This window comes from Salvelinus namaycush, chromosome 25 (assembly GCF_016432855.1).
Source record: "Salvelinus namaycush isolate Seneca chromosome 25, SaNama_1.0, whole genome shotgun sequence".
Lineage (NCBI taxonomy): Eukaryota > Metazoa > Chordata > Actinopteri > Salmoniformes > Salmonidae > Salvelinus > Salvelinus namaycush.
The window spans coordinates 34,593,623-34,737,801 of record NC_052331.1 but is presented as its reverse complement, the minus strand read 5'-3'; the positions used below and the strand labels follow the sequence as shown (position 1 = coordinate 34,737,801).

The 144,179-nt window shown below is 43.5% G+C and overlaps 4 protein-coding genes across 4 annotated transcripts; 3 read left to right on the top strand and 1 right to left on the bottom strand.

The window, feature by feature from the left end:
- Positions 1 to 14,504: 14,504 nt before the first annotated feature.
- On the top strand, positions 14,505 to 31,399 carry LOC120020633 (cAMP-specific 3',5'-cyclic phosphodiesterase 4B-like). The gene is made up of 10 exons (XM_038964342.1): positions 14,505 to 14,741; positions 21,986 to 22,079; positions 24,580 to 24,785; positions 25,098 to 25,196; positions 27,014 to 27,178; positions 27,697 to 27,796; positions 28,816 to 28,970; positions 29,193 to 29,315; positions 29,861 to 30,043; positions 30,357 to 31,399. The coding sequence occupies exons 1-10, from the start codon at positions 14,679 to 14,681 to the stop codon at positions 30,654 to 30,656; spliced, it is 1,488 nt and encodes a 495-aa protein (XP_038820270.1). The 5' UTR covers positions 14,505 to 14,678; the 3' UTR covers positions 30,657 to 31,399.
- A 27,308-nt stretch (positions 31,400 to 58,707) lies between these two features.
- Positions 58,708 to 133,088, top strand: LOC120019914 (SH3-containing GRB2-like protein 3-interacting protein 1). Its single transcript, XM_038963323.1, has 22 exons — positions 58,708 to 58,717; positions 79,907 to 79,970; positions 80,938 to 80,974; positions 82,426 to 82,482; positions 84,987 to 85,047; positions 88,261 to 88,427; positions 99,779 to 99,803; positions 100,052 to 100,115; positions 100,281 to 100,381; positions 109,622 to 109,685; positions 110,225 to 110,241; positions 113,615 to 114,355; positions 114,611 to 114,732; positions 125,835 to 125,976; positions 126,815 to 126,874; positions 127,268 to 127,379; positions 127,883 to 128,038; positions 128,543 to 128,675; positions 130,051 to 130,256; positions 130,396 to 130,460; positions 131,445 to 131,609; positions 131,862 to 133,088. Exons 1-22 carry the CDS (start codon positions 58,708 to 58,710, stop codon positions 131,882 to 131,884), a joined length of 2,592 nt encoding a protein of 863 aa, XP_038819251.1. The 3' UTR covers positions 131,885 to 133,088.
- A 2,642-nt stretch (positions 133,089 to 135,730) lies between these two features.
- dynlt5 (dynein light chain Tctex-type family member 5) lies at positions 135,731 to 138,699 on the top strand. The gene is made up of 4 exons (XM_038963914.1): positions 135,731 to 135,863; positions 136,201 to 136,292; positions 136,622 to 136,746; positions 137,457 to 138,699. The coding sequence occupies exons 1-4, from the start codon at positions 135,751 to 135,753 to the stop codon at positions 137,658 to 137,660; spliced, it is 534 nt and encodes a 177-aa protein (XP_038819842.1). The 5' UTR covers positions 135,731 to 135,750; the 3' UTR covers positions 137,661 to 138,699.
- Positions 138,700 to 138,794: 95 nt separating this feature from the next.
- LOC120020628 (relaxin-3-like) lies at positions 138,795 to 139,990 on the bottom strand. Its single transcript, XM_038964338.1, has 2 exons — positions 139,451 to 139,990; positions 138,795 to 139,123 (listed from the first exon to the last, which is right to left on the bottom strand). The coding sequence occupies exons 1-2, from the start codon at positions 139,626 to 139,628 to the stop codon at positions 138,984 to 138,986; spliced, it is 318 nt and encodes a 105-aa protein (XP_038820266.1). The 5' UTR covers positions 139,629 to 139,990; the 3' UTR covers positions 138,795 to 138,983.
- Between the last annotated feature and the right edge of the window lie 4,189 nt (positions 139,991 to 144,179).

The window sequence follows — 144,179 nt, the reverse complement described above, 5'->3', positions numbered from 1 at the left end:
TGGAGGCCACTCTCACTCTCTCTCTCACCCACACGCTCTCCCTCTCTCTCTCTCCCTCTCTCTCGCCCACACGCTCTCCCTCTCTCTCGCCCACACTCTCTCCCTCTCTCTCTCGCCCACACACTCTGTCTCTCTCCCTCTCTCTCTCTCTCACCCACACGCTCTCCCTCTCTCTCTCTCTCGCCCACATGCTCTCCCTCTCTCTCTCTCGCCCACACTCTCTCCCTCTCTCTCTCGCCCACACGCTCTCCCTCTCTCCCTCTCTCTCTCTCTCTCGCCCACACACTCTGTCTCTCTCCCTCTCTCTCTCTCTCTCACCCACACGCTCTCCCTCTCTCTCTCTCTCGCCCACATGCTCTCCCTCTCTCTCTCTCTCTCTCGCCCACACGCTCTCCCTCTCTCTCTCTCTCACCCACACGCTCTCCCTCTCTCTCTCTCTCGCCCACATGCTCTCCCTCTCTCTCTCTCTCGCCCACACTCTCTCCCTCTCTCTCTCGCCCACACGCTCTCCCTCTCTCTCTCTCTCTCGCCCACACACTCTGTCTCTCTCCCTCTCTCTCTCTCTCTCACCCACACGCTCTCCCTCTCTCTCTCTCTCGCCCACATGCTCTCCCTCTCTCTCCCTCTCTCTCTCTCTCACCCACACGCTCTCCCTCTCGCTCTCTCTCGCCCACATGCTCTCCCTCTCTCTCTCTCTCGCCCACACGCTCTCCCTCTCTCTCTCTCTCACCCACACGCTCTCCCTCTTTCCCTCTCTCCCTCTCGCTCACATGCTCTCCCTCTCTCTCTCGCCCACCCGCTCTCCCTCTCTCTCTCCCTCTCTCTCTCTCGCCCACACGCTCTCCCTCTCTCTCTCTCTCTCGCCCACATGCTCTCCCTCTCTCTCTCGCCCACCCGCTCTCCATCTCTCTCTCCCTCTCTCTCTCTCGCCCACACGCTCTCCCTCTCTCTCGCTCTCTCGCCCACATGCTCTCCCTCTCTCTCTCTCTCTCTCTCTCTCTCGCCCACATGCTCTGTCTCTCTCTCACCCACACGCTCTCGCTCTCTCTCTCGCTCTCAATTCAATTCAATTCGCTTTATTGGGATGACGTAACAATGTACATATTGCCAAAGCTTATTTTGGATATTTACAATATAAAAACAAATTTAAAAAATACATGAGAATCATAATTTTCAACGGGACAACACTAACAACAATAACCAAGGTTCAAAATAACCATACATTCAACAATAACAATAAACATACAGTAGAGGACATGTGCAGGTTGATTGGTCTGTCAGACACTGTCCCTCAGCTTATGGCAGGCAGCAATGTAGTGCGCTGCCAACCCACAGCTCTCTGCGTCCTCCCCCAACAGGACGGGTAGCCTACTCCCATCAGAGAGGTCTTTGAAACCTTGAATAAGGGTTTCAAATTTGGGAAAATGACACTCTCTAATTGTTTTATATTTTTGACATTTTGTCAGGAAATGCAGCTCCGTCTCAGGTTCTGCTGTTGTGCAGTGGTTGCACAGCCTTTCCTCTACAGGGAGCCAGGTTTTCCTGTGTCTACCCTTCTCAATGGCAAGGCTGTGCTCACTGAGCCTGTACTTTGTCAAGGTTTTTCTAAGGTTTTGATCAGTAACCATGGTCAAATATTTAGCCATGGTGTACTGTCGATTTAGGGCCAGATAGCACGGTGTGATCGTCTGCTGCAATAGTCCATCCGTGACAAGGACCGACGAGTTGTGCGTTCTGAGATATCGTTCTGCACACCACTGTTGTACTGAGCCGTTATTTGCCTGTTTGTGGCCCGCCTGTTAGCTTGCACGATTCTTGCCGTTCTTCCACCGCTCATCAACAAGCTGTTTTCACCCACAGGACTGCCGCTGACTGGATGTTTTTTGTTTGTTTCACCATTCTCTGTGAACCCTAGACACCGTTGTGCTTGAAAAGCCCAGGAGGCCGATCGTTTCAGCCAATTCTAACGTTCAATCTAACAGTAACTGAATGCCTGTCTGCCTGCTTTATACAGCGAGTCACGGCCACGTGACTCACTGTCTGTAAGAGCGAACCATTTGGATCGCTTTTACAGACAGTAAGTAATTGTCCGTGACTTGCTGTATAAAGCAGGCAGACAGGCATTCAGCATTCAGGAAAAAACATTACCTGCAACATGACAGCGAGTTCAGTTTACTTGAGTGGCCTGGTCAGTCCCCAGACCTCAACCAAATAGAACATCTTTGGGATGAGATGGAACAGGCTGTTTGCAGCATGAATGTACCGCCGTACAATCAGCAGCAACTGCAGGATGCCATCGCGTCAGCATGGACCTACATCCATGTGGAACGTTTCCGACACCTTGTAGAATTCTCTGAAGAATTCAGGTTGTTCTGGAGACAAAGGGGGGTCCAACCCGGTACTAGATGGGTGTACCTAATAAACTGTTCGGTGAGTGTATACATTAATAATTGATTGCTTAGCCGCCCTATACATTGGCAATAGATTTAAACTCCAAGACACTCCAGTTCATATTTATTAGCTTTTACTATAAGCTCTTCTTTCTCAGAACACTTGTTAATGTGATATAGTCACTCAGGGCTCAGAGTTCTTTCATGACCACATGACCTGAACAGGAAAAACTCCCAGCCCCATGTTATAGTACATTTACTAAGTTTTGGTGCATGGCTACTGCACTATCCTGTAAATGAACTGGTACATAGCGTGGCCCATATCATTTAACTTGGCAAGTCAGTTAAGAACAAATTCTTATTTACAATGACGGCCTACACCGGCCAAACCCGGACGACGCTGGGCCAATTGTGCGCCGCCCTATGGGACTCCCAATCACGGCTGGTTGTGATACAGCCTGGATTCCAGGGTGTCTGTAGTGACGCCTCTAGCACAGAGATGCAGTGCCTTAGACCCCTGCGCCACTCGGGAGCCCGTTAATTACATAGAACTGATTTATAAGATCACAATGGTCAGCCCTCCAGTTAGCTTCCTTCACTCAGTTTAGTCTAATGTATAGGTTTGACCAGTTATGTCATGTCTTCATTGAGGCATGAAGGTAGGGGTGGAGAGGGGGGTTTAAGGCGAGAGAAAGGGGCAGTGTGAGGTGGCTGGTGGACGGAGGTGGGCTATGGGGGCAGGCCTGCCCTAGTTTTTTATTTATTTTAATGTGTCTCTCAGGTTCACTGTTATTTTATATTATTTTTACTGTTTTAATTTGTTTAATTTAGGAGACGTATTGTGTGTTATGTCTCACCTTTTATTATTTGATTTGTTAAGGACTTTGAAATTAATCCTGTGTAAGAAATGTGCTCTATAAATAAAGTTAGACTTGATTTAGTGGGTGCTACTGATGGGTCTCTGACAGAGGCTGGTTTGTGGGCCGGAGAGAGGGAACGAGAGAGAGAGATGGAGAGGAGAGAGGACAGCGGGCTGAGTCCACACTGAGGCCTGTTGTCCTCCCAGGCTCCCAGCATATGGCCGAAGCATTAAGACCGACTGTGTCTGGCTGCGAATAAAAGAAAACCTCAGTCTGCCTGAAAAAAAGGCCTGTCATCTGGAAAAGTATGTTGCGATCTGTCTCTCTGAGTTCATTTTCAGAACCCAGAAATGCGTCATCCACGCCACCGTTGACATGGTGAAATATCTCCTGACCCATATAGCTGTGCATTTAGTTGACCGTTGACATGGTGAAATATCTCCTGACCCATATAGCTGTGCATTTAAAATCAAGTAGTATTGGGGTCCTTTCTGTTCTCGGTTCAGGTCAAACACTACAACTCCATATTACAAGAAGTTAAACATTTTGTGTCAAAACCTCATCGCATATCTTGTCACAATGACTCATAACACTATATTGTGCAGCACATTTTGAAAACACAAAACAAGTCTTTGGCCAACTGCTCAGTTCTGCTTTCATCCCAATTTACCTTTCCTGTAAATGATGCTTTTCCTGACCACATGACCTGACTGGGAAATACTCTGGGCCCTAAGTAATTCACCTACCAGAGTTTGTGGTGGTTAGCTGACTGTCGTGAACTCCTCCCTAATAACTCGTGTATGTGCACAGAAGGAACCAACCGACCGCCACTTATTTATCCTATGAAGGGAATCACATTACAGGCAGTTTAGATGATTTCAGTCAGTGGTCTTTGATGTTGGTGGACCAACTGCACAATGAAACCCTCTAATATCTCTTTATACATCCTCCATAGAGGGAAAAGGCAGGATGTGGTTGCATCTTGGCACGTCTCTCCGACCCCGAGCGCTCGGGCCAGACAGCTGCTTTGTGGTGCTTGTCGGGTTTCAGCTACACACCCCCCTTATGAAGGCTCCCCTTTGATGAAGCTGTCGCACGTTTCAAGCTCAGCTTGGGGATCAAAAGTCTTCAGATCTTAGTCAAGGTTGCACATCACCTTTTGATGAAGCTGTGGCACATTTCACTCTGGTCCGCCGCTGCAACACCTGTGTAAGACCGACCAGGATTCAAACCCGGGTCTCCTTCATGCCATAAGACTCTTAGGTGCTAACACAAGTCTTCAAGTCTTAGACGAGGATACTCATCAAGCATACAGTAGTTGGCCTAACCACCCCTGTTATACATGGGTGTAGTCCAGTCTCCATGAAAGAGGTAGCGCGAACATAGCTGCCTCTGCAGGAACTCACCTTGTTTTTTTTTTAGGGGGATTTCCGATTTCATGGCTGCGCTTTTTGACATTACACCAGTTTATAGGTGACATTTCTAAGTGACCCCAAACTTTTGAAGGGTAGTGTACATTTAAAAACATTAACATGTAGTGTGTGTGAATCTATCAGTTATAGTTTTGATGTCTTCACTATTATTCTGCAATGTAGAAAATAGTAAAAATATAGAAAAACCCTTGAATGAGTAGGTGTGTCCAAACTTTTGACTGGTACTGTGCATGTCAGTACATACACACAACAAGTAGGTCAGGATAGTTTGTACAGTTGAAGTCAGAAGTTTACATACACCTTAGCCAAATACATTTAAACTCAGTTTTTCACAATTCCTGACATGTAATCCTAGTAAAAATTCCCTGTCTTAGGTCAGTTAGGATCACCACTTTATTGTAAGAATGTGAAATGTCAGAATAATAGTAGAGAGAATGATTTATTTCAGATTTTATTTCTTTCATCACATTCCCAGTGGGTCAGAAGTTTACATACACTCAATTAGTATTTGGTAGCATTGCTTTTAAATTGTTTAACTTGGGTCAAATGTTTCGGGTAGCCTTCCACAAGCTTCCCACAATAAGTTGGGTGAATTTTGGCCCATTCCTCCTGACAGTGCTGGTGTAACTGAGTCAGTTTGTAGGCCTCCTTGCTCGCACATGCTTTTTCAGTTCTGCCACACAGATGTTCTATAGGGTTGAGGTCAGGGCTTTGTGATGGCCACTCCAATACCTTGACTTTGTTGTCCTTAAGCCATTTTGACACAACTTTGGAAGTAAGCTTGGGGTCATTATCCATTTGGAAGACCCATTTGCAACCAAGCTTTAACTTCCTGACTGATGTCTTGAGATGTTGCTTCAATATATCCACATAATTTCCCTTCTCATGATGCCATCTATTTTGTGAGGTGCACCAGTCCCTCTTGCAGCAAAGCACCCACACAACATGATGCTGCCACCCCCGTGCTTCACGGTTGGGATGGTGTTCTTTGGCTTGCAAGCATCCCCCTTTTCCCTCCAAACATAATGATGGTCATTATGGCCAAACAGTTCTATTTTTGTTTCATCAGACCAGAGGACAATTCTCCAAAAAGTCCCCATGTGCAGTTGCAAACCGTAGTCTGGCTTTTTTATGGTGGTTTTGGAGCAGTGGCTTCATCCTTGCTGAGCGGCCTTTCAGGTTATGTCGATATAGGACTCGTTTTACTGTGGATATAGATACTTTTTTACCTGTTTCCTCCAGCATCTTCACAGGGTCCTTTGCTGTTGTTCTGGGATTGATTTGCACTTTTCGCACCAAAGTACGTTCATCTCTAGGAGACAGAACGAGTCTCCTTCCTGAGCGGTATGGCAGCTGTGTGGTCCCATGGTGTTCATACTTGCGTACTATTGTTTGTACAGATGAACGTTGTACCTTCAGGCGTTTGGAAATTGCTCCCAATGATGAACCAGACTTGTGGAGGTCTACAGGTCTTGGCTGATTTCTTTTGATTTTCCCATGATGTCAAGCAAAGAGGCACTGAGTTTGAAGGCAGGCCTTGAAATACATCCACAGGTACACCTCCAATTGACTCAAATGATATCAATTGGCCTGTCAGAAGCTTCTAAAGCCATGACATCATTTTCTGGAATTTTCCAAGCTGTTTAAAGGCACAGTCAACTTAGTGTATGTTAACTTTTGACCCACTGGAATTGTGATACAGTGAATTATAAGTGAAATAATCTGTCTGTAAACAATTGTTGAAAATGACTTGTGTCATGCTCAAAGTAGATGTCCTAATCAACTTGCCAAAATTATAGTTTGTTAACAAGAAATTTGTGGAGTGGTTGAAAAACTAGTTTTAATGACTCCAATCTAAGTGTATGTAAACTTCCGACTTCAACTGTAGTTGATGTGGACACCAAGGAACTTGAAATTCTCGACCCGCTCCACTACAGCCCGTCAATGAGAATGGGGGCGTGCTCTGCCCTCCTTTTCCTGTAGTCCACAATCATCTCCTTTGTCTTGCTCACATTGAGAGAGAGGTTGTTGTTCTGGCACCACACTGCCAGGTCTCTGGCCTCCTCCCTATAGGCTGTCTCATCGTTGTCGGTGAATTAGGCCTACCGCCATTGTGTCGTCGGCTTAATGATGGTGTTGGAGTCTGGCTCGGCCACGCAGCCGTGGGTGAACAGGGAGTACAGGAGGGGACTAAGCACGCATTCCTGAGGGGCCCCCGTGTTGAGGATCAGCGTGGTAGATGTGTTGTTACCTTTTCTTACCACCTGGGGACAGCCCGCCAGGAAGTCCAGGATCCAATTGCAGAGGTAGGTGTTTAGTCCTAGGAACCCTTTATTCCCAGGAACCCTAGGACTAAACACCTCCCTCTGCAACTGGATCCTGGAGATGAACTTTGAGGTCACTATGGTGTTGAACGCTGAGCTGTAATCAATGAACAACATTCTCACGCAGGTGTTATTTTTGTCCAGGTGGTAAAGGGCAGTGTGGAGTGCAATAGAGATGGCATCATCTGTGGATCTGTTGGGGCGGTATGCAAATTGGAGTGGGTCTAGGGTTTCTGGGATAATGGTGAAGATGTGAGCCATGACCAGCCTTTCAAAGCACTTCATGGCTACAGACGTGAGTGATACGAGTCGGTGGTCATTTAAGCAGGTTACCTTGGCGTTCTTGGGCACAGGGACTATGGTGGTCTGCTTGAAACATGCAGGTATTACAGACTGTCAAGGAGAGGTTGAAAATATCATTGAAGACTGACCGTGAAATCTGAGTTCCCCCTCAAAAAAACTATATATTTATCTTTCCATAATCATTCTCTCTTTCTCTTTTTCTCTGTTTTTGTATCCTAATTTCTATGGTTTCCCCTATCTTCCCCTATCAAGCAACATTATGGACAAAATGTTCAAATCCTGTTGCTGCAGAATTATATTGCTGCGACAATACTGGTCAAATTAAGATGCTTCAGTACATCCGTATGTCTCCCTATTTCACCCGTCTCTTTCTATGACTCTCCCCTCTATCCGGGAGCAACAGTGTAGTTTTCCCAGGTGAAGCCTCCTAGACATACAGCATGTACAGCAGTTAACACGTGTGTGAGTATTAAGGACCGGGGCCATCCTCAAACTAACCCCACTATTCCTTAAGGCTAAACAGTATATGCTACAGTGTAGCCCTGGTGTTCAAGTTGTATTAGTCGTATGTACGGGACACGCATGGTATACATCGTCCAATGAAATGCTTACATGCAGGTTACTGCTCGACAATGCAACAACAATAAGAACTAATGTAAATGGCTCAGTAGAATAATACATTTTAGCATAAAGTACAGTACAGGAAGGAACAATTTATAGTTCAATATTTACACATGTATTGGGGAACGTGGGCAGTATATAAACTGTGGTGTGTGTGTGTGTGTGTGTGTGTGTGTGTGTGTGTGTGTGTGTGTGTGGTGCAGTGAAGCATCTCATGCGAGGAGGGTGAGTATGTTGGCAGCGCTCCACCCCCCTCCCCCAAACGCCCCTCAGGCAGGAGAACACAAGGGGAGCAGAGTAGGGAGGGAGGGAGGGAGGGAGGGAGCAGAGTAGCGAGGGAGGGAGGGAGGGAGGGGACAGAGTAGCGAGGCAGGGAGGCAGGGAGGCAGGGAGGCAGGGAGAGAGGGAGAGAGGGAGGGAGGGAGGGAGGGGACACATTGCCCCAGAGAGACAGAAACACTATTGCGACTCTTAGCTGCTCTCCTTGCCTGTGAGTTAACCAGACCACCACGTACTATGAAAGAGCACTGCTCACCTCTTCACGCCTCCCCACCCGGACATCCTGGGACCCCCATACGGCATGGCCACCCTGCCCTGGGACCCCCACCATGCTCCGTGTCGGACATGGAGCCGCTGGGTCCTGAGTTTGTTTCTGCTGTGTGTCTGTTGACAGACGAGTCGTACCAGAAGCTGGCCATGGAGACGATGGAGGAGCTGGACTGGTGTCTGGACCAGCTGGAGACCATCCAGACGTACCGCTCCGTCAGCGACATGGCCTCCAACAAGGTAAGACTGAGCTGGAACGTTGTTATTATGACCATAACACAAACACAAAATAACTCTTAACGAAACCACAACACAACCATTATGCAACCACTACACAACTTGGCCGTATGGCAACCACAACGTGATCGTAACGCGTCCACAACACAACCATTATGCAACCACTACACAACAGGACCGTAAGTCAACCACAACATGATCGTAACGCGTCCACAACACAACCATTATGCAACCACTACACAACTTGGCCGTATGGCAACCACAACGTGATCGTAACGCGTCCACAACACAACTATTATGCAACCACTACACAACATGACCGTAAGTCAACCATAACATGAACGTGACGAAACCACAACACAACCACCACACACCCCCCCCCCCCCCAAAATAACACGTTGAGTTGCAGTTGTGTTGACCGCAACATAATTGCAGCTCAACATGACCCTAATGCAACCACAAACGTACTCCTTACAACACAAAAACTTACCACAACACAATGTGAAACGAACCATCGAAGTGTGTTAAAGACTATGGCTGAGATGATATTGTGTGATGTGGTCAGTAGCTCGTCAGTACACAGAAACTAGATGTGACTTGGCTGAGATAATATTGGACTAATGTTACTTCTGCTTGGTGACAGCACAACAGGTCTTTGTTAGTCTTCACTGTGCAATGTGTGCAATATGAAGACTGCTTTGATTAACATTGACGTAGTTGCAAAGCGACTAGCATCCTGTGGTTGTGTGTGTCAACGGCTACTGGCGTTTCATGGCTCTGCTGTAAAATGCGTAAGCAGTGGCTAGTTTGCATAGAGGTCCATAGACTACTGTTCTCGTTGAGTAAGACGCCTATCTGAATACCAATATGTCTATTTGTTGGCTTTTCTGCGTAAGACTGTCATTCACGCATTATACATACAACGCTGCATAAAATAATGAAGAATAGAGTCCCTATTGTGCGTGACATTCTGTGTGTGTCTTTCTATAATGCCGACGTCACTAGGCCATTGGTGTTTTTAGTCTGAAGACGTCCTCGCGTCTGGGATAGCTCATATTAGCCAGACATTAGTCAACGGCTAAAACCTTTGTCGGAATTCATGACCAAAACCTGACCTTTCTTGGTATAACTCTGGTATTTCTAACTGGTTTTAGATTGAACTATCATGATGTCAGTCTGGTTTGACAGTAGGGTACTAGGCTCGCTGTTACAGTTGATTGCCGTGTTGGTAAGCCATATAGCAATGGAATAGTGAGTAGCCACCCTTTGCCTTGATGACAGCTTCGCAGACTCTTGGCATTCTTTTATTTATTGATTTTTTTTACTTCAGTTTATTTTAGTAAATACTTTCTTAACACTTATTTTTCTTAACTGCATTGTTGGTTAAGGGCTTGTAAGTAAGCATTTCACTGTAAGGTCTACCTACACCCGTTGTATTCGGCGCATGTGACAAATACGATTTGACAAATACGATTTGATTAGATATGATTTAGCATTCGATTGCCTGGAGTGCCAGATGTGCAGGGTGTTCACATTGGGGACTATTCCATTGGTTGATCCTAACCCTGGTCCACTGGGTGTGGAGACTTTTGTTCCAGACCGGCATAAGGAACAATGTGCAGGCCTACATCCCCAATGAAAGAGTGACCCTATCTAATCCAATGATTTCAGGGTGGAACTAATTACCATATGAATGGTGTTTCTGGGGGGGGGGGTCCAAGGACACAGGTGTATCCTAGGCTTGGCCCACACAGTCCTATAGCTGCTGTTCTACTGTCATGAAGTTCCCCACACGTCCATACTGACGTTAGCTCTGGTCAACACTGGGCCTTAGACAAACACAGCCATCTGAATCACGTTAGCGAGAGTGGCTTTGAAGGCTAGTGTAGCATCCAAGTGCCGGTAGGAAACTCGAACTCACGCGCCGCGGTCTTTAGACCTGAATGACGGAATTATTGACACAGATGTGCAAGTTTTTGAGTCAGTGTCTTGAGGGAGGGTAAAGGTTGTTAAGATGACAGTTTGATAATGATAGTGATCGACTAGTATCCATACTAATGAGACTCCTTTATCTATAGTTGTAGACCCTTTAACTTTAACTGCACAGAAATTGTCTTTGTATCTACAAACTGCTTCTCGGACCATCAAGATGTATCCAAAACAACATACTTTATTCGATTTTCTTACCAGACAATTTCCCACATGCCCTGTGCAGGAAACAGGCTTTGTTAGAGGCTTTATTAGAGGCTTTGTCAGCTTGGGTCAGTATTTTTGTTAACCTTTATTTAACTAGGCAAGTCAGTTAAGAACAAATTCTTATTTACAATGACGGCCTACCACGGCCTCCCTTAACCCAAATGATGCTAGGCCAATTGTGCGCCACCCTACGGGACTCCCGATCACAGCCGGTTGTGATACAGCCTGGGATCGAACAAGGGTCTGTAGTGACGCCTCTAGCACTGAGATGCAGTACCTTAGACCGCTGCGCCACTCAGGAGTAGTGCTAACATTGCAATCTGTTGTATCTCTTTGCTTTAAATCAACCAACCCTCAAATCCAGTTTCACTGTGAGATGAGAATGAGGCCAGGACATCTTATATTGCAAATAGAGAGAGGGAAAGATACAATACATGACTAAAAGTATGTGGACACCTGCCCGTCGAACATCTCATTCCCCCAAAAAATGTACTTACCTCCCTAATAGTCTACAATACAGTGCATCAGTATGACTGTCAGGTATTCTGTAATGAGAGACTTCACCTACATTACAGATCTAGGTCTATGTGTTGAGTCTAGGTAGTTGTGGTGTGTTTAGTCTAGGTGGGTGTGGTGTTTTTAGTCTAGGTAGGTGTGGTGAGTCTAGGTAGGTGTGGTGTGTTAAGTCTAGGTAGGTGTGTTTAGTCTAGGTAGGTGTGGTGTGTTTAGTCTAGGTCGGTGTGTTTAGTCTAGGTAGATGTGTTTAGTCTAGGTAGATGAGGTGTGTTGAGTCTAGGTAGATGTATTTAGTCTAGGTAGGTGTGTTTAGTCTAGGTAGGTAGGTGTGTTTAGTCTAGGTAGGTGTGGTGTGTTTAGTCTAGGTAGATGTGGTGTGTTTAGTCTAGGTAGGTGTGGTGTGTTTAGTCTAGGTAGATGAGGTGTGTTGAGTCTAGGTAGATGTGTTTAGTCTAGGTAGATGTGGTGTGTTTAGTCTAGGTAGGTGTGGTGTGTTTAGTCTAGGTAGGTGTGGTGTGTTTAGTCTAGGTAGGTGTGTTGAGTCTAGGTAGGTGTGGTGTGTTTAGTCTAGGTAGGTGTGGTGTGTTTAGTCTAGGTAGTTGTGGTGTGTTTAGTCTAGGTAGATGTGGTGTATTTAGTCTAGGTAGGTGTGTTTAGTCTAGGTAGGTGTGGTGTGTTTAGTCTAGGTAGGTGTGGTGTGTTTAGTCTAGGTAGTTGTGGTGTGTTTAGTCTAGGTAGGTGTGGTGTGTTTAGTCTAGGTAGGTGTGGTGTGTTTAGTCTAGGTAGGTGTGGTGTGTTTAGTCTAGGTAGGTGTGTTGAGTCTAGGTAGGTGTGGTGTGTTTAGTCTAGGTAGGTGTGGTGTGTTTAGTCTAGGTAGGTGTGGTGTGTTTAGTCTAGGTAGGTGTGGTGTGTTTAGTCTAGGTAGGTGTGGTGTGTTTAGTCTAGGTAGGTGTGGTGTGTTGAGTCTAGGTAGGTGTGGTGTGTTTAGTCTAGGTAGGTGTGTTTAGTCTAGGTAGGTGTGTTTAGTCTAGGTAGGTGTGTGGTGTGTTTAGTCTAGGTAGGTGTGTGGTGTGTTGAGTCTAGGTAGGTGTGGTGTGTTTAGTCTAGGTAGGTGTGTTTAGTCTAGGTAGGTGTGTTTAGTCTAGGTAGGTGTGTGGTGTGTTTAGTCTAGGTAGGTGTGTGGTGTGTTTAGTCTAGGTAGATGTGTTTAGTCTAGGTAGGTGTGGTGTGTTTAGTCTAGGTAGGTGTGGTGTGTTTAGTCTAGGTAGGTGTGGTGTGTTTAGTCTAGGTAGGTGTGGTGTGTTGAGTCTAGGTAGGTGTGGTGTGGTTAGTCTAGGTAGGTGTGGTGTGTTTAGTCTAGGTCGGTGTGTTTAGTCTAGGTAGATGTGTTTAGTCTAGGTAGATGAGGTGTGTTGAGTCTAGGTAGATGTATTTAGTCTAGGTAGGTGTGTTTAGTCTAGGTAGGTAGGTGTGTTTAGTCTAGGTAGGTGTGGTGTGTTTAGTCTAGGTAGATGTGGTGTGTTTAGTCTAGGTAGGTGTGGTGTGTTTAGTCTAGGTAGATGAGGTGTGTTGAGTCTAGGTAGATGTGTTTAGTCTAGGTAGATGTGGTGTGTTTAGTCTAGGTAGGTGTGGTGTGTTTAGTCTAGGTAGGTGTGGTGTGTTGAGTCTAGGTAGGTGTGGTGTGTTTAGTCTAGGTAGGTGTGGTGTGTTGAGTCTAGGTAGGTGTGGTGTGTTTAGTCTAGGTAGGTGTGTTTAGTCTAGGTAGGTGTGGTGTGTTTAGTCTAGGTAGGTGTGGTGTGTTTAGTCTAGGTATGTGTGGTGTGTTTAGTCTAGGTAGGTGTGTTGAGTCTAGGTAGGTGTGGTGTGTTTAGTCTAGGTAGGTGTGGTGTGTTTAGTCTAGGTAGGTGTGGTGTGTTTAGTCTAGGTAGGTGTGGTGTGTTGAGTCTAGGTAGGTGTGGTGTGTTTAGTCTAGGTAGGTGTGTTTAGTCTAGGTAGGTGTGTTCAGTCTAGGTAGGTGTGTGGTGTGTTTAGTCTAGGTAGGTGTGGTGTGTTTAGTCTAGGTAGGTGTGGTGTGTTGAGTCTAGGTAGGTGTGGTGTGTTTAGTCTAGGTAGGTGTGTTTAGTCTAGGTCGGTGTGTTTAGTCTAGGTAGGTGTGTGGTGTGTTTAGTCTAGGTAGGTGTGTGGTGTGCTTAGTCTAGGTAGATGTGTTTAGTCTAGGTAGGTGTGGTGTGTTTAGTCTAGGTAGGTGTGGTGTGTTTAGTCTAGGTAGGTGTGGTGTGTTTAGTCTAGGTAGGTGTGGTGTGTTGAGTCTAGGTAGTTGTGGTGTGTTTAGTCTAGGTAGGTGTGGTGTATTTAGTCTAGGTAGGTGTGTTGAGTCTAGGTAGGTGTGGTGTGTTTAGTCTAGGTAGGTGTGGTGTGTTTAGTCTAGGTAGGTGTGTTTAGTCTAGGTAGGTGTGGTGTGTTTAGTCTAGGTAGATGTGGTGTGTTTAGTCTAGGTAGATGTGGTGTGTTTAGTCTAGGTAGATGTGGTGTGTTTAGTCTAGGTAGGTGTGGTGTGTTTAGTCTAGGTAGGTGTGTTTAGTCTAGGTAGGTGTGGTGTGTTTAGTCTAGGTAGGTGTGTTTAGTCTAGGTAGGTGTGTTTAGTCTAGGTAGGTGTGGTGTGTTTAGTCTAGGTAGGTGTGGTGTGTTTAGTCTAGGTACGTGTGGTGTGTTTAGTCTAGGTAGGTGTGTTTGGTCTAGGTGTATGTGGTGTGTTTAGTCTAGGTAGTTGTGGTGTGTTTAGTCTAGGTAGGTGTGGTGTGTTTAGTCTAGGTAGGTGTGGTGTGTTTAGTCTAGGTAGGTGTGTTTAGTCTAGGTAGGTGTGGTGTGTTTAGTCTAGGTAGGTGTGGTGTGTTTAGTCTAGGTAGGTGTGCTGATTCTGTGGACCAGTGCCAGAGGTATTGTCAGCAGGCTGGGATCTTACCAGTGAATTATCACCAAAGGAGGAAGTGGGAGGGAGGGAGGGGTTGGCAACAGGCATGGGGCTACATTATGATTGAGTGAGGAGTTGTTTAGCTTAGTCTCTGTGTGGGCCAGCCAGACAGTCAGGTTTTATCACTTTATGTTTCCCGACTGTCGCCAGAAGAGAATAGACTTGAATACAGAGAGGAAGCAGACACAGAAAGATAAACAGAGACACGCTCACGTATTTCAGAGAAGTTTTGTGAAGTTTCAAGTTTTGTGAAGTTTATATTGTACATTGCCTTTGCAAGAATGGGGCTATGCTGCTCTGAGACCAAGGAGAAATCGTTTGGGATGCTTACGCACTGGAAACAGGTGAGTTTGTGCACAACTAGTTTTGCTAGAGAGTCTCTGCTCTCATTCCAGTTAAATTATGAAATGGCTTTACTTAAAACAACTTGTCCAAAAGTAGGGACTTGTGCATAGTCAGATTGTATGAATGGATGTGGGTCATACACTTGTGCTGCCATTATAATTCATTTACAAAAAACGTTCACTTCACTTTAAACGTTGGTCTTTTGAAGTCCATTCAAGTTCAATTGTTTGTCTGTTGGCTTGGATTTTTATATTCATAGATCATATTGTAATCAATTGCATAATAACAGATTATATCTTCTATTAAATACCAAAGAACTTCTCAGTGGGTTGGGATTAGGCTTCGTCCAAAGATGTAGATTCTGCGTTTTCGATTTTGTGTCTTTCTTCTAGATAGGGCCAGTCGGAACATAATCTAATATTGTGTTTCAAACTTGGAAAAACTTGTTCACCAGTTTATAATAATAGTACTTGATCATGTCAGTCTTTTGCAGACGCTCAATATGTATGAACTTTCCAATTTGTAAGTCGCTCTGGATAAGAGCGTCTGCTAAATGACTAAAACGTAAATGTAAATGTAAATGCACACAACATAATGTACTGTGTGGGATGGATAGGGGTTATCTGAAAAGAATACATTGACATTATTGCAACAATGAGCCTGTTGAAAGCTCTGAGGTTTTTCCATAGCCTGCAGTGGCACACACCTTATCACTGCCTACTTTGAATAATGCACTTGTGGACTATTCAGTGTGTTATGACATACAGTATGTTCACTTAACACTGTGTTACTATTCAGAAGTCATTCACCGCACAAATGCACACTCAATTTCTGTAAGCTCCAAACAACAACGTATTGTTTCGAGTGTGTGTCACAAGTGTGTCACAAGAGTGTGTTCCCCCAGTCCAACAAAACAGGATGTGTGAGTGATGGCGCACGTTGAGTAGTGTGTCCTACCGAACACACTCATGTTCCTGTCATCCTGTGCCAACATATAGTACATACGGATGTCAGTATGACTACCGTACGTCTATATGACCACCGTACGTCTATATGAGTACCGTACGTCTATATGACTACCGTACGTCTATATGAGTACCGTACGTCTATATGACTACCGTACGTCTATATGACTACCGTACGTCTATATGAGTACCGTACGTCTATATGACCACCGTACGTCTATATGACCACCGTACGTCAGTATGACCACCGTACGTCTATATGACTACCGTACGTCTATATGAGTACCGTACGTCTATATGAGTACCGTACGTCTATATGACCACCGTACGTCTATATGACCACCGTACGTCTATATGACCACCGTACGTCTATATGACCACCGTACGTCTATATGACCACCGTACGTCTATATGAGTACCGTACGTCTATATGACCACCGTACGTCTATATGACTACCGTACGTCTATATGACCACCGTACGTCTATATGAGTACCGTACGTCTATATGACCACCGTACGTCTATATGAGTACCGTACGTCTATATGACCACCGTACGTCTATATGACCACCGTACGTCTATATGAGTACCGTACGTCTATATGAGTACCGTACGTCTATATGACCACCGTACGTCTATATGACCACCGTACGTCTATATGACCACCGTACGTATATATGACTACCGTACGTCTATATGACCACCGTACGTCTATATGACCACCGTACGTCTATATGACCACCGTACGTCTATATGAGTACCGTACGTCTATATGACCACCGTACGTCTATATGACTACCGTACGTCTATATGACCACCGTACGTCTATATGAGTACCGTACGTCTATATGACCACCGTACGTCTATATGAGTACCGTACGTCTATATGAGTACCGTACGTCTATATGACCACCGTACGTCTATATGAGTACCGTACGTCTATATGAGTACCGTACGTCTATATGAGTACCGTACGTCTATATGAGTACCGTACGTCTATATGACTACCGTACGTCTATATGACTACCGTACGTCTATATGACCACCGTACGTCTATATGACCACCGTACGTCTATATGAGTACCGTACGTCTATATGACCACCGTACGTCTATATGAGTACCGTACGTCTATATGACTACCGTACGTCTATATGACTACCGTACGTCTATATGACCACCGTACGTCTATATGAGTACCGTACGTCTATATGACTACCGTACGTCTATATGACCACCGTACGTCTATATGACTACAGTACGTCTATATGTCCACCGTACGTCTATATGTCCACCGTACGTCTATATGACTACCGTACGTCTATATGACGACCGTACGTCTATATGACCACCGTACGTCTATATGACCACCGTACGTCTATATGACCACCGTACGTCTATATGACTACCGTACGTCTATATGACCACCGTACGTCTATATGAGTACCGTACGTCTATATGACCACCGTACGTCTATATGACCACCGTACGTCTATATGAGTACCGTACGTCTATATGAGTACCGTACGTCTATATGAGTACCGTACGTCTATACGAGTAACCGTCCTCCTCCTCCATGGAACCCCCGTCCTCCTCCTCCATCCCTCCTTCAAGCCACCGCTGGAACCCCCATCCACCTCCTCCATCCCTCCTTCAAGCCACCGCTGGAACCCCCGTCCTCCTCCTCCATCCCTCCTTCAAGCCACCGCTGGAACCCCCATCCTCCTCCTCCATCCCTCCTTCAAGCCACCGCTGGAACCCCCGTCCTCCTCCTCCATCCCTCCTTCAAGCCACCGCTGGAACCCCCGTCCTCCTCCTCCATCCCTCCAAGCCACCGCTGGAACCCCCGTCCTCCTCCTCCATCCCTCCTTCAAGCCACCGCTGGAACCCCCGTCCTCCTCCTCCATCCCTCCTTCAAGCCACCGCTGGAACCCCCGTCCTCCTCCTTCATCCCTCCTTCAACCCATTAAGCATACTTGCCTCATCTCAGTCTCACAGAGGATGGATGGATGGATTATATCACTGGGATCTCCTCTGCCACCCACTACCATTGGCCCTCTGGGATGGATAGGGATGTCATAGAAATACAGGACTGGGATCTCCTCTTTGACTGCCATTTGTCTTCCATTTGCTTCCACTTCATCTGCCTGTATAGAGATATCTTGGTTAAGAGATCCACTTACTGTACCTCTACCTACATTGCTGCAAGCTTCTTACCTATTGACGTACCGCCATACTGCTGTTCAGGAGAAGACCGTCTATCACTAATGGAAATACAGTCACTATCAAACTGGCCATTGTGACTGAGGAGATTCCAGAAATGATGAAGAGCGATCGGGAGGGGGTCTTAGGTGCTCGCTCTCGGAGGGGATTATCATTGATCTGTCATCTGTGACTTGATACGAAGAGAGAGAGACGAAATGAAGGCAGGGCTGTTGGTTGTTGAGTAAAGACCACCTTGGTTTTGTCTTCAGAAAGGAGCATCATACACAAGGGTTCTGCTGAGGACAGCTAGGAGCGACAGCCAAGTACAGAACCATGCCTGAAGCCAACACCATGCTCTGTCGCTCCTGGGGGTACATCAAGGTGTGTTGGGGACTGGGATACATCAAGGTGTGTTGGGGACTAGGGTACATCAAGGTGTGTTGTAGACTGGGATACATCAAGGTGTGTTGTAGACTGAGGTACATCAAGGTGTGTTGTAGACTGGGATACATCAAGGTGTGTTGTAGACTGGGATACATCAAGGTGTGTTGTAGACTGGGGTACATCAAGGTGTGTTGTAGACTGGGGTACATCAAGGTGTGTTGTAGACTGGGGTACATCAAGGTGTGTTGTAGACTGGGGTACATCAAGGTGTGTTGTAGACTGGGGTACATCAAGGTGTGTAGGGGACTGGGGTACATCAAGGTGTGTTGGGGACTGGGGTACATCAAGGTGTGTTGGGGACTAGGGTACATCAAGGTGTGTTGGGGACTAGGGTACATCAAGGTGTGTTGGGGACTAGGGTACATCAAGGTGTGTTGTAGACTGGGGTACATCAAGGTGTGTTGTAGACTGGGATACATCAAGGTGTGTAGGGGACTGGGGTACATCAAGGTGTGTTGGGGACTGGGGTACATCAAGGTGTGTTGGGGACTGGGGTACATCAAGGTGTGTTGTAGACTGGGATACATCAAGGTGTGTTGTAGACTGGGGTACATCAAGGTGTGTTGGGGACTGGGGTACATCAAGGTGTGTTGGGGACTGGGGTACATCAAGGTGTGTTGGGGACTGGGGTACATCAAGGTGTGTTGGGGACTGGGGTACATCAAGGTGTGTTGGGGACTGGGGTACATCAAGGTGTGTTGTAGACTGGGGTACATCAAGGTGTGTTGGGGACTGGGGTACATCAAGGTGTGTTGTAGACTGGGGTACATCAAGGTGTGTTGTAGACTGGGATACATCAAGGTGTGTAGGGGACTGGGGTACATCAAGGTGTGTTGTAGACTGGGGTACATCAAGGTGTGTTGTAGACTGGGGTACATCAAGGTGTGTTGGGGACTGGGGTACATCAAGGTGTGTAGGGGACTGGGGTACATCAAGGTGTGTTGGGGACTGGGGTACATCAAGGTGTGTTGGGGACTAGGGTACATCAAGGTGTGTTGGGGACTGGGGTACATCAAGGTGTGTAGGGGACTGGGGTACATCAAGGTGTGTTGGGGACTGGGGTACATCAAGGTGTGTTGGGGACTGGGGTACATCAAGGTGTGTTGGGGACTGGGGTACATCAAGGTGTGTAGGGGACTGGGGTACATCAAGGTGTGTTGGGGACTGGGGTACATCAAGGTGTGTTGGGGACTGGGGTACATCAAGGTGTGTTGGGGACTGGGGTACATCAAGGTGTGTTGTAGACTGGGATACATCAAGGTGTGTTGGGGACTGGGGTACATCAAGGTGTGTTGGGGACTGGGGTACATCAAGGTGTGTTGGGGACTGGGGTACATCAAGGTGTGTTGGGGACTAGGGTACATCAAGGTGTGTTGTAGACTGGGGTACATCAAGGTGTGTTGTAGACTGGGGTACATCAAGGTGTGTTGTAGACTGGGGTACATCAAGGTGTGTTGTAGACTGGGGTACATCAAGGTGTGTTGTAGACTGGGATACATCAAGGTGTGTTGGGGACTGGGGTACATCAAGGTGTGTTGTAGACTGGGGTACATCAAGGTGTGTTGGGGACTGGGGTACATCAAGGTGTGTTGGGGACTGGGATACATCAAGGTGTGTTGGGGACTGGGGTACATCAAGGTGTGTTGGGGACTAGGGTACATCAAGGTGTGTTGGGGACTGGGGTACATCAAGGTGTGTTGTAGACTGGGATACATCAAGGTGTGTTGGGGACTGGGGTACATCAAGGTGTGTTGGGGACTGGGGTACATCAAGGTGTGTTGGGGACTGGGGTACATCAAGGTGTGTTGGGGACTAGGGTACATCAAGGTGTGTTGTAGACTGGGGTACATCAAGGTGTGTTGTAGACTGGGGTACATCAAGGTGTGTTGTAGACTGGGGTACATCAAGGTGTGTTGTAGACTGGGATACATCAAGGTGTGTTGGGGACTGGGGTACATCAAGGTGTGTTGTAGACTGGGGTACATCAAGGTGTGTTGGGGACTGGGGTACATCAAGGTGTGTTGGGGACTGGGATACATCAAGGTGTGTTGGGGACTGGGGTACATCAAGGTGTGTTGGGGACTGGGGTACATCAAGGTGTGTTGGGGACTGGGGTACATCAAGGTGTGTTGGGGACTGGGGTACATCAAGGTGTGTTGGGGACTGGGGTACATCAAGGTGTGTTGGGGACTGGGATACATCAAGGTGTGTTGGGGACTGGGGTACATCAAGGTGTGTTGGGGACTGGGGTACATCAAGGTGTGTTGGGGACTGGGGTACATCAAGGTGTGTTGGGGACTGGGGTATATCAAGGTGTGTTGGGGACTGGGGTACATCAAGGTGTGTTGGGGACTGGGATACTTTTCAATTTGGTTGAAAACCTACTGCAGTAATTTGGTTGAAAACCTACTGCAGTAGTATGGTTGAATACCTACTGCAGTAGTTTGGTTGAATACCTACTGCAGTAGTTTGGTTTAATACCTACTGAACTAGTATGGTTGAATACCTACTGCAGTAATTTGGTTGAATCTGACCCTATGCTGTACAGATTTATCTAGAAATGGTTGATTTGTTTACCAAATATCTCAAAACAGGTCTGTCATAAAGCCTATACCCAATAAGAAGACATCATCCTTATATGGTATCAAACAAACAAGCCTATTCCCTTGGGGTCCGATACTCCCATGTCAACGGAAAGTTCCAGGAAACTATTTATGCTGCCCCCGGGACAGCCATATCCTGCTGGTCTCCATTGAGTATACCTAATACGGTGTCGTGTAATTTTCTGTTTCCCCTGTTAGATATCTTGCTGGTCTATAACCATTATATCTACAGTTAAATGGTGTCCTGTCATGTTACTTAGTTCATTGTCTTGTTGGTCTATATACATTATATCTACAGTTAAATGGTGTCCTGTCATGTTACTCAGTTCATTGTCTTGCTGGTCTATATGCATTATATCTACAGTTAAATGGTGTCCTGTCATGTTACTCAGTTCATTGTCTTGCTGGTCTATATGCATTATATCTACAGTTAAATGGTGTCCTGTCATGTTACTTAGTTCATTGTCTTGCTGGTCTATATGCATTATATCTACAGTTAAATGGTGTCCTGTCATGTTACTTAGTTCATTGTCTTGTTGGTCTACACCAGCATTTCCCAAACTTGGTCCTGGGGACCCCAGAGAGGTGCACGTTTTGGATTTTGCCCTAACACAGCAATTATCAAAGCTTGATGATGAGTTGATGATTTAAATCAGCTGTGCACCCCTTGGGATTCCGAGGACTGAGTTTGGGAAACGCTGGTGTACGTGTCGTGTATCTAACCTAGTGTTGTCCTCCTTTTCTGTTACTCCAATTCAAGAGGACACAGTTGATGCCACTACCAGGGGAAGCCATTTCCTATTGGTTTTCACACAGTCTATATAATAATATAACAACAATATATGCCATTTAAGCAAACGCTTTTATCCAAAGTGACTTAGTCATGCGTGCATACATTTTATATACGAGTAGGGCCGGGAATCGAACCCACTTTCCTGGAATTGCAAGCTCCATGCTCTACCAACTGAGATGCAGAGTCTATCTAATGGCTATCTAACATGGTGTTGTGTCATTTTGTGTCTCCCCAGTTCAAGAGGATGTTGAACCGGGAGCTGACGCAACTGTCGGAGATGAGTCGCTCCGGCAACCAGGTGTCAGAGTTCATCTCCAACACCTTCCTTGGTAAGTCAACACACGCACTATTACATACAGTACAAGTACACTTGAAACTAAATAACCCATGTTATTTATTCCACTGCTGTGCTGATGGACACTACATGTTCCTCCTCGGCCTGAATGGGGATGTTTTGGCTATTATTGGCTTTTACACCGAGAGAATGAGAAAGAAGGAATACCTGATTAAGAAGGAGAAGGGAAAAGGCTGGAGGGACAGAGAGAGAGAGAAAGAGATGTTGCTGAGTGGGGTATCAGTGTGGAGTTGCTCTGCACTAGTTTCAAACCAGTCTGATCTGGTCTGCTGGAGTGTTCCCTCTCTCACTGCAGAGAGAGGGAGACCTTTTACCCTTCCCAGGGCCTTTGGAGTGTTCCCTCTCTCACTGCAGAGAGAGGGAGACCTTTTACCCTTCCCAGGGCCTTTGGAGTGTTCCCTCTCTCACTGCAGAGAGAGGGAGACCTTCTACCCTTCCCAGGGACTCTGGAGTGTTCCCTCTCTCACCGCAGAGAGAGGGAGACCTTCTACCCTTCCCAGGGACTCTGTCGTTCTATAGAGAGAACGTGAAAGAGAACGAGAGAGAGAGGGCGTGTTTGTTCTGCGTCTGGTCTCGCCTCATCTCTAAAAACCCAGTGACACATTCCATAACTCCCAGCCGATAAGCAAGCGCTATCTCACACCACCTCTTCTCCACAGCACAGAGAAAACTGCGCAGTGCCCCCACTTGTAAACAAGCCTCCATCTTTCTGACAGATGAAAAAGCAGATGGAGAGAGAGGGAGATGGTGGGAGGAAAGGAGGAAGAGAAGGAAAGACATTGATAAGATATGAAGAGACATTGACGATAAGATATGAAGAGACATTGACAATAGATAGAATATTTGTATTTTATTTAACTAGGCAAATCATTTAAGAACAAATTCTTATTTACAATGATGGCCTACCAAAAGGCAAAAGGCCTCCTGCAGGAACGGGGTCTGGGTTTAAAAATTTAAAATAAAATAAATACATAGGACAAAACACACATCACACCTGTATCTATGTAATGTTGTTGCATGTTAGGGACCACAATGGAAATAAGTCACTGACTATCCCTGTCACTTTTTAAAAATGTATGTACTGTGTGTGTATGGAATTTTTAAACTGGCAAATATAATCAATCAAATGAGGGAGAACGTGAGAGAGAAAATAATGGATAGTGATTTGAGGCAAAATTGTTTTGTGTTCTGCATTGCTGCTTGCACCTGTCAGGTTGAGGCAAACCATCTCTATGCCTCAGAGAGAATAGAGTAGTGTGTGAAACAACACACACACACACACACACACACACACCACGTGTTACTCACATGTAGCGCCTCAAGAGAGGTCACTTCACCGCCACCACAACAAGCCACCTGCATACAGCCCAGCCCCTCCTCCAAACTATTCTGCTTAATATGACAAATTTCTACGGATTGTTATGGTTTGGAAAAAAAGGCTTTTATTTATCCACAACAGTATTCAATCACTTTTCTTGTATTTATCCATAACAGTATTCATTCACTTTTATTTATCCACAACAGTATTCATTCACTACTCTACTTGGAATTGATGCCTCATTAAATATCATGGGAAGTTCCAGGAATCTCTCAATAGCTGATTTGCAACAGGTCATTTCTTCGTCATAAGTCATTAATAAAGTATTTGCTACTTGTTGGCTATTTGCTTCTGGATGTTTCCTGGAGAAGAACAGATAAAGGAAAAGGAGAGTGACAGAGATGCGTGAGAGCTAGTAAAAGGGATTGATTTTGTGTGTGTGTGTGTGTGTGTGTGTGTGTGTGTGTGTGTGTGTGTGTGTGTGTGTGTGTGTGTGTGTGTGTGTGTGTGTGTGTGTGTGTGTGTGTGTGTGTTGTGTGTGTGTGTGTGTGTGTGTGTGTGTGTAACTGAATTATTACCATGCTAATTGAATGACTATCAGTAGATTGGAAGGAAGGTCTGGTCAGGGGTGTGACAAATGAAATGCGTCTCTGCAAGGACACTAATACAGACCACTGATACATAGTCATATACAGATGTTGGATCTTAATTTGATCACCCTGCTGTTGAAGGAGATTTTCTACACAGCAGAAAATGCAAACTTGGAGTGTATTCAAGGTTTTAAAGGCTTCTGAAGTGTATAATATCCACTTAAAAATGTATCAGCCCATACAAAAATGTAAATTAATTATAAGCCACACAATAATTCATAATGTCCTGTTAAAGGATTATTTTCCTGCTGTGAGAAACCAGTCAAATTAAGATCCTACATCTATAGCATCCCTCTCACGTTTGTTGTTGGTATTTAAATAATAAATGAATGTGCCATATCGAGGTAGATGTCCATATGCACATACATTGTGCTTTATAAATGTACATATCAATATAAATGTTATGCTTTGCGATCATGACTTCACCATTGTTGTTTGCAAGTCTGTATTTTCATTTTACGGTGCAGTAGTTTAACCTTCCTCCCTCCATCCCTCCCTCCCTGCAGACAAGCAGAATGAGTTGGAGTTACCGTGCCCCATGGCCAAGACCAGAGAGTGGAAGAAGAGGCCCCACCACCAGACCCAGCTGGAGGGTCAGGGGACCTTGACCCAGATCAGCGGGGTCCGGAAGCTCAGCCATTCCACTGGGCTCCAAGGCAGCAGCATCAGCCGCTTTGGGGTCAAGACAGATCAGGAGGACCTGCTGTCTAAGGTACTGGGGAAGTCTGAATGAATAAACACTATGGGCCTGTACAGGAGGATACACTGTTACACAATACATAGAAATGTATTGTCTAGCACTGGTATGACTGTCTTTCATATAGAATAGGGAATCATGTAATCTCTATTCATTCCATTTCTTTCTGCAACATTCAGAATGTTTCACCTCCTTTAATTCACCCCAGAGGAGGTTTATTCTATTTAAATTCAATTTAGGAAATTAAGGGAACTTCAGATTCAAGACTCATTAAAAATAAATGGCACTTTTTGATTGGTGAATTGAAAATATGAATCTCTCTCTCAGGACCTTGAGAACATCAACAAGTGGGGTTTGAACATCTTCAGGGTGGCTGAGCACTCCCACAACCGCCCGCTGACATGCACCATGTACACCATCTTCCAGGTCAGTGTTCTTCCTCCTCTTCCGTTACTGTCAGAATGCAGTGTTTCCCCTGCAGGCGCGCACACACACACACACACACACACACACACACACACACACACACACACACACACACACACACACACACACACACACACACACACACACACACACACACACACACACACACACCAGGGGTGATTCGCTAGCACACAGCCTATAGTAGTGTATATCAGTTGTCTGTGTTTACTTAATGTATCCTCATCTTCTGGGTGAGTATCTGAATGATCACTACTGTAGTATGAACATCTAGTCATGAGGATGAATGGACCGTCACAATGAATTACTCAGACAGCCAAGTCAAGCAATTCATACTCCTTTACAATCTTGGCATTGACAATGTAATTGCCTTTTTTTATTATTTTGCCTACATCTTGCTATAACGATGCCATTGCAATTTAAACAGACAAAGTCCAAGTAAAACCAAAGTCGGTCATTTTAAGTTGCAGCAAATTGAAATGTGTTTTACTCAGGTTGATGTTTTACTCAGGTTGATAGGTTGATGTTTTACTCAGGTTGATAGATTGATGTTTTACTCAGGTTGATGTTTTACTCAGGTTGATGTTTTACTCAGGTTGATGTTTTACTCAGGTTGATAGGTTGATGTTTTACTCAGGTTGATGTTTTACTCAGGTTGATAGGTTGATGTTTTACTCAGGTTGATAGGTTGATGTTTTACTCAGGTTGATGTTTTACTCAGGTTGATGTTTTACTCAGGTTGATAGGTTGATGTTTTACTCAGGTTGATGTTTTACTCAGGTTGATGTTTTACTCAGGTTGATGTTTTACTCAGGTTGATATTTTACTCAGGTTGATAGGTTGATGTTTTACTCAGATTGATGTTTTACTCAGGTTGATAGGTTGATGTTTTACTCAGGTTGATAGATTGATGTTTTACTCAGGTTGATAGGTTGATGTTTTACTCAGGTTGATAGATTGATGTTTTACTCAGGTTGATAGATTGATGTTTTACTCAGGTTGATGTTTTACTCAGGTTGATAGGTTGATGTTTTACTCAGGTTGATGTTTTACTCAGGTTGATGTTTTTACTCAGGTTGATGTTTTACTCAGGTTGATAGATTGATGTTTTACTCAGGTTGATGTTTTACTCAGGTTGATAGGTTGATGTTTTACTCAGGTTGATGTTTTACTCAGGTTGATAGATTGATGTTTTACTCAGGTTGATGTTTTACTCAGGTTGATAGATTGATGTTTTACTCAGATTGATAGGTTGATGTTTTACTCAGGTTGATGTTTTACTCAGGTTGATAGATTGATGTTTAACTCAGGTTGATAGGTTGATGTTTTACTCAGGTTGATAGATTGATGTTTTACTCAGGTTGATAGGTTGATGTTTTACTCAGGTTGAGGTTTTACTCAGGTTGATAGATTGATGTTTAACTCAGGTTGATGTTTTACTCAGGTTGATAGATTGATGTTTTACTCAGGTTGATGTTTTACTCAGGTTGATAGGTTGATGTTTTACTCAGGTTGATGTTTTACTCAGGTTGATAGATTGATGTTTTACTCAGGTTGATAGGTTGATGTTTTACTCAGGTTGATGTTTTACTCAGGTTGATAGATTTATGTTTAACTCAGGTTGATGTTTTACTCAGGTTGATAGGTTGATGTTTTACTCAGGTTGATGTTTTACTCAGGTTGATAGGTTGATGTTTTACTCAGGTTGATGTTTTACTCAGGTTGATAGGTCGATGTTTTACTCAGGTTGATGTTTTACTCAGGTTGTGGGTTACATGTCACATGTGTGTCCCGTGCAGGAGCGAGACCTGATGAATACGTTTAAAATCCCTGCGGACACCTTCGTGACCTTCATGATGACCCTGGAGGCCCACTACCACTCAGACGTAGAATACCACAACAGCCTCCACGCTGCAGACGTGGCCCAGTCCACACACATCCTGCTCTCTACACCTGCTCTGGATGTAAGTCACCTGACCTAGCTCTACTTATTTTACTGCTGTTTTCTCTTCTCCCTCTATTCCTCCAGTTATTGTCAGAGACCTAGCTCACATCAGCCCAAATGATAAAGCCCACAGCCACAGCTTGACTGCTCAGTGTTGTTGCTATTTTCATCTGTTGTTTATCCAGTCAGATCTTGAATTACGATTCTGTTGTCTAGCAACCTGTCTTCTTCATTTGTTTTGAATATGCCGACTAAAGGGAGTGACTAACACCATCTCACATAACAGACCTTAAAGTCATAATAAATCATGTATACGAGCAAGTGACACCACTCAACCGAATTATGTCATCGCTGCTCAACCTAGATAGGTCACACAATAATGAGTTACTACCAGATGAATGTGTTACTCTATCTTGCCAAGCAGATTTTCTTACTGCAATGTGAAGCCTTTTACTATCAATGTGGAAAACTCATCAATTCTCTCCGGGTTTTCTTTCCTTTTGCTCTGCCCCCGTCTCTCGTCCTGTCCAATCATAGGCCGTCTTCACGGATCTGGAGATCTTGGCGGCCGTCTTTGCGGCAGCCATCCATGACGTGGATCACCCTGGGGTCTCCAACCAGTTCCTCATCAACACCAGTAAGTACTTTCTTCTTCAAAAGCTAACAACAGTGAGTACTTTCTCTCTCAAAGGCTAACAGTGCGTACTTTATCCCTCAAAAGCTAACAACATTGAGTACCTTCTCCCTCAAAAACTAGCAACAATGAGTACTTTATCCCTCAAAAGCTAACAGCAGTGAGTACTTTCTCCCTCAAAAGCTAGCAACAGTGAGTTCGTTATACCTCAAAAAATAGCAACAGTGAGTACTTTATACCTCAAAGGCTAACAGTGCATACTTTCTCCCTCAAAAGCTAGCAACAGTGAGTACTTTCTCCCTCAAAAGCTAGCAACAGTGAGTACTTTATACCTCAAAAGATAGCAACAGTGAGTACTTTATACCTCAAAGCTAACAACAGTGAGTACTTTATACCTCAAAGCTAACAACAGTGAGTACTTTATACCTCAAAAGCTAGCAACAGTGAGTACTTTATCCCTCAAAAGCTAGCAACAGTGAGTACTTTATACCTCAAAAGCTAGCAACAGTGAGTACTTTATACCTCAAAAGCTAGCAACAGTGAGTACGTTATCCCTCAAAAGCTAGCAACAGTGAGTACTTTATACCTCAAAAGCTAGCAACAGTGAGTACTTTATACCTCAAAAGCTAACAACAGTGAGTACTTTATCCCTCAAAAGCTAACAACAGTGAGTACTTTATCCCTCAAAAGCTAGCAACAGTGAGTACTTTATACCTCAAAAGCTAGCAACAGTGAGTACTTTATACCTCAAAAGCGAACAACAGTGAGTACTTTATCCCTCAAAAGCGAACAACAGTGAGTACTTTCTCCCTCAAAAGCAAACAACAGTGTGTACTTTATCCCTCAAAAGATAGCAACAGTGAGTACTTTATACCTCAAAAGCTAACAACAGTGCTGAATGAATAAGTTCTGCTCCTTTAGTACTACTTTATGTTATCCTTTACTATATCTTTGACTATATTTTATCCCCTCAAATCTTCCCCATTGCTTCTAATAGTCCATCTCTCTCTCTCTGTGTCCAGACTCAGAGCTGGCCCTGATGTACAACGATGAGTCTGTCCTGGAGAACCACCACCTGGCTGTGGGCTTCAAGCTGCTGCAGGAAGACAACTGTGACATCTTCCAGAACCTGACCAAGAAAGAACGCCAATCCCTCCGCAGGATGGTCATAGACATGGTGAGAGAACGTCCAAGTTCTGACCAAACATATTTCATTCTGATGTCCCATTCAAATGAGTCTTCGACCGTGGGTCGGTCAGTCCATTGGTCGGTTCAGTTTTTCTATCTCTGTCTCAATTAAATGAGATATATTAGGTTTCTTGGCATCAAAGATCACAAATCATATATTACTGCAGCAGAAACATGTAGAAATCACTAACAACAATCTCTCTCTCTCCAGGTACTGGCCACTGACATGTCTAAACACATGAGCCTGCTGGCTGACCTGAAGACCATGGTGGAGACCAAGAAGGTGACCAGCTCTGGAGTGCTGCTGCTGGACAACTACACAGACAAAATACAGGTAGGAGATCACACTCCTGCATAGGAACGCATGTGTGCCTCACACACACACACACACACACACACACACACACACACACACACACACACACACCACACACACACCACACACACACCACACACACACCACACACACACACACACCACACACACACACACACACACACACACACACCACACACACACACACACACCACACACACCACACACACACACACACACACCACACACACCACACACACACACACACACACACCACACACACACACACCACACACACACCACACACACACACCACACACACACACACACACACACACACACCACACACGCCACACACCACACACGCCACACACCACACACGCCACACACACACACACCACACACACACACACACACCACACACACACAAACACCACACACACACACACCACACACACACACCACACACCACACACATACACACACCACACACCACACACCACACACACACACACACCACACACACACACACACACCAATCCTCTCTCCTCCCCTCTGTTGCAGGTGATGCGTAACATGGTTCATTGTGCTGACCTCAGTAACCCCACTAAGTCTCTGGACCTGTACCGTCAGTGGACCGACCGCATCATGAACGAGTTCTCCCACCAGGGAGACCGCGAGAGGGAGAAAGGCATGGAGATCAGCCCCATGTGTGACAAGCATACGGCTTCAGTGGAGAAGAGCCAGGTAGGTTACTAATACATACTGTATAGAGGTAACACACACACACACTCATACGTACAGTACTCACACTGCTCACATATACACATTCTACACAAACATACATACTGCTTGCATACACACACACACACACACACACACACACACACACACACACACACACACACACACACACACACACACACACACACACACACACACACACACACACACACACACACACACACACACAACCCCCTCTAGTGTGGTTATTACAGTATGTACACTATTGTATCTTTAAATCTCCTCTCTCTTCTCTCTCTCTTCTCCCTCTCTGCAGGTGGGTTTCATAGACTACATCGTCCACCCGCTGTGGGAGACGTGGGCCGACCTGGTGCACCCGGACGCCCAGGACATACTGGACACCCTGGAGGACAACAGGAACTGGTACCAGAGCATGATCCCTCAGAGGCCTTCTCCCCCCTTCTGCACCGGTGACGGAGAGGGGGACAGAGAGGGAGGACACAGGTTCCAGTTTGAGCTGACGCTAGATGACGAACAGGATGGAGAGATGGGAGTGGAGGAGGGCGAGAGAGGGACGGAAGAGGGGTGGTCGCCAGTTGACCAGGGCGGAGTGTAGATGAACACACGTGGGGCTTCCCCCACATAATGAGCCGTGACCTGTTATCTTCATAAATGGAAGCACCGGTTTTAGGTTGTGTTCCACATCTTGTTTTACTGCAGTGGAGGAATCCTGCAATCTGGCTCTTTGGCGTTGCTCTGCTTATGCACTAGGGCCTGACTGGCTTTGGGCCCATGCAGAAGAGGGTGGGGAACCACAACACTTGATTTGGGAGCACTCAGGAAGAAGAGTATGAAGAGTTGAAGAGTGATGCCTTGAAGGAGTCCTGTTGAAAATGCTAGTGTGTGACAAAAGTACCGTATCTTGGTTTTTGGTAGCCAGATAATACAATCTTTGTTCTGACAAATACTGAAGATGAAACTAAGCTTGGCGAAGAGACTCTGTTGCGTTCAATTGGGACAAGATGAAATACTTGCACTTCAGAGCGATCTTTGTTCTTCGTGACTATTTTCGAGTACATGTTTTGTTTTGTAACAGGATGGCATGTTGCCGAGTAGCATCCGATGTTCAAACTAGTGATCCACAGGTGTTTATAACAAACAACATCTACCCTTTTTGTGACAAGTGTTTAAAGACTTTTGTGTGCCTTTTTTTTTACGACAGGGTATTTTGGACGTGATTTTATAATTTATTGAACAGGTTTGAACATACAGTCTTCCTGATGTCTAAGGGTAGGAAGGGAGTGTTTAAACTAAAGAGTCAATAAATCTACTAATGAGAGGTTCTTCGTTAACACCCAATTCATGACTCTATACATGTATTGTTATATGGTACCTCACACATTTCAAATCAATATCAACAAATGCCACAGAACCTACAAGTTCCATATTCATATTCACAGCAAAAGGCAGTTACAAACCTGTTACTTTTGATTTGACATATTTGCTTAACCGTAAAGCAATGATCTCGATCTTTTCCCATGTAATCTGTCAAAACCAATACGCTCCAAAGATGTCCTGATTAATGCACATTAACAGCAGAATGAGACTCTGCCCTAAGAGAGGTGTATTGCCATACCTGATTAAAACTTCAATAACATTTCTCCATATATATATATTTTTTAAATATTTGTAATTTTCCATATCACCCTTCCAAGAATGGAAGAGGTGTAAATTTGATCTCTTAATATAATGAATGCATATAATTAAATAATTGAGGCCAATCAAAGTAAACCTTTGAATGGTTTCTTTCCAGACAGAGAGTGAGAGACATCCCATGACATGTGATATTCTGAAGCCCCATACCAAAGTCAAAAAACAAACCTCCATTCAACAATGTCTGATGTCAGCTAATGTTATTATTTTGGTTGCCAGATCCTCCTTGAACTGACACCTCACACGTTTAGGCAGAAATGGCAGAACAAAAACTAAACCAAAAACAAATGGCATCTTTTTAAAGGTTGATTCAATGATAATTTAATGTCATCTAAAATGTCCCCTGTAGTTTTCTCCATCATTTCTGTCAAGCACTTTGACCAGCTGGAGAGCTCAGCGCCTAGTCGCTAGTCTGTCAACAATACATCTAAATGGTACTGTCATGTAAACTGCAGCTCTCAGCTGTGGGGAGATCAGCAGAACATCACTATGTGACAACATGTCCCACATTGACTCTGCGGGGGCACGCGTGTGTGTGTACAGTATGTGTGTGTGTGTGTGTGTGTGTGAATGAGGAAAACTTAGCCACTCAATCTCCTCTTCTTTGCACCTAGTCCTGTGTCAAACCTTGAACTGTCTGAAACAGTTTATTTATGATCTTTCATCTGTAAATAGAATAATATTTATAAAATGTACATTTGGTATAATTTATATGCACTACTATTACCTGTCAAAACAAGTCAAACATTTGTTCAACTGTATAATCCTCAAGATTTAAACAGCCTTTCAGATTCACAATTCACAATGCTGACATTGTGAATTGTTAAACTGATTGCCAAGAAATGTCAATTGCCAACTTGAATTTCTCAATGAATTGTTTTGGGGAAATACTCTCAAACTAAATAATTCCAGGATTTGAAATGCAAATGGTTGGTTAGGATCTGGAAATCCCCAAATCTACAGTAGTCTACAGTAGTGTACAAAAGTCTACAGTAGTCTATAGTAGTGTACAGTAGTCTACAGTAGTCTATAGTAGTGTACAGTAGTCTACAGTAGTCTATAGTAGTGTACAGTAGTCTATAGTAGTCTATAGTAGTGTACAGTAGTCTACAGTAGTCTATAGTAGTGTACAGTAGTCTATAGTAGTGTACAGTAGTCTACAGTAGTCTATAGTAGTCTACAGTAGTCTATAGTAGTGTACAGTAGTCTATAGTAGTGTACAGTAGTCTACAGTAGTCTATAGTAGTGTACAGTAGTCTATAGTAGTGTACAGTAGTCTATAGTAGTGTACAGTAGTCTATAGTAGTCTACAGTAGTCTACAGTAGTCTATAGTAGTGTACAGTAGTCTATAGTAGTCTACAGTAGTCTATAGTAGTGTACAGTAGTCTATAGTAGTCTATAGTAGTCTATAGTAGTCTATAGTAGTATATAGTAGTCTATAGTAGTATATAGTAGTCTATAGTAGTCTATAGTAGTCTATAGTAGTCTATAGTAGCCTATAGTAGTCTATAGTAGTCTATAGTAGTCTATAGTAGTATATAGTAGTCTATAGTAGTATATAGTAGTCTATAGTAGTCTATAGTAGTGTATAGTAGTCTATAGTAGTGTACAGTAGTCTATAGTAGTCTATAGTAGTCTACAGTAGTCTATAGTAGTGTACAGTAGTCTATAGTAGTGTACAGTAGTCTACAGTAGTGTACAGTAGTCTATAGTAGTCTACAGTAGTCTATAGTAGTCTATAGTAGTCTATAGTAGTGTACAGTAGTCTATAGTAGTGTACAGTAGTCTACAGTAGTGTACAGTAGTCTACAGTAGTCTACAGTAGTGTACAGTAGTCAAACGCACAACATCTCCTGGGAGGTGCTTGGCAGAAACGTAATTCCTTGGTTTCTATTGTTTTCCTGTTGTTATCTGGAGCCATATGAAGGCTGCATTGTTCCTATATTATGTACGGTGACGGGTCATTGTACAGCTTTATGTTTATTGAAATATTACATTGTTTAAGATGTACTTATATTTCCCATGTATTTCTCAAAAGTCTCACACAATGTATGGTAGGGTATTGTATATTGTGATCAACAAATATTTTGTATGAAATGATTAAAATGAGCATGAATTTGTTTTGTTTTGTGTCTTACTTTTCTGTAATTGTAGTGTCATAAAGGATGTCAGTCACAGAACAGCATACGGTACATTTAAATGAAGTAGACTGTGGTAATAGCATCTAGTCCAGCCTTTTTCAAACCTCTCCTCGTCAACTAATCTCCCAGACGTTTCAGCGTGTTTTGGTCCTGAACTAGCACACCTGAGTCACCTATTCAAGGGCTTGATGATTCAGTGACGAGCTGAATCCGGTGAGCTAGGTGATAAATACATAGAACGTCTGGGGGGTTCCCAAGGAGAGGTTTGAAAAAGGCTGCATTAGTCTACTCAAAAGCCACTGGCTGCCCTCCAATACCGTCACAATGTATCCTTCCTTCCTCCCATCGTTGATGTAATCACAGATCTGACATGACTTGATGGGTAAAAACAACATAGACCAATAGAAACCTTCCTTTCACCTACTATGCAGCGGTGGGGTGTCCCCTGTCCTCATCCTGTCTAGACCGGAAGTGATGAGTGCATCACAATGGCTGCAGGAGGGCATCGACGAGCTCCACCAGTTGTTGCATGACCTTGGGCAGTATCTGAAATGGCAAAGGCAGGTGCAGAGTATTGGTGGTTGCATTACACCTCGCCAGTAGCATGATTACCTCAAGGAAGCTAGCAAAGAAGGGATGATTTATTTTAAAAGTGTTGGGACAAGGCTTCTCTCCACTGGGATGTTGTTTGACTTTGCTGTAACAGACTGCTGCTGGATGCAGGAAAGAATGTAAACAGGAACAGTGATGCGTTAGGCCCTGTGGGCGCTAACCTCTCTCACATTGCCACCAGACACAGTATCACAGCCCAGTGAGGTATAGATGGTTGTTAACGTAAGGGCTGAGCCGTTCCCTACGGGGTAGGGTGTCTTTCCAGAGAAACCATCATTATTCATTGTCATGTTGATGCTGTCACTATGATAGATACTGTAGTGGGACAACTTCCTCTACTGTTCCTGTAACTCATTGCCTTTTTATTTATCCAGGGAAGTCACATTAAGATTTATTTCTCTTTTTATAGTGAGTCTCTTCTGCTTTTTCTTCTACTTTCATAATAATACTAAGAAATAGTTATTCAGTATTTCATTTGATTAATTAGTTAGAAATAGTTATATAATTTCATTTGATTAATTGAATGCCTGTCACTCTCTCTTCTACAATAACTATTCATATGTACTGTAGTCATGGTACCAACTCATCTATTCATATGTACTGTAGTCATGGTACCAACTCATCTATTCATATGTACTGTAGTCATGGTACCAACTCATCTATTCATATGTACTGTAGTCATGGTACCAACTCATCTATTCATATGTACTGTAGTCATGGTACCAACTCATCTATTCATATGTACTGTAGTCATGGTACCAACTCATCTATTCATATGTACTGTAGTCATGGTACCAACTCATCTATTCATATGTACTGTAGTCATGGTACCAACTCATCTATTCATATGTACTGTAGTCATGGTACCAACTCATTTATTCATATGTACTGTAGTCATGGTACCAACTCATCTATTCATATGTACTGTAGTCATGGTACCAACTCATCTATTCATATGTACTGTAGTCATGGTACCAACTCATCTATTCATATGTACTGTAGTCATGGTACCAACTCATCTATTCATATGTACTGTAGTCATGGTACCAACTCATCTATTCATATGTACTGTAGTCATGGTACCAACTCATCTATTCATATGTACTGTAGTCATGGTACCAACTCATCTATTCATATGTACTGTAGTCATGGTACCAACTCATCTATTCATATGTACTGTAGTCATGGTACCAACTCATCTATTCATATGTACTGTAGTCATGGTACTAACTCATCTATTCCTGCTACAATTGTGATATTTTGTTATCTTGTTATCTTTCTACCTTCTTGTCCTTTGTGCTGTTGTCTGTGCCCAACAATGATTGTACCCTGTTTTGTGCTGCTACCATGTTGTGCTGCTGCCATGTTGTGTTGTCATGTTGTGTTGCTACCATGTCGTTGTCATGTTGTGTTGCTACCATGATGTGTTGTCATGTTGTGTTGCTACCATGTTGTTGTCATGTAGTGTTTCTACCATGCTGTGTTGTCATGTGGTGTTTCTACCATGCTGTGTTGTCATATTGTGTTGCTACCATGTCGTTGTCATGTTGTGTTGCTACCATGATGTGTTACCATGTTGTTGTCATGTGGTGTTTCTACCATGATGTGTTGTCATGTTGTGTTGCTACCATGTTGTTGTCATGTGGTGTTTCTACCATGCTGTGTTATCATGTTGTGTTGCTACCATGTTGTTGTCATGTTGTGTTGCTATAATGCTGTTTTGTCATGTTGTGTTGCTACCATGCTGTGTTGTCATGTTGTGTTGCTACCATGTTGTTGTCATGTTGTGTTGCTACCATGCTGTGTTGTCATGTGTTGCTACCATGCTGTGTTGTCATGTTGTGTTGCTACCATGTTGTTGTCATGTTGTGTTGTTGTCATGTTGTGTTGCTACCATGCTGTGTTGTCATGTTGTGTTGCCACCATGCTGTTGTCATGTTGTGTTGCTACCATGCTGTTGTCATGTTCTGTTGCTATAATGCTGTTTTGTCATGTTGTGTTGCTACCATGCTGTGTTGTCATGTTGTGTTGCTACCATGTTGTTGTCATGTTGTGTTGCTACCATGCTGTGTTGTCATGTTGTGTTGCTACCATGCTGTGTTGTCATGTTGTGTTGCTACCATGTTGTTGTCATGTTGTGTTGTTGTCATGTTGTGTTGCTACCATGCTGTGTTGTCATGTTGTGTTGCCACCATGCTGTTGTCATGTTGTGTTGCTACCATGCTGTGTTGTCATGTTGTGTTGCTACCATGTTGTTGTCATGTTGTGTTGCTATAATGCTGTTTTGTCATGTTGTGTTGCTACCATGCTGTGTTGTCATGTTGTGTTGCTACCATGTTGTTGTCATGTTGTGTTGCTACCATGCTGTGTTGTCATGTTGTGTTGCTACCATGCTGTGTTGTCATGTTGTGTTGCTACCATGTTGTTGTCATGTTGTGTTGTTGTCATGTTGTGTTGCTACCATGCTGTGTTGTCATGTTGTGTTGCCACCATGCTGTTGTCATGTTGTGTTGCTACCATGCTGTTGTCATGTTGTGTTGCTACCATGCTGTGTTGTCATGTTGTGTTGCTACCATGCTGTGTTGTCATGTTGTGTTGCTACCATGTTGTGTTGTCATGTTGTGTTGCTACCATGTTGTTGTCATGTTGTGTTGCTACCATGCTGTGTTGTCATGTTGTGTTGCTACCATGTTGTTGTCATGTTGTGTTTCTACCATGCTGTGTTGTCATGTTGTGTTGCCACCATGCTGTTGTCATGTTGTGTTGCTACCATGCTGTGTTGTCATGTTGTGTTGCTACCATGCTGTTGTCATGTTGTGTTGCTGTAATGCTGTTTTGTCATGTTGTGTTGCTACCATGCTGTGTTGTCATGTTGTGTTGCTACCATGTTGTTGTCATGTTGTGTTGCTACCATGCTGTGTTGTCATGTTGTGTTGCTACCATGCTGTGTTGTCATGTTGTGTTGCTACCATGTTGTTGTCATGTTGTGTTGTTGTCATGTTGTGTTGCTACCATGCTGTGTTGTCATTTTGTGTTGCCACCATGCTGTTGTCATGTTGTGTTGCTACCATGCTGTGTTGTCATGTTGTGTTGCTACCATGCTGTGTTGTCATGTTGTGTTGCTACCATGTTGTTGTCATGTTGTGTTGCTATAATGCTGTTTTGTCATGTTGTGTTGCTACCATGCTGTGTTGTCATGTTGTGTTGCTACCATGTTGTTGTCATGTTGTGTTGCTACCATGCTGTGTTGTCATGTTGTGTTGCTACCATGCTGTGTTGTCATGTTGTGTTGCTACCATGTTGTTGTCATGTTGTGTTGTTGTCATGTTGTGTTGCTACCATGCTGTGTTGTCATGTTGTGTTGCCACCATGCTGTTGTCATGTTGTGTTGCTACCATGCTGTGTTGTCATGTTGTGTTGCTACCATGCTGTGTTGTCATGTTGTGTTGCTACCATGTTGTTGTCATGTTGTGTTTCTACCATGCTGTGTTGTCATGTGTTGCCGCCATGCTGTGTTGTCATGTGTTGCCGCCATGCTATGTTGTCATCTAGGTCTCTCTTTATGTAGTGTTGTGTTGTCTCTCTTGTCGTGATGTGTGTGTTTTGTCCTATATTTCTATTAAATAAAATACAAAATGTAATCCCGTCCCCACAGGGGCCTTTTGCCTTTTGGTAGGCCGTCATTGGAAATAAAAATGTGTTGTTAACTGACTTGCCTAGTTAAATAAAGGTTAAATTAAAAAATGTAATAAATACCAATACACACTATTAAAATGACTGTAGTAGGCCTTTAAATCTGACATGTCTGTTCAGTCTAGTCTGTGTTGTCCCCATCTCAGCAGGATGTATTAGCTGTATCTTGAGACGCTGGAGGAAATTCAAACCCTTTTCCTTTTTCCTGCCGATTCAGAGAAACTCCACTGTTTACCGTACACACGGTCACACAGGCCAGCTTTTTCCATGTTGCCTTGGCAACGAACTTTGTTTTGAAACTCCCGACAGAGGTCTTGTGGTGTGTGGGTGACTGACGTCAATGGGCTGGGGATGGGCTACTCAACTTCCCAAACCCAGCAGCCAGCCCATCACCAGGGGTTGAAGCATGTGGTGGTGGAGGGGCCTGTGGAGCCAGGATCCCAGCTGCCAGTCCTCGCTACCCAGGCTTGGGGCCTCAGGGGTCGGGCCAAGGGGGTGGGGATTGGGGGAAGAGAACCACTTCCAGCAAAACAAACTGCATTCTCTGGTTCCACATATGAAAATAAATGTCTTCATGGAGCTCGCCTTGCTAGTTGAGATGTTAGTTTAGAGTTAGCTTGACAGGAGAGGCTCAAGTCTGCTGTGGTCAGGCAGTGGGACTTCATTGGAATGACTGGTTCAGGAAATGAGTCAGAATTCAAGTCAAGGTTTTGACTCAGAGGAACATCCCTTTCTTATCAGGCAGATGTGTGTACTTTACCCCTTTTTACACTCAGATCCAGGTACAAAGAATAAGATTTCTCCCTCCTCACATCATCAGTGCTATCATACTGCAATTCCACCTAAGACTTACACCACACCAGTGTGTTTCCAGTGTTTTATGTTAATGTCAGCTCCAGTGTTGTTTCCAGTGTTTTATGTTCATGTCAGCTCCAGTGTTGTGTTTCCAGTGGTTTATGTTAATGTCAGCTCCAGTGTTGTGTTTCCAGTGGTTTATGTTAATGTCAGCTCCAGTGTTGTGTTGCCAGTGTTTTATGTTAATGTCAGCTCCAGTGTTGTGTTTCCAGTGGTTTATGTTAATGTCAGCTCCAGTGTTGTGTTTCCAGTGGTTTATGTTAATGTCAGCTCCAGTGTTGTGTTTCCAGTGGTTTATGTTAATGTCAGCTCCAGTGTTGTTTCCAGTGTTTTATGTTAATGTCAGCTCCAGTGTTGTGTTTCCAGTGTTTTATGTTAATGTCAGCTCCAGTGTTGTTTCCAGTGTTTTATGTTCATGTCAGCTCCAGTGTTGTGTTTCCAGTGTTTTATGTTCATGTCAGCTCCAGTGTTGTGTTTTATGTTCATGTCAGCTCCAGTGTTGTTTCCAGTGTTTTATGTTAATGTCAGCTCCAGTGTTGTGTTTCCAGTGGTTTATGTTAATGTCAGCTCCAGTGTTGTGTTTCCAGTGTTTTATGTTAATGTCAGCTCCAGTGTTGTTTCCAGTGTTTTATGTTCATGTCAGCTCCAGTGTTGTGTTTCCAGTGTTTTATGTTCATGTCAGCTCCAGTGTTGTGTTTCCAGTGTTTTATGTTCATGTCAGCTCCAGTGTTGTGTTTCCAGTGTTTTATGTTCATGTCAGCTCCAGTGTTGTGTTTCCAGTGTTTTATGTTCATGTCAGCTCCAGTGTTGTTTCCAGTGGTTTATGTTAATGTCAGCTCCAGTGTTGTGTTTCCAGTGTTTTATGTTAATGTCAGCTCCAGTGTTGTTTCCAGTGGTTTATGTTAATGTCAGCTCCAGTGTTGTGTTTCCAGTGGTTTATGTTAATGTCAGCTCCAGTGTTGTGTTTTATGTTCATGTCAGCTCCAGTGTTGTGTTTCCAGTGTTTTATGTTAATGTCAGCTCCAGTGTTGTGTTGCCAGTGTTTTATGTTAATGTCAGCTCCAGTGTTGTGTTTCCAGTGGTTTATGTTAATGTCAGCTCCAGTGTTGTTTCCAGTGTTTTATGTTAATGTCAGCAAACAAAGTCGTACCTGCTGGGCAGGTCTGTCTCAGTGTCTATGCTATTGGATAGAGAGCAATCACTGCAGCTGTTCACCCCATGTTAGTTGTCAAATGGACATCCTCAAATCAAAACCCAACCTTCATTTCCCCGTTGTGACGCACAGATGTTTCAAACTCAGTTTTGGACGAGACTGACTTTATGACCAAAATTATTCTATTTAGACTTTGCAGTCAATTTTGACATTAGAATAAATGTTTCTGACTCATATCGATGTCACACAGGCTGTTTCCAAAGAGATGAGTTGCTTTTTAAAGGCAGTCCTCTTTAACCCCTAGAGTCGATTGACGCACCTGTGCGTCACAAGGGGACATAATTTTGAATATTTAATAGCAGCCTATGTGTTTATGGTAGAAGCTTGCCGTTTCTATGGGCTACAGCAGTAAATATCAAATTCAATGTTTTATCAAATATGTATATTTTTTCATACCTACAGGTGTCCTAAAATTCCAAATCAAATGGCAAAATTATACATTTTATGACCATCTTAAAACAATTCCATATGTTAGCTTAGTAGATATTGCAGTCTAAGGGCTTAAACCTACTTAAAGTTCACATTTAGCTTTTGTTATGGAAATGCCAGCTGAAACATATCAGTGGCCTGGCTTTGGCCCCAAGTGAGAGCAGGTCCGTCGGAGCCATGGCTCAGAGGGACACGGGTGCCGGCCTGCGTAGACGGAAAACAAAAGGTCTGAGCTTTTTGGGTAAAACTCTGGGGAATCATAGAAAGCTTGTCTGTCTGTAATGAATGTCTCTGTGCACATGGAATAAAGAGAAGATATCCATGAAAATGACATACAGGGGGAAAAAAACGACAAACTATCAAAACGTACACAAGGCCTGTTCTGTTGCACCAGGCAAAAATACTTGATTGAATGGCTTCGAAAAATAGTCTGTTTGATTCCCATACTAAAAAACATATAGCTGCAATATAAACAGTCTATCAATCCATCAATGTCTCAAAGCCAGGCTAGATGTAGCTAGTAGTAGCCTGCACTGGAAGTGTGCAGAGTAATAGTGGATGGTGTCATTTCAGTTCATTCTTTTAGGTTATTGCACCAGTTTGACAGTTGGAGGTTCCTAGGGGCTTCCTGTCCTCAATCGACAGAGAGTCTGGATGTAGAAGAGAACATCCCTATGAAGATAGACCAATAGGCGCACACACACACACACACACACACACACACACACACACACACACACACACACACACACACACACACACACACACACACACACACACACTGTCATGCTCGGTCAACGAGGACTTGACAATGAACATCACCTCTGGGTTTAAGCATATTATGTACACACACACACACAAACACACACGTACAGTACACACACACACACACACGTACACACGTACAGTAAACACACAAACACACACATACAACTAAAAGGTCATCAAGGACAACAACCACCCGAGCCACTGCCTGTTCACCCCGTTACCATCCAGAAGCCGAGGTCAGTACAGGTGCATCAAAGCTGGAACCGAGAGACTGAAAAAATGCTTCTATCTCAAGGCCATCAGACTGTTAAACAGCCATCACTAGCACAGAGGCTGCTGCCTACATACAGACTTGAAATCATTGGCCACTCTAACAAATGGATCACTAGTCACGTTATTAATGCCACTTTAATAATGATGTTAGCATATCTTGCATTACTCATCCCATATGTATATACTGTATTTTATACCATCTATTGCATCTTGCCTATGCCGCTCGGTCATTGCTCATCCAGGTATTTATACGTACATATTCTTATTCCATCCCTTTACTTAGATTTGTGTGTATTAGGTAGATTGTTAGATTACTTGTTAGATATTACTGCACTGTCGGGAACTAGAAGCACAAGCATTTCGCTACACTCGCAATAACATCTGCTAACCATGTGTATGTGACCAATAAGATTTGATTTGATTTGACACACAAACACACACGTACACACACACACACATGGAAAATGGAGATGATTTGTGACATACGAGGCTGAAGGCCTGTTCTTTGTCCTTATAAACTATTGGCAGATTCAGAGAACACAGAGTTTGCTGACAAATGTATACTCAGTAAATACTGCCTAGGTTTTAAGTGAAAGTATTGTTTTTTATAGCACAAAGTATAATCCCTATCATGCATTCATGGTAAAATTTTACTTGGAATTCCGATTTCTGCCGACTCAATTTATTTGAAATATTTTATGAAATATTGCCTTGGCTTTGCAGCTTGCCAGACCTGTAAATCGTATAATTTTTTATGACACTATGACGTTTTTGGCTATCACTAGCAGATGAATGCTTGTCCTTGTTTCACATTAGAAATAGAGAGAGTGTACGCGTGTGCCTTCGAAAAGTATTCAGACCCCTTGACTTATTCCACATTTTGTTACGCTACAGTCTTATTCTAAAATGTATTCATTCGTTTTTTTCTCTCATCAATATACACACAATACCCCATAATGACAAAGCAAAACAGGTTTTTAGACAGTTTTGCTCATTTATTAAAAGTTTAAAAAATTCAATTTCACATTTACATAAGTATTCAGACCCTTTACTCAGTACTTTGTTGAAGCACCTTTGGGAGCGATTACAGCCTTGAGTCTTCTTGGGTATGACGCTACAAGCTTGGCACACTTGTACTTGGGGAGTTTCTCCCATTCTTCTCTGCAGATCCTCTCAAGCTCTGTCAGGTTGGATGGGGAGCTTTGCTGCACAGCTATTTTCAGGTCTCTCCTGAGATGTTCGATCGGGTTGAAGTCCGGGCTCTGGCTGGGCCACTCAAGGACATTCAGAGACTTGTCCCGAAGCCACTCCGACATTGTCTTGGCTGTGTGCTTATGGTCGTTGTCGTTTTGGAAGGGGAACCTTCGCCCCCAGTCTGAGGTCCTGAGCACTCTGGAGCAGGTTGTCATCAAGGATCTCTCTGTACTTTGCTCCGTTCATCTTTCCCTCGATCCTGACTAGTCTCCCAGTCCCTGCCGCTGAAAAACATCCCCACAGCATTATGCTGATACCACCATGCCTCACTGTAGGGATGGTGCCAGGTTTCCTCCAGACTTCACGCTTGGCATTCAGGCCAAAGTATTTTCAGTCTTGGTTTCATCAGACCAGAGAATCTTGTTTCTCATGGTGTGACAAACTCTAAGCGGGCTGTCATGTGCCTTTTATTGAGGAGTGGCTTCCGTCTGGCCACTCTACCATAAAGGCTTGACTGGTGGAGTGCTGCAGAGATGGTTGTCCTTCTGGAAGGTTCTCCCATCTCCACAGAGGAACTCTAGAGCTCTGTTAAAGTTAATATCGGGTTCTTGGTCACCTCCCTGACCAAAACCCTTCTCCCCCAATTGCTCAGTTTGGCCGGGTGGCCAGCTCTAGGAAGAGTCTTGGTGGTTCCAAACTTCTTCAATTTACGAATGATGGAGGCCACTGTGTTCTTGGGGACCTTCAATGCTGCAGACATTTTTTGGTACCCTTCCCCAGATCTGTGCCTCGATACAATCCTGTCTCGGAGCTCTACTGACAATTCCTTCAACCTCATGGCTTGGTTTTTGCTCTGACATGCACTGTCAACTGTGGGACCTTATATAAACAGATGTGTGCCTTTCTAAATAATGTCCAATCAATTGAATTTACCACAGGTAGACTCCAATCAAGTTGTAGAAACATCTCAAGAATGATCAATATAAACAGGATGCAGCTGAGCTCACTTTCGAGTCTCATAGCAAAGGGTCTGAATACTTATGTAAATCAGGTATTTCTGTTCCTAATTCTTAATACATTTTCTAAAATTTCTAAAAACCTGTTTTTTGTTTTGTCATTATGGGGTATTGTGATGTCATTATGTGGTATTGTGTGTAGATTGCTGAGGATTTTTATTTATTTAATGTCACGATCGTCTTGAGGATAATGAGTGGACCAAGGCGCAGCGTGTGAAAAATACATCTCTTTTATTTGAGACGAGTGAAACACGAAACGAACACTTATAACAAAACGAAACAAAACAACAAACGACCGTGAAGCTACAAACCTAAGTGCGATAACAAAAGCTACAAACGTTCTACATAGACAATTACCCACAAACGCATAATGCCTATGGCTGCCTTAAATATGGCTCCCAATCAGAGACAAATGAAAGACAGCTGTCTCTGATTGAGAACCACTCAGGCAACCATAGACATACCTAGACACATTCACTATACACAACCCCATACACTAAACCCAACACCCCCTTTACCATATAACCACCCAAGACGAGACAAAACACAAACATTCCCCATGTCACACCCTGACCTAACTAAAATAATAAAGAAAACAAAGAATACTAAGGCCAGGGCGTGACATTTAATCAATTTTAGAATAAGGCTGTAACTTCAAGAGGTCTGAATACTTTCCGAAGGCACTGTATCTGAGGGCTTGTCGCCTATGGAGGCGACTTCACTAGGTAACAGTAAACTTTCTCATTGTTCAACCAGAGTTTCAGCTTTAGTATAAACTTCTGATGCCATCGACATGACATGCTCCAAAAACAAATATGGTATGTAAAATATTATGATGAGATATTGTCTGCTACATGTTCACTGGTGTATTTTCACAGAAAATTATTGAATATGGAGTTACTTCATTGTTTTTGGTCATACAAAATATTCACAACATGTTATAAGCCTTTATAATGCCTTGTAATAGAGTACCACAGTATGAGTCATAATACCTATAAAACCGAGTGGTCAAACAGGGAAATGGTTAAATCGTTTTTCCACCATTCATTTTTCCATAGGGGATTTTAGAAACACTTAAAATAAGGGCTGTGTTTTGTGTAGGCTTACCCTGGCGTGACAATTTGATAACCGTGTAAATCTCTCTAGGACAAGGTGACTTTTTTCCCCCACGTCACGCCAGGGTAAGCCTACACAAAACACAGCCCTTATTTTAAGTGTTTCTAAAATCCCCTATGGAAAAAATGAATGGTGAAAAAACGATTGGAACCATTTCCCTGTTTGACCGCTAGGTTTTATGGGTATTATGACACCTCCACTGTGGGGCTGTATATGGCTTATGTTATGTCTCTATGTATTAGAATTTCATCTGATTCAAAATGGCTGTTATTTATTTAATTATGAGATGTATAAGATTAGTTGGAGTTTTCTCATTCTGGTACTTCCCCCCTCCACCAGGTCTGCCAACGTCCACATCCAGCACAGGCTCTAAACGTGGCCCTGGCTGCCCGTTGCTCCCTTGAGTTGATGAGGGATGCAGATTAGATGGCTTGCTGTGACTGGTTCACTCTAAACCCAAACAGATGGGGTCAGATAACTGTGTGAATATTCATTCTGTCGTGTGTGTGCTTGTATCCGTATGTGTGCGTTGTGTGTTTAAGTGTGTGTGTGTGTGTGTGTGTGTGTGTGTGTGTGTGTGTGTGTGTGTGTGTGTGTGTGTGTGTGTGTGTGTGTGTGCACGCGTGCACAAATGTATATGTGTGTGTGTTTGTGCACATATTAATGTGTGTCCGTTGCTGGGTGTCAGTGGGCAGACTGGCATACCTGGCAAGCCTATGTGAAGTTCTGAATGTCACTGGAGATGCCCTGTCTCTCCACTCTGCCACAGCCGTCTCATTAGATGACTGGCAGCTCTCTCTCGCTCTTTATCTCTCAGTATTTTTAGGGGGTTTTCACAGTAATCACAAGCTTATTTTTCCTGCTCTGATGCAGTGGGACCAAGCCCATGTCTGTCAGCTTCTTTGGGAGTCTGGATCACTGGCCCCTGTTCCCTACCCTAATATATATTACACAAAAATTGTAATTATTATTTTTGGGACGTTCCAAAAATTACTTCAATATGGCCTCTAGTCACCCAAAACAGATATTTGCATTGAATGAATGTAATTCTAGTCCAATGAAGTAGACATGGGGAAATATTTTGAGCTTTTTTGTTTCTAGGAGGCCAAAGTGGAACGCATTTTATAATGTCTAATGTGTAATGTTACTGCCCACCAAGTTGTTTAATAATTACAGTCAGCCTTTAATACTGCTGTAACACTTTGATACAGGTCTCACCGCAGATGACGCAAACTACTTTGATCTTGAGGAAATACTCATATATTTGGTGCCACCTTGTGGCCAATGAAGAAAATGTCATGAAATGGACCCAACGAAGAAAAATGTCCTTTACGCCGCTAAACTTTGCCATTTCTCATTACCGAGGCGAATGTGTTTTCAAATAAGTAATGTAAAATAAACTGTGTTGAAAGTCACAGCTGAGACGGAAAAGGAATGGTCTCAAAAGTGATAGGACGAAAGCAACTGGCCATGTTAGCCAAAGTGGGCACGTTGTCTGCTACCTAAAACAACCCAATCAAACTGCACCCACCATCTCTGGCTTACTACAACAGAGTAGACCTATAGGCCTACCTCAATTTGGCAATAAATTACATTCCTCATATATTTACTCAGGGGCGCAACTTTGGTTTTAAAAGTGGGGGGGCATAATATTATATATTTTTTTAATATTCTTTCTCCAATACATGTTCCTTTATTATTTTAACCTAACTCTACAATCCCTCCCCTAATTGGAGTAAACTAATGACAACAACACTTAGGCTTCTACTTCCAGCTTATACATACTATATACATTTTACGGACAAAGTATATTTTACAATAGTTATCTTTTGTTTGTTTTTAGTCCCATCCTTCAGCTCCACTCAACCCCTCCCATCTTTTTCTGAACACAAACCAGTTTTGATTTCTGTTTGCCATATATTTTTTGTAGATAAAAAAAAACGATGCTATGATGTTTCAGAAAAGTTCTGAACCTTTCTATTCTCATAGATTCTACTTTTCTTTTTTTTTTTTTATCACAAAATTTTTCTAAGAGTATTATTAGATTATTGATCGATTGACTATGACTTTTTAAATCACCCAGCAGTGCTATTTGCAGAGGGGAACATAACTTGGCAGGGTGTATGAGGCTCCTCCCATTTTTGGGGGCATCTAAAGCACATTTCCTGCATTTCTACACAATCTAATATGACCTATGACCCTTCAAGCTGTCTCTATTTAGAACAACAAAAAGTAAGCAAAAATGCCCACAGTCATAAAGCTAGGTAAGAGATTATTAAATATGATTAAGTGATTGATAAGACTGAACTAGATCCATGATAATTCAATAATCAATATTGTGTTGCACCTTTAACCAATAGCCTAACAAATGAACAACTCTTACAAATAAAGTACAGACTTAACTTTTGATTGTAAAAGTTGTCTCCCAACCCCCACCAGTCTAGTCAATAACTCAACTCTCTCCCCAATACAGCTTCCTTCCCATCTTTTTTTAATGTATTTTTTGGGGGAAAACAAAAGTTGAATGAAAACACACCTACACATTAACACACAGACACAGTAAACCCTACATATAACTCATATCATAGACCTAATGGTACTGTAGGGCTCTTTTTACTTGCACACAATATAGAGGAGTTGCCCCATCCTGTCTCTAGGGGTCCACAGCCCTGTATCGCTCTAACCCAACACACCTCACTCAGCTTAGAGAAACATTCATTATTGGCTTCAGGTATGTTAGGTTAAGTCCAGAGTAACAACAGTACAGCAGACCCCCAGGGCAAGGCCTTAGCAAGCCCAGCAGCTAGGGATTGCCTAAATAGGTATCTCCCCTGACGTGGGCTTGTTTTTAATACAGACTCCTTTTATCGTACAGTATTCCATATAAGGCGTCCAAACCTTATGAAAGTTGCACAGTATACCCTTAATCTTAAAACAAATCTATTGATACTGTACATACACTACCGTTCAAAAGTTTGGGGTCACTTAGAAATGTCCTTGTTTTTGAAAGAAAAGCTATTTTTTTGTCAGTTAAAATAACATCTAATTGATCAGAAATACAGTGTAGATATTGGTAATGTTGTAAATGACTATTGTAGCTGGAAACGGCAGATTTTTTATGGAATATCTACGTAGGTGTACAGAGGCCCATTATCAGCAACCATCACTCCTGTGTTTCAATGGCACGTTGTGTTAGCTAATCCTAGTTTATTATTTGAAATGGCTAATTGATCATTATAAAACCCTTTTGCAATCATGTTAGCACAGCTGAAAACTATTGTTCTGATTAAAGAAGCAATAAAACTGGCCTTCTTTAGACTAGTTGAGTATCTGGAGTCACAACAAGACCACAACATATGCAAATATGTCCCCTTTGGTGCTTTACACCTCCTGCAGAATAATACAATTTCTGAGTGAATGATATTCAGTTTCACTGGCATATAGTACTTTCTATGGATGGTCTTAAACTGTAGTAATTTATGTCTAAGATTATATGAACATGACTGGGCATTCTAACATATCTGTATCCATTCATCATCATTAATAGCGTCTCCCAGGTCTTCCTCACATTTTTGTTTTACATGTTTTGTGTCATCGGGAAAAGCCTCTATCAACCCTTGATGCAGTTTGGAAATCAACTTTGGAGGTTTATCAGACTGCCTTAAAATAGCATCTGTCTTGTCCAGTGTTTGCTGCACAGAGGGAATAAAGTGTTGTATCTACAAAAATTCACCTCACCTCTGTCACAGACTGGTCTTCCCTGGCTGTCTGGCCCTGCTGGAAATGTTCCCACTCCTAAAAGGTAGGCTATAAAAAATTGCTCAAGAGAAAGTGCAAGTCTCTCCATTTCAGAACTCAGGATAAGACTCAGATGCAGACAGCTACAGTTACAGATGTTTATTGACCCAAACAGGGGGTAGGCAAAAGACAGGTCAAAGGCAGGCAGAGGTCCGTAATCCAGGGCAGTCAAAAAGGTACAGACGAGCAGGCAGGCTTCGGGGTCAGGACAGGCAGAGGTTCATAAAGGGGTCAGAGTCAGGCAGGTACAGAACGGCAGGCAGGCTCGGGGTCAGGACAGGCAGAATGGTTAGAATCGGGGGAAACTAGGAAACAGAAGTAGAGAAGGCGGGGAGATGGGAAAACACGCTGGTAAGAGCTGACAAGAAAAGACAAAGTAGCAACAGACAAACAGAGAACACAGGTATAAATACACTGGGGATAACGAGGACGATGGGTGACACCTGGAGGGAGGTGGAGACAAACGCTGAATACAACAAGTGTAGACTTTACCATGAAATGCTTACTTAATAGCCCTTTCCCAACAATGCAGTTAAAAAGTAAGAACATTTACAAATGGATAAAAATAAAATAGTAACACAATAAATGAACAATAAATATTTTAAGGACTTTTCGCCAAGTCAGTCTCAGAGCCCACAATAAACTTGACAACATCCCTTTCACTGTGTTGCTGTTGCTCTAGGACCCCTACAGCCTGCTAATCCTAGCAGATACGACCTGTGACCCCAACTTGGACTCGTGGATAGACGTAACATAGTAAACTTAAATCCGGGACACTCCAATTAGTATGTTATGTTTTGTATGGTATGTATTCATTTGTGGATGTCCATCATCCATTTTGTATGATATGTTATGAATTGCAATTCATACAAGATGTTACAAATTTGCTAAACGTATGATACGTTACAAATTCCAATTTGTTGTGGCTAATGTCAGCTAGGTGGCTAACGCTAACATTAACTAGGTGGCTAACATTAGCTAGGGGTTAAGGTTAAGGTTAAGGTTAGGGGATGGGTTAGCTAACATGCTAAGTAGTTAAAAAGTATTAAGTAGTTGGTAATTAACTGAAACGCTAAAGTTGTCCTTTAGGAGATTCGAACGCACAACCTTTGGGTTACTAGACGTTAAAACCCGTTATACACCTACCCATCCACCCTGACCAACGATCCAACTTTCGTTTTTGCCTTAAGTAACCTTCTGTCTTATGTAACCATACCAAACGTAACATATCATACTAATTTGAGTCTATGAGCCCAGGCTGGTGACCCAAGGATAGCCTGAGATTATAGCCTGGTCTTCCTTATGTAACCATACCAAACGTAACATATCATACTAATTTGAGTCTATGAGCCCAGGCTGGTGACCCAAGGATAGCCTGAGATTATAGCCTGCTCTTCCTTATGTAACCAGGTGGTTATTAACAGAGCAGAACCAGTGGCCCGTTGCCAGTCTGTGATGTCTTACGGCAAATTGAATAATCCCTTTAACATGTTACTGAGAGGCTCACCTACAACATTGTTTATGACCTGACCTGCCGGTGGTGGAGAGGTGCTGGGTTATATTATTTATTAAGGCACACTGTTTTAAAATGTTTCTTAACGGAAAGCAAAAACAATCTGTTTATATTGGACAGGTCCAGGTAGTCCCTTCCTGCTTCAGTCCGTTTTCTTCCATTTGGTGCCTAATAAATACCATCTTGGTGATTGAGTGAGAGAGAGAGAAATGAGAAATGTCCAGTCCCATCCCAGCAGTTTCTCCCTTGGGTTCTTCATGGGGTCGTCCTGCTGAGGGGTGGGATAGTCTCCTGCGCGGAAGGTGGGGTGAGGAGGAAGGTTCGTGGATGAGGTCCTCCTATGGCATACAACTATACAAGTGGAGGCTCCTCAGAGGAGGAAAGGGAGTGCATTTCCTCAGTGAAGTGAATTTCATAAAAGTTAAAATAGTGAAACATTAAAAAACTAAATTTATTCACTTCACCAAATAATTGATTAAAATACCAAATAAATTGCAATGAATGTCTACAGTAGTCACAACAGCACACCTGGGGTAGCACCATGGTGTAGCCAGAGGACAGCTAGTTTCTGTCCTCCTCTGAGTACATTGACTTCAATACAAAATCTAGGAGGCTCATGGTTCTCATCCCCTTCCATAGACTTACACAGTAATTATGCGAATGTAGCTAGCTAGTTTAGCCACCTCAAACACCTAGCTCAAACAGAGAGGGGTGCTATGTTAGCTAGCTGGCTACGGCTATCCAACACTGGAACTCTTCCAAGTCAAGGTATTCATTTATTGCCACCAGGGCCCATCGGTGTAACTGCTAAACTCCTTGCTGTACACTGTACTGCATGATTGTAGTGGGGTTTGCTAACTAGTAGCTATGTTGATTATGACATTAGCTAATATGGTGAAAACTATGTAGACTGTGTGTAGTAGTTAGCGGTAATTATTATTTTTTATTTTAATTTTACCTTTATTTAACTAGGCAAGTCAGTTAAGAACAAATTCTTATTTACAATGGCGGCCTATGAACAGTGGGTTAACTGCCTTGTTCAGGGGCAGAACGACAGATGGTGGGGTTTGGCTTGGTTATGGCTTGGTTATGGTGGGGTTTGGCTTGGTTATGGTTTGGTTATGGCTTGGTTATGGTTTGGTTATGGCTTGGTTATGGTTTGGTTATGGCTTGGTTATGGTTTGGTTATGGTTTGGTTATGGTGGGGTTATGGTTTGGTTATGGTTTGGTTATGGCTTGGTTATGGTGGGGTTTGGCTTGGTTATGGTTTGGTTATGGCTTGGTTATGGTTTGGTTATGGTGGGGTTTGGCTTGGTTATGGCTTGGTTATGGTTTGGTTATGGTTTGGTTATGGTGGGGTTATGGTTTGGTTATGGTGGGGTTATGGTTTGGTTATGGTTTGGTTATGGCTTGGTTATGGTGGGGTTTGGCTTGGAAAGGTTAATTCGCCTGGTCACAGACAGCTGTTGTGTTCACAAGTGAAGGGAAAAGGTGAGAGGAGGAGAGCGCGAGGAGAGCGCGTAGATGCGAGAAGGAATCATGCAACGAGGGTCAGTGAGGGAGTGACTGGCAGAGGGAGAAAGAGGGTCAGTGAGGGAGTGACTGGCAGAGGGAGAAAGAAAGAGGGTCAGTGAGGGAGTGACTGGCAGAGGGAGAAAGAAAGAGGGTCAGTGAGGGAGTGACTGGCAGAGGGAGAAAGAAAGAGGGTCAGTGAGGGAGTGACTGGCAGAGGGAGAAAGAAAGAGGGTCAGTGAGGGAGTGACTGGCAGAGGAAGAAAGAAAGAGGGTCAGTGAGGGAGAGACTGGCAGAGGGAGAAAGAAAGAGGGTCAGTGAGGGAGAGACTGGCAGAGGGAGAAAGAAAGATTAAAATGCAAGGTGGACCAGTTAGAAGGAAAACTGTTCTGTTTGTCAGTCTTTGAATACCCCTTGACCTATGACCTCTCTACTTCAGATACCCAACCCCCCAGATGACCTCCCCCATCTGTCTTCTCAACACCGCAGAACAATAAGGTCCCCCCACTCCCCACTCTGCACCTGTCATATAGTAGTTGTCTGCTAGGACCCAGTCAACTGACGATTAGTAAGGTGGGTCTTGGTTAATAGGGCAGGTCTTGGTTAGTAGGGAGGGTCTTGGTTAGTAGGGAGGGTCTTGGTTAGTAGGGAGGGTCTTGGTTAGTAGGGCAGGTCTTGGTTAGTAGGGTGGTCTTGGTTAGTAGGGAGGGTCTTGGTTAATAGGGAGGGTCTTGGTTAGTAGGGCAGGTCTTGGTTAATAGGGAGGGTCTTGGTTAGTAGGGTGGGTCTTGGTTAGTAGGGAGGGTCTTGGTTAGTAGGGCAGGTCTTGGTTAATAGGGAGGGTCTTGGTTAGTAGGGAGGGTCTTGGTTAATAGGGAGGGTCTTGGTTAGTAGGGAGGGTCTTGGTTAGTAGGGCAGGTCTTGGTTAGTAGGGTGGTCTTGGTTAGTAGGGAGGGTCTTGGTTAATAGGGAGGGTCTTGGTTAGTAGGGCAGGTCTTGGTTAGTAGGGCAGGTCTTGGTTAATAGGGAGGGTCTTGGTTAATAGGGAGGGTCTTGGTTAGTAGGGAGGGTCTTGGTTAGTAGGGAGGGTCTTGGTTAGTAGGGCAGGTCTTGGTTAGTAGGGTGGTCTTGGTTAGTAGGGAGGGTCTTGGTTAATAGGGAGGGTCTTGGTTAGTAGGGCAGGTCTTGGTTAGTAGGGCAGGTCTTGGTTAATAGGGAGGGTCTTGGTTAGTAGGGAGGGTCTTGGTTAGTAGGGAGGGTCTTGGTTAGTAGGGCAGGTCTTGGTTAGTAGGGCAGGTCTTGGTTAATAGGGAGGGTCTTGGTTAGTAGGGCAGGTCTTGGTTAGTAGGGCAGGTCTTGGTTAGTAGGGCGGGTCTTGGTTAGTAGGGAGGGTCTTGGTTAATAGGGAGGGTCTTGGTTAGTAGGGTGGTCTTGGTTAATAGGGCAGGTATTGGTTAGTAGGGTGGTCTTGGTTAATAGGGAGGGTCTTGGTTAGTAGGGAGGGTCTTGGTTAGTAGGGAGGGTCTTGGTTAGTAGGGCGGGTCTTGGTTAGTAGGGAGGGTCTTGGTTAATAGGGAGGGTCTTGGTTAGTAGGGAGGGTCTTGGTTAGTAGGGCGGGTCTTGGTTAGTAGGGAGGGTCTTGGTTAATAGGGAGGGTCTTGGTTAGTAGGGAGGGTCTTGGTTAGTAGGGCGGGTCTTGGTTAGTAGGGAGGGTCTTGGTTAATAGGGCAGGTCTTGGTTAATAGGGAGGGTCTTGGTTAGTAGGGTGGTCTTGGTTAATAGGGCAGGTCTTGGTTAATAGGGAGGGTCTTGGTTAGTAGGGTGGTCTTGGTTAGTAGGGAGGGTCTTGGTTAATAGGGAGGGTCTTGGTTAATAGGGAGGGTCTTGGTTAGTAGGGAGGGTCTTGGTTAGTAGGGAGGGTCTTGGTTAGTAGGGAGGGTCTTGGTTAGTAGGGAGGGTCTTGGTTAGTAGGGTGGGTCTTGGTTAGTAGGGTGGTCTTGGTTAGTAGGGAGGGTCTTGGTTAGTAGGGTGGGTCTTGGTTAGTAGGGTGGGTCTTGGTTAGTAGGGTGGTCTTGGTTAATAGGGAGGGTCTTGGTTAGTAGGGTGGTCTTGGTTAGTAGGGTGGGTCTTGGTTAATAGGGAGGGTCTTGGTTAGTAGGGCGGGGCTCTTGGTTAGTGGGGCGGGGCTTGGTTAGTAGGGCGGAGCTCTTGGTTAGTAGGGCGGGGCTCTTGGTTAGTAGGGTGGTCTTGGTTAGTAGGGCGGGGCTCTTGGTTAGTAGGGCGGGGCTCTTGGTTAGTAGGGCGGGGCTCTTGGTTGGTGGGGCGGGGCTCTTGGTTAGTAGGGCGGGGCTCTTGGTTAGTAGTGCAGGTCTTGGTTAGTAGGGCGGGGCTCATGGTTAGTGGGGCGGGGCTCTTGGTTAGTAGGGCGGAGTTCTTGGTTAGTAGGGCGGAGTTCTTGGTTAGTAGGGCGGGGCTCTTGGTTAGTAGGGCAGCTCTTGGTTAGTAGGGCAGGTCTTGGTTAGTAGGGCGGGGCTCTTGGTTAGTAGGGCGGGGCTCTTGGTTAGTAGGGCGGGGCTCTTGGTTAGTAGGGCGGGGCTCTTGGTTAGTAGAGTGGGGCTCTTGGTTAGTAGGGCGGGGCTCTTGGTTAGTAGGGCGGGGCTCTTGGTTAGTAGGGCGGGGCTCTTGGTTAGTAGGGCGGGGCTCTTGGTTAGTAGGGCGGGGCTCATGGTTAGTGGGGCGGAGTTCTTGGTTAGTAGGGCGGGGCTCTTGGTTAGTAGGGCGGGGCTCTTGGTTAGTAGGGCAGGTCTTGGTTAGTAGGGCGGGGCTCTTGGTTAGTAGGGCGGGGCTCTTGGTTAGTAGGGCGGGGCTCTTGGTTAGTGGGGTGGGGCTCTTGGTTAGTGCTCAGATGGGAGACCTACTAGACATCAGGGGCCGTATGTATCAAGCATCTCAGAATAGGAGTGCTGATTTAGGATCAGTTTACCCTTTTACTCACATTGAATAGTTAATATCACATGGATACAGGGGACTTGATCCTAGTTTCTGTCTGATTCTGCCTACTGTATCCACTGAAAAGCAGCTTCTATGTTTTTCCATGTGAGTATTTTAATGGTTATTTTCTTTATAGACGGCCTCTGAACTAAAATGTCCTACGACAATTACCCAGATACCACATAAGAACCCTTATCCCTCCCTTCACACACATTTTAATCCTTCTTCTATAGCACCTAATTTGTCCTATTTATCTAGCTTGCTGTTGCTAGCTAATTTGTCATATTTAGCTAGCTTGCTGTTGCTACCTAATTTGTCCTGGGATATACACATTGAGTTGTTATTTTACTTGAAATGTACAAGGTCCTCTACTCTGACAATTAATCCACACATAAAACGGTAAACCGAATTGTTTCTGGTCATCTCCCCTCCTTCCAGGCTTTTTCTTCTTTGGACATTATATGGCGATTGGCATCTAACTTTCATAATAAGGTGTATTACCACAACCTACCACCGTTCATCTTTCAATCACCCACATGGGTATAACCAATGAGGAGATAACACGTGGGCATATGCTTCTAAAAGCCCATGCTTTTAGAAGCATTCTAAAAGCCCATTCTGCGCCACAAATAGAAGCAGCTTCTATTTTAGCGCCTAGCAACGCAGACTCTCATTGGCGCGCGCGAGCAGTGTGTGTGCAATGATTGAATGACATGTATGTGTACATTTATTTTGCAACGCTCGCGCACGCGACACGACCTGTTCAGCATGTTACACCATAACCAAACCGGAAGCGCGCGTCATCGTGCACAAATAGATTTTGTCCTCCCACATCAAACGCGATCATGACACGCAGGTTGAAATATCAAAACAACCTCTGAACCAATTATATTAATTTGGGGACAGGTCGAAAAGCATTAAACATTTATGGCAATTTAGCTAGCTAGCTTGCAGTTGCTAGCTAATTTGTTCTATTTAGCTAGCTTGCTGTTGCTAGCTAATTTGTTCTGGGATATAAACGTTGAGTTGTTATTTTACCTGAAATGCACAAGGCCCTCTACTCCGCCAATTAATCCACACATAAAACGGTCAACCGAGTCGTTTTTAGTCATCTCTCCTCCTTCCAGGCTTTTTCTTCTTTGGACTTTATATGGTGATTGGCATCTAACTTTCATAATAAGTTAGATGTATTACCACAACCGACCAACCTACCTCAGTTCGTCTTTCAATCACTGTAATGAGTGCGTACTGGCGGCAGAGATGTCAGGTGCAGGAGAGCAAAGACTGTGTTACAACGGGGACAATGGGACAAAAACCCTTCGCACGCCAGACATCACGTGCACAAACACTTACAATAAACAATACCGGACAAGGACATGGGCGAAACAGAGGGTTAAATACACAACATGTAATTATGGAATTGGAACCAGGTGTGTGGGAAGACAAGACAAAACAAATGGAAAATGAAAGGTGGATCGGCAATGGCTAGAACGCCGCCCGAACAAGGAGAGGGACCGACTTTGGTGGAAGTCGTGACAATCCCCCACTTGGGTATAACCAATGAAGAGATGGCACGTGGGTATATGCTTCGAAAAGCCAATGAGGAGACGGGAGAGGCAGGACTTGCATCGCGTTCGACGTCACAAATAGAAGCAACTTCTATTTTAGAGTTTGGCGACGCAGACACTCGTTGGCGCGCGCGAGCGGTGTGGGTGCAATGATTGAATAACATGTATGTGTACATTTATTTTGCAACGCAATGCGCACGGTTTGGGTGGGGTGTTAAATGCATGTAGAATTGTCCACATAACAGTAGACATATTTATAAGCATCCCTGTGCTATGTTGCTGTAGCTGGCACAAAAGGAAAAACCATGCAATGAGTGTGCAATTAATCAATAAGGCCTGAGGGGGTCTAGTATAAGGCCAATATACCACGACTAAGGGCTGTTCTTATGTACGACACAACACAGAGTGCCTGGATACAGCCCGTAGCCGTATATTGGCCATATACCACAAACCCTGAGGTGCTTTATTGCGATTATTTAAAAAAAAATATATATATATATATATATATAAAATAATTTAACCTTTATTTAACTAGGCAAGTCAGTTACCTGGGGCGGCAGTGGTTAGAGCGTTAGGCCAGTAGCCGAAAGGTTGCTAGATCGAATTCCCGAGCTGACAAGGTAAAAATGTGTCATTCTGCCCCTGAACAAGGCAGTTAACCCACTGTTCCCCGGTAGGCCGTCATTGTAAATAAGAATTTGTTCTTAACTGACTTGCCTGGTTAAATAAAATAACAAATTCTTATTTACAACAGCAGCTTACACCGGCCAAACCCGGACGATGATGGTCCAATTGTGCCAAGCCCTATGGGGCTCCCGTCCGGTTGTGATACAGCCTGGATTATAAACTGGTTACCAACGTAATTAGAGCAAAAAAATACATGTTTTGTCATACCCGTGGTATACGGTCTGATATACCATGGCTTATAGCCAATCAGCATTCAGGGCTCGAACCACCCAGTTTATAATTAAGCAATAAGGTCCAATGAGGTGTAGTATATGGCCATTAAACCACGGTATATTGGCAGTATATCACAAACCCCTGAGGTGCCTAATTGCTATTATAAACGTAATTAGAGACGTAAAAATAAATGTTTTGTTATACCCGTGGTCTGATATACCACGGCTGTCAGCCAATCAGCATTCAGGGCTCGAACCACCCAGTTGATAATTGTGTGTATAGTACAGTATGTCTGCTAACGGACCAATCTGAGGGCACAGAGTTTCTAAACCCAGATGCGCAACTTCACGAAACTTCCGGGAACCCTTGTGAAACGGACCAGGCCAGGTTTTGACAAGTCAATGGGAGAAGTGAAAAATTATTCCTTAGTTGTTCATTTTCTTGAAATCTAGAGGCACAACGTAGATTCGAACCAATGTCTAATGTTGTGGAACACGTTATTACTCCAACCTCGTGAAAGTGACAAACTGACACGTTTTCAACTTAATATCGAATGAGTGCCTTTTTTGCACATGCGCAGTTCGGCGCCAGACGATTGTTAGACCCGATGACGTGTTTATAAGCATGAGTTTAGCAAGCCAAAGTCGCCATGACATCGCCTAGAAGTGTGATCGGGGATTTCTATTGGAGAAGCAGTTTTAGCCTACCTTCCTACTGTACTTTATTTGGTAAGGCTAAGGCATCAGGGTACAGAAGCCATAGGACAAAGCAGATGATTACCGGAGTGCCGGGATTGGCTCTGCTCAGGTGTGACATCAGCAAGCTTCCGACTCCCTCCTTCCCTTGCGCTCTCTCGCTCGCTCTCTCTCTCTCTCTCTCTCTCTCTCTCTCTCTCTCTCTCTCTCTCTCTCTCTCTCTCTCTCTCTATTCAACGGGCGGTATTGGCATGGAAAACATATGTTTACATTGCCAAAGCAAGTCTGCCTCTCTCTCGTTTTTTTTCTCCTTTGCCTTTCCTCCTCAGCATCCACTTCTGATGCCGTGTGTCTGTGCTGTTGGGGCGACCGGAGCCTAACGCGCAGGGCCCTTCACCCGATTCGCTGCACCTTCCCTGGGTCTCTGTCTCTTCCACTTCCCCCTGCCTGTCAGCCTGCTTGGATACCTCCCCCACCCCCCGTAGGGAGAAACGACAGTCTGCTTCACTGGGGAGCCGTTCGGGAATTAGCAATGCCCAATCCCGGCATCCTTTAGCCACTTGGAATATCTCGGATTTCGACATCCGTTTGTCTGTCTCGCTATCCATCTGTCGCCGGTCTCCCTCCATCCGTGGCGGGGGACAGAGGAATGAACATCTGCAACCATGATTCAAGGTAATTATTTGTACCCCCACCCCATCCCCTCCTCCTATCCTCCTTTTTATCCTCTACATCCTCCCTCTCTTCTCCTACCCTCTTATGTCCTTCTGAAAGGCAGTATGTTGGGTGCTAGTGCTTGGTAATACGCTTTTGTGGCTATCAAGGCGGTATGTTGGGTGCTAGTGCTTGGTAATACGCTTTTGTGGCTATCAAGGCGGTATGTTGGGTGCTAGTGCTTGGTAATACGCTTTTGTGGCTATCAAGGCGGTATGTTGGGTGCTAGTGCTTGGTTATACGCTTTTGTGGCTATCAAGGCGGTATATTGGGTGCTAGTGCTTGGTAATAAACTATCTGGCACATCTGTGTGTTTGTTGCTTAGGCTAGCATATGGGGTGGGGGGCTTATTTGTAAGGGGAGGATAGATGTTCACTTCACAGCTGTCCGTCTCGGCAGGGTTTCTTGTGTGTGTGTTGTGTGTCTGGTGATGGTTGTGTGTGTACTCAATAGTCTTGTCTCAAGGTTATGCCCATTGTTGTGTCTCAATACTAAATGTTCTAGAATTCTGTGAGCTCTAGTGTGTTCTGTTCTAGTCTAATGTGTTGGCTGAAATAATGCATTCTGTGAGCTCTAATGTGTTCTAGTCTAATGTGTTGGCTGAAATAATGCATTCTGTGAGCTCTAGTGTGTTCTGTTCTAGTCTAATGGATTGGCTGAAATAATGCATTCTGTGAGCTCTAGTGTGTTCTGTTCTAGTCTAATGTGTTGGCTGAAATAATGCATTCTGTGAGCTCTAGTGTGTTCTGTTCTATTCTAATGTGTTGGCTGAAATAATGCATTCTGTGAGCTCTAATGTGTTCTAGTCTAATGTGTTGGCTGAAATAATGCATTCTGTGTGCTCTAGTGTGTTCTGTTCTAGTCTAATGTGTTGGCTGAAATAATGCATTCTGTGAGCTCTAGTGTGTTCTGTTCTATTCTAATGGATTGGCTGAAATAATGCATTCTGTGAGCTCTAGTGTGTTCTAGTCTAATGTGTTGGCTGAAATAATGCATTCTGTGAGCTCTAGTGTGTTCTGTTCTATTCTAATGGATTGGCTGAAATAATGCATTCTGTGTGCTCTAGTGTGTTCTAGTCTAATGTGTTGGCTGAAATAATGCATTCTGTGTGCTCTAGTGTGTTCTGTTCTAGTCTAATGTGTTGGCTGAAATAATGCATTCTGTGAGCTCTAGTGTGTTCTGTTCTAATGTGTTGGCTGAAATAATGCATTCTGTGTGCTCTAGTGTGTTCTGTTCTAGTCTAATGTGTTGGCTGAAATAATGCATTCTGTGAGCTCTAGTGTGTTCTGTTCTATTCTAATGGATTGGCTGAAATAATGCATTCTGTGAGCTCTAGTGTGTTCTGTTCTATTCTAATGGGTTGGCTGAAATAATGCATTCTGTGTGCTCTAGTGTGTTCTAGTCTAATGTGTTGGCTGAAATAATGCATTCTGTGTGCTCTAGTGTGTTCTAGTCTAATGTGTTGGCTGAAATAATGCATTCTGTGAGCTCTAGTGTGTTCTAGTCTAATGTGTTGGCTGAAATAATGCATTCTGTGAGCTCTAGTGTGTTCTAGTCTAATGTGTTGGCTGAAATAATGCATTCTGTGTGCTCTAGTGTGTTCTGTTCTATTCTAATGTGTTGGCTGAAATAATGCATTCTGTGAGCTCTAGTGTGTTCTGTTCTATTCTAATGGATTGGCTGAAATAATGCATTCTGTGAGCTCTAGTGTGTTCTATTCTAATGTGTTGGCTGAAATAATGCATTCTGTGTGCTCTAGTGTATTCTGTTCTATTCTAATGGGTTGGCTGAAATAATGCATTCTGTGTGCTCTAGTGTGTTCTGTTCTATTCTAATGGGTTGGCTGAAATAATGCATTCTGTGAGCTCTAGTGTGTTCTATTCTAATGGGTTGGCTGAAATAATGCATTCTGTGAGCTCTAGTGTGTTCTATTCTAATGGATTGGCTGAAATAATGCATTCTGTGAGCTCTAGTGTGTTCTATTCTAATGTGTTGGCTGAAATAATGCATTCTGTGAGCTCTAGTGTGTTTTGTTCTAGTCTAATGTGTTGGCTGAAATAATGCCAGCTCATTTCAGAATGTGTGAATCAGTTACCCATTCACCGATGATCCTACCCATCATATCAAGAGGACATTATCAAACCATTTGTATTTATTTATTCTCCCGAAATGTATGGTATTCAATTGGTAGTTACAGTCTTGTCTCATCGCTGCAACTCCCGTACGGACTCGCGAGAGCCGCACTGCTTCTTGACACAATGCCCGCTTAACCCGGAAGCCAGCCACACCAATGTGTCGGAGGAAACACCGTACACCTGGCGACTGTGTCAGCATGCACTGCGCCCGGCCCGCCACAGGAGTCACTAGAGCGTGATGGGACAAGGACATCCCTGCTGGCCAAACCCTCCCCTTACCCGGACGACGCTGGGCCAATTGTGCACTGCCCCATGGGTTTCCCGGTCGCGGCCGGATGCAACAGAGCCTGGACTCGAACCAGGATCTCTAGTGGCACAGCTAGCAACTGCGATGCAGTGCCTTAGACCACCGCACCACTCGGGAGGCCCCTAAACCATTTTAATTAGTGTTTTCATTGTGACATTGGTTGGTCTATTCTCCATTTGTTACATTTCTATAACCCAAGCCATCATGGTAATGATAATAAATCATAGATATTGAACAATAGAGTTGCATTCATTCACCATCAACTAATGCTAATACATCCCTTTCAGATCAGACATAATTCAACATGGTAGGCATTGCTAACAAAACACATACATGGTCTAACATGGCTTATTTGCAGGTTGCTTAGGCCTGCTGAATGAATGGCTGTTGAGGGAATTAAATAATTCCTCTAATGTACTCATTAATTAAAGTCAATCTGTCTATTTATAAGAATTTGTAAGATACTTATTAACATAAAATAGACAGGATACAGTCTTATTAAAATTAGATAATAGTATTTATTCTCGGAGCACACTACCATTTGACCATAACCAACAGTTTATATACAAGATATGACGTCATAGGTTACAGAATAAATCTCCTCGTCCTGGCCAATATAAAATAGGTTCAAAAGTTCATTCCAACTTCCCAGCGCACACACATGACACACAATATAATCTATCCTCCTGAAGGCTCATTATAATTTATTACCACTTTAGCAGACAACTCAAGATAATGGAAGACCTAAAAAGTTACCCACAGCCTTATCTAAACATCTCAGGGCTAAGTTGGGTCAGTTCAACCATAGTTTAACGACCCTTTCTGTTTACTTTATAACCCACAGCACAAATCTCTTTTCACCAGGCGTGCAGAGTTCAATTAGTTGTAGCTTTATCTAAATCTAGAAATTGTTTTATTTATTATCAACAAAATTCCTAACAATGGCCAAGGAGTGTAAAAGGCTTCATTGACAGATTATTTGTGAAGCATACCATCGATAACATGACATGTCAGTGACGACTGAAGCATTTGTAGACTTGCATGCCAAGCTGGCAGCTCCAAGGCTCTAATACAATTGAGATCTGAGGCTTTTCGCCATTCATCAATGAGAGCTATGGTAGTGTAAGCCTCAGTGCCCATGTGCAAGGTGCAGGTCTTAGGTAACAGATAGGCACAATGGACAGAAATAGAGATGGCTGTGAGATACTATCCCTAGTAGAGAGAGGGAGGGCTCATGGCTGTGAGATACTATCCCTAGTAGAGAGAGGGAGGGCTCATGGCTGTGAGATACTATCCCTAGTAGAGAGAGGGAGGGCTCATGGCTGTGAGATACTATCCCTAGTAGAGAGAGGGAGGGCTCATGGCTGTGAGATACTATCCCTAGTAGACAGAGGGAGGGCTCATGGCTATGAGATACTATCCCTAGTAGAGAGAGAGAGGGCTCATGGCTGTGAGATACTATCCCTAGTAGACAGAGGGAGGACTCATGGCTGTGAGATACTATCCCTAGTAGACAGAGGGAGGACTCATGGCTGTGAGATACTATCCCTAGTAGACAGAGGGAGGGCTCATGGCTGTGAGATACTATCCCTAGTAGACAGAGGGAGGACTCATGGCTGTGAGATACTATCCCTAGTAGACAGAGGGAGGACTCATGGCTGTGAGATACTATCCCTAGTAGACAGAGGGAGGGCTCATGGCTGTGAGATACTATCCCTAGTAGACAGAGGGAGGACTCATGGCTGTGAGATACTATCCCTAGTAGACAGAGGGAGGGCTCATGGCTGTGAGATACTATCCCTAGTAGACAGAGGGAGGACTCATGGCTGTGAGATACTATCCCTAGTAGAGAGAGGGAGGGCTCATGGCTGTGAGATACTATCCCTAGTAGACAGAGGGAGGGCTCATGGCTGTGAGATACTATCCCTAGTAGACAGAGGGAGGGCTCATGGCTGTGAGATACTATCCCTAGTAGAGAGAGGGAGGACTCATGGCTGTGAGATACTATCCCTAGTAGACAGAGGGAGGACTCATGGCTGTGAGATACTATCCCTAGTAGACAGAGGGAGGGCTCATGGCTGTGAGATACTATCCCTAGTAGACAGAGGGAGGACTCATGGCTGTGAGATACTATCCCTAGTAGACAGAGGGAGGGCTCATGGCTGTGAGATACTATCCCTAGTAGACAGAGGGAGGACTCATGGCTGTGAGATACTATCCCTAGTAGACAGAGGGAGGGCTCATGGCTGTGAGATACTATCCCTAGTAGACAGAGGGAGGGCTCATGGCTGTGAGATACTATCCCTAGTAGACAGAGGGAGGACTCATGGCTGTGAGATACTATCCCTAGTAGAGAGAGGGAGGACTCATGGCTGTGAGATACTATCCCTAGTAGAGAGAGGGAGGGCTCATGGCTGTGAGATACTATCCCTAGTAGACAGAGGGAGGGCTCATGGCTGTGAGATACTATCCCTAGTAGACAGAGGGAGGACTCCTGGCTGTGAGATACTATCCCTAGTAGAGAGAGGGAGGACTCATGGCTGTGAGATACTATCCCTAGTAGACAGAGGGAGGGCTCATGGCTGTGAGATACTATCCCTAGTAGACAGAGGGAGGACTCATGGCTGTGAGATACTATCCCTAGTAGAGAGAGGGAGGACTCATGGCTGTGAGATACTATCCCTAGTAGAGAGAGGGAGGACTCATGGCTGTGAGATACTATCCCTAGTAGAGAGAGGGAGGGCTCATGGCTGTGAGATACTATCCCTAGTAGACAGAGGGAGGGCTCATGGCTGTGAGATACTATCCCTAGTAGACAGAGGGAGGGCTCATGGCTGTGAGATACTATCCCTAGTAGACAGAGGGAGGACTCATGGCTGTGAGATACTATCCCTAGTAGAGAGAGGGAGGACTCATGGCTGTGAGATACTATCCCTAGTAGAGAGAGGGAGGACTCATGGCTGTGAGATACTATCCCTAGTAGAGAGAGGGAGGGCTCATGGCTGTGAGATACTATCCCTAGTAGACAGAGGGAGGGCTCATGGCTGTGAGATACTATCCCTAGTAGAGAGAGGGAGGACTCATGGCTGTGAGATACTATCCCTAGTAGAGAGAGGGAGGGCTCATGGCTGTGAGATACTATCCCTAGTAGACAGTGGGAGGACTCATGGCTGTGAGATACTATCCCTAGTAGACAGAGGGAGGGCTCATGGCTGTGAGATACTATCCCTAGTAGACAGAGGGAGGACTCATGGCTATGAGATACTATCCCTAGTAGAGAGAGGGAGGGCTCATGCCTGTGAGATACTATCCCTAGTAGACAGAGGGAGGACTCATGGCTGTGAGATACTATCCCTAGTAGAGAGAGGGAGGACTCATGGCTGTGAGATACTATCCCTAGTAGAGAGAGGGAGGGCTCATGGCTGTGAGATACTATCCCTAGTAGAGAGAGGGAGGACTCATGGCTGTGAGATACTATCCCTAGTAGAGAGAGGGAGGACTCATGGCTGTGAGATACTATCCCTAGTAGACAGAGGGAGGACTCATGGCTGTGAGATACTATCCCTAGTAGAGAGAGGGAGGGCTCATGGCTGTGAGATACTATCCCTAGTAGAGAGAGGGAGGCCTCATGGCTGTGAGATACTATCCCTAGTAGAGAGAGGGAGGACTCATGGCTGTGAGATACTATCCCTAGTAGACAGAGGGAGGGCTCATGGCTGTGAGATACTATCCCTAGTAGACAGAGGGAGGACTCATGGCTGTGAGATACTATCCCTAGTAGAGAGAGGGAGGGCTCATGGCTGTGAGATACTATCCCTAGTAGACAGAGGGAGGACTCATGGCTGTGAGATACTATCCCTAGTAGACAGAGGGAGGGCTCATGGCTGTGAGATACTATCCCTAGTAGACAGAGGGAGGGCTCATGGCTGTGAGATACTATCCCTAGTAGACAGAGGGAGGACTCATGGCTGTGAGATACTATCCCTAGTAGACAGAGGGAGGACTCATGGCTGTGAGATACTATCCCTAGTAGAGAGAGGGAGGGCTCATGGCTGTGAGATACTATCCCTAGTAGACAGAGGGAGGACTCATGGCTGTGAGATACTATCCCTAGTAGAGAGAGGGAGGACTCATGGCTGTGAGATACTATCCCTAGTAGACAGAGGGAGGGCTCATGGCTGTGAGATACTATCCCTAGTAGAGAGAGGGAGGGCTCATGGCTGTGAGATGCTATCCCTAGTAGACAGAGGGAGGACTCATGGCTGTGAGATACTATCCCTAGTAGAGAGAGGGAGGACTCATGGCTGTGAGATACTATCCCTAGTAGACAGAGGGAGGGCTCATGGCTGTGAGATACTATCCCTAGTAGAGAGAGGGAGGGCTCATGGCTGTGAGATACTATCCCTAGTAGAGAGAGGGAGGGCTCATGGCTGTGAGATACTATCCCTAGTAGAGAGAGGGAGGACTCATGGCTGTGAGATACTATCCCTAGTAGACAGAGGGAGGGCTCATGGCTGTGAGATACTATCCCTAGTAGACAGAGGGAGGGCTCATGGCTGTGAGATACTATCCCTAGTAGAGAGAGGGAGGACTCATGGCTGTGAGATACTATCCCTAGTAGACAGAGGGAGGGCTCATGGCTGTGAGATACTATCCCTAGTAGAGAGAGGGAGGACTCATGGCTGTGAGATACTATCCCTAGTAGACAGAGGGAGGGCTCATGGCTGTGAGATACTATCCCTAGTAGACAGAGGGAGGGCTCATGGCTGTGAGATACTATCCCTAGTAGACAGAGGGAGGGCTCATGGCTGTGAGATACTATCCCTAGTAGAGAGAGGGAGGACTCATGGCTGTGAGATACTATCCCTAGTAGACAGAGGGAGGACTCATGGCTGTGAGATACTATCCCTAGTAGAGAGAGGGAGGGCTCATGGCTGTGAGATACTATCCCTAGTAGAGAGAGGGAGGGCTCATGGCTGTGAGATACTATCCCTAGTAGAGAGAGGGAGGGCTCATGGCTGTGAGATACTATCCCTAGTAGAGAGAGGGAAGACTCATGGCTGTGAGATACTATCCCTAGTAGAGAGAGGGAGGGCTCATGGCTGTGAGATACTATCCCTAGTAGACAGAGGGAGGGCTCATGGCTGTGAGATACTATCCCTAGTAGACAGAGGGAGGGCTCATGGCTGTGAGATACTATCCCTAGTAGACAGAGGGAGGACTCATGGCTGTGAGATACTATCCCTAGTAGAGAGAGGGAGGACTCATGGCTGTGAGATACTATCCCTAGTAGAGAGAGGGAGGACTCATGGCTGTGAGATACTATCCCTAGTAGAGAGAGGGAGGGCTCATGGCTGTGAGATACTATCCCTAGTAGACAGAGGGAGGCTCATGGCTGTGAGATACTATCCCTAGTAGAGAGAGGGAGGACTCATGGCTGTGAGATACTATCCCTAGTAGAGAGAGGGAGGGCTCATGGCTGTGAGATACTATCCCTAGTAGACAGAGGGAGGGCTCATGGCTGTGAGATGCTATCCCTAGTAGACAGAGGGAGGACTCATGGCTGTGAGATACTATCCCTAGTAGACAGAGGGAGGGCTCATGGCTGTGAGATACTATCCCTAGTAGAGAGAGGGAGGACTCATGGCTGTGAGATACTATCCCTAGTAGACAGAGGGAGGACTCATGGCTGTGAGATACTATCCCTAGTAGACAGAGGGAGGACTCATGGCTGTGAGATACTATCCCTAGTAGAGAGAGGGAGGACTCATGGCTGTGAGATGCTATCCCTAGTAGACAGTGGGAGGACTCATGGCTGTGAGATACTATCCCTAGTAGACAGAGGGAGGGCTCATGGCTGTGAGATACTATCCCTAGTAGACAGAGGGAGGACTCATGGCTATGAGATACTATCCCTAGTAGAGAGAGGGAGGGCTCATGGCTGTGAGATACTATCCCTAGTAGACAGAGGGAGGACTCATGGCTGTGAGATACTATCCCTAGTAGAGAGAGGGAGGACTCATGGCTGTGAGATACTATCCCTAGTAGAGAGAGGGAGGGCTCATGGCTGTGAGATACTATCCCTAGTAGAGAGAGGGAGGACTCATGGCTGTGAGATACTATCCCTAGTAGAGAGAGGGAGGACTCATGGCTGTGAGATACTATCCCTAGTAGACAGAGGGAGGACTCATGGCTGTGAGATACTATCCCTAGTAGAGAGAGGGAGGGCTCATGGCTGTGAGATACTATCCCTAGTAGAGAGAGGGAGGCCTCATGGCTGTGAGATACTATCCCTAGTAGACAGAGGGAGGGCTCATGGCTGTGAGATACTATCCCTAGTAGAGAGAGGGAGGACTCATGGCTGTGAGATACTATCCCTAGTAGACAGAGGGAGGGCTCATGGCTGTGAGATACTATCCCTAGTAGAGAGAGGGAGGACTCATGGCTGTGAGATACTATCCCTAGTAGACAGAGGGAGGGCTCATGGCTGTGAGATACTATCCCTAGTAGACAGAGGGAGGGCTCATGGCTGTGAGATACTATCCCTAGTAGACAGAGGGAGGGCTCATGGCTGTGAGATACTATCCCTAGTAGAGAGAGGGAGGACTCATGGCTGTGAGATACTATCCCTAGTAGACAGAGGGAGGACTCATGGCTGTGAGATACTATCCCTAGTAGAGAGAGGGAGGGCTCATGGCTGTGAGATACTATCCCTAGTAGAGAGAGGGAGGGCTCATGGCTGTGAGATACTATCCCTAGTAGAGAGAGGGAGGGCTCATGGCTGTGAGATACTATCCCTAGTAGAGAGAGGGAAGACTCATGGCTGTGAGATACTATCCCTAGTAGAGAGAGGGAGGGCTCATGGCTGTGAGATACTATCCCTAGTAGACAGAGGGAGGGCTCATGGCTGTGAGATACTATCCCTAGTAGACAGAGGGAGGGCTCATGGCTGTGAGATACTATCCCTAGTAGACAGAGGGAGGACTCATGGCTGTGAGATACTATCCCTAGTAGAGAGAGGGAGGACTCATGGCTGTGAGATACTATCCCTAGTAGAGAGAGGGAGGACTCATGGCTGTGAGATACTATCCCTAGTAGAGAGAGGGAGGGCTCATGGCTGTGAGATACTATCCCTAGTAGACAGAGGGAGGCTCATGGCTGTGAGATACTATCCCTAGTAGAGAGAGGGAGGACTCATGGCTGTGAGATACTATCCCTAGTAGAGAGAGGGAGGGCTCATGGCTGTGAGATACTATCCCTAGTAGACAGAGGGAGGGCTCATGGCTGTGAGATGCTATCCCTAGTAGACAGAGGGAGGACTCATGGCTGTGAGATACTATCCCTAGTAGACAGAGGGAGGGCTCATGGCTGTGAGATACTATCCCTAGTAGAGAGAGGGAGGACTCATGGCTGTGAGATACTATCCCTAGTAGACAGAGGGAGGACTCATGGCTGTGAGATACTATCCCTAGTAGACAGAGGGAGGACTCATGGCTGTGAGATACTATCCCTAGTAGAGAGAGGGAGGACTCATGGCTGTGAGATGCTATCCCTAGTAGACAGTGGGAGGACTCATGGCTGTGAGATACTATCCCTAGTAGACAGAGGGAGGGCTCATGGCTGTGAGATACTATCCCTAGTAGACAGAGGGAGGACTCATGGCTATGAGATACTATCCCTAGTAGAGAGAGGGAGGGCTCATGGCTGTGAGATACTATCCCTAGTAGACAGAGGGAGGACTCATGGCTGTGAGATACTATCCCTAGTAGAGAGAGGGAGGACTCATGGCTGTGAGATACTATCCCTAGTAGAGAGAGGGAGGGCTCATGGCTGTGAGATACTATCCCTAGTAGAGAGAGGGAGGACTCATGGCTGTGAGATACTATCCCTAGTAGAGAGAGGGAGGACTCATGGCTGTGAGATACTATCCCTAGTAGACAGAGGGAGGACTCATGGCTGTGAGATACTATCCCTAGTAGAGAGAGGGAGGGCTCATGGCTGTGAGATACTATCCCTAGTAGAGAGAGGGAGGCCTCATGGCTGTGAGATACTATCCCTAGTAGAGAGAGGGAGGACTCATGGCTGTGAGATACTATCCCTAGTAGACAGAGGGAGGGCTCATGGCTGTGAGATACTATCCCTAGTAGACAGAGGGAGGACTCATGGCTGTGAGATACTATCCCTAGTAGAGAGAGGGAGGGCTCATGGCTGTGAGATACTATCCCTAGTAGACAGAGGGAGGACTCATGGCTGTGAGATACTATCCCTAGTAGACAGAGGGAGGGCTCATGGCTGTGAGATACTATCCCTAGTAGACAGAGGGAGGGCTCATGGCTGTGAGATACTATCCCTAGTAGACAGAGGGAGGACTCATGGCTGTGAGATACTATCCCTAGTAGAGAGAGGGAGGGCTCATGGCTGTGAGATACTATCCCTAGTAGACAGAGGGAGGACTCATGGCTGTGAGATACTATCCCTAGTAGAGAGAGGGAGGACTCATGGCTGTGAGATACTATCCCTAGTAGACAGAGGGAGGGCTCATGGCTGTGAGATACTATCCCTAGTAGAGAGAGGGAGGGCTCATGGCTGTGAGATGCTATCCCTAGTAGACAGAGGGAGGACTCATGGCTGTGAGATACTATCCCTAGTAGAGAGAGGGAGGACTCATGGATGTGAGATACTATCCCTAGTAGACAGAGGGAGGGCTCATGGCTGTGAGATACTATCCCTAGTAGAGAGAGGGAGGGCTCATGGCTGTGAGATACTATCCCTAGTAGAGAGAGGGAGGGCTCATGGCTGTGAGATACTATCCCTAGTAGAGAGAGGGAGGACTCATGGCTGTGAGATACTATCCCTAGTAGACAGAGGGAGGGCTCATGGCTGTGAGATACTATCCCTAGTAGACAGAGGGAGGGCTCATGGCTGTGAGATACTATCCCTAGTAGAGAGAGGGAGGACTCATGGCTGTGAGATACTATCCCTAGTAGACAGAGGGAGGGCTCATGGCTGTGAGATACTATCCCTAGTAGAGAGAGGGAGGACTCATGGCTGTGAGATACTATCCCTAGTAGACAGAGGGAGGGCTCATGGCTGTGAGATACTATCCCTAGTAGACAGAGGGAGGGCTCATGGCTGTGAGATACTATCCCTAGTAGACAGAGGGAGGGCTCATGGCTGTGAGATACTATCCCTAGTAGAGAGAGGGAGGACTCATGGCTGTGAGATACTATCCCTAGTAGAGAGAGGGAGGGCTCATGGCTGTGAGATACTATCCCTAGTAGAGAGAGGGAGGGCTCATGGCTGTGAGATACTATCCCTAGTAGACAGAGGGAGGGCTCATGGCTGTGAGATACTATCCCTAGTAGACAGAGGGAGGACTCATGGCTGTGAGATACTATCCCTAGTAGAGAGAGGGAGGGCTCATGGCTGTGAGATACTATCCCTAGTAGAGAGAGGGAGGGCTCATGGCTGTGAGATACTATCCCTAGTAGAGAGAGGGAGGGCTCATGGCTGTGAGATGCTATCCCTAGTAGAGAGAGGGAGGACTCATGGCTGTGAGATACTATCCCTAGTAGAGAGAGGGAGGGCTCATGGCTGTGAGATACTATCCCTAGTAGACAGAGGGAGGGCTCATGGCTATGAGATACTATCCCTAGTAGAGAGAGGGAGGGCTCATGGCTGTGAGATACTATCCCTAGTAGAGAGAGGGAGGGCTCATGGCTGTGAGATACTATCCCTAGTAGAGAGAGGGAGGGCTCATGGCTGTGAGATACTATCCCTAGTAGAGAGAGGGAGGACTCATGGCTGTGAGATACTATCCCTAGTAGAGAGAGGGAGGGCTCATGGCTGTGAGATGCTATCCCTAGTAGACAGTGGGAGGGCTCATGGCTGTGAGATACTATCCCTAGTAGAGAGAGGGAGGGCTCATGGCTGTGAGATGCTATCCCTAGTAGAGAGAGGGAGGACTCATGGCTGTGAGATACTATCCCTAGTAGAGAGAGGGAGGGCTCATGGCTGTGAGATGCTATCCCTAGTAGACAGTGGGAGGACTCATGGCTGTGAGATACTATCCCTAGTAGACAGAGGGAGGGCTCATGGCTGTGAGATACTATCCCTAGTAGACAGAGGGAGGGCTCATGGCTGTGAGATACTATCCCTAGTAGACAGAGGGAGGGCTCATGGCTATGAGATACTATCCCTAGTAGAGAAAGGGAGGGCTCATGGCTGTGAGATACTATCCCTAGTAGAGAGAGGGAGGGCTCATGGCTGTGAGATACTATCCCTAGTAGAGAGAGGGAGGGCTCATGGCTGTGAGATACTATCCCTAGTAGAGAGAGGGAGGGCTCATGGCTGTGAGATACTATCCCTAGTAGACAGAGGGAGGGTTCATGGCTGTGAGATACTATCCCTAGTAGAGAGAGGGAGGACTCATGGCTGTGAGATACTATCCCTAGTAGACAGAGGGAGGGCTCATGGCTGTGAGATACTATCCCTAGTAGAGAGAGGGAGGACTCATGGCTGTGAGATACTATCCCTAGTAGACAGAGGGAGGGCTCATGGCTGTGAGATACTATCCCTAGTAGACAGAGGGAGGGCTCATGGCTGTGAGATACTATCCCTAGTAGACAGAGGGAGGGCTCATGGCTGTGAGATACTATCCCTAGTAGAGAGAGGGAGGACTCATGGCTGTGAGATACTATCCCTAGTAGAGAGAGGGAGGGCTCATGGCTGTGAGATACTATCCCTAGTAGAGAGAGGGAGGGCTCATGGCTGTGAGATACTATCCCTAGTAGACAGAGGGAGGGCTCATGGCTGTGAGATACTATCCCTAGTAGACAGAGGGAGGACTCATGGCTGTGAGATACTATCCCTAGTAGAGAGAGGGAGGGCTCATGGCTGTGAGATACTATCCCTAGTAGAGAGAGGGAGGGCTCATGGCTGTGAGATACTATCCCTAGTAGAGAGAGGGAGGGCTCATGGCTGTGAGATGCTATCCCTAGTAGAGAGAGGGAGGACTCATGGCTGTGAGATACTATCCCTAGTAGAGAGAGGGAGGGCTCATGGCTGTGAGATACTATCCCTAGTAGACAGAGGGAGGGCTCATGGCTATGAGATACTATCCCTAGTAGAGAGAGGGAGGGCTCATGGCTGTGAGATACTATCCCTAGTAGAGAGAGGGAGGGCTCATGGCTGTGAGATACTATCCCTAGTAGAGAGAGGGAGGGCTCATGGCTGTGAGATACTATCCCTAGTAGAGAGAGGGAGGACTCATGGCTGTGAGATACTATCCCTAGTAGAGAGAGGGAGGGCTCATGGCTGTGAGATGCTATCCCTAGTAGACAGTGGGAGGGCTCATGGCTGTGAGATACTATCCCTAGTAGAGAGAGGGAGGGCTCATGGCTGTGAGATGCTATCCCTAGTAGAGAGAGGGAGGACTCATGGCTGTGAGATACTATCCCTAGTAGAGAGAGGGAGGGCTCATGGCTGTGAGATGCTATCCCTAGTAGACAGTGGGAGGACTCATGGCTGTGAGATACTATCCCTAGTAGACAGAGGGAGGGCTCATGGCTGTGAGATACTATCCCTAGTAGACAGAGGGAGGGCTCATGGCTGTGAGATACTATCCCTAGTAGACAGAGGGAGGGCTCATGGCTATGAGATACTATCCCTAGTAGAGAAAGGGAGGGCTCATGGCTGTGAGATACTATCCCTAGTAGAGAGAGGGAGGGCTCATGGCTGTGAGATACTATCCCTAGTAGAGAGAGGGAGGGCTCATGGCTGTGAGATACTATCCCTAGTAGAGAGAGGGAGGGCTCATGGCTGTGAGATACTATCCCTAGTAGACAGAGGGAGGGTTCATGGCTGTGAGATACTATCCCTAGTAGAGAGAGGGAGGGCTCATGGCTGTGAGATACTATCCCTAGTAGACAGAGGGAGGACTCATGGCTGTGAGATACTATCCCTAGTAGAGAGAGGGAGGACTCATGGCTGTGAGATACTATCCCTAGTAGACAGAGGGAGGGCTCATGGCTGTGAGATACTATCCCTAGTAGAGAGAGGGAGGACTCATGGCTGTGAGATACTATCCCTAGTAGACAGAGGGAGGGCTCATGGCTGTGAGATACTATCCCTAGTAGACAGAGGGAGGACTCATGGCTGTGAGATACTATCCCTAGTAGACAGAGGGAGGACTCATGGCTGTGAGATACTATCCCTAGTAGACAGAGGGAGGGCTCATGGCTGTGAGATACTATCCCTAGTAGACAGAGGGAGGGCTCATGGCTGTGAGATACTATCCCTAGTAGAGAGAGGGAGGGCTCATGGCTGTGAGATACTATCCCTAGTAGAGAGAGGGAAGACTCATGGCTGTGAGATACTATCCCTAGTAGAGAGAGGGAGGGCTCATGGCTGTGAGATACTATCCCTAGTAGACAGAGGGAGGGCTCATGGCTGTGAGATACTATCCCTAGTAGACAGAGGGAGGGCTCATGGCTGTGAGATACTATCCCTAGTAGACAGAGGGAGGACTCATGGCTGTGAGATACTATCCCTAGTAGAGAGAGGGAGGGCTCATGGCTGTGAGATGCTATCCCTAGTAGACAGAGGGAGGGCTCATGGCTGTGAGATACTATCCCTAGTAGACAGAGGGAGGACTCATGGCTGTGAGATACTATCCCTAGTAGACAGAGGGAGGACTCATGGCTGTGAGATACTATCCCTAGTAGAGAGAGAGAGGGCTCATGGCTGTGAGATACTATCCCTAGTAGACAGAGGGAGGGCTCATGGCTGTGAGATACTATCCCTAGTAGACAGAGGGAGGACTCATGGCTGTGAGATACTATCCCTAGTAGACAGAGGGAGGGCTCATGGCTGTGAGATACTATCCATAGTAGAGAGAGGGAGGGCTCATGGCTGTGAGATACTATCCCTAGTAGACAGAGGGAGGACTCATGGCTGTGAGATACTATCCCTAGTAGACAGAGGGAGGGCTCATGGCTGTGAGATACTATCCCTAGTAGACAGAGGGAGGGCTCATGGCTGTGAGATACTATCCCTAGTAGACAGAGGGAGGGCTCATGGCTGTGAGATACTATCCCTAGTAGACAGAGGGAGGGCTCATGGCTGTGAGATACTATCCCTAGTAGACAGAGGGAGGGCTCATGGCTGTGAGATACTATCCCTAGTAGACAGAGGGAGGACTCATGGCTGTGAGATACTATCCCTAGTAGACAGAGGGAGGACTCATGGCTGTGAGATACTATCCCTAGTAGAGAGAGGGAGGACTCATGGCTGTGAGATACTATCCCTAGTAGACAGAGGGAGGACTCATGGCTGTGAGATACTATCCCTAGTAGAGAGAGGGAGGGCTCATGGCTGTGAGATACTATCCCTAGTAGAGAGAGGGAGGGCTCATGGCTGTGAGATACTATCCCTAGTAGACAGAGGGAGGGCTCATGGCTGTGAGATACTATCCCTAGTAGACAGAGGGAGGGCTCATGGCTGTGAGATACTATCCCTAGTAGACAGAGGGAGGGCTCATGGCTGTGAGATACTATCCCTAGTAGACAGAGGGAGGACTCATGGCTGTGAGATACTATCCCTAGTAGAGAGGGAGGACTCATGGCTGTGAGATACTATCCCTAGTAGACAGAGGGAGGGCTCATGGCTGTGAGATACTATCCCTAGTAGACAGAGGGAGGACTCATGGCTGTGAGATACTATCCCTAGTAGACAGAGGGAGGGCTCATGGCTGTGAGATACTATCCCTAGTAGAGAGAGGGAGGGCTCATGGCTGTGAGATACTATCCCTAGTAGACAGAGGGAGGACTCATGGCTGTGAGATACTATCCCTAGTAGAGAGAGGGAGGGCTCATGGCTGTGAGATACTATCCCTAGTAGAGAGGGAGGGCTCATGGCTGTGAGATACTATCCCTAGTAGACAGAGGGAGGGCTCATGGCTGTGAGATACTATCCCTAGTAGACAGAGGGAGGACTCATGGCTGTGAGATACTATCCCTAGTAGACAGAGGGAGGGCTCAACAGCCAACCATATAACTAAACTAAATGCAACTGCCATACGAATCCAGTGTTTGACGGCCACATTGTTCACATTAATAGTTAGCTAGCAGCAGTAATTACCCTGCTATTAACCTTTCTCCCCCCTCACCAATCTGTCTCTCCTAGCTCTTCTACTGCTTCCTACAAAAGGCAATTATATTTTACCCAGGTGTATTGCCCACTTAGTTTCAATTAAGAAACATACTGTAGTTTTAATGAACCTCTAGCTTGTGCTAGGAATGCATTATGAACCTCACGTTACGAGACCTAGCTAGTGGTTTGTTTACATGTAGGTAAGCTAGACTACAATACCAACGCTATCGTTGACACCTTGTGGTGATCATGTTGAACTGCATATTAATTACACCAGGATGAGACATTGACGTTTTTGTCATTTAGCAGACGCCCTTATTCAGAGCGACTTACAGTAGAGTGCATACATTTTTCATACTTTTTTTTCTTTCATACTGGTCGTGAATGGAACCCACAACCCTGGCGTTGCACGCACCACGCTCTACCAACTGAGCCACACGGGGCCTATACATAACTTTCAAGAAACATGTATTTTAGAAATGAAATCAAAATAACCTTAAATTCCTTTCTGCCCAGCCTCATGATAGCATTAGATAGCAGATAGTGATATTTGCTAATGCTATCTCCAGCCCACCCTATGGATCCCCAGCCCACCCGATTGGTCCCCAGCCCACCCGATGGGTCCCCAGCCCACCCTATAGGTCCCCAACCCACCCTATGGTTCTCCAGCCCACCCTATAGGTCCCCAGCCCACTCTATGGGTCCCCAGTCCACCCTATGGGTCCCCAGCCCACCTATGGGTCCCCAGCCCACCCTATGAGTCCCCAGCCCACCCTATGAGTCTCCAGCCCACCCTATATGTCCCCAGCCAACCCGATTGGTCTCCAGCCCACCCTATAGGTCCCCAGCCCATCGTATGGGTCCCCAGCCCACCCTATAGATCCCCAGCCCACCCTATGGGTCCCCAGCACACCCGATAGATCTCCAGCCCACCCTATAGGTCCCCAGCCCACCCTATGGGTCCCCAGCCCACCCTATAGATCCCCAGCCCACCCTATGGGTCCCCAGCCCACCCTATAGATCCCCAGCCCACCCTATGGGTCCCCAGCCCACCCTATAGATCCCCAGCCCACCCTATAGGTCCCCAGCCCACCCTATAGGTCCCCAGCCCACCCTATGGGTCCCCAGCCCACCCTATAGATCCCCAGCCCACCCTATAGGTCCCCAGCCCACCCTATGGGTCCCCAGCCCACCCTATAGATCCCCAGCCCACCCTATGGGTCCCCAGCCCACCCTATAGATCCCCAGCCCACCCTATAGGTCCCCAGCCAACCCGATTGGTCTCCAGCCCACCTTATTGGTCTCCAGCCCACCCTATGGGTCCCCAGCCCACCCTATAGGTCCCCAGCCCACCCTATAGGTCCCCAGCCCACCATATGGGTCCCCAGTTCACCCTATAGCCCCAGTCCACCCTATAGCCCCAGCCCACCATATGGGTCCCCAGTCCACCCTATAGCCCCAGTCCACCCTATAGCCCCAGCCCACCCTATGGGTACCCAGCCCACCCTATGGGTCCCCAGCCCACCCTATGGGTCCCCAGCCCACCCTATAGCCCCAGCCCACCCTATAGCCCCAGCCCACCCTATAGGTCCCCAGCCCACCCTATAGGTCCCCAGCCAACCCTATGGGTCCCCAGCCCACCCTATGGGTCCCCAGCCCACCCTATAGGTCCCCAGCCAACCCGATTGGTCTCCAGCCCACCCTATGGGTCCCCAGCCCATCGTATGGGTCCCCAGCCCACACTATATGTCCCCAGCCAACCCGATTGGTCTCCAGCCCACCCTATATGTCCCCAGCCCACCCTATGGGTCCCCAGCCCACCCTATGGGTCCCCAGCCCACCCTATGGGTCCCCAGCCCACCTTATTGGTCTCCAGCCCACCCTATGGGTCCCCAGCCCACCCTATAGGTCCCCAGCCCACCCTATAGCCCCAGTCCACCTATAGCCCCAGTCCACCCTATAGCCCCAGTCCACCCTATAGCCCCAGCCCACCATATGGGTCCCCAGTCCACCCTATAGCCCCAGCCCACCCTATGGGTCCCCAGCCCACCCTATAGCCCCAGCCCACCCTATGGGTCCCCAGCCCACCCTATAGCCCCAGCCCACCCTATGGGTCTCCAGCCCACCCTATGGGTCCCCAGCCCACCCTATGGGTCCCCAACCCACCCTATGGGTCCCCAGTAAAAGGTTTGTCCACCTGTGCTCCAAAGTTACCTCAAACAGGACTGTACCCAACATGGGTGCCCTCTGGGGAACATATGCCCTGAGCTCTGGGCTGTGGCTGTGTCCACACATTAAACTGTATCAGGGTGTTGGGTTTTCCACTTTGATTACAACACTGTATGATGCCAACTGCCAACCCTGGAGGGGGCTTGGCCTCAGTTTTGGCCCAGAATAGCTAGATCCCCCACAGCACTGGCTCAATGGGGTGTTTCCATTCATCACTACTGGCTTTTCTTTCCAATCCATTTTGTCTTTGGTTGTACAAATGTGGTGATTGTGTTCCTGTGTCCCGCACCCTCATAGATATCATCCTGACCAACCTGCCCTCTAAATACACCTCTGCTGTCTTCAACCAGGATCTCAGCGATCACTGCCTCATTGCCTGCGTCTGTAATGGGTCTGCGGTCAAACGACCACCCCTCATCACTGTCAAACGCTCCCTAAAACACTTCAGCGAGCAGGCCTTTCTAATCCACCTGGAAGGATATTGACCTCATTCCGTCAGTAGAGGATGCCTGGTTATTCTTTAAAAGTGCTTCCCTCACCATCTTAAATAAGCATGCCCCGTTCAAAAAATGTAGAACTAAGAATACATATAGTCCTTGGTTCACTCCAGACCGGACTGTTCTTGACCAGCACAAACATCCTGTGGCGTACTGCATTAGTATCGAATAGCCCCCGTGATATGCAACTTTTCAGGGAAGTTAGGAACCAATATACACAGGTAGTTAGGATAGCAAAGGCTAGCTTTTTCAAACAGAACTTTGCATCCTGTAGCACAAACTCCAAAAGGTTCTGGGACACTGTTAAGTAGAGAGAAGAGAATAAGAGCACCTCCTCCCAGCTGCCCACTGCACTGAGGCTAGGACACACTGTCACCACCGATAAATCCACTATAATTAAGAATTTCAATAAGCATTTTTCCACGACTGGCCATATTTTCCACCTGGCTACCCCTACCCCAGTCAACAGCTCTGCACCCCCCAAAGCAACTTGCCCAAGTCTCCCCCATTTCTCCTTCACCCAAATCCAGATAGTTGATAGCTGATGGGCTAGACAATCTAGACCCTCTCTTTCTAAAATTATCCGCCAAAATGGTTGCAACCCCTATTACTAGCCTGTTCAACCTCTCTTTCGTATCGTCTGAGATCCCCAAAGATTGGAAAGCTGCCGTGGTCATCCCCCTCTTCAAAGGGGGAGACACTCTAGACCCAAACTGCTACATACCTATATATATCCTACCCTGCCTTTCTAAGGTCTTCAAAAGCCAAGTTAACAAACAGATCACTGACCATTTCGAATCCCACCGTACCTTCTCCGCTATGCAATCTGGTTTCCGAGCTGGTCATGGGTGCACCTCAGCCACACTCAAGGCCCTAAACGATATCATAACCGCCATCGATAAGAGACATTACTGTGGAGCCGTATTCATCGACAAGGCTTTCGACTCTGTCACTCACCACATTCTTATCGGCAGACTCAACAGACTTGGTTTCTCAAATGACTGCCTCTCCTGGTTCACCAACTTCAGTGGGGCAAAAAAGTATTTAGTCAGCCACCAATTGTGCAAGTTCTCCCACTTAAAAAGATGAGAGAGGCCTGTAATTTTCATCATAGGTACACTTCAACTATGACAGACAAAATGAGGGAAAGAAATCCAGAAAATCACATTGTAGGATTTTTAATGAATTTATTTGCAAATTATGGTGGAAAATAAGTATTTGGTCAATAACAAAAATTTATCTCAATACTTTGTTATATACCCTTTGTTGGCAATGACAGAGGTCAAACGTTTTCTGTAAGTCTTCACAAGGTTTTCACACACTGTTGCTGGTATTTTGGCCCATTCCTCCATGCAGATCTCCTCTAGCGCAGTGATGTTTTGGGGCTGTTGCTGGGCAACACAGACTTTCAACTCCCTCCAAAGATTTTCTATGGGGTTGAGATCTGGAGACTGGCTAGGCTACTCCAGGACCTTGAAATGCTTCTTACGAAGCCACTCCTTCGTTGCCCGGGCGGTGTGTTTGGGATCATTGTCATGCTGAAAGACCCAGCCACGTTTCATCTTCAATGCCCTTGCTGATGGAAGGAGGTTATTGAGTGATCTCTCTCAATATCAGGAAGGTGTTCTTAATGTTTGGTATACTCAGTGTATAAGTGAATTATTTTGGTCCCCTAAAATGCATAATTCTGCCTCAAATTTACCCCCCACCCCCTCCACTGTAAAACATTAGTTAAATCAACTCAAATTTAACTAATGTTTTACAGCACTTAATTAGCCTACTCTCTCCAACTCACTTTCTCTCCTGCTACCCTTCATTCCTTCTCTTTTAGGACTGAAGAAACGCACCAGGAAGGCCTTTGGGTTACGAAAGAAAGAGAAGGACACAGACTCCACGTGAGTGATCTCCTGTAGACAGTTTAACGTGAGTGATCTCCTGTAGACAGTTTAACGTGAGTGATCTCCTGTAGACAGTTTAACGTGAGTGATCTCCTGTAGACAGTTTAACGTGAGTGATCTCCTGTAGACAGTTTAACGTGAGTGATCTCCTGTAGACAGTTTAACGTGAGTGATCTCCTGTAGACAGTTTAACGTGAGTGATCTCCTGTAGACAGTTTAACGTGAGTGATCTCCTGTAGACAGTTTAACGTGAGTGATCTCCTGTAGACAGTTTAATGTGAGTGATCTCCTGTAGACAGTTTAACGTGAGTGATCTCCTGTAGACAGTTTAATGTGAGTGATCTCCTGTAGACAGTTTAATGTGAGTGATCTCCTGTAGACAGTTTAACGTGAGTGATCTCCTGTAGACAGTTTAACGTGAGTGATCTCCTGTAGACAGTTTAACGTGAGTGATCTCCTGTAGACAGTTTAATGTGAGTGATCTCCTGTAGACAGTTTAACGTGAGTGATCTCCTGTAGACAGTTTAATGTGAGTGATCTCCTGTAGACAGTTTGATGTGAGTGATCTCCAGTAGACAGTTTAACGTGAGTGATCTCCTGTAGACAGTTTAATGTGAGTGATCTCCAGTAGACAGTTTAATGTGAGTGTTCTCCAGTAGACAGTTTAATGTGAGTGATCTCTAGTAGACAGTTTAACGTGAGTGATCTCCAGCAGACAGTTTAACATTGCAGAATTCAGCAGCTACACCAGGATTTACTTTGGTGACACTTTGGTTGTAAGTCCATAGACCTGCAGTTGGTATGTTGCTCTATGTAGAACATCAATAGAGGGGACATCTAAATAAAGTCTGTTTATTTTTATTCAATATCTTTGTAAGCTGTCATTCAAAACATATTTTTGAGCTTCTCACTCATATTTTCTAAGTAGTCTGATGATTGTGATCTCTCTCGTCTCTCTGTACAGGGGCTCCCCTGACAAAGATGGAGTAAGTAGAAGAAAGGTAGACTATGGGGTAAACAATCGATGTGATGTCATTGCTACTCTTATCCTCACTCTTCTTTGTTTGTTTACTTCACTGTAGTTTAATGTTTCCCATTCGTGAATAGTGCTGTTCTTGTTGTTGATTCAAGCTGTTGAAGTTGGAAGTTTACATACACCTTAGCCAAGTACATTTAAACTCAGTCTTTCACAATTCCTGACATTTAATCCGAGTAAAAATTCCCTGTTTTAGGTCAGTTAGGATCACCACTTTATTGTAAGAATGTGTAATGTCAGAATAATAGTAGAGAGAATGATTTATTTCAGCTTTTATTTCTTTCATCACATTCCCAGTGGGTCAGAAGTTTACATACACTCAATTAGTATTTGGTAGCATTGCTTTTAAATTGTTTAACTTGGGTCAAACGTTTTGAGTAGCCTTCCACAAGCTTCCCATAATAATTTGGGTGAATTTTGGCCCATTCCTCCTGACAGAGCCGGTGTAACTGAGTCAGGTTTGTAGGCCTCCTTGCTCACACACACCTTTTCAGTTCTTCCCACAAATTGTCTATGGGATTGAGGTCAGGGCTTTGTGATGGCCACTCCAATACCTTGACTTTGTTGTCCTTAAGCCATTTTGACACAATGGTCATAGTCCATTTGGAAGACCCATTTGCGACCAAGCTTTAACTTCCTGACTGATGTCTTGAGATGTTGCTTCAATATATCCACATACTTTTCCTGCCTCATATTGCCATCTATTTTTTGAAGTGCACCAGTCCCTCCTGCAAAGCACCCCCACAACATGATTCTGCCACCCCCATGCTTCACGGTTGGGATGGTGTTCTTCGCCTTGCAAGCGTCCCCCTTTTTCCTCCAAACATAATGATGGTCATTATGGCCAAACATTTCTGTTTTTGTTTCATCAGACCGGAGGACATTTCTCCAAAAAGTACGATCTTCGTCCCCATGTGCAGTTGCAAACCGTAGTCTGGCTTTTTTATGGTGGTTTTGGAGCAGTGCCTTCTTCCTTGCTGAGTGGCCTTTCAGGTTATGTCGATATATGACTCGTTTGACTGTGGATATAGATATTGTGGATATAGATACTAGATACTCAAATTATGTCAATTAGCCTATCAGAAGCTTCTAAAGCCATGACATAATTTTCTGGAATTTTCCAAGCTATTTAAAGGCACAGTCAACTTAATGTATGTTAACTTCTGACCCACAGGAATTGTGATACAGTGAAATAATCTGTCTGTAAACAATTTTTGGAAAGATTACTTGTGTCATGTACAAAGTAGATGCCCTAACCGACTTGCCAAAACTATAGTTTGTTAACAAGAAATTTGTGGAGTGGTTGAAAAACGAGTTTTAATGACTCCAACTTAAGTGTATGTGAACTTCCGACTTCAACAGTATAAAATGCTTGATGGTATGAGAGTTTCTCACTGACACGTTCCATTATCACAGAAAAAGACCAACGGGGCTCCAAATGGCTATTATGGGGAGATTGATTGGGACCGATATGTAAGTAGATATGTACAGCACAGTGCAGTAAGTGATCCGTCTATAGTGTTAGTGATTAGTAGTAATACAATGGGTTAGGGAATAAGCAATAACAGCTATAGGGATAAAAGAGGAAGTGCCGCCCTGGTTGTCAAAACTCAAACTCATGACGTGACTAGTGACTAATGTCTAGTGACTAATAACTAATGAATAGTGACTAATGTTTAGTGACTAATAACTAATGAATAGTGACTAATGTTTAGTGACTAATAACTAATGAATAGTGACTAATAACTAATGAATAGTGACTAATGTCTAGTGACTAATAACTAATGAAGTGACTAATAACTAATGAATAGTGACTAATGTCTAGTGACTAATAACTAATGAATAGTGACTAATAACTAATGAATAGTGACTAATGTCTAGTGACTAATAACTAATGAATAGTGACTAATAACTAATGAATAGTGACTAATGACTAGTGACTAATAACTAATGACTAGTGACTAATAACTAATGAATAGTGACTAATGACTAGTGACTAATAACTAATGAATAGTGACTAATATCTAGTGACTAGTGACTAATAACTAATGTCTAGTGACTAATGTCTAGTGACTAATGTCTAGTGACTAATAATTAATGAATAGTGACTAATGTTTAGTGACTAATAACTAATGAAAAGTGACTAATGTCTAGTGACTAATAACTAATGAATAGTGACTAATGACTAGTGACTAATAACTAATGAATAGTGACTAATATCTAGTGACTAATTACTAATGACTAGTGACTAATAACTAATGAATAGTGACTAATGTCTAGTGACTAATGAATAGTGACTAATGACTAGTGACTAATAACTAATGAATAGTGACTAATGTCTAGTGACTGTCTAGTGTCTAGTGACTAATAACTAATGTCTAGTGACTAATAACTAATGAATAGTGACTAATATCTAGTGACTAATAACTAATGAATAGTGACTAATGTCTAGTGACTAATAACTAATGTCTAGTGACTAATAACTAATGAATAGTGACTAATGAATAGTGACTAATGTCTAGTGACTAATAACTAATGAATAGTGACTAATGTCTAGTAACTAATAACTAATGAATAGTGACTAATGTTTGGTGACTAATAACTAATGAATAGTGACTAATGTTTAGTGACTAATAACTAATGAATAGTGACTAATAACTAATGAATAGTGACTGTCTAGTGTCTAGTGACTAATAACTAATGTCTAGTGACTAATGTCTAGTGACTAATAACTAATGAATAGTGACTAATATCTAGTGACTAATAACTAATGAATAGTGACTAATGTCTAGTGACTAATAACTAATGAATAGTGACTAATAACTAATGAATAGTGATGAAAGACTAGTGACTAATAACTAATGAATAGTGACTAATGTCTAGTTACTAATAACAAATGAATAGTGACTAATGTCTAGTGACTAATAACTAATGAATAGTGACTAATGTCTAGTGACTAATGTCTAGTGACTAATAACTAATGAATAGTGACTAATGTCTAGTGACTAATAACTAATGAATAGTGACTAATGTCTAGTGACTAATAACTAATGAATAGTGACTAATGTCTAGTGACTAATAACTAATGAATAGTGACTAATGTTTGGTGACTAATAACTAATGAATAGTGACTGTCTAGTGACAAATAACTAATAAATAGTGTCTAGTGACTAATAACTAATGAATGGTGACTAATGTCTAGTGACTAATGACTAGTGACTAGTGACGAATGACTAATGATTGACTAATAATGAATGACTAATGGCGTAACTAATCACTAATGACTAGTGACCAGTGACGACTAACTAATGACTAATGACTAATAAGAAATGGCGTAACTGATGACGTGACTAATAAAAAATTTGAAAATATATTACAATGATGCAATACTTTGCTTATGAAGATATTTCAACCACAATGGGGAAACAAACCCCATTCTACATTCTAACCACAAACCCCATTCTACATTCTAACCACAAACCCCATTCTACATTCTAACCACAAACCCCATTCTACATTCTAACCACAAACCCCATTCTACATTCTAACCACAAACCCCATTCTACATTCTAACCACAAACCCCATTCTACATTCTAACCACAAACCCCATTCTACATTCTAACCACAAACCCCATTCTACATTCTAACCACAAACCCCATTCTAAACGACTTCCCACAACCAGACATGACTTCCACTTCTGCTCCCTACAACTTTCCTGATTATGGCAATCAATCATCCTCGTGTAACATTGAATTTGGAATCAAAACGTGATGTCTCTTTTCAGAATCGTACATTAAGTTTGTGTGAGTCTTAACAAACAAGCATCTTCAAACCTCTCCAGCTATAAAAACACAGGACTGCAGTTTTTATGTGTGCATTTCTTTACCCACAAGCATGAGAGAAGTGAATGTATTTGTTGTTACACGATGTCACAAACAGTCATTTTACCACTTACATATTTACTTCCTGTTACAGGCCGCTCCAGACGTGGACGCTGAGGGCTTCAGTCTCAGACCCGGAGAGGAGAGAGGAAATATCCTTTTAGATGATCAGATGTAGTCCATGTGGAATGGCTAGCTAGTTAGTAGTGAGCTAGTAGCGGGCATAGTGCAAGTGACGTCACCTGCCCTGAGACCTAGAGAGATAGTGTTGTCCTGTCCTGAGACCTAGAGAGATACTGTTGTCCTGTCCTGAGACCTAGAGAGGTACTGTTGTCCTGCCCTGAGACCTAGAGAGATACTGTTGTCCTGCCCTGAGACCTAGAGAGATACTGTTGTCCTGCCCTGAGACCTAGAGAGATACTGTTGTCCTGCCCTGAGACCTAGAGAGATACTGTTGTCCTGCCCTGAGACCTAGAGAGATACTGTTGTCCTGCCCTGAGACCTAGAGAGATACTGTTGTCCTGCCCTGAGACCTAGAGAGATACTGTTGTCCTGCCCTGAGACCTAGAGAGATACTGTTGTCCTGCCCTGAGACCTAGAGAGATACTGTTGTCCTGCCCTGAGACCTAGAGAGGTACTGTTGTCCTGCCCTGAGACCTAGAGAGATACTGTTGTCCTGCCCTGAGACCTAGAGAGATACTGTTGTCCTGCCCTGAGACCTAGAGAGATACTGTTGTCCTGCCCTGAGACCTAGAGAGATACTGTTGTCCTGCCCTGAGACCTAGAGAGGTACTGTTGTCCTGCTGTGAGACCTAGAGAGGTACTGTTGTCCTGCCCTGAGACCTAGAGAGATACTGTTGTCCTGCCCTGAGACCTAGAGAGGTACTGTTTTCCTGCTCTGAGACCTAGAAAGATACTGTTGTCCTGCCCTGAGACCTAGAGAGATACTGTTGTCCTGCCCTGAGACCTAGAGAGATTCTGTTGTCCTGCCCTGAGACCTAGATAGATTCTGTTGTCCTGTCCTGAGACCTAGAGAGATACTGTTTTCCTGCTGTGAGACCTAGAGAGATACTGTTGTCCTGCCCTGAGACCTAGAGAGATACTGTTGTCCTGCCCTGAGACCTAGATAGATTCTGTTGTCCTGTCCTGAGACCTAGAGAGATACTTTTGTCATGTCCTGAGACCTAGAGAGATACTGTTGTCCTGCCCTGAGACCTAGAGAGGTACTGTTGTCCTGCCCTGAGACCTAGAGAGGTACTGTTGTCCTGACCTGAGACCTAGAGAGATACTGTTGTCCTGCCCTGAGACCTAGAGCGATACTGTTGTCCTGCCCTGAGACCTAGAGAGATACTGTTGTCCTGCCCTGAGACCTAGAGCGATACTGTTGTCCTGCCCTGAGACCTAGAGAGATACTGTTTTCCTGCCCTGAGACCTAGAGAGATACTGTTGTCCTGCCCTGAGACCTAGAGAGATACTGTTGTCCTGCCCTGAGACCTAGAGAGATACTGTTGTCCTGCCCTGAGACCAGAGAGATACTGTTGTCCTGCCCTGAGACCTAGAGAGATACTGTTGTCCTGCCCTGAGACCTAGAGAGATACTGTTGTCCTGCCCTGAGACCTAGAGCGATACTGTTGTCCTGCCCTGAGACCTAGAGAGATACTGTTGTCCTGCCCTGAGACCTAGAGAGGTACTGTTGTCCTGCCCTGAGACCTAGAGAGATACTGTTGTCCTGCCCTGAGACCTAGAGCGATACTGTTGTCCTGCCCTGAGACCTAGAGCGATACTGTTGTCCTGCCCTGAGACCTAGAGAGATACTGTTGTCCTGCCCTGAGACCTAGAGAGATACTGTTGTCCTGCCCTGAGACCTAGAGAGATACTGTTGTCCTGCCCTGAGACCTAGAGAGATACTGTTGTCCTGCCCTGAGACCTAGAGAGATACTGTTTTCCTGCCCTGAGACCTAGAGAGATATTGTTGAAGCTAAGCTGTTACACAGGCAACAGTCTTGGGACACTGACTGCTAAGCTATTGACCTGTTTAACTAGCTGAGCGACATATTGGCCCAGTGGATCTCTATGTTAAATAGGCCAAATCACTCAGACACCCTCTCTATCTTCATGCTCAACATGTGAGTGAACCTGACCTGCAGGACCAAAAGAGTGAAAACAGTCTAGAGTCACATAAGAGTGTTTCTCGCTATCTCTGTTGCATCCTGCCTAGAACGTTTTCAATACCGTTGGTTTCAATGGAACATGTAGGTTTGTGTAACCCCTAGTCACTGGCCTAGGATCAAATCAGCAATTGAGCCTCATGACGAGGTAAGAGGCAGGGTAATATTTAGTGACATATTCTAGTTTTCAGCAGTGAGATACATTACCGGTCAAAAGTTTTAGAATACCTTTCTTTAGTTTTACTATTTTCTACATTGTGGAATAATAGTGAAGACATGAAAACTATGAAATAACACATATGGATCATGAAGATAACCGAAAGAGTGTTATAAAAATCTAAAAATATTTTATATTTGAGATTCTTCAAATAGCCACCCTTTGCCTTGATGACAGCTTTGCACCCTCTTGGCATTCTCTCAACCATCTTCACCTGGAATATTTTCCCAACAGTCTTGAAGGAGTTCCCACATATGCTGAGCACTTGTTGGCTGCTTTTACTTCACTATGCGGTCCGACTCATCCCAAATCATCTCAATTTGGTTGAGGTCGAGGGAGTGTGGAGGCCAGGTCATCTGATGCAGCACTCCATCACTCTCCTTCTTGGTCAATTATCTCTTACACAGCCTGGAGGTGTGTTGGGTCATTGTCCTGTTGAGAAACAAATGATAGTCCCACTAAGGCCAAACCAGATGGGATGGCGTATCGCTGCAGAATGCTGTGGTAGCAATGCTGGTTAAGTGTGCCTTGAATTCTAAATAAATCACAGACAGTGTCACCAGCAAAGCACCCCCACACCATAACACCTCCTCCTCCATGCTTTACGGTGGGAAATACACATGCGAAGATCATGTGTTCACCCACACCGCATCTCACAAAGACACTGCGGTTGGAATCAAAAATCTCAAATTTGGACTCCAGACCAAAGGAAAAATTTCCACCGGAAATGCAAACTTATAATGTATTCAAGATTGAAAAAGGCTTCTAAAGTTTGTAATTTCCACTTTAAAATGTCAGACTTGATTTGCCCTAACAAAAAATGTACGAACCCCTACAAAAAATATACATTTATTATAATCCACATAATAATTCACAGTTCCTGTTGCTGCAGGATTATTTTCATTCTGTAGCAAACTAGCTCAAATTAAGATCCTACATCTGTATGTAAAAGATCTTCTTACTTAATGAGTGTTCACCAGCTCCCAAAGGCAAGCAGCACTTCTCGTCCAGCGACACTGAGGATGAGGACGACAACAGGAAGTTCAAGATCAAGATCAAGCCGTTGCCCTCCGACACTGCCAAGTGTGCCGTCCCCTCCATGGATGAACTGAAAGCTTCCGTTGGAGGTTTGGCGCTATCTCCCTCTTTGGTGAGTCTTTGCTGTTCCAACTGTATGTAACTGGAGTAGGGTGAAGTTGTCCCTAGACGGTGATTTTGGGTCAGTTTAGCATTTTTCCCACTAATTGTTAAGTCTTGGATTAAGGGGAGGGAATGCTGACCCTAGAACTGTACCTAGTGAAGTAGGATAAAGTGCAATGTCCCTGACTGAACTGGAACTTGGGTCATTGTAACCAAGGGCCACGGCCGGAACTGCTACTCCAAGAAAGCTAGCTCTCTCGGGTGTTATATGAAGTATTATATGAATCGCTTTGTTGAAACTGGAGACAGCTACAGCTAATTCTAGCCAGTGATATGATCTGGAATGTACTAAACATCTGAATATCTGTTCCTCCTCTCACTTCCTCCCCCTCTTCATCTCCCCCTCTTCCCTTTCTCTCTCCATCTTCCCTTCCTCTCTCCATCTTCCCATTCTCTCTCTCTCCATCTTCCCTCTCTCTCCATCTTCCTTTCTCTCTCCATCTTTCCTTTCTCTCTCTCCATCTTCCTCTCTCTCCATCTTCCTCTCTCTCCCCTCTTCCCTTTCTCTCTCCATCTTCCCTTTCTCTCTCCATCTTCCCTTTCTCTCTCCATCTTCCCTTTCTCTCTCCATCTTCCCTTTCTCTCTCCATCTCCCTCTCTCTCCATCTCCCCTTCTCCTACATCTGTTATTCTTGTAGAGGAGAAGTCCGGTAAGCCAGTCTTTTATTATTTCATTTCTTTATCTGTTTCAGTATAAAGAAAAGGCATGGCATGGATTCACTTGGCTGTGGATTCTTTTCTTACTTAAATTCTCTTTCCCCTGCGGTAGCTAAAAAATCCCCAGCGGGCAAAATGTTGCATGTAATGTGACATCACATTTTTGTTGTTGTTATAAACAGATTCTCTGTCATATCACCAGATTAGAACTAAACAATCATTGTTTTCACGACGACATAAAGAAATACATCGTATTTTGGTTGTTATCTGGTCAGGTATAACCCGATTTATAACCAGATGAAGATGTATTTTTCTGGTTGCTAAAAAGATGTTTACAAAATGTCTTTTTACAAACCATAATGATGTGAGTGATGTCATTACAACCAGTGTGGCTGCTGGGATAGGCTCTTCTATTTGAGTTATTTAGCTATTCCTCCCTCTGCATGTTATGTCTGCTTCATGGTACTAACTCATTCACACTGCACGCCTGTAACACATGTTTATTTTGGTTGATAACTTTAGTTGAATCTGCCTTGCAAAGCTCGCATGGTATATAATGCACAATCCTTCGCATAACACCTGTTCATATCCTATTGATTCTGTTTGACCAAAGCTAATTGGCGCTGGCGTAATGCAGGTTCTCTGGACCCCCCGCAAGGTCGGAATACCCCCCCCCCTTAAAAAAAGACAAACGAATGCGTCAGCCAGACAGCCACTCAAAAAGTATAGACTACCGATCTCTGCTCATGGTGCTGAAATCGAAACACGTTGATGTGAATCGATTATAGACTTTCTGTGGTGCCAGGGCATGTAGCCTATAGCTTTGCTTTAGCTAATGGATAAATGTTTATTAGGCCTAATTGATTGTCATTTTCTCATGTTAAGTCAAACATTTCACTAAGCTATACACGGTGTCACAAGGCTGCCATTTAGACTGCTGGCTGGCAGCAATAATGTCATTATTTGTTCAGTAATTCAAGTTGGAAATTCAAACATTGCAGATTATGAAATACATGTTCGATACAACAGAATACTAATAAGAAACCAATTGATTTAAAAATAATTATACAACTGTCCTGTATAGCTCACCTGAACCTGCATGACATGAGCCGTCCTCATGCTTTCTCCCAGCTTGGATAGAAAGTTGTGTGTAAAACCAGTCTAATGCCAAATAATAGTCAGCACACCCTCAACACACCAGCTTACGTTGTTCCATTATGCAGTGTAGCCTACTATGTATAGCGATATACAGTATTTATCTGCTATTTAGCTGCTATTTATAAACTCTTTATAAAAAATGACACATCAAATAGCCTAAACATTTTGGAAAAACGTAGTCTGCTTGAGGATACATTTAACCACTATTGTTTTGTCTGGCTAATAGCCAACACAAATGGTCTGCAATCAAGTGAAATGAAATCCAATTTGAGAGAATCCCCTGGTCTTCTGAAGTCCTCCTTGCTGCTTCTCTCTCTGTCTCTTTTCCTCTTTTCTTAGAAAAAAGTATCTATGTCTGTGCTGGCAGCTTCTTTTTCTCTACGTAGAGGCCTCTAGTAGCTACAGTATGAGCCTGGCCTCTAGTAGCTACAGTATGAGCCTGGCCTCTAGTAGCTACAGTATGAGCCTGGCCTCTAGTAGCTACAGTATGAGCCTGGCCTCTAGTAGCTACAGTATGAGCCTGGCCTCTAGTAGCTACAGTATGAGCCTGGCCTCTAGTAGCTACAGTATGAGCCTGGCCTCTAGTAGCTACAGTATGAGCCTGGCCTCTAGTAGCTACAGTATGAGCCTGGCCTCTAGTAGCTACAGTATGAGCCTGGCCTCTAGTAGCTACAGTATGAGCCTGGCCTCTAGTAGCTACAGTATGAGCCTGGCCTCTAGTAGCTACAGTATGAGCCTGGCCTCTAGTAGCTACAGTATGAGCCTGGCCTCTAGTAGCTACAGTATGAGCCTGGCCTCTAGTAGCTACAGTATGAGCCTGGCCTCTAGTAGCTACAGTATGAGCCTGGCCTCTAGTAGCTACAGTATGAGCCTGGCCTCTAGTAGCTACAGTATGAGCCTGGCCTCTAGTAGCTACAGTATGAGCCTGGCCTCTAGTAGCTACAGTATGAGCCTGGCCTCTAGTAGCTACAGTATGAGCCTGGCCTCTAGTAGCTACAGTATGAGCCTGGCCTCTAGTAGCTACAGTATGAGCCTGGCCTCTAGTAGCTACAGTATGAGCCTGGCCTCTAGTAGCTACAGTATGAGCCTGGCCTCTAGTAGCTACAGTATGAGCCTGGCCTCTAGTAGCTACAGTATGATGCTGGCCTCTAGTAGCTACAGTATGAGCCTGGCCTCTAGTAGCTACAGTATGAGCCTGGCCTCTAGTAGCTACAGTATGAGCCTGGCCTCTAGTAGCTACAGTATGAGCCTGGCCTCTAGTAGCTACAGTATGAGCCTGGCCTCTAGTAGCTACAGTATGAGCCTGGCCTTTAGTAGCTACAGTATGAGCCTGGCCTTTAGTAGCTACAGTATGAGCCTGGCCTCTAGTAGCTACAGTATGATGCTGGACTCTAGAAGCTACAGTATGATGCTGGACTCTAGAAGCTACAGTATGATGCTGGACTCTAGAAGCTACAGTATGATGCTGGACTCTAGAAGCTACAGTATGATGCTGGACTCTAGAAGCTACAGTTTGAGACTGGCCTCTAGTAGCTACAGTATGAGACTGGCCTCTAGTAGCTACAGTATGAGACTGGCCTCTAGTAGCTACAGTATGAGACTGGCCTCTAGTAGCTACAGTATGAGACTGGCCTCTAGTAGCTACGGTATATGACTGGCCTCTAGTATATGACTGCCATCAGTCAGGATGTGGCCCAGAAGTTAATTGACAGCATGCCAGAGCGGATTGCGGAGGTCTTGAAAAAGAAGAGTCAACACTTCAAATATTGACTCTTTGCATCAACTTCATGTAATTGTCAATAAAAGCCTTTGACACTTATGAAATGCTTGTAATTATACTTCAGTATTCCATAGTAACATCTGACAAAAATATCTAAAACACTGAAGCAGCAAACTTTGTGGAAATTAATATTTGTGTCATTCTCAAAACTTTTGGCCACGACTGTATACTTGTAGTGGTGTCTTTGTCTGAATTACAGCTGTGTCGACCCTTTGGAAAGAATTCAACTTGGTTAAAGCTGCTCTAGTGTCCGTGTGTTATTTACTCTGAAAAAGAAGAACCTAACAGTACCCATGCTGGAATGACATCAGGCCCACACACTTTACGTGGGCTCAGTCTGGTCAGAGCTTGCTTTATCTGACCAATACTGCACAGCTCAACCTGCCTTGTAGGCATGGGCATGGGGAAGATGGCAAGAGGTGTGGTGCTTGTCCATGCTTCAGCAAAAAAAGACATAAAAAACATCAGCCACGTCGTTGTCTTCAGTTCCCTCCACCTGTATTCTCCCTCCTGATGTTTTCTTTCGTCTCCAGTCCTTTGTTAATGAAGTCCCATCATTCCTTAGGGCTTTTCTTCTTTAGGTTCTGGATTTCAGTTTTGTAGTAGTTTGTCTTTGCTTCTTTGATAAACGTTTGCACTTGTGTTTCTGTATTTTCTCCATTTCAATGTTTTACCCCATCTGTTGAAAATCATCTGTCATTTCCTGATGGCGGTCTTTATTTTCTCAGTCATCCAGGGCTTGTCCAGTGTTGTTTTCTTATTGGCGTACATACATCAAGTGCAGTTTGAATGCAGGAGTTGAACCTCTCCACCTTTGCATCAATGCTCTCAGCCTCATATACGGCAGACCAGTCAGTACTGGCCATACATCGTGCCAAGGTCTCCTTTCTGTTCTGGGTTACCAGACGTCCTTTTCCCCCGCTGCACCTCGCTTCTCCCTCCTGATGTTGTGTTTGGGGAGAACATTAGACATTTGTGATCACTGGATCCGAGAGGAGCAAGTACAGTGGGGGTGTTGTAGTGATTCTTCATCTTGGTAATGATCAGATCTACGATGGAGTCCCCTCTGGTCTTGTCTTTGACCAATTGTTCCATGTCTGGATGGGAGTTTGTCAGCATCTTGATGGGCAGGTGATTAAAGTCTCCACACAGGATGAGCTTTGGGGATAGGAAATCCTGATCACATGGACAGTGTTGATGAGATAATCCACAGTATTCTGCTGAAGTGTTTTCTCATTTGCCCATAGTGGATGGTAGAGTACTAACACTACCAGAGTTGAGACTGAGCTGGGGAGTCGTTTAGGGCGGAGCTGAAGCCACATACACTCAAACTCCTCTTTCTCTAGGTCAGTTCTTCTCTTTGCCTGCATACTGTGGTTCACATGCGTAGTCACGCCCTCCTCTCATCCCCTCTCTTGACCTGTCTTTCTGAACAGCTGATAGTCTTGTATGAAAAGAGATTCATCTGGGATATTTTCATTTTGTCCAAAGTTTCAGTGACACATCCAATATCTGCATTTACTAATTGAAGAAGCAGTTCAAATTCATCCACTTTGTTTATCAATGATCTTGAATTACAAACAAGCACATTCGGAGTCTCTGGGGCATTTCTGGATGTATTTGTGACATCACAAAATTCAGTTAAAACTCTGCATTCACGTGAGCAATTGTGTTTTTGATGTATTTTAGGTGACCTTCTATTGCCAGTATTTTCCTCCGTCTGCCCTTACCAGCTGTAGTCCCTGTCACCCGGCTTCTTGCGCGCATTATCCCCAAGCACTGAAGTTTGTCTGGATATGCGGTGCCAGTGGAGGTTTTTTGTAAATCCGTTAGAAGATGTGATGAGTATTCCACAACGTTTGTACAGTCCATCGTTGTCAAAGCCGTGCTTGATCCATTAAAAGAGCAGGGAAAAGTACGCAGTGTGACACAACAACAACAACAAACATTTCAAACGTTGTAACACATGTTCCTCTCGAGAGGCTGCCTGGAAGCGTCAATGACAACAGCTCCGAATCTTAAGTATAATCTGTTTGCATCTGCCAATGTATTGGCTGTCCGGTATGCAGACGACCTGTCTCCAGAGCTTCCTATACAGTTAATCTCTTTCCGGAACGTGTTGAGGCCGGATATGAAGGAGAATGAGAGGCTCAATTTAAAGATGTTACAGAACTGCTGTATTTGAAGCACCACTCCCTTCTGCCCAGTTTCCCTGATGTTACTACGGCAATCAAGCTGTTTTTAACCATCCCTGTAACTGTCGCTTCTGCAGATAGTTTGTTTTCTAAACTAAAACTCATAAAGAACTTCCTAAGAAGCATTAGGCTCTCGGTCTGATTTGAGCTTTAAAACACCTGAGTAAGCTCCACTCATTGTACTGGCACCATCATAGCCTTGACCACTGCATTTGTTCACCAATATCTCTTTACTTTACAATCAGTTCAATTCTTTATTTTTTAAGGCCTGAGGCACTTTGATCAGTCACGTTCTTGAAGCCCAAGAAACAAATACTTAGCTTCCTAGTACATATGGAAATTAAAAAGGTTTATGAATTACTTTTTGGAGATTTACTGTCAAAATGCTTAATTAAATGTAAAAAATAAATAAAAAAGGCTGATTTAAAAGGCGCTTGGGCCCCCATAGCTGTCTTGACAAGCTGAGGTGATGTAACCTACCAGGTGCTGTGTTGTATTGACAAGCTGAGGTGATGTAACCTACCAGGTGTTATGTTGTATTGACAAGCTGAGGTAATGTAACCTACCAGGTGCTGTGTTGTATTGACAAGCTGAGGTAATGTAACCTACCAGGTGTTATGTTGTATTGACAAGCTGAGGTGATGTAACCTACCAGGTGCTGTGTTGTATTGACAAGCTGAGGTAATGTAACCTACCAGGTGCTGTGTTGTATTGACAAGCTGAGGTGATGTAACCTACCAGGTGCTATGTTGTATTGACAAGCTGAGGTAATGTAACCTACCAGGTGCTATGTTGTATTGACAAGCTGAGTGTAACGGGTGTCTAGATCTTCCTCCTCCTCAGACGAGGAGAGGAGAGAAGGATCGGAGGACCAAAATGCAGCGGGTTGTGAATACATGATTTGATTTGAAAGACTAAGACAAACACGAAAAACACTTGGAAAATTACAAAATAACAAAACCGATGTAGACTGACCTGAACGTAAGAACTTACATGTAACACGAAGAACGCACGAACCGGGAAAACAGACTACACAAAAACCATACGAACAAACATACCGAAAACAGTCCCGTGTGGCGCAACATACACAGACACGGAAGACAATCACCCACAAACAAACAGTGAGAACAACCTACCTTAATATGACTCTCAATCAGAGGAAACGTCAAACACCTGCCTCTAATTGAGAGCCATACCAGGCAACCCAAAACCAACATAGAAACAGAAAACATAGACTGCCCACCCAAAACTCACGCCCTGACCAATAAACACATACCAAACAACAGAAACAGGTCAGGAACGTGACAGAACCCCCCCCTCAAGGTGCGAACTCCGGGCGCACCCCTACAACTCAAGGGGAGGGTCTGGGTGGGCATCTGTCCGCGGTGGCGGCTCCGGCGGTGGACGAGGACACCACTCCACCACTGTCTTTGTCCCCCTCCTTAGCGTCCTTTGAGTGGCGACCCTCGCCCCCGACCATGGTCCAGGAACCTTCACTAAGGCCCCTCCTACGTAGAGGAGACAGCTCAGGACAGAGAGGTAGCTCAGGACAGAGAGGTAGCTCAGGACAGAGAGGTAGATCCGGACAGAGAGGTAGATCCGGACAGAGAGGTAGATCCGGACAGAGAGGTAGATCCGGACAGAGGGACAACTCTGTACTAATGGCAGCTCCGGACTGAGTGGCAGCTCCGGACTGGGTGGCAGCTCCGGACTGGGTGGCAGCTCCGGACTGGGTGGCAGCTCCGGACTGAGTGGCAGCTCATGACTGGAGGGCAGCTCATGACTGGAGGGCAGCTCATGACTGGAGGGCAGCTCATGACTGTAGGGCAGCTCATGACTGTAGGGCAGCTCATGACTGAAGGGCAGCTCATGACTGAAGGGCAGCTCATGACTGTCTGACGGCTCTGGCAGATCCTGTCTGGTTGGCGGCTCTGGCAGATCCTGTCTGGTTGGCGGCTCTGGCAGATCCTGTCTGGTTGGCGGCTCTGGCAGATCCTGTCTGGTTGGCGGCTCTGGCAGATCCTGTCTGGTTGGCGGCTCTGGCAGATCCTGTCTGGTTGGCGGCTCTGGCAGATCCTGACTGACGAATGGCTCTAGCGGCTCCTGACTGACTAACGGCTCTGACGGCTCGGGACAGACGGGCGGCTCTAACGGCTCGGGACAGACGGATGGCTCTAACGGCGCTGGGGAGACGGATGGCTCAGACGGCGCTGGGGAGACGGATGGCTCAGACGGCGCTGGGGAGACGGATGGCTCAGACGGCGCTGGGGAGACGGATGGCTCAGACGGCGCTGGGGAGACGGATGGCTCAGACGGCGCTGGGGAGACGGATGGCTCAGACGGCGCTGGGGAGACGGATGGCTCAGACGGCGCTGGGGAGACGGATGGCTCAGACGGCGCTGGGGAGACGGATGGCTCAGACGGCGCTGGGGAGACGGATGGCTCAGACGGCGCTGCGGAGACGGATGGCTCAGACGGCGCTGCGGAGACGGATGGCTCAGACGGCGCTGCGGAGACGGATGGCTCAGACGGCGCTGCGGAGACGGATGGCTCAGACGGCGCTGCGGAGACGGATGGCTCAGACGGCGCTGCGGAGACGGATGGCTCAGACGGCGCTGCGGAGACGGATGGCTCAGATGGCGCTGCGGAGACGGATGGCTCTGGCTGCTCCTGTCTGGCGGAAGGCTCTAGCGGCTCCTGTCTGGCGGAAGGCTCTGTAGGCTCATGGCAGACGGGCGGCTTTGCAGGCTCAATACAGACGGGCAGTTCATGCGGCGCTTGGCAGACGGACAGTTCAGGCGCCGTTGGGCAGACGGCAGACTCTGGCCGGCTGAGACGCACTGTAGGCCTGGTACGTGGTGCCGGAACTGGAGGCACCGGACTAAGGACACGCACCTTCAGGCTAGTGCGGGGAGCAGGGACAGGGCACACTGGATTCTCAAAACGCACTATGGACATGGTGCGTGGTACCGGCACTGGTGGTACCGGGCTAAGGGCACGCACCTCAGGGCGAGTGCGGGGAGAAGGAACAGTGCGTACAGGGCTCTGGAGACGCACAGGTGGCTTAGTGCGTGGTGCCGGAACTGGAGGCACTGGGCTGGAGACACGCACCATAGGGAGAGTGCGTGGAGTAGGCACTGGTGGTACTGGGCTGGGGCGGGGAGGTGGCGCCGGAAATACCGGACCGTGCAGGCGTACTGGCTCCCTTGAGCATTGAGCCTGCCCAACCTTACCTGGTTGAATGCTCCCCGTTGCCCGACCAGTGCGGGGAGGTGGAATAACCCGCACCGGGCTATGTAGGCGAACCGGGGACACCATGCGTAAGGCTGGTGCCATGTAAGCCGGCCCGAGGAGACGTACTGGTGGCCAGATATGTAGGGCTGGCTTCATGACATTTGGCTCAATGCCCAATCTAGCCCTACCAGTGCGGGGAGGTGGAATAACCCGCACCGGGCTATGAACACGTACAGGAGACACCGTGCGCTCTACTGCGTAACACGGTGTCTGCCCGTACTCCCGCTCTCCACGGTTAGCCTGGGAAGTGGGCGCAGGTCTCCTACCTGCCCTCGGCCCACTACCTCTTAGCCCCCCCCCCCCAAGAAATTTTTGGGTAGTACTCACGGGCTTTTCGGGCTTCCGTGCTAGACGCGTCCCCTCATAACGCCGGTTCCTCTCTCCGGTTTCCTCCGCTCTCCGAGCTGCCTCCAGCTGTTCCCATGGGAGGTGATCCTTACCAGCCAGAATCTCCTCCCATGTGTAGCAACCCTTTCCGTCCAAAATATCCTCCCATGTCCATTCCTCCTTCTTGCGCTGTCGTTGCTGTCCGTTAACCCGCTGCTTGATCTTTTGTTGGTGGGTGATTCTGTAACGGGTGTCTAGATCTTCCTCCTCCTCAGACGAGGAGAGGAGAGAAGGATCGGAGGACCAAAATGCAGCGGGTTGTGAATACATAATGATTTATTTGAAAGACTAAGACAAACACGAAAAACACTTGGAAAATTACAAAATAACAAAACCGATGTAGACTGACCTGAACGTAAGAACTTACATGTAACACGAAGAACGCACGAACCGGGAAAACAGACTACACAAAAACCATACGAACAAACATACCGAAAACAGTCCCGTGTGGCGCAACATACACAGACACGGAAGACAATCACCCACAAACAAACAGTGAGAACAACCTACCTTAATATGACTCTCAATCAGAGGAAACGTCAAACACCTGCCTCTAATTGAGAGCCATACCAGGCAACCCAAAACCAACATAGAAACAGAAAACATAGACTGCCCACCCAAAACTCACGCCCTGACCAATAAACACATACCAAACAACAGAAACAGGTCAGGAACGTGACACTGAGGTAATGTAACCTACCAGGTGCTATGTTGTATTGACAAGCTGAGGTAATGTAACCTACCAGGTGCTGTGTTGTATTGACAAGCTGAGGTAATGTTACCTACCAGGTGTTATGTTGTATTGACAAACTGAGGTAATGTAACCTACCAGGTGCTGTGTTGTATTGACAAGCTGAGGTAATGTAACCTACCAGGTGCTGTGTTGTATTGACAAGCTGAGGTAATGTAACCTACCAGGCGTTATGTTGTATTGACAAACTGAGGTAATGTAACCTACCAGGTGCTGTGTTGTATTGACAAGCTGAGGTAATGTAACCTACCAGGTGCTGTGTTGTATTGACAAGCTGAGGTAATGTAACCTACCAGGTGTTATGTTGTCTTGACAAGCTGAGGTAATGTAACCTACCAGGTACTATGTTGTATTGACAAGCTGAGGTAATGTAACCTACCAGGTGTTATGTTGTATTGACAAGCTGAGGTAATGTAACCTACCAGGTGTTATGTTGTATTGACAAGCTGAGGTAATGTAACCTACCAGGTGCTATGTTGTATTGATAAGCTGAGGTAATGTAACCTACCAGGTGCTATGTTGTATTGATAAGCTGAGGTAATGTAACCTACCAGGTGCTATGTTGTATTGCTGCATTACTATACGTAGGCTTTATTGCACAGTGTTGAAGTAGAGGGGTGTTACATTCTTTTCGGTTCTATTTGCCTGATTTGTCACTCACTCTCTGACCAGGTCTGTTCTCTCTTCCTTTTTGCTGGTCTCAGAGACGCAGCCCGGTAAGTCGCCACCTGGTGGCTCATTTTAAAAGTGTCTGCACCCTAAGCACTTGCAAGGAAATACATAAATTATTAATATTATTGTTTGGAGGGCTGTTCATTTAGTTCTTTATACACCCAAACACTCTATTTCATTTCAGTGCCTATGACATTTACTGATGGCCTCTCAAAATATTGTATTTTTCTAGTTTCTATATATACTTACAGTTTCACTCTATTCTTTCACATTAGCAATTGTACAGGGAGACTAATCCAGGACCTATACTGTAATTATTGGTTGAACTGTTTACATTCATGTTTTGTATGTAATGGTTACGATTCCTTTTTACTGGTATACTGAAAAGTACTTTGTTTTTGTTGCAGGGCTCGATAAAGAGACACCTGTCTTGTAAGTACATTGTTTGTGGATGTAGTGTAATGCTATTTGTAATTTGTTTTACAGTCTGTCAGTGTAAACTGCGTACATGTACAGTATCTTGTCATAGTTCTACACCATCAGTTAAGTTAGTTGTTTGAGGTTGTGATCCATACTGTAGTTTCAATAGTTTGAGTTAAGATGCACATTCAGTGGCTGTCAGTATATATAATATATTATATTATGAAATATAATCTAATATCACTGGTTGTTCTTTCCAGGTGAGGAGATCGCCAGACCCAGACGCTCCACCCCTACACCAAGCCCCGCACCCGAGACACAAAGGTCAAAACTCTGCTAATGCTAACAGGCTAGCATATTTTCTATGTACTGTATTGATATAATGTGTTGGGTCTGCTAAATGTTCTGTTTGGGGGGGAAAATTCAGCTTTTATATTCAATTCAATTACAAAGTATAAGTACATATCTTGACTTTACCATCTCTTGCAGTGAGAGAGTATCCCAGAATCGTAGAGGATCCCCAGCTTTCTTCGGGCCTCCTCCTGAGACGACCTATGAGACACACAGATACGATAGTAACAGAAATGATGGTAACTCTCACAAGAATAGTCTTTCTGACAGCATGTGTGTGTTGCATGGGTCTTAGCTATGTGGTTAGTACAGTCAGTGTTGGTTGGTTGGTCCTAATCACAGTAATACTATCTGTAGCTGTATTATCATCCGTTCTTGACTTGGACTGAAATAGGTGTTTAAATACCCCATAATGACAAAGTGAAAACATGTTTTTAAATTTATTGAAAATGAAATACAGAAATATATAATTTACATAAATATTCACACACCTGAGTCAATACATGTTAGAATCATCTTTGGCAGCGATTACAGCTTTCTGGTTAAGTCTCTAAGAGCTTTCCACACCTGGATTGTACAATATTTGCACATTTATTATTTTCTAAATTCTTCCAGCTCTGTTAAATTGATTGTTGATCATTGCTAGACAACCATTTTCAAGTTAGTTTTAACAGTGGTCAAGTAGGCTACTATGGGTATTTGATCATAATGTAGACCTACCAGAGTGGCCTGCCATCAAAAACAATGGAGAAAATGCATCCCATAACATTTTAGCATGGAAATAGCTGTTCTATCATTCAGCCTACAGTAGCAGCTAATGTGTGCTTTTGGGGGAAAAAACATGCAGGGCTTGACATTAACCTGTTTATCCACTTGTCCTTCCGACAATGAGGTGACTGAAAATGTTGTTGTGTTTGATGCAAGAAACCACTTTACAAAATATAATGATTTCTTATTCTCATACCATTATTACAGAGAATCAGACAAATTATGCTGCCCTCTGCCTATTGACTACTTAAAACATCTTATGGCTGAGATCCCGTTAACAGGATCGACTTGACAACAGCCAGTGAAAGTGCAGGGCGCCAAATTCAAACAACAGAAATCTCATAATTAAAATTCCTCAAACATACACCATTTTAAAGATAAACTTGTTGTAAATCCAGCCACAGTCCCCAATTTCAAAAAGGCTTTACGACGAAAGCACACCAAACGATTATGTTAGGTCAGTACCTAGTCACAGAAAAACACAGCCATTTTTCCAGCCAAAGAGAGGATTCACAAAAAGCAGAAATATAGATAAAATGAATCACTAACCTTTGATGATCTTCATCAGATGACACTCATAGGACTTCATGTTACACAATACATGTATGTTTTGTTCGGTAAAGTTCATATTTATATCCAAAAATCTGAGTTTACTACATTGGCGCCTTACGTTCAGAAGTTCCAAAACATCCTTTGATGTTGCAGAGAGCCACATCAATATACAGGAATAGCAGTGGTGGGCCGTCAGGGCCAGCAAGGCCTTCTCTGCTGGCCTAAACATCATCAGAATATATATATTTTTTAAATATATTTTCCCACAAATATGTATTAAATTATTCCCCAGAGTAAGAGTTATACTCTTCATTTCATAGCTTTCCTCTTGGTTGCACTGCTTCCAGCCCCAGGTTGAGATTTGGAGGGCTGGTCTTTATGTTAGATCTTTTATCCAATCATATTCAGCCATCATGTGTTGCCAGGGGTCTAAAATCTGCCCTCAGGCCTTCAGAATCAACAGTGCGGGCGCTTGTAGCTTAAAACCTCTTGAGCCTATGGGGGGTGCTATTTCGATCTTGGAAAAATTGGTCCCCAAATTAAACTGCCTCGTACTCAATTCTTGCTCGTACAATATGCATATTATTATTACTATTGGATAGAAAACACTCTCTAGTTTCTAAAACCGTTTGAATTATGTCTCTGAGTGAAACAGAACTCATTCTGCAGCACTTTTCCTGCCAGGGAGTGAGATTTCAGAAATCTCGGCCTCTGTTCCCAGGTCAGTTTATAAGTCCCTGTGAACGCTGTGGGGCTACAAACACTGCATATGCCTTCCTCTAGATGTCAGTAAGTGGTGACAATTTGAATGGAGTCGATTGCGCAATCTGGGACCTTATATTAGACCCTGGAGCGGAAGTACCTTTCTTTTCAGCCGTGCGCTCGACGCAGAGTGGACGTCGGACTGGCCTCCTTCCAAGCTTTGGTTTAGCCAGTTCTATATCCCCGGTCATGTTTTTATTCGTTATAGGTGTTAAAGACATCATAAGGTAGTTAATTTAAACCGACTTATAGCAATTTATATCAGTTTATTGCGATTTTCTGGCATTTCTTTGTGACGCACTTTCAAGAGTTGGACACTTTTCCGGTACATGCCGAACGTTAGTGGCCATTTCGACAGGACAAGAGGACATCTTTCGACCAAAAGACGATGGTTCTGGAGAAAGGACACCTTGCCCAAGATTCTGATGGAAGCTCAGCTAATAGTAAGAACTATTTATGCTGATAAATCGTTGTTCTGTTGAAAAATGTTAAATGCATAAGCCGCCATTAATTTTTGGGTAGCTTCGCTTTAGCGCACCCTGTATTGCGCAGTAAGGTTAATTTTAAAAATGTAATTCAGCGATTGCATTAAGAACTAATTTGTCTTTCAATTGCTGTCCAACCTGTATTTTTTTAGTCAAGTTTATGAATAGTTTTCGATAAAAATAGGTGTCTTTCCAAGATGGCGCCGGACAGATTGCTTGAGTAGTTGGAAACTATTTTCATTTTATAAGCACGATTTGTGCCGCTAAATATGCACATTTTCGAACAAACTCTATATGTATTGTGTAATATGATGTTACAGGACTGTCATCTGAAGAATTCTGAGAAGGTTAGTGAACAAATTAATATATTTTGGTGGTGATAACGTTATCGCTCTTTTTGCCTTGAATCAATGCTGGGGTAATGTTTGCACATGTGGTATGCTAATATAACGATATATTGTGTTTTCGCTGTAAAACACTTAAAAAATCTGAAATATTGTCTGGATTCACAAGATCTGTGTCTTTCAATTGCTGTACGCTGTGTATTTTTAAGAAATGTTTTATGATGAGTAATTAGGTAATACACGTTGCTCTCTGTAGTTATTCTAGTCGAGTTGTGATGGTGGCTGCAATGGTAAACTATGATTTATACCTGAAATATGCACATTTTTCTAACAAAACATATGCTATACAATAAATATGTTATCAGACTGTCATCTGATGAAGTTTTTTCTTGGTTAGTGGCTATTTATATCTTTATTTGGTCGAATTGGTGATAGCTACTGATGGAGTGAAAAAATGGTGGAGTAAGAAAAATTGTGTCTTTTGCTAACGTGGTTAGCTAATAGATTTACATATTGTGTCTTCCCTGTAAAACATTTTAAAAATCAGAAATGGTGGCTAGATTCACAAGAAGTGTATCTTTCATCTGGTGTCTTGGACTTGTGATTTAATGATATTTAGATGCTAGTATTTACTTGTGACGCTATGCTAGGCTATGCTAGTCAGCTTTTTTACTGGTGGGGGTGCTCCCGGATCCGGGTTTGGGAGGAACTAGAAGTTAAAGTGAATGGAAATGAAAATTTAGTGTCAACCAATCAGCTTTAGAGTTGGCTATTGTACGCCTGCTGGCTGGCTCCAGTGTTACACAGGAGCCAGCTAGCAGGCGTAGTGCGTGCACGTCTTTTGATTGGATTACCAATATTGAGAAGCAGGTCCTATGGGCAGGTCTATGCAGATCCTCAGAACTAGGAAACTGAATTTGATCAACGAATTAATTTGCGTACGACTAAGCTGTTTTTTCAACCCACAATGGCGGAAGGAGAAGATATCGATTTGGTCGAGGATATAATTATAACGCCATTCTCAAGACGAACTTTTCAAGAAAAGTTAGACATTGTAAGGAGAGGTCGCCCGACGCCACAAAGCCTGTCACAGGCGGGAAAGGGGTTCGTTCGCCACTTTCAAAGTTCCAACTACGAGCGCTATCAATGGCTCACAGGCTCCGAGAAGCACTGCAAACTGTACTGCTGGGAATGCCTATTATTTGCAAGTGATCGATTTGGTGTTTGGAGCCACACTGGCTTTGCAAACTTGAGTTGTCTAACCAAGGCAGCAACGAGACACCAAAGTACGGCTGGGCACTTACAAGCAATGGTGCTTTTGAAAACTTTTGGGGACACCTGAGTGGATCTACAGCTCAATGAACAATCGCGCAGGGCAACGGAGCTGCACAATGAAAAGGTGAAGAAAAATAGGGAAATATTGAAAAGACTCATTGATTGTGTCATGTTTTTGGGTAAACAGGAACTTTCTTTTAGGGGACACGATGAAAGTGCTGACTCCACAAACAAAGGGAACTACGTGGAGCTTCTTTCTTTTCTTTCTGAAAGCAACACAGATTTACAATACCATCTGTCCACTAACAAAGTGTTCATTGGGACGTCAGGCAAAATACAAAATTACCTAATTTATGCTATTGTTGAAGTGATGGGAGAAGAGATCAAAATGGAGATTAAAAAAGCTCCCTTTGTTGCTGTTATGGTGGACGAGACAACAGATGTGGGAAATGCAGCACAGCTCTCACTCGTCCTGCGTTATGTGACGGACACAGGAGTCAAGGAGCGATTTATCCGATTTGAAGATGTGACAAGCGGCAAGCGAGCTGATGACATTGCCGCTCTTATTTTCCGTTTCTTGGAGGAAAATGAATGTAGTCTGGATAAAGTTGTGGCACAGTGTTTTGATGGCGCAGCAGTCATGGCATCTGGACTCAATGAGGTGCAGGCTAAAGTTAAGGAGAGGGCACCGATGGCCTTATTCATTCACTGCTATGCACATCGACTAAATTTAGTACTGACTCAAGGAGCCTCAAAGCTTAAAGAATGCAAGGTCTTCTTTGCCAACCTCAATGGCCTTGCAGCATTTTTCTCACGATCCCCTAAGCGCACGCAACTGCTGGATGACATCTGCAAGCGTCGTCTTCCTAAGGTTGCACCAACGAGGTGGCAATATACATCTAGATTGGTCAATGCAGTCTTTGAAAAGAGAGTTGCCCTAAAGGAGCTGTTTAACCACTTACTGGAACATGACGGGGATACTGTGCTTATGGCTGATGGATTTAATGCACGTTTGGATGATTTTGAGTTTTGTTTTTTGCTGGAAACATTCAATGGGATTTTTAATTATTCGGATGTGCTTTTTGGAATTCTACAGAAACAAACTTTGGATGTACAATTCTGCCTGACAAGGGTGAACGAGTTGTGACACAATTGAGCGAGAGAGGTGCAGGTTCAGTCAAATCTACGATGACACAGCGCGCATCTCAAGTTCACCCAGCGCACGCAGAGGCCCAGCACAAGGAGACCCTCGCACATACTATCAACAACTCCACAGCAATATTCTGGACAACATTCTTTGCCAGATACGAAACAGGTTTCAAGACCACGAAAAATTAATGTTTCTCTCCCTCCTGGACCCCCGGCACTTTCAGACCTACCGGAAAAAATTCCCGCAAACAGCCTTCTCCAGCTTAACAGAGAGTCACGGAACACTGTTCGACCTATCCAAGCTAAAAACAGAACTGACTGTAATGTATGCTATGACTGATTTTGAAGGGAAAAGTCCCTCTGATCTCCTTGATTTCCTTAAGCAGAAAAATCTGAATGAGGACATGGGGCAACTTTACACATTGGCATGTGTGACAGTGACTATCCCTGTGTCCACGGCTTCTGTCGAGCGGTCATTCTCGGCCTTAAAGCGAATCAAAACGTATTCCAGAAATGCTACTGGACAGACTCGGCTTTCAGCATTAGCCTCCATGTCGATAGAAAAGGACTTATTGGTGGAACTAAAACGCACAGATAGACTGTACAACAGAGTCATTGAAGTCTTCTTGAGGAAAGAAAGGAGGAAGGATTTTGTGTTCAAATAATCAGTCTTCGGTGAGTAGGCATACAATGCATGTTATTTTTTATTAAATGTGTATGTATGTTTCGCATTTTATTTCATTAATATTAAATACCCTATATATTAACAAAATAAAATGGCAAATAGCCTATGTTGCAAATTATTTGTTTTCTTTCTTTTATTTTCAGTGAATAGTTATGTGTCTTTATCATCACGGTGAAACTGCTTTGGGTGCGACAATGCGCTGTTTAGTGAACACACTGTATTTATTTTTTTGGGGACTTAAAGCTCAAAGTTTGTGGATCAGAAATGGATAGAAGAAGAATATTAATATAACTCTGTTGCACTCGACTATGTTCTTGCCTATTAGTTGAACTGTACTGTATTGTTGTTATTCTTCCCCTGCAATTCTCTGAATAAAAATGTCAATTTCAAGGTGACGCAACGCCTGGTTATACTGCGTTTCTGTCTAAATGTATAGTGTCTAGAGCCATGGCATCATAATGATGGTAATAAGAGGTGGATTAATTCGGGTGGGACTGTGTAGGACCTCACTGAAGGCCCAGGCCCCAGGCCCACGGCACGCTACTGAGGAATACTCATAATAAACAATGCTAAAAGATACAACTGTTATGCATGGAATTTTAGATCCACTTCTCCTTAATGCAACCGCTGTGTCAGATTTCAAAAAAGCTTTACGGAAAAAGCAAAAACGATGCAATAATCTGAGGTCGGCGCTCAGAACCCAATCAAGACACAAATATAGCCGCCATATTATGCAGTCAACAAAAGTCATAAAAGCATTATAAATCTTCATTTACCTTTGCTGATCTTCGTCGGAATGCACTCCCAGGACTCCCACTTCCACAAGAAATGTTTGTTTTGCTCGGTAATGTCCATCATTTATGTCCAAATAGTTACTTTTGTTAGCGCGTTTGGTAACCATATCCAAAGTCACGAAGCGCGTTCACTAAAAGCAGACGAAATGTCAAAAAGTTCCGTAACAGTCAGTAGAAACATGTCAAACGATGTATTGAATCAATCTTTAGGATGTTTTTAACATAATTCTTCAATAATGTTCCAACCGGAGAATTCCTTTGTCTTCAGAAAAGCAAATGGAACGGGAGCAAACTCTCATGTGAACGCGCATGGTCAGCTCGTGGCTGCTGGCAGACCTCTTACTCATTCCTCTCTGCTTCGGCCCCACTTCACAGCAGAGGCATCAGACAAGGTTCTAAAGACTGTTGACATCTAGTGGAAGCCTTAGGAAGTGCAACATTACCAATATCCCACTGTATCTTCAATAGGAGTTGAAAATTGACCAACCTCATATTTCCCACTTCCTGGTTGGATTTTTTCTCAGGTTTTTGCCTGCCATATGAGTACTGTTATACTCACAGACATCATTCGAACAGTTTTAGAAACTTCAGAGTGTTTTCTATCCAAATCTACTAATAATATGCATATTCTAGCTTTTATGGCTTTGTAGCAGGCCGTTTACTCTGGGCATGCTTTTCATCCGGACGTGAAAATACTGCCCCCTACCCCAAAGAAGTTAACGCTATCAACGTTTCCCTTACCTTTGGCAATTGTGATTGAATCAACACAATATTAGTCACTTTCAATGCAACATACCGAAACAAACAGACTATGCAAGAGATGTTGTTGTAGGCAGAACACATCGGAGTATGATTCTATTGCATTGATATGTACGACTCAGCCCGTACTCGACACAGACTGGTGCGGCATAAACATTCAGAGCTGCAGTAGGACTCTATGCAAATAGAGCATTGCCATATATGGACCTGTGCCATTTACCTTGAACTGGACTGTGTTTACAGCATGAGCAGTCGTGACTCGTGAGTAGAAGCGCTTGTTTTGAGATCAAAGTAAGAGCTGCATGTAGCCAAGTGTGCACATTTTGTTCATATCCTTTGCTAGTTGGTGAGTTATTAGCCCAGTTATAGATCATTTGTAGTCAGCAATGGGGGAGTGATTCCTTCCTACAAGAGCACAAAACGTGTACATTTCTAGACAATGTTGAAGCGCAAGTAAAGTAAAAAGCTTTTGTTTTGTCTTAATCGGGCAGTGTTGTATTTTCAGACCGGCTTGAATAAGCTAAGTAGCCAATAGGCCACGGCTTTTGTGGAGCAATAGGTAACGATTCAGAACTAAAGTTTTGATGCTAAGGATTCCACGACGCGGTTAGCCTTTACAGCTGGGACTGCAAGTTTGTGTTCCATTTTTTGCACGGATTCCGCGAATGCTAGCTGGGTGTACTACAGACACCTGTCGTCGTCGTGGGAGACTCATTGTTATCTTTTCGTAAAACAACTGGTTGCAGTAAAGAGTAAACCAGGATACTAAGAAGATCCTGAGGGAAATCGCCGAGTACCAGCAGCTTTACGCTATGGATGAACAACATACTACATCATGGAAAGATCCGACTACCTCACAAAATAACTTTAACCCGACAAAAAAAAGAAAAACAGATTCATCTACAGACACGGACGATTTACTTACCGTTGAAGTAGAGGCTAGTGCTCTGGCTGGAATCCATGCAACACTGGAAAAGTTGTGTGAGGAGGTAGCAGGGCTGAGGGGGAGCTTGGAGTTTAGCCAGAGTGAAGTTATCACGCTCCAAGCAGAGAACAAGGCACTCACAGCCAAGGTAAAAATCCACAATTCCAACATGGATTGTCTACTCAGGGAAAACAGGGTAATGAGGGAGTCGCTACTAGACATACAAAGTTGTAGCTTGAAAATCTGTTTTTTTCTGGGATTCTGTCACGTTGGTATGAAGAGATTTGGGAGACAGGTGCAGGAATGCGTAACAGTTTTTTTTTTTATTGCACTCAAATTATGGCGAGCCGCGCAAAGGCACGGGGACGAAGACAAAACAAACACGTATACAACACACAGGGTTGAAACCCAAAACAAAAGAGCGAGGAGTACCTCGAATAAATAACACACGCACACAATGATTAACACACGTGGCGAGACCCGTAATCATCGGCGCAATCCACAATGGCACGAAAGCCAAAACACACAGCACAGGTACTCACACGCACTAATGGACATTGTAACAATAATCGACAGCCCAATGGAAACCAAAGGGCACACTTATACAAGTACTAATCAGTGGGAATAGGGGACAGGTGTGCGTAATGAAAGTTCCAGAGGGCTCCGTGACAATATCGTTGCGCTGCACTAGCAGACATTATGGGGTATTGTGTGTAGTAGTTCAGTGACAAACAAAATCTCAATTTAATCCATTATAATTTCAGGATGTAACACAACAAAATGTGGAAAACGTCAAGGGGTGTGAATACTTTCTGAAGGCATTGTACTTAGGTGCAGAAACTCCACAATACTTTTGAGCTATTCTATAAGAGATGAAGAACTCAAGCAGTGAAGACCTCAGTATACAGATATTAATATATGATACAGTATAATATGATGATATACTGTATATAATCTAATATCACTGGTTGTTCTTTCCAGGTGAGGAGATCGCCAGACCCAGACGCTCCACCCCTACACCAAGACCCGCCCCCGAGACACAAAGGTCAGAGTTCAAAACTGTTCCAACGCTGACACAGCAAACAGGATACCATATTTGCTATGTACTGTATTGATAGAATTTGTGTTGGGTCTGATAAATGTTTTATTTGGGAAAACAATTAAGCTATTCAATTCAATTAAGTAACAAAATACAAGTACATCGCTGAAATCTTGAATATCAGCGTTTTAAAATCACATTTACTTACCATCTCTTGCAGTGAGAGAGTATCCCAGAATCGTAGAGCATCCCCAGCTTTCTTCGGGCCTCCTCATGAGACGACCTATGAGACACACAGATACGATAGTAACAGAAATGATGGTAACTCTCACAAGAATAGTCTTTCTGACTGGATGTGTGTTTGTGTGTCTTTGTGTTTTTACATAATCGTATCTAAATGTGTGTCAATTGTTTGTTACGTTTGTGCATCATATCCCACTGAGGTGTGATTACCCATTTTTATATCCTTTGTCTATCATAGTAGTCTGTATAGAGGCTGATGCTTGGTGTGACTCCAGACCAGACTCTGACTCCCCTTTGACCAGAAACTTTCCCACAGGAGGTAAGCCCCCACTATATCATTTATATCAGTCATGATTGTGCTATTATATGACATTTGCTAACACAACTTAGAAATGCATCATGAGCTTAGTTCAACTGTTTAACCACATCAGAACCCAAAATATAAGCTTGTTTTACTCCAATGTTTGTAAACAAAGTAAATGTGAACAAACACTGTATAGACTCAACACGTGCTTAAAACTGCACTTCTGCTATCATGGATGGCCAGTCGTTGCGTTCATAGCTGTCTTTGAATTTGAGAGGGGTTCCATTTCTCCAGCCTCCTACTGAAACAGTGGTGGGTCGTACGCGGTGTTATAGTTTCAACTGCTGACTGCTGCTTTAAGTAAGTCTATAGACTGACCTAGTGTCGTTTGACCAAATCAAATTGTATTTGTCACATGCGCCGAATACAACAGGTGTAGACTTTACCGTGAAATGCTTACTTTACAAGCCTTTAACCAACAATGCCGTTCAAGAAATAGAGTTAAGAAAATATTTACTAAATAAAAAAATAAAAAATAAAAGTAACACAAGAAAATTCCTTGACAGTGACTATATACAGGGAGTACCGGTACCGAGTCAATGTGCGGGGTTAAAGGTTAGTCGAGGTTAATTTGTAAAGTGGCTATGCATAGGTAATAAACCGTTAGTAGCAGCAGTGTAAAAACAAAGGGGGGGTTCAATGTAAATAGTCTGGGTGGCCATTTTATTAATTGTTCAGCAGTCTTATGGCTTGGGGGTAGAAGCTGATAATTAAGGAGCCTTTTGGTCCTAGACTTGGTACCCCTGTGTCGCTTGCCGTGCAGTAGCAGAGAGAACAGTCTATGACTTGGGTGACTGGAGTCTTTGACAATTTTTTGGGCCTTCCTCTGACACTACTTAGTATATAGGTCCTGGATGTCAGGAAGCTTGGCCCCAGTGATGTACTATGGGCCGTACGCACTACCCTCTGTAGCGCCTTACGGTCAGATGCCGAGCAGTTGCCATACCAGGCGGTGATGCAACCAGTCAGGATGCTCTTAATGGTGCAGCTGTAGAACTTTTTGAGAATCTGGGGACCCATGCCAAATCTTTTCAGTCTCCTGAGGGGGAAAAGGTGTTGTCTCCCCCTTTTCACAACTGTCTTGGTGTGTTTGGACCATGATAGTTTGTTGGTAATGTGGACACCAAGGAACTTGAAACGCTCGACCCGCACCACTACAGCCCTGTCGATGTTAATGGGGGCCTGTTCGGCCCTCCTTTTCCTATAGTCCACGATTAGCACCTTTGTCTTACTCACATTGAGGGAAATGTTGTTGTCCTGGCACCACACTGCCAGGTCTCTGACCTCCCTATAGACTGTCTCATCGTTGTCAGTGATCAGGCCTAGCACTGTTGTGTCGTCAGCAAACTTAATGATGGTGTTGGAGTCGTGGGTGAACAGGCGCTGCTGCGCCTTCTTCACCACGCTGTCTGTGTGGGTGGACCATTTCAGTTTGTCCGTGATGTGTACGCCGAGGAACTTAAAACTTTCCACCCTCTCCATTACTGTCCCATCAATGTGGATAGGGGGCTGCTCCCTCTGCTGTTTCCTGAAGTCCACGATCATCTCCTTTGTTTTGTTGACATTGAGTGTGAGGTTATTTTCCTGACACCACACTCCGAGGGCCCTCACCTCCTCTCTGTAGGCCGTCTCGTCGTTGTTGGTAATCAAGCCTAGCACTGTAGTGTCGTCTGCAAACTTGATGATTGAGTTGGAGGCGTGCATGGCCACGCAGTCATAGGTGAACAGGGAGTACAGGAGGGGGCTGAGAACGCACCCTTGTGGGGCCCCAGTGTTGAGGATCAGCGGGGTGGAGATGTTGTTACCTACCCTCACCACCTGGGGGCGGCCCGTCAGGAATTCCAGGACCCAGTTGCACAGGGCGGGGTCGAGACCCAGGGTCTTGAGCTTAATGACGAGTTTGGAGGGTACTATGGTGTTAAATGCTGAGCTGTAATCGATTAACAGCATTCTTACATAGGTTTTCCTCTTGTCCAGATGGGTTAGGGCAGTGTGCAGTGTGATTGCGATTGTGTCGTCTGTGGACCTATTCGGGCGGTAAGCAAATTGGAGTGGGTCTAGGGTGTCAGGTAGGGTGGAGGTGATATGGTCCTTGACTAGTCTCTCAAAGCACTTCATGATGATGGAAGTGAGTGCTACAGGGCGGTAGTCATTAAGCTCAGTTACCTTAGCTTTCTTGGGAACATGAACAATGGTGGCCCTCTTGAAGCATGTGGGAACAGCAGACTGGGATAAAGATTGATTGAATATGTCTGTAAACACACCAGCCAGCTGGTCTGCGCATGCTCTTGTGGACGCGGCTGGGGATGCCGCCTGGGCCTGCAGCCTTGTGAAGGTTAAAACGTTTAAATGTTTTACTCACGTTGGCTGCAATGAAGGAGAGCCTGCAGGTTTTGGTAGCAGGCCGTGTCAGTGGCACTGTATTGTCCTCAAAACGAGCAAAGAAGTTGTTTAGTCTGTCTGGGAGCAAGACATCGTGGTCCGCGATGGGGCTGGTTTTTCTTTTGTAGTCCGTGATTGACTGTAGACCCTGCCACATACCTCTCGTGTCTGAGCCGTTGAATTGCGATTCCACTTTGTCTCTATACTGACGCTTAGCTTGTTTGATTGCCTTGCGGAGGGAATAGCTACACTGTTTGTATTCGGTCATGTTTCCGGTCACCTTGCCCTGATTAAAAGCAGTGGTTCGCGCTTTCAGTTTTGTGCGAATGCTGCCATCAATCCATGGTATCTGGTTGGGGAATGTTTTAATAGACGCTGTGGGTACAACATCACCATCTTCATGCTGATGACGGGGATTTGGGCCTTGTCTTGACAAAGCAATATATCCTTCGCGTCGGACTCATTAAATAAAAAATATTTGTCCAGTTCGAAGTGAGTAATCGCTATTCTGATATCCAGAAGCTCTTTTCGGTCACAAGAGACGGTAGCAGCAACATTTTGTCCAAAATGAGTTACAAACAATGCGAAAAACCAACAAAATAGCACAGTTGGTTAGGAGCCCGTAAAACGGCAGCCATCCCCTCCGGCAACTTTATATAACAGTGTCACTCTCTTTATAGCTCCTCCTCCACTTCCTCCCAAGAACATCCAAGCAGCTAGTCAAGGCTATTCTTCGTCTGATTCTTCCGGTAATATTATTTTGCTAGTAACCATAATTCCCATATGGAAGCAGATTCATGCCAAAACTTCAATGGGTTTATTTGTATTTGTTTTGGCATGAATCAGCTTCCATATTCCCATGCCTCGTGCACACTTGCCATTGTTCTTTGGACAGCATTGATAGAAGTGAACTCAGGAAGATCTCTGAACTTTTATTTTCCCGCAGTTGATTTACACAATGGGAGAATAGTCTCAAGCCCCGCCCCCATCTACCTGAACGTCCAATCCCCAGCCTCATACAGAGGTTCCCCCGTGCCTGACCTGGAAGATGTGTTCGGCCCCATGGAATCCTCCCGGATCAATGAGGGCAGGGCCTCGCCCCGATGGGTCAGCTTCAACAGTGAGAGACCACCCCCACCGGAAGAACCGGCCCCGCCTCCGCCCCCTGCCTATCCTCCTCCTGACTCGCCCAACTCCTTCTCTTCCACCCCAGACTCCCCCTGCCTCTCCCCGGGCCCTCCTCCGGATGAGCCTCCCCCCTCCCCGCCGCCCTTTTCCTCTCCCCCCGACTCGCCCATCTCCATCATCTCCATTCCCCCTCCAAATGAACCCGTTCCCCCACTGCCTCCCGACTTCTTGCCCCCAGACTCTCCGCCATGCATCGCCATCAATCCTAGTCTGTTTTTGGATGATGATGAGATACTGGAGTACTCCCTTGCTCCCTCTGCCCCTGCTGCCCCACTGGAGTACTCCCCTGCACCTACCAGTCCCATCCCTCCCCCCCTGCCTGCGGAGCGCTCCCTTCGGGCAGGCATCCCTTCCCCTCTGGTGTTCCTTAGGGAGGAGCAGCCTGACTTTATGTCCTGGCCCCTGGTGCTGACCCCGGGCTTCAGGGGCATGCCGTTCCCCCTCCTCCCGCCCACCTACAGGCCCATGGTGTCTTCCCCCGGACCCTGCCCAGGCAGTGGTGAGTACATAGAAATACAATGGGTAGATTACCACTGTTGAAAACATAGAAATACAATGGGTAGCTTACCACTCTAGGAAGCCATAGAAATACAATACAAGTAGAATGGGTAATGCCATCATTGTGAAAATGGAATTTGTTGACTTCGCTCTATTACTTTTGCTATTCGCTCTATTACAATTGCTATTGGATCTAGAGGTCATGGCTGGTCATAATCTTAATAGGGGTCATAGGTCCTCCCTTTTCCTTTTACAGGCCCCTCCTCTCCACCTCGCCCTGCCACGCCCCTGTCAGGAGGTAGTCCAGTACCTCCCCCTCTTCCTACAAGGCCCTCCTCTCGACCCAAACTGCCCCCTGGGAAACCAATGGGAGACCTGGTATGGCACACTTTTACATGTGTTAGACTTGTGATAGATACTATTAGAATGTTAGACTTGTGATAGATACTATTAGAATGTTAGACTTGTGATAGATACTATTAGAATGTTAGACTTGTGATAGATACTATTAGAATGTTAGACTTGTGATAGATACTATTAGAATGTTAGACTTGTGATAGACACTATTAGAATGTTAGACTTGTGATAGTTACTATTAGAATGTTAGACTTGTGATAGATACTATTAGAATGTTAGACTTGTGATAGATACTATTAGAATGTTAGACTTGTGACAGATACTATTAGAATGTTAGACTTGTGATAGATACTATTAGAATGTTAGACTTGTGATAGATACTATTAGAATGTTAGACTTGTGATAGATACTATTAGAATGTTAGACTTGTGATAGACACTATTAGAATGTTAGACTTGTGATAGATACTATTAGAATGTTAGACTTGTGATAGACACTATTAGAATGTTAGACTTGTGATAGATACTATTAGAATGTTAGACTTGTGATAGATACTATTAGAATGTTAGACTTGTGATAGACACTATTAGAATGTTAGACTTGTGATAGATACTATTAGAATGTTAGACTTGTGATAGATACTATTAGAATGTTAGACTTGTGATAGACACTAGAATGCTAGACTTGTGATAGACACTATTAGAATGTTAGACTTGTGATAGACACTATTAGAATGTTAGACTTGTGATAGACACTATTAGAATGTTAGACTTGTGATAGACACTATTAGAATGTTAGACTTGTGATAGATACTATTAGAATGTTAGACTTGTGATAGACACTAGAATGCTAGACTTGTGATAGACACTATTAGAATGTTAGACTTGTGATAGACACTATTAGAATGTTAGACTTGTGATAGACACTATTAGAATGTTAGACTTGTGATAGACACTATTAGAATGTTAGACTTGTGATAGATACTATTAGAATGTTAGACTTGTGATAGATACTATTAGAATGTTAGACTTGTGATAGATACTATTAGAATGTTAGACTTGTGATAGATACTATTAGAATGTTAGACTTGTGATAGACACTATTAGAATGTTAGACTTGTGACAGATACTATTAGAATGTTAGACTTGTGATAGACACTATTAGAATGTTAGACTTGTGATAGACACTATTAGAATGTTAGACTTGTGATAGATACTATTAGAATGTTAGACTTGTGATAGATACTATTAGAATGTTAGACTTGTGATAGATACTATTAGAATGTTAGACTTGTGACAGATACTATTAGAATGTTAGACTTGTGATAGACACTATTAGAATGTTAGACGTGTGATAGATACTATTAGAATGTTAGACTTGTGATAGATACTATTAGAATGTTAGACTTGTGATAGATACTATTAGAATGTTAGACTTGTGATAGATACTATTAGAATGTTAGACTTGTGATAGATACTATTAGAATGTTAGACTTGTGATAGACACTATTAGAATGTTAGACTTGTGACAGATACTATTAGAATGTTAGACTTGTGATAGATACTATTAGAATGTTAGACTTGTGATAGACACCATTAGAATGTTAGACTTGTGATAGTTACTATTAGAATGTTAGACTTGTGATAGATACTATTAGAATGTTAGACTTGTGATAGATACTATTAGAATGTTAGACTTGTGACAGATACTATTAGAATGTTAGACTTGTGATAGATACTATTAGAATGTTAGACTTGTGATAGATACTATTAGAATGTTAGACTTGTGATAGATGCTATTAGAATGTTAGACTTGTGATAGATACTATTAGAATGTTAGACTTGTGATAGATACTATTAGAATGTTAGACTTGTGATAGATACTATTAGAATGTTAGACTTGTGACAGATACTATTAGAATGTTAGACTTGTGATAGATACTATTAGAATGTTAGACTTGTGATAGATGCTATTAGAATGTTAGACTTGTGATAGATACTATTAGAATGTTAGACTTGTGATAGACACTATTAGAATGTTAGACTTGTGATAGACACTATTAGAATGTTAGACTTGTGATAGATACTATTAGAATGTTAGACGTGTGATAGACACTATTAGAATGTTAGACTTGTGATAGACACTATTAGAATGTTAGACTTGTGATAGATACTATTAGAATGTTAGACTTGTGACAGATACTCTTAGAATGTTAGACTTGTGATAGATGCTATTAGAATGTTAGACTTGTGATAGATACTATTAGAATGTTAGACTTGTGATAGATACTATTAGAATGTTAGACTTGTGATAGATACTATTAGAATGTTAGACTTGTGATAGACACTATTAGAATGTTAGACTTGTGATAGACACTATTAGAATGTTAGACTTGTGATAGATACTATTAGAATGTTAGACTTGTGATAGACACTATTAGAATGTTAGACTTGTGATAGACACTATAAGAATGTTAGACTTGTGATAGATACTATTAGAATGTTAGACGTGTGATAGACACTATTAGAATGTTAGACTTGTGATAGACACTATTAGAATGTTAGACTTGTGATAGACACTATTAGAATGTTAGACTTGTGATAGACACTATTAGAATGTTAGACTTGTGATAGACACTATTAGAATGTTAGACTTGTGATAGATACTATTAGAATGTTAGACTTGTGATAGATACTATTAGAATGTTAGACTTGTGATAGATACTATTAGAATGTTAGACGTGTGATAGATACTATTAGAATGTTAGACTTGTGATAGACACTATTAGAATGTTAGACTTGTGATAGATACTATTAGAATGTTAGACTTGTGATAGTTACTATTAGAATGTTAGACTTGTGATAGATACTATTAGAATGTTAGACTTGTGACAGATACTATTAGAATGTTAGACTTGTGACAGATACTATTAGAATGTTAGACTTGTGATAGATACTATTAGAATGTTAGACTTGTGACAGATACTATTAGAATGTTAGACTTGTGACAGATACTATTAGAATGTTAGACTTGTGATAGATACTATTAGAATGTTAGACTTGTGATAGACACTATTAGAATGTTAGACGTGTGATAGATACTATTAGAATGTTAGACTTGTGATAGACACTATTAGAATGTTAGACTTGTGACAGATACTATTAGAATGTTAGACTTGTGACAGATACTATTAGAATGTTAGACTTGTGATAGATTCTATTAGAATGTCAGACTTGTGACAGATACTATTAGAATGTTAGACTTGTGACAGATACTATTAGAATGTTAGACTTGTGATAGATACTATTAGAATGTTAGACTTGTGATAGATACTATTAGAATGTTAGACTTGTGATAGACACTATTAGAATGTTAGACGTGTGATAGACACTATTAGAATGTTAGACTTGTGATAGACACTATTAGAATTTTAGACTTGTGATAGACACTATTAGAATGTTAGACTTGTGATAGATACTATTAGAATGTTAGACTTGTGATAGATACTATTAGACTGTTAGACTTGTGATAGATACTATTAGAATGTTAGACTTGTGATAGATACTATTAGAATGTTAGACTTGTGATAGATACTATTAGAATGTTAGACTTGTGATAGACACTATTAGAATGTTAGACTTGTGATAGACACTATTAGAATGTTAGACTTGTGATAGATACTATTAGAATGTTAGACTTGTGATAGATACTATTAGAATGTTAGACTTGTGATAGACACTATTAGAATGTTAGACTTGTGATAGATACTATTAGAATGTTAGACTTGTGATAGATACTATTAGAATGTTAGACGTGTGATAGACACTATTAGAATGTTAGACTTGTGATAGATACTGTTAGAATGTTAGACTTGTGATAGACACTATTAGAATGTTAGACTTGTGATAGATACTATTAGAATGTTAGACTTGTGATAGATACTATTAGAATGTTAGACTTGTGATAGATACTATTAGAATGTTAGACTTGTGATAGACACTATTAGAATGTTAGACTTGTGACAGATACTATTAGAATGTTAGACTTGTGATAGACACTATTAGAATGTTAGACTTGTGATAGACACTATTAGAATGTTAGACTTGTGATAGATACTATTAGAATGTTAGACTTGTGATAGATACTATTAGAATGTTAGACTTGTGATAGATACTATTAGAATGTTAGACTTGTGACAGATACTATTAGAATGTTAGACTTGTGATAGACACTATTAGAATGTTAGACGTGTGATAGATACTATTAGAATGTTAGACTTGTGATAGATACTATTAGAATGTTAGACTTGTGATAGATACTATTAGAATGTTAGACTTGTGATAGATACTATTAGAATGTTAGACTTGTGATAGATACTATTAGAATGTTAGACTTGTGATAGACACTATTAGAATGTTAGACTTGTGACAGATACTATTAGAATGTTAGACTTGTGATAGATACTATTAGAATGTTAGACTTGTGATAGACACCATTAGAATGTTAGACTTGTGATAGTTACTATTAGAATGTTAGACTTGTGATAGATACTATTAGAATGTTAGACTTGTGATAGATACTATTAGAATGTTAGACTTGTGACAGATACTATTAGAATGTTAGACTTGTGATAGATACTATTAGAATGTTAGACTTGTGATAGATACTATTAGAATGTTAGACTTGTGATAGATGCTATTAGAATGTTAGACTTGTGATAGATACTATTAGAATGTTAGACTTGTGATAGATACTATTAGAATGTTAGACTTGTGACAGATACTATTAGAATGTTAGACTTGTGATAGATACTATTAGAATGTTAGACTTGTGATAGATGCTATTAGAATGTTAGACTTGTGATAGATACTATTAGAATGTTAGACTTGTGATAGACACTATTAGAATGTTAGACTTGTGATAGACACTATTAGAATGTTAGACTTGTGATAGATACTATTAGAATGTTAGACGTGTGATAGACACTATTAGAATGTTAGACTTGTGATAGACACTATTAGAATGTTAGACTTGTGATAGATACTATTAGAATGTTAGACTTGTGACAGATACTATTAGAATGTTAGACTTGTGATAGATGCTATTAGAATGTTAGACTTGTGATAGATACTATTAGAATGTTAGACTTGTGATAGATACTATTAGAATGTTAGACTTGTGATAGATACTATTAGAATGTTAGACTTGTGATAGACACTATTAGAATGTTAGACTTGTGATAGACACTATTAGAATGTTAGACTTGTGATAGATACTATTAGAATGTTAGACTTGTGATAGACACTATTAGAATGTTAGACTTGTGATAGACACTATAAGAATGTTAGACTTGTGATAGATACTATTAGAATGTTAGACGTGTGATAGACACTATTAGAATGTTAGACTTGTGATAGACACTATTAGAATGTTAGACTTGTGATAGACACTATTAGAATGTTAGACTTGTGATAGACACTATTAGAATGTTAGACTTGTGATAGACACTATTAGAATGTTAGACTTGTGATAGATACTATTAGAATGTTAGACTTGTGATAGATACTATTAGAATGTTAGACTTGTGATAGATACTATTAGAATGTTAGACGTGTGATAGATACTATTAGAATGTTAGACTTGTGATAGACACTATTAGAATGTTAGACTTGTGATAGATACTATTAGAATGTTAGACTTGTGATAGTTACTATTAGAATGTTAGACTTGTGATAGATACTATTAGAATGTTAGACTTGTGACAGATACTATTAGAATGTTAGACTTGTGACAGATACTATTAGAATGTTAGACTTGTGATAGATACTATTAGAATGTTAGACTTGTGACAGATACTATTAGAATGTTAGACTTGTGACAGATACTATTAGAATGTTAGACTTGTGATAGATACTATTAGAATGTTAGACTTGTGATAGACACTATTAGAATGTTAGACGTGTGATAGATACTATTAGAATGTTAGACTTGTGATAGACACTATTAGAATGTTAGACTTGTGACAGATACTATTAGAATGTTAGACTTGTGACAGATACTATTAGAATGTTAGACTTGTGATAGATGCTATTAGAATGTTAGACTTGTGATAGATACTATTAGAATGTTAGACTTGTGATAGATACTATTAGAATGTTAGACTTGTGATAGATACTATTAGAATGTTAGACTTGTGATAGACACTATTAGAATGTTAGACTTGTGATAGACACTATTAGAATGTTAGACTTGTGATAGATACTATTAGAATGTTAGACTTGTGATAGACACTATTAGAATGTTAGACTTGTGATAGACACTATAAGAATGTTAGACTTGTGATAGATACTATTAGAATGTTAGACGTGTGATAGACACTATTAGAATGTTAGACTTGTGATAGACACTATTAGAATGTTAGACTTGTGATAGACACTATTAGAATGTTAGACTTGTGATAGACACTATTAGAATGTTAGACTTGTGATAGACACTATTAGAATGTTAGACTTGTGATAGATACTATTAGAATGTTAGACTTGTGATAGATACTATTAGAATGTTAGACTTGTGATAGATACTATTAGAATGTTAGACGTGTGATAGATACTATTAGAATGTTAGACTTGTGATAGACACTATTAGAATGTTAGACTTGTGATAGATACTATTAGAATGTTAGACTTGTGATAGTTACTATTAGAATGTTAGACTTGTGATAGATACTATTAGAATGTTAGACTTGTGACAGATACTATTAGAATGTTAGACTTGTGACAGATACTATTAGAATGTTAGACTTGTGATAGATACTATTAGAATGTTAGACTTGTGACAGATACTATTAGAATGTTAGACTTGTGACAGATACTATTAGAATGTTAGACTTGTGATAGATACTATTAGAATGTTAGACTTGTGACAGACACTATTAGAATGTTAGACGTGTGATAGATACTATTAGAATGTTAGACTTGTGATAGACACTATTAGAATGTTAGACTTGTGACAGATACTATTAGAATGTTAGACTTGTGACAGATACTATTAGAATGTTAGACTTGTGATAGATTCTATTAGAATGTCAGACTTGTGACAGATACTATTAGAATGTTAGACTTGTGACAGATACTATTAGAATGTTAGACTTGTGATAGATACTATTAGAATGTTAGACTTGTGATAGATACTATTAGAATGTTAGACTTGTGATAGACACTATTAGAATGTTAGACGTGTGATAGACACTATTAGAATGTTAGACTTGTGATAGACACTATTAGAATTTTAGACTTGTGATAGACACTATTAGAATGTTAGACTTGTGATAGATACTATTAGAATGTTAGACTTGTGATAGATACTATTAGAATGTTAGACTTGTGATAGATACTATTAGAATGTTAGACTTGTGATAGATACTATTAGAATGTTAGACTTGTGATAGATACTATTAGAATGTTAGACTTGTGATAGACACTATTAGAATGTTAGACTTGTGATAGACACTATTAGAATGTTAGACTTGTGATAGATACTATTAGAATGTTAGACTTGTGATAGATACTATTAGAATGTTAGACTTGTGATAGACACTATTAGAATGTTAGACTTGTGATAGATACTATTAGAATGTTAGACTTGTGATAGATACTATTAGAATGTTAGACGTGTGATAGACACTATTAGAATGTTAGACTTGTGATAGATACTGTTAGAATGTTAGACTTGTGATAGACACTATTAGAATGTTAGACTTGTGATAGATACTATTAGAATGTTAGACTTGTGATAGATACTATTAGAATGTTAGACTTGTGATAGATACTATTAGAATGTTAGACTTGTGATAGACACTATTAGAATGTTAGACTTGTGACAGATACTATTAGAATGTTAGACTTGTGATAGACACTATTAGAATGTTAGACTTGTGATAGACACTATTAGAATGTTAGACTTGTGATAGATACTATTAGAATGTTAGACTTGTGATAGATACTATTAGAATGTTAGACTTGTGATAGATACTATTAGAATGTTAGACTTGTGACAGATACTATTAGAATGTTAGACTTGTGATAGACACTATTAGAATGTTAGACGTGTGATAGATACTATTAGAATGTTAGACTTGTGATAGATACTATTAGAATGTTAGACTTGTGATAGATACTATTAGAATGTTAGACTTGTGATAGATACTATTAGAATGTTAGACTTGTGATAGATACTATTAGAATGTTAGACTTGTGATAGACACTATTAGAATGTTAGACTTGTGATAGACACTATTAGAATGTTAGACTTGTGACAGATACTATTAGAATGTTAGACTTGTGATAGATACTATTAGAATGTTAGACTTGTGATAGACACCATTAGAATGTTAGACTTGTGATAGTTACTATTAGAATGTTAGACTTGTGATAGATACTATTAGAATGTTAGACTTGTGATAGATACTATTAGAATGTTAGACTTGTGACAGATACTATTAGAATGTTAGACTTGTGATAGATACTATTAGAATGTTAGACTTGTGATAGATACTATTAGAATGTTAGACTTGTGATAGATGCTATTAGAATGTTAGACTTGTGATAGATACTATTAGAATGTTAGACTTGTGATAGATACTATTAGAATGTTAGACTTGTGATAGATACTATTAGAATGTTAGACTTGTGACAGATACTATTAGAATGTTAGACTTGTGATAGATACTATTAGAATGTTAGACTTGTGATAGATGCTATTAGAATGTTAGACTTGTGATAGATACTATTAGAATGTTAGACTTGTGATAGACACTATTAGAATGTTAGACTTGTGATAGACACTATTAGAATGTTAGACTTGTGATAGATACTATTAGAATGTTAGACGTGTGATAGACACTATTAGAATGTTAGACTTGTGATAGACACTATTAGAATGTTAGACTTGTGATAGATACTATTAGAATGTTAGACTTGTGACAGATACTATTAGAATGTTAGACTTGTGATAGATGCTATTAGAATGTTAGACTTGTGATAGATACTATTAGAATGTTAGACTTGTGATAGATACTATTAGAATGTTAGACTTGTGATAGATACTATTAGAATGTTAGACTTGTGATAGACACTATTAGAATGTTAGACTTGTGATAGACACTATTAGAATGTTAGACTTGTGATAGATACTATTAGAATGTTAGACTTGTGATAGACACTATTAGAATGTTAGACTTGTGATAGACACTATAAGAATGTTAGACTTGTGATAGATACTATTAGAATGTTAGACGTGTGATAGACACTATTAGAATGTTAGACTTGTGATAGACACTATTAGAATGTTAGACTTGTGATAGACACTATTAGAATGTTAGACTTGTGATAGACACTATTAGAATGTTAGACTTGTGATAGACACTATTAGAATGTTAGACTTGTGATAGATACTATTAGAATGTTAGACTTGTGATAGATACTATTAGAATGTTAGACTTGTGATAGATACTATTAGAATGTTAGACGTGTGATAGATACTATTAGAATGTTAGACTTGTGATAGACACTATTAGAATGTTAGACTTGTGATAGATACTATTAGAATGTTAGACTTGTGATAGTTACTATTAGAATGTTAGACTTGTGATAGATACTATTAGAATGTTAGACTTGTGACAGATACTATTAGAATGTTAGACTTGTGACAGATACTATTAGAATGTTAGACTTGTGATAGATACTATTAGAATGTTAGACTTGTGACAGATACTATTAGAATGTTAGACTTGTGACAGATACTATTAGAATGTTAGACTTGTGATAGATACTATTAGAATGTTAGACTTGTGATAGACACTATTAGAATGTTAGACGTGTGATAGATACTATTAGAATGTTAGACTTGTGATAGACACTATTAGAATGTTAGACTTGTGACAGATACTATTAGAATGTTAGACTTGTGACAGATACTATTAGAATGTTAGACTTGTGATAGATACTATTAGAATGTCAGACTTGTGACAGATACTATTAGAATGTTAGACTTGTGACAGATACTATTAGAATGTTAGACTTGTGATAGATACTATTAGAATGTTAGACTTGTGATAGATACTATTAGAATGTTAGACTTGTGATAGACACTATTAGAATGTTAGACGTGTGATAGACACTATTAGAATGTTAGACTTGTGATAGACACTATTAGAATTTTAGACTTGTGATAGACACTATTAGAATGTTAGACTTGTGATAGATACTATTAGAATGTTAGACTTGTGATAGATACTATTAGAATGTTAGACTTGTGATAGATACTATTAGAATGTTAGACTTGTGATAGATACTATTAGAATGTTAGACTTGTGATAGATACTATTAGAATGTTAGACTTGTGATAGATACTATTAGAATGTTAGACTTGTGATAGATACTATTAGAATGTTAGACTTGTGATAGACACTATTAGAATGTTAGACTTGTGATAGACACTATTAGAATGTTAGACTTGTGATAGATACTATTAGAATGTTAGACTTGTGATAGATACTATTAGAATGTTAGACTTGTGATAGACACTATTAGAATGTTAGACTTGTGATAGATACTATTAGAATGTTAGACTTGTGATAGATACTATTAGAATGTTAGACGTGTGATAGACACTATTAGAATGTTAGACTTGTGATAGATACTGTTAGAATGTTAGACTTGTGATAGACACTATTAGAATGTTAGACTTGTGATAGATACTATTAGAATGTTAGACTTGTGATAGATACTATTAGAATGTTAGACTTGTGATAGATACTATTAGAATGTTAGACTTGTGATAGATACTATTAGAATGTTAGACGTGTGATAGATACTATTAGAATGTTAGACTTGTGATAGACACTATTAGAATGTTAGACTTGTGATAGATACTATTAGAATGTTAGACTTGTGATAGATACTATTAGAATGTTAGACTTGTGACTCTTAGTTTTTCTTCACCTGATTTCCACAAAGTTAGAGATACTACTAAACCTAACTGCGGCTGCTCTGCTAACATTACATTGTGTTGGGAAAATGTTTGGTACAGCAACAGGGTACTGATATTCTCCCCCCCTCCCCCAGGCTCGACCCTTCAGCCCCCCAGTCTCCGGCAGCCCCCCTCCCTTCGCCCCCTTGGCCCGAGCCGAGAGTTCCTCCTCTATCACCTTGCTGAGCGCAGCCTCCACCCCCACCCTGGGGAGAGAGCTCAACATATCCACTACAGGTACTACCATCCTCCATAGCACCTGATTCACCTGTGTGTGTGTCTGGTGTTAACATATTCAATGGTAGTATGCTCACATTTGAAGCCCATAATATGACTTTTGTGAAACAGGTTTTTTCACCATCAAATCAAATTGTATTAGTCACATGCGCCGAATACAACAGGTGTACAGTGAAATGCTGAATACAACAAGTGTAGACCTTACAGGGAAATGCTGAATACAACAAGTGTAGACCTTACAGGGAAATGCTGAATACAACAAGTGTAGACCTTACAGTGAAATGCTGAATGCAACAAGTGTAGACCTTTACAGTGAAATGCTTACTTACGAGACCCTAACCAACAATGCAGTTTCAAAAAAATACAGATAAGAGAAGCAGTAATGGGAAAAAATGTGTGATGAATACACACACCTCCCTCGTCATATTTTAAAGTGTTTTTATTTAACCAGGCAAGTCAGTTAAGAACAAATTCCTTATTTACAAAGACGGCCAACCGGGGAACAGTGGGTTAACTGCCTTGTTCAGGGGCAGAACAACATATTTTTACCTTGTCAGCTCGGGATTCGATCCAGCAACCTTCCGCCCCGTCATCTTCACTCTGCTAAACACACAGTCATCTATACCTCCAATGTTCCAATCAGACTCCACAAGACTGCACACTTCCTTTCTATACATCCATCATGCTCCCTCTGGCCTTGCCCTCTGTCTTGTGATGGGGTTATACCTCCAGTAACTCATCCACCTCTCCTCTCCTCTTCTTCTCTTCCTCTGCTCCTGCCTGCCTCTCATCCCCCTCTCCCTCCCTCCATGTCCTCTACCTCTCTCCACATGAACAGAGGAAAAACAGCCAACCATGGTATGGTTTGACCATGGCCGGTTTTATTTGTCTTTTGAAGGTGAGTCGTACCAGGGTCGTATTCATTAGAGCACAATGCGGGAAAAAACGTTCTGCAACGGAAACGGAAAACTAGCATTTCTTATTGGACAAGTTCAGGTAGTCCCTTTCAGACAGTTTGGTGCCTAATGAACATGACCCAGTACCAGTGCATGGAGGCTATCGTACTGTACTGCACCACCCTGGCTGTCCATGTTTCTCTGGTCTCGCTATCTATGATCTTTCCAATCTTCTATCTTGTCATTTCTGTGCTCTTCCCTTCTCTCTCCCTTACGCATGTCTGCTCATCTGACCACATGTCTGTAGGCCGTTACAGACACAGGAAGGGATATTGCTACTGAGATAGTGCCTTTTATGTGATGATCAACAGTGTGTGTGTGTGTGTGTGTGTCAGGATGCTCCAGAGGACCCAGCCCACTGACCATGGGAGCCCAGGACACTCTGCCCGTGGCGGCTGCCTTCACCGAGACCATCAACGCCTACTTCAAAGGAGCCGACCCAAGCAAGTAAGGCTAGCATTCCTATCGATGCTAGGCTATTCCTATCGATGCTAGGCTATTCCTATCGATGCTAGGCTATTCCTCTCAAAGCTAGGCTAATGCTAACACAAGTAGAAATATTGATACTGATATGAATAACAACATTGATGTCAAATTTATATCAAAGTTAATACTGATGTGAATGCAAATTCATGACAACATGATGTTTCAGCCGGCAAAGCGACCCTCATCAGAATAAATGCAACAAGTAAGATGGCTATGATATTGTTGATATATATCATATTGCAACTACTGTATGCCTATTTCATTTCAATTTCGAAATGTATTGTCTCCTTTTGTTGTCCCCACAGGGAAATGCAATGTGCCTAGGCTATATATTGTACTGTGGATATTTCTGTGGGAAACGTAGTTTGTTTGTGGCACCCTTATGAATTCTGGGTACTGTAGTTTTTCTCTTTTTGACTGACCCGTTTCTAAGCACTGAGCTGGCTCTGTTCTGCATGATCCAGGTGTGTGGTGAAGATCACTGGGGAGATGGTGCTGTCTTTTCCAGCAGGCATCACCAGGCACTTTGCCAGCCACCCGTCTGCCCCCGTGCTCACCTTCAGCATCAGCAACTACTGCCGGCTAGAGCAGGTCCTCCCCAATCCACACCTACTGTGCTGGTAAGGCTTATTATACAGTACACTGACTCAATATTGTGTTTTGGGGCAAGGAATTCATATTCTTAATTTTTTGGGCATGTTCCAAATGATGTCCCATAGTGGCCAGGATTGGAGCTACACATTGACTCTTGGTGGATTCCCCTAAACATAGTAGACATTCACAGCACCAATAGCAACATGTTTTAATGATTACATTTAAGCAATAAGGCCTGTGCTTTATCATGAATGTAGTCACAGGAAAATGTGTTGTTCAGCCTGACACGCTGGCTCAGATTGGTTAGGGAGAGACACCCCTGTGATTGGTTAGGGAGAGACACCCCTGTGATTGGTTAGGGAGAGACACCCCTGTGATTTGAAACCTGGTTAAACCACTTACCAGGCTCACCAAACATATTATTGGAAAACATGCACGATAATGTGATAATATACCTGAATCAGATAAAGTCATTGTAATATTGCACCATCAGAAAACCCAAAATGCCCAAGTCATGTATTTGTTTTTAGTGACACCACCATGTCCAATGTGGACACCAAGGAATTCTGGGTAAATATGCCAAACCTGATGAGCCACCTGAGGAGAGTGGCTGACCAGAAGCCTCAAGCAACCTACTACAATGTGGACATGATCAAATATCAGGTGAGACCGTCTGCATAGTACACGTTATTACATGTAATTCCGTACAGTGTATATTGTATAGTCACAATGGAATGGAATTCCGTACAGTGTACGCTGTATAGTCACAATGGAATGTAATTCCATACAGTGTATGCTGTATAGTCACAATGGAATGTAATTCCGTACAGTGTACGCTGTATAGTCACAATGGAATGTAATTCCATACAGTGTATGCTGTATAGTCACAATGGAATGGAATTCCATACAGTGTATGCTGTATAGTCACAATGGAATGTAATTCCATACAGTGTATACTGTATAGTCACAATGGAATGTAATTCCATACAGTGTATACTGTATAGTCACAATGGAATGTAATTCCATACAGTGTACGCTGTATAGTCACAATGGAATGTAATTCCATACAGTGTACACTGTATAGTCACAATGGAATGTAATTCCATACAGTGTACGCTGTATAGTCACAATGGAATGGAATTCCATACAGTGTACGCTGTATAGTCACAATGGAATGTAATTCCATACAGTGTACGCTGTATAGTCACAATGGAATGGAATTCCATACAGTGTATGCTGTATAGTCACAATGGAATGTAATTCCATACAGTGTACACTGTATAGTCACAATGGAATGTAATTCCATACAGTGTATACTGTATAGTCACAATGGAATGTAATTCCATACAGTGTATACTGTATAGTCACAATGGAATGTAATTCCATACAGTGTACGCTGTATAGTCACAATGGAATGGAATTCCGTACAGTGTATGCTGTATAGTCACAATGGAATGTAATTCCGTACAGTGTACGCTGTATAGTCACAATGGAATGTAATTCCGTACAGTGTACGCTGTATAGTCACAATGGAATGTAATTCCGTACAGTGTACGCTGTATAGTCACAATGGAATGTAATTCTGTACAGTGTACGCTGTATAGTCACAATGGAATGTAATTCCATACAGTGTACGCTGTATAGTCACAATGGAATGTAATTCCATACAGTGTATGCTGTATAGTCACAATGGAATGTAATTCCATACAGTGTACACTGTATAGTCACAATGGAATGTAATTCCATACAGTGTATACTGTATAGTCACAATGGAATGTAATTCCATACAGTGTATGCTGTATAGTCACAATGGAATGTAATTCCATACAGTGTATGCTGTATAGTCACAATGGAATGTAATTCCATACAGTGTATGCTGTATAGTCACAATGGAATGTAATTCCATACAGTGTATACTGTATAGTCACAATGGAATGTAATTGTTAAACAAGTGCAATGAAGTGCGTGCTTACGTATGTATGTGTGTGTGTATGCTTATGCGTGTTTACATGTGTGTGTGCTTGTGTGTGTGTCTTAGGTGTCAGCTGAGGGGATCCAGTCTACTCCCCTGAACCTGGCGGTGAGTTGGCGTGGCGACACCACCAGCACGGACCTCAGAATAGACTACAAATACAACATGGAGGCAATGGCCGCAGCCCCCTCCCCCCTCCACAACATCCACTTCCTGGTCCCTGTGGACGGGGGCGTGGCCAAACTCCAAGCCATGATCCCCACTGCCACCTGGTGAGGATAATGAATTGCTGACTGAGATTGTTTTTAAATGTATTTAATCTTAGAATTGTACATTTACAGTGTATTTATCCAGGTTAGTGAAACTGAAATAATAAAGGCAACTATAACTGTATTTTATTTTCTCTGTAAGGAACCCAGAACAGCAGAATATTCTATGGAAGATATCAAGCCTTTCCCAAAGGTCTGAAAATGGAGGTAGGTGATCTTTCTCTTCCTCTTTCACTTTTCCTGTGACTTCTTCCTCCTCTTTCTCCTCTCCTCCCTCCTCTTTCTCCTCCTCCTTCTGTCTTCCTCCTATTTCTCCTCTCCTCCCTCCTCTTTCTCCTCTCATTCTTCCTCTTTCTTCTCATCTTTCTCCTGTCCTGTCTTCCTCTTTCTCCTGTCCTGTCTTCCTCCTCTTTCTCCTGTCTTCCGCCTCTTCCTCCTCTCCTGTCTTTCTCCTCATCTTCCTCCTCTCCTGTCTTCCTCCTTCTCTTCCTCTTCCTCTCCTGTCTTGCTCCTCTTTCTCCTTCTCTTCCTCCTCTTTCTCCTCTCCTGTCTTCCTCCTCTTTCTCCTCTCCTGTCTTCCTCCTCTCCTGTCTTCCTCCTCTCCTGTCTTCCTCCTCTCCTGTCTTCCTCCTCTTCCTCCTCTCCTGTCTTCCTCATCTCCTGTCTTCTTTCTCCTCTCCTGTCTTCCTCCTCTCCTGTCTTCCTCCCCCTGTCTTCCTCCTCTCCTGTCTTCCTCCCCCTGTCTTCCTCCTCTTTCTCCTCTCCTGTCTTCCTCCTCTCCTGTCTTTCTCCTCTCCTGTCTTTCTCCTCTCCTGTCTTTCTCCTCTCCTGTCTTCCTCCTCTCCTGTCTTCCTCCTCTCCTGTCGTCCTCATCTCCTGTCTTCCTCCTCTCCTGTCTTCCTCCTCTACTGTCTTCCTCCTCTCCTGTCTTCCTCCTCTCCTGTCTTCCTCCTCTCTTGTCTTCCTCCTCTTTCTCCTCTCCTGTCTTCCTCCTCTCCTGTCTTCCTCCTCTCCTGTCATTCTCCTCTCCTGTCTTTCTCCTCTCCTGTCTTTCTCCTCTCCTGTCTTTCTCCTCTCCTGTCTTCCTTCTTTTCCTCCTCTTCCTCCTCATCATCTTTGTTATCATCTGCCTCAACTTTGTCGTCATCTTCATCACCATCAACACCATCATCATTATTCTCTCTCCTATAGGAGTGGGGGCTCTACTGGGTAGGTTCCAGTTGACAGAGGGTCCCAGTAAGCCGTCCCAGTTGGCGGTGCAGTTCACCAGCGAGGGCAGCACTCTGTCAGGCTGTGACATCCAGCTGGTGGGGACTGGCTACAGGCTCTCGCTGGTCAAAAAGAGATTTGCAGCAGGTCAGTGTCTGTGTGTGAGGGAAGCATGAAAATACTAGCCTGGTCCCAGATCGGTTTGTGCTGTCTTGCCTACTTCCATGGTCATTGTCACACGTTCTGGGATCATGGGCCCCGTTTGAAATTGTATTGATTCTAACCCTGAATGTGACGTTGTTGCCTGACCATGAAAACAAAGCAAGACAACAACACTTTGACAATAGCAAACAGTTGGAATTCCCCTGACTGAGTACTCTGCTTGTGTCTCCGTTATAGGGAAATATCTGGCGGACAACTAGTCACCACTGTTGTAAAATGGAACCCTTTTGACTGTGAGGATGATGAGAGACTTTTTATGGATTCTTCATTCGATACAAGTTACCAACTGAGAAACGTCTGAAACCTAATGCTTGAGCAGGGAGGGGTAACTGATGACATAGCAGCAACAACAGGATGTGATGTAATACGCACTGTCCACCAGGGTTCACCAGGGTATTACTTTATGTTTTAACACACTCAAATACAGTAGTCGCACTGTTGGAGTTTATGCAAGTAGTCACCGCTTTTTTTAGTTTTGTGCACCTTGAGTGTTGTTGAGGTCAGTTGTAAAATATTTTGTCTGTAATGTTTTCGTTATGTGTCGGACCCCAGAAAGACTAGCTGTCGCCATTGGCGTCGGATATTGGGCATCCTAATCAATAAAACATTTAGAAATCATAATGAAAGATTATGTATTCAACACATTTACTCCCGTTTAGCAAAGTCAATTATCATTGGCAGCACATACAGTAATCCAGCCTTATTTGTGAGAAGAATTCTATGTGAATGGGTGATGGATGGAAGATGCACTGGACAGATTTATGTGAATAGATAGACACTGTTGTCGTTCATTGATAATTCAATTGAATGTGACATAACAATTGATTATGACATAACAATTGATTATGACAAAAACAATTGATTATGACCAGAACTCCACGTGCAGGGTTAGGATGACATTTTGATGTTTTCTATTTATTTATTGGGTTGATTCAACTGATATGGTACCAGCTGGTAATGCACCAGCACGTTGAGGCCCACAACTTGGAGTTAACGTACAGACAACGTTATTATGTATGTGGTGGTTGTGTGTTTTGCTGGGAGCAAGATTGAGCATCACCCATTCACAAAAAAATCAAGAATGATTTCATATTGTTTTCCTGATTTGTGGATGACAAAAACAAAGCAGTTGACCTTACAGGCTGAATAGCAGAGTTGCCTTGGACCAGGTTCCATTTCTTTCTGGATTCTGTTTGTCCCTTGGAGTTGTTGTGTCCAGGAGTCCTACTCAAGAATTACTGGTTGAAATGACATCATTACAACTGGTTACAATCTGCAGATGTGCCCTTGAGCAAGGCACTTAACCCTAATTGCTCCTGTAAGTCGCTCTGGATAAGAGCGTCTGCTAAATGACTAAAATGTAAATGCTAGAATTACATCAATTACTGGTTAGAAGTAGGTCTTTATGAGGTCATCTCAACCAGTTTTGCCCGCTGGGAAGTATAACCGGGGGACATCAAAGAAGATGGAAAAGTGCTTCAAGAATGATTTATCTAAAATAGAATAATAATGAATATTTAACGGAAGCCCCTAATGTTATGTTTCTTGTTTTTCCACCATGTGGAGTTAATAGATGTTTTATCATTTTCTAATAGCATTATATTGAAAATCAATTTGTAAAAAAGTGTAAATATGAAAGAAGCTTCTTCATATATCCCTTTGGACATATGGGTGATTCTGTGTTTGTCAAATCATATTTATGTTATACAGTTGGTGATAGCCTTTACAATACATTACAGAACACATTTTTGTTTTGTTTTATTTCTAATGTGGATTTCTTGTAAAATACTGACTGTCCAAATCTGCATTACTCAAATGTTGTTGTTTTTTTAAACCTTTTTTTACTCTACAATGCTAGTTCATTTATTTCAAGACATTTAGGATGTCCAGCAGCACACAAAAGAGTCCCCCCCCCCCCCCCCCTAATCCAATGCTATTCTGACCTAGACTGGGTAAAGAAAACAGTAGTGAGTGTAGCGTTCAGTCTAATGTAACCAGGTTCATTCAGACCTACGTCTGTTATAGTACGTGTACTATGTGATTGTTTTTTACTGTAACTTCTAGTCATGTCATCGTGTTTGACCTTTCACCTGAAGATTTAAACTTTAAACCTTTGACCTTTGGCATGAATCCACAACAACATTATCACACTTCCATGATACTATTCCAGTAACGTCCTCCTATGTTTCCTCCCGACTTGCACACCAACAACAAATAGTTTTGTGTAACTGTAATTGTTTTGCTCCTGCCCATCTCAAGGAGAAAAAATGTTTTGTGTACTATTTTCACTTTATGACAATGGTAATAGAATTAACTCACGTTATTGTTACTTATTTCCAAAATCAGTATATTCAAAATGAGTCGCGACCAATGACAAAAGAGTGTTTTTATCTTTGACATTATCAATAACTATGGTAAATGTATTTCAACTTTACTTTTTTTGTCCTGGTTGCAATATTTAATTTATTTGTTTGAGCCTTACTGGTCCTTTAAAAAGTATTCACAAATACAAATAAACGTTTTTTCTGTCAGTATTTTATTCACTGCATAGGACACTGAATATGCAAACATACCATGTACATTTCCCATCCAAAGATTTTAAGAGTAAATATATAAAAAGTTAATATAATGTAATACCTGTTTTACTTGGTAATAAAGAATGGGAGAATATTGGAAATGAAAATGGATGTCTTTATTATTATTTTGTACATTTTCCAATGTTACAGGCGCAGATGAATATACACTACTCTTTTGGATAGTCTATTGAATGTGCATTGCGTTGTTATTGTTGTTGTCAGTTGTATTGCGCGCGCCAAACGGTACAGGGTCCTTTTAAAAACCGACGAATGCAGTCGGTGCAGGATAAGGAAACCCCTCCTCCAAAACGGACGGTTGTCAGGACAACACAATGCGCTGGATCGCTACAATGTTTCTGCTTTGACTCGTGAATTCTGAATAGGTAAGAGTGTTGTTATTTTCAGCTGAACAGAAATGTTTCAATGTTTCTGCTTGTAGAATTTTGGAATACACAGGGTGCAACATTCTGCTGCTGTTGTGTAGCTAGGCTAAAGGGTGAAATGTTGCACTTGGTGTATTCATTACGGGGATTCTGTTGCAAAAATAAATATTCTGTTCATAACGTTTTGCAACAAAACGAGAGTTTATATTGGACAAATTCGGGTAGGTCCCTCCCCGTTTCGGTTCGTTTGTTCTCCTTGCTTCCAGTTGGTTTATAACGGTGTGTTCGTAAATTCACTCTGGCTATCACCTCCGATTTCAGAGCACTCTCGTCTGAGTGTGCCAGAGCGCAGACGAATTTACGAACCCCTGTTGAATATGGCCGGTGTTAGTAAACGTCGGCAAAAAAGCGTAATTAATCATTGTTGCAAGCAGCACAGTTACAGTCACCGACGCTCTGGATAACATGAAAACAGCCTAACCAGCTCTGCTAGGGCAAATAAAATGGTCAGAGTGAGTGAGGTGTTCTCTCATTCGTGTCTGGAAGTAGCTCGGATCAAGCGTCAATTGTGCGCTCTGAACACTCCGAGAGAGAAACGCTCTGAAATTACAAACGGAAAATATGACAACACTCTCCGAATTTACGAACGCCCAGAGCACACTCTGAGTGTTCTCTGGCACTCCAGATTGAATTTACGAACACACCCTTAATGGTTAGACAGTAAACGGTTTCCGTTGCAAGTCATAACGATTACACTCCTGATCAGTTTTCGTACAACTGAGCAAGTTTGCCCATTTTGGGAGAAACCATTTTCCAAGTAGGCACAACAGTAGCTCTGTATTGCCCTGTTCAAAGCATTCTGCATTACATACATTCTATCAGGAGACTGAATTCTCCTAATGTCTCATTTAAGCCTATAGCTACTGTACTATTTACTTAGTTGGAACTGATAAATGTCTTGTATTTGTTATTATTTATCTGTTTGTGTTGACATGGTTACCATCAACCACACTATAAGATAAACAAATCATTTTAGCCTTGAATGTGCTTAGGTGCCTAATACAAAGCTTCCCCCTTATAATGATTAGCTAGACAACAGGCAGAGTAATGTCTGATTTAGCTAAAGAAAAGGCAGCTCGTCTTCTGAAGAAGAGAGGTAGTGTGTCATCCCTTGGCAGCCATGATGTCAGAGCCAAGGAAACAGGGGGCAAGATCAAGGAGTGAGTACTCTTTTGAAGTTAAGCATTTAGCACAAATTATTGAAGAATCTTCTACTTCTTTTATTTATCCAGATCAATTAGTTATTCTATTTTCTCTGATGGGAGATTTTTCCTCATGATATTAAAGTTGCATTCAAATTCTTGAGGTAGAAGTTGCCCTAGCCACAGATCTAGGATCAGATCAGTAGATGCCCTACTCCCAATCCGAACATAATACAACCGTTAGTGAGATGGAAAACTATCTGACCCTCTATCCGTGGTTGAGGACAACTTCTCAAACACAGACCTTTTGATCTTCTTCCACTGTATCTGAATACGTATCGATTTTGACTTGCAGTTCTATAAGCACCGTATCCTATATCGATGAGCCTGGTCACCATGACGATAACCCTCGACCCGCAGTACAGATGGAGAACACATTCCAATTGGGTGAGGCCTTTATTTTCACCACATGTTATTAACCAGAGCTAGCCTGGTCCCAGATCTGTCTCTGTTCGGCATGACAATGACCATAGGAGTTGGCAAGATAGCACAAACAGACCTGGGATCAGGCTAAAGAGGGAGTGGTGTGGTTAGGAGTGGTTAGTTGGGCTACTATAGCCTTACATTACCATAATTCCAAGTCTCGTTCATCACTCGGTGAGGAAGCCTGGAAGCTACTTGGATTATAATTGAGTAATTCCATTGTGGTTACTCAGTAACTACATGGCATTAGTGTAACAGTGTATGAAACATTATGCCCCCCACCTTTTGAATAGCACCACATAGACGCTTCCCTGTTCTCACGGTCAATGACATCCTGAAGGATGTGCTCGCCAGTTACCTGCAAGAAGAGAAGTATGAAGCTGATCTCTGTCGGCAGATGACAAAGACCATATCTGAGGTAATATTGATTGTCATTAAATAACGCCTTTGCTTATGCAGAGGAACTCATTAAATTATTCATGAGTTTTTATTTTGTTATTATTTCAGACAAGAGTGGTATCGGTACAATTTGGGGTAACTGGTAGCCTAGATGCCAGACTGCTTCTACATTCACCAACACCTATATCATTGCCCTAGCCAGATCTGCTATCTTGCCAACTCCTATGGTCATATCGTAGCAAAAGCTAAAATCGTTGCCCTACCGTTGCCCTACCATGGGGCGGCAGGTAGCCTAGTGGATAGAGCGTTGGGCCAGTAACCGAAAGGTTGCTAGATCGAATCCCCAAGCTGACAAGGTAAAACTCTGTTGTTCTGCCCCTGAACAAGGCAGTTAACCCACTGTTCCTAGGCCGTCATTGTAAATAAGAATTTGTTGTTAACTGACTTGCCTGGTAAAATGAAAAAGTTATGACAAGTTGTCTTAACAAATTGTCAGGCACCATCTTTTGGCTTCAATTTCCATGGAGTTTTTTTATTGTCATGTATGGTTGATCTTAACATAGAAATAGAAATAGCTTAATCAACAGCTCTCTGATACACCTTACAGTGTATATGGCCACAGTCATGCCACAAAACACACCCGCTTGCCAAAAAGTGTCCGGCTGAGATTTAAATAGCTGCCAGAGTTCCTTTTTCCCTTTCAGTCTGTGACTCATCCTTGTCCTGTAGGTGATCAAAGCCAGGGTGAAGGATCTGATGGTTCCTCGTTATAAGATCATTGTTCTGATCAGCATCGGACAGCTCAGTGACCAGAACATGCGCATCGGGAGCCGCTGCCTGTGGGACTCCTCCAACGATACCTTCTCCTCACACTCCTTCAAGAACAGCTCTCTCTTCGCCGTGGCCAACGTCTACGCTGTTTACTTTGAGTGAGTCATCACCCATGGTCACAGATGACTGTCTTGGACTGTGGGTACTCAAGTCCTATATAGTCTTATGTAGTCCGTCATAAGGGCTACATAACAGTGTTATAAGCATGACATAATAGATTTGATAAAAAAATCACGACTGTTGGTGTCAATTTATGACAACTGTGATGACACAAATAATGTTTCTATCAGCTAATTGGGCAGGCTTAAAGCTAGCCAACTGGCTTGTGTCGTGACAGTGCTAAGTCGATTGCCATAAAGTGACACCGGCTGTAATGTCATTGTCACGACAGTCTTATATAACCCCTATGACCGAGCTTTCAAGTAAAGTGTACAAAATGACCTATGTTCTATTTCTGTATTCGTACCATAGACTGTGGGTATTCTAAAATTGTCTATCATGTGTATGATGTTCATTTGCATATCATGGAGAACGGTTGTGTGGAAGTGCTGGGAAACCTTCAAATGAAGGTCATGCCTAGAGCATTGTGGTTTTATCAAACATACGTATCAAGGAAATATCGGAGGCAATAAGAATATAGTCTCAGGTAAAAGGAAATAAGTTCATACCATAGTCTGAATATCTTTCTGGAAATTATTCATTTTGGTTACATATGTTCTTGTCTGTGTAATAATGTACAAATACTGTATAATACAGCATTTCCTGATCATTTAAATCGCAAATAGCTTTTGCAATCACTGTGGCACATCGTCACACACTGTCTTGTCTTCTAGCATATTTTGAATATTGTTCTCAGATTTTGTAAAGAGCATGTTTTATATTTTTAAGAAACTTAGACTAAAGAAATAGTCTAAGTTTCATCCTGAGAGGCAAAGTCTGTTCAATTCTCATATAGACCTCATTCAGTGGAAATGTTATTCAACTGATGACTCATATGGGTTTTCAGTGTCGTAACTTGTTGAAATCATTTGCTGGTCTTGTCATAACTTGCTGAATAGATTATTGATTTTGTACAGTTGTCCAGTCAATGTCAGTCAATGTCTACTTGCTGAATGTAACCCATTCACTTTGGTTAGCTAAAATGGTCCATTGTACAACATGTATTGCCTCTTGTTGAATGAATAAAAGTCAGGTCAACCATAATAAAGAAATCTGAGGAGATATCACCATGGTTACAAGTCCAGTGTTTATTGCTGATAAGATCAATGAGGGAATTTCATTGAAAGTCATGATAAAAGTAAATGAAAGTAATTGGAAGTAATGATATCTTTAGCTGACATCCATTGAAGCCAACCAACTATATTGAATAAGGACTATTTTCCAACAAACATTAACGCCAAGTCGCCAACGCCTGCACATCGGACCCTAGCACATGATTGTAAGGTCACTCTTCCGACAGCCCAGTTGACAGCACACGGTGGTCAGGGCTTCGTTCAAGTCTCGTCGTCTCCGGTCCATCACAGGCTCGGCCCCCCATGGTTTCAGACCATTCTGGTCCACCCTTCCTGGACAACCAGAACACCAACTGTTATCAATGTTTCAGAATATTTTCTAAACTGTTAATGTACATACTGCAATGGGCAACCAGTGTCTGTTCTTGCTTCATTCTATGGCAAACTATTATACAACTTCACAAACATTTAGCACACATCATAGCTGCAGGTTGTATGATGATTTATCATTCAAGTTTACATTATGGCATATAGCAAAAGCCTTGAGTTATATTTCTAATCTTGTAACAGATGCTACTACTATGCCACTGATTTTCAAATAATGAGTACGACCATAGAGATACAATATCATGCAGTTCTATGTAATTCTGTAATACTGACCATTTATGTCCTCTACTGGAAACCTTCTCCACCTTGACCCTCCACAGGTGTACACCACGGCCCTCAGGAACTCCCGTCCACAGAGCCGCACAGCGCTCACAGTCGCAGCGTCCTCCATTCGAACCTCCCCTACACACAGCACACACAGCAGCAGCAGAGAGAACAACTGGGACTTCATGGTGGCTCCGTGGATCAAGATGCTGTTAGATTGTCGATTCACTACACACCGTTTCTGTCTCTCTGAAGACACCTGTGTGGTCTCCCTTTTTATATAGGCTCTCTAGTCATGCTTTCCTACAGTCTTTTCAGATGTGTCATACGTACTGTGATGGTGATGTGCCTCCTATCTGGTAATCATCATCATCATCTGCAGATGAGATTTTGTTTTTTGATAGTGGGAGACAGTTTATTGCCATGCTCTGGTAAAGTGTTCCTTAATGAGGGTATCTTGATATAGATACAGATATAGATATCCGGCCATCGTAAAAACAGATTCAGGCAATGGCCTTCCACATAGCAACATAGTGGTATTTGTGACAATTTTCTCATCACAATGTCAACAATTCCAAGAAAGGACTTGATAGTGTTTTTGGATCTCACAATATTTGGTCTGTTTTCTGAGTTACTCATGTTTGCTCCTCAATTATGGTAAATTAAATGCAGGTAATTGTAGGCAATTACCTTTTCATAGCAATAAGATACATAGGTAGAGCTATAATCCCTTGAAATGATCTACCAACATAGACAGGGCTCTAACTCCTCTAGCTCCACAATGAAATAGGGTGCAGGCTAGGCAGCAGGCTGTTAGCCAGCCTGCCAGCTTAGTGGAGTCTGCCACTAGCACAGTCAGTGTAGTCAGCTCAACTATCCCCATTGAGACCGTGTCTGTGCCTCGACCTAGGTTGGCCAAAACTAAACATGGCGGTGTTCGCCTTAGCAATCTCACTAGAATAAAGACCTCCTCCATTCCTGCCATTATTGAAAGAGATCGTGATACCTCACATCTCAAAATAGGGCTACTTAATGTTAGATCCCTCACTTCAAAGGCAGTTATAGTCAATGAACTAATCACTGATCATAATCTTGATGTGATTGGCCTGACTGAAACATGGCTTAAGCCTGATGAATTTACTGTGTTAAATGAGGCCTCACCTCCTGGTTACACTAGTGACCATATCCCCCGTGCATCCCGAAAAGGCGGAGGTGTTGCTAAAATTTACGATAGCAAATTTCAATAAAAAAAATAAAAAAAAGTTTTTGTCTTTTGAGCTTCTAGTCATGAAATCTATGCAGCCTACTCGATCTCTTTTTATAGCTACTGTTTACAGGCCTCCTGGGCCATATACAGCGTTCCTCACTGAGTTCCCTGAATTCCTATCGGACCTTGTAGTCATAGCAGATAATATTAAAATTTTTGGTGATTTTAATATTCACATGGAAAAGTCCACAGACCCACTCCAAAAGGCTTTCGGAGCCATCATCGACTCAGTGGGTTTTGTCCAACATGTCTCTGGACCTACTCACTGTCACAGTCATACTCTGGACCTAGTTTTGTCTCATGGAATAAATGTTGTGGATCTTAATGTTTTTCCTCATAATCCTGGACTATCGGACCACCATTTTATTACGTTTGCAATCACAACAAATAATCTGCTCAGACACCAACCAAGGAGCATCAAAAGTCGTGCTATAAATTCTCAGACAACCCAAAGATTCCTTGATGCCCTTCCAGACTCCCTCTTCCTACCCAAGGACGTCAGAGGACAAAAATCAGTTAACCACCTAACTGAGGAACTCAATTTAACCTTGCGCAATACCCTAGATGAAGTTGCACCCCTAAAAACTAAAAACATTTGTCAAAAGAAACTAGCTCCCTGGTATACAGAAAATACCCGAGCTCTGAAGCAAGCTTCCAGAAAATTGGAACGGAAATGGCGCCACACCAAACTGGAAGTCTTTCGACTAGCTTGGAAAGACAGTACCGTGCAGTATCGAAGAGCCCTCACTGCTGCTCGATCATCCTATTTTTCCAACTTAATTGAGGAAAATAAGAACAATCCGAAATTTATTTTTGATACTGTCGCAAAGCTAACTAAAAAGCAGCATTCCCCAAGAGAGGATGGTTTTCACTTCAGCAGTAATAAATTCATGAACTTCTTTGAGGAAAAGATCATGATCATTAGAAAGCAAATTACAGACTCCTCTTTAAATCTGCGTATTCCTCCCAAGCTCAGTTGTCCTGAGTCTGCACAACTCTGCCAGGACCTAGGATCAAGAGAGACACTCAAGTGTTTTAGTACTATATCTCTTGACACAATGATGAAAATAATCATGGCCTCTAAACCTTCAAGCTGCATATTGGACCCTATTCCAACTAAACTACTGAAAGAGCTGCTTCCTGTGCTTGGCCCTCCTATGTTGAACGTAATAAACGGCTCTCTATCCACCGGATGTGGATAGAGAGCTCAAACTCACTAAAAGTGGCAGTAATAAAGCCTCTCTTGAAAAAGCCAAACCTTGACCCAGAAAATATAAAAAACTATCGGCCTATATCGAATCTTCCATTCCTCTCAAACATTTTAGAAAAAGCTGTTGCGCAGCAACTCACTGCCTTCCTGAAGACAAACAATATATACGAAATGCTTCAGTCTGGTTTTAGACTCCATCATAGCACTGAGACTGCACTTGTGAAGGTGGTAAATGACCTTTTAATGGCGTCAGACCGAGGCTCTGCATCTGTCCTCGTGCTCCTAGACCTTAGTGCTGCTTTTGATACCATCGATCTGTTGAATCTGACAATTAATCTTGATGGTTGTACAGTCGTCTCAAATAAAACTGTGAAGGACCTCGGGATTACTCTGGACCCTGATCTCTCTTTTGACGAACATATCAAGACAGCTTTTTTCCATCTACATAACATTGCAAAAATCAGAAACTTTCTGTCCAAAAATGATGCAGAAAAATTAATCCATGCTTTTGTTACTTCTAGGTTAGACTACGGCAATGCTCAACTTTCCGGCTACCCGGATAAAGCACTAAATAAACTTCAGTTAATACTAAATACGGCTGCTAGAATCCTGACTAGAACCAAACAATTTGATCATATTACTCCAGTGCTAGCCTCCCTACACTGGCTTCCTGTTAAGGCAAGGGCTGATTTCAAGGTTTTACTGCTAACCTACAAAGCATTACATGGGCTTGCTCCTACCTATCTTTCCGATTTGGTCCTGCCGTACATACCTACACGTACGCGACAGTCACAAGACGCAGGCCTCCTAATTGTCCCTAGAATTTCTAAGCAAACAGCTGGAGGCAGGGCTTTCTCCTATAGAGCTCCACTTTTATGGAATGGTCTTCCTACCCATGTGAGAGACGCAGACTCGGTCTCAACCTTTAAGTCTTTACTGAAGACTCATCTCTTCCGTGGGTCATATGATTGAGTGTAGTCTGGCCCAGGAGTGTGAAGGTGAACGGAAAAGCTCTGGAGCAACGAACCGCCCTTGCTGTCTCTGCCTGGCCGGTTCCCCTCTCTCCACTGGGATTCTCTGCCTCTAACCCTATTACAGGGGCTGAGTCACTGGCTTACTGGTGCTCTTTCATGCCGTCCCTAGGAGGGGTGCGTCACTTGAGTGGGTTGAGTCACTGACGTGATCTTCCTGTCTGGGTTGGCGCCCCCTCTTGGGTTGTGCCGTGGCGGAGATCTTTGTGGGCTATACTCGGCCTTGTCCCAGGATGGTAAGTTGGTGGTTGAAGATATCCCTCTAGTGGTGTGGGTGCTGTGCTTTGGCAAAGTGGGTGGGGTTATATCCTGCCTGTTTGGCCCTGTCCGGCGGTATCATCGGATGGGGCCACAGTGTCTCCTGACCCCTCCTGTCTCAGCCTCCAGTATTTATGCTGTAGTAGTTTATGTGTCGGGGGGGCTAGGGTCAGTCTGTTATATCTGGAGTACTTCTCCTGTCTTATCCGGTGTCCTGTGTGAATTTAAGTATGCTCTCTCTAATTCTCTCTTTCTCTCTTTCTTTCTCTCTCTCGGGGGACCTGAGCCCTAGGACCATGCCTCAGGACTCCCTGGCATGATGACTCCTTGCTGTCCCCAGTCCACCTGGCCGTGCTGCTGCTCCAGTTTCAACTGTTCTGCCTGCGGCTATGGAACCCTGACCTGTTCACCGGACGTGCTACCTGTCCCAGACCTGCTGTTTTCAATTCTCTAGAGACAGCAGGAGCGGTAGAGATACTCTAAATGATCGGCTATGAAAAGCCAACTGACATTTACCCTTGAGGTGCTGACTTGTTGCACCCTCGACAACTACTGTGATTATTATTATTTGACCATGCTGGTCATTTATGAACATTTGAACATCTTGGCCATGTTCTGTTATAATCTCCACCCGGCACAGCCAGAAGAGGACTGGCCACCCCTCATAGCCTGGTTCCTCACAAGGTTTCTTCCTAGGTTTTGGCCTTTCTAGGGAGTGTTTCCTAGCCACCGTGCTTCTACACCTGCATTGCTTGCTGTTTGGGGTTTTAGGCTGGGTTTCTGTACAGCACTTTGAGATATCAGCAGATGTAAGAAGGGCAATATACTGTAAATACATTTGATTTGAAATTATGACAACCACACTTCTGTGAAAAACGGTCCCCTTTACCCCTATTTCACAGTTCTAGTTAAATCAAGTTTCAATAAAAACAAAAGCAATAAACTTGTATTTCTCCTCCAAAAAGGTAACAG

Bases quoted from the DNA above. Each gene is read 5' to 3' on its own strand.
- LOC120020628 (XM_038964338.1), bottom strand. From the start codon at position 139,628: ATGAAGTCCCAGTTGTTCTCTCTGCTGCTGCTGTGTGTGCTGTGTGTA. The intron at 139,124-139,450 runs GTCAGTATTACA...CTGGTTGTCCAG, and splicing joins TCCAGTAGAGGACATAAATG to GAAGGGTGGACCAGAATGGT.
- LOC120019914 (XM_038963323.1), top strand. The intron at 85,048-88,260 runs TCCTTTTAGATG...GTTCACCAGCTC, and splicing joins CGGAGAGGAGAGAGGAAATA to CCAAAGGCAAGCAGCACTTC. The intron at 99,804-100,051 runs GTAAGTACATTG...TGTTCTTTCCAG, and splicing joins GATAAAGAGACACCTGTCTT to GTGAGGAGATCGCCAGACCC.
- dynlt5 (XM_038963914.1), top strand. From the start codon at position 135,751: ATGTCTGATTTAGCTAAAGAAAAGGCAGCTCGTCTTCTGAAGAAGAGA. The intron at 135,864-136,200 runs GTGAGTACTCTT...TTTGACTTGCAG, and splicing joins ACAGGGGGCAAGATCAAGGA to TTCTATAAGCACCGTATCCT. The intron at 136,747-137,456 runs GTAATATTGATT...CTTGTCCTGTAG, and splicing joins TGACAAAGACCATATCTGAG to GTGATCAAAGCCAGGGTGAA.
- LOC120020633 (XM_038964342.1), top strand. From the start codon at position 14,679: ATGGGGCTATGCTGCTCTGAGACCAAGGAGAAATCGTTTGGGATGCTT. The intron at 27,797-28,815 runs GTAAGTACTTTC...CTCTGTGTCCAG, and splicing joins CCAGTTCCTCATCAACACCA to ACTCAGAGCTGGCCCTGATG. The intron at 30,044-30,356 runs GTAGGTTACTAA...CCCTCTCTGCAG, and splicing joins CTTCAGTGGAGAAGAGCCAG to GTGGGTTTCATAGACTACAT.